The sequence below is a fragment of the Notolepis coatsorum genome, assembly GCF_963971535.1.
Source record: "Notolepis coatsorum genome assembly, chromosome: 18".
NCBI classification, from domain to species: domain Eukaryota; kingdom Metazoa; phylum Chordata; class Actinopteri; order Aulopiformes; family Paralepididae; genus Notolepis; species Notolepis coatsorum.
In genome coordinates, this window is record NC_140182.1 from 47,544,675 (window position 1) to 47,685,640 (window position 140,966).

At 43.5% G+C, this 140,966-nt stretch overlaps 4 protein-coding genes across 4 annotated transcripts; 2 read left to right on the forward strand and 2 right to left on the reverse strand.

Moving 5' to 3' along the window:
• Window positions 1-2,275: 2,275 nt before the first annotated feature.
• LOC311245351 (transient receptor potential cation channel subfamily M member 1-like) lies at window positions 2,276-80,234 on the forward strand (the record flags this gene model as incomplete). Its single annotated transcript, XM_084335194.1, has 30 exons — window positions 2,276-2,470; window positions 9,889-10,118; window positions 15,410-15,503; window positions 31,511-31,587; window positions 33,465-33,666; window positions 33,856-34,069; window positions 34,428-34,552; window positions 34,657-34,828; window positions 36,580-36,754; window positions 36,851-36,974; window positions 41,062-41,134; window positions 41,886-41,986; window positions 43,501-43,671; window positions 47,642-47,776; window positions 49,783-49,833; window positions 49,936-50,076; window positions 50,340-50,369; window positions 52,425-52,714; window positions 55,788-56,016; window positions 56,417-56,548; window positions 70,119-70,256; window positions 71,724-71,852; window positions 72,319-72,570; window positions 72,686-72,878; window positions 75,231-75,251; window positions 75,965-76,109; window positions 76,228-76,427; window positions 76,872-77,004; window positions 77,401-78,628; window positions 80,223-80,234. 30 exons carry the CDS (start codon window positions 2,276-2,278, stop codon window positions 80,232-80,234), a joined length of 5,412 nt encoding a protein of 1,803 aa, XP_084191320.1.
• Window positions 80,235-80,261: 27 nt separating this feature from the next.
• On the reverse strand, window positions 80,262-82,876 carry LOC311244885 (ras-related protein Rab-8B-like; the record flags this gene model as incomplete). Its single annotated transcript, XM_084334572.1, has 8 exons — window positions 80,262-80,459; window positions 80,664-80,714; window positions 80,822-80,887; window positions 80,996-81,085; window positions 82,056-82,133; window positions 82,235-82,295; window positions 82,509-82,569; window positions 82,753-82,876. The coding sequence occupies 8 exons, from the start codon at window positions 82,874-82,876 to the stop codon at window positions 80,367-80,369; spliced, it is 624 nt and encodes a 207-aa protein (XP_084190698.1). The 3' UTR covers window positions 80,262-80,366.
• A 499-nt stretch (window positions 82,877-83,375) lies between these two features.
• Window positions 83,376-106,919, forward strand: LOC311244975 (small ribosomal subunit protein eS27-like). The gene is made up of 4 exons (XM_084334696.1): window positions 83,376-83,502; window positions 104,296-104,404; window positions 106,270-106,380; window positions 106,606-106,919. The coding sequence occupies exons 1-4, from the start codon at window positions 83,497-83,499 to the stop codon at window positions 106,632-106,634; spliced, it is 255 nt and encodes an 84-aa protein (XP_084190822.1). The 5' UTR covers window positions 83,376-83,496; the 3' UTR covers window positions 106,635-106,919.
• Window positions 106,920-106,990: 71 nt separating this feature from the next.
• Window positions 106,991-113,773, reverse strand: dnaja (DnaJ heat shock protein family (Hsp40) member A). The gene is made up of 8 exons (XM_084334695.1): window positions 113,626-113,773; window positions 113,198-113,338; window positions 111,948-112,122; window positions 111,543-111,647; window positions 109,916-110,143; window positions 109,144-109,374; window positions 108,871-108,971; window positions 106,991-107,906 (listed from the first exon to the last, which is right to left on the reverse strand). The coding sequence occupies exons 2-8, from the start codon at window positions 113,327-113,329 to the stop codon at window positions 107,691-107,693; spliced, it is 1,188 nt and encodes a 395-aa protein (XP_084190821.1). The 5' UTR covers window positions 113,330-113,338; window positions 113,626-113,773; the 3' UTR covers window positions 106,991-107,690.
• Window positions 113,774-140,966: the final 27,193 nt, after the last annotated feature.

The following is a 140,966-nucleotide window of genomic DNA, read 5'->3' on the forward strand; positions in this document are numbered from 1 at the left end:
TATCTGTGTCGCGGAACACATTCCAGTCTGTGCAGTCAAACGCAGACTGGAGCGTCTCCCCCGACGTCAAATCCCATTTCTGCACCTCTCGTGAGACTACAGGAGTACTTTTGATTCTCTGTTTGTACTCTTCCCCCATTCCCTCAGTAAGAGAGGACTCATGTGTAAATGCTCCCACTCTGTGAATAAACACATCAAGCCAGTTAAAGGCCAAAGACTGGAAACCATGCCTCTTGACCACATTATTGTCGCCCTATAGCCGAATTCTGTTAACAGGTTATGGGCCCAGATAACGCCGGGGCGAAATAATAAGAAGTCAAGTCAAGTCAAGAGTTTTATTTGTCACGGCATACGGATATACAATGAAATGCGGGTGGTCTTGCCCGCAACGATGTGCAATTGGTACAACATATAATAGAATCCAATACAAAAAATGTGTGCAATAAAATTGTGCAATAACAGGTAGCAGGTAACAATAAATTTGTGCAATGACGGGTAACAGTTGACAGTTAACAGTAGTAGTAATAGTAGTGCAATACACTGTTACTGTTGCTAATACTAATTTAAAGTGGCCTTTCCTTTTGGCAATAAGTGAGGGTGCGTGCGGCCTGAGTGTGTGCCCGCTCATGCTAAAGTGTTACAGTGGTACTCAATGTTCATTGTTCAGGACTCTGATGGCCTGGGGGAAGAAGCTGAGCCTAAGCCGCTCTGTCCTAGTAGCTGGGGTTCGCAGGCGTCTGCCTGACCTCAGCAGCTGGAACAGGCTGTTATTGGGGTGGTGAGGGTCTTTCATTATCCTGCAGGCTCTGGATTTGCACCTCTTGTTGTATAGAACCTGCAGGGGAGGTAGTGCAATACCCGTGGTACGCTCGGCTGAGCGCACCACTCTCTGTAGGGCCTTCTTGTCTTGTGCCGTGCTGTTTCCATACCAGGCAGTGATGTTTCCGGTCAAGATGCTCTCTACAGCTCCTGAGTAGAAGGACTGGAGTATCTTCCCCGATACTCTGAACTTCCTTAACTGTCTCAGGTGGTAGAGGCGCTGTTTCGCCTTCTTTACTACTGTGTCTATGTGTGTTGACCATGTCAGATCCTCTGAGATGTGGACCCCCAGGTACTTAAAGCTGCTCACCCTGTCCACGGTAGCCCCGTTAATCATCAGTGGTGTGTGTGTCTCCTGCTGTCCTCTCCTATAATCCACGATCAGCTCCTTGGTTTTACCAATGTTCAGGAGCAGGCTGTTGTCCTGGCACCAGCGTTCCAGTACCTCAACCTCCTCCCGGTAGGCCTTCTCGTCGTTGTCCGAGATCAGCCCCACCACCACCGTGTCGTCTGCGAACTTCACTATGGAGTTGGAGCTGAACTTGGCCACACAGTCGTGTGTGTAGAGTCGTGTGTGTAGAGTGAGTACAGCAGGGGGCTTAGAACACAGCCCTGGGGGGACCCGATGCTCAGGGTGATGGTGTTGGAGGTCTGACCCCCCACCCTGACCGCCTGGGGTCTTTCACTCAGAAAGTCCAGTACCCAGGCGCTCAGGGCGGAGCTCAGACCCAGCTCGATCAGCTTGTCCACCAGTCTGGTGGGGACTATGGTGTTGAACGCTGAGCTGTAGTCAATGAACAACAGTCTCACATAGCCCCCCTTCTGACGGTCAAGGTGGGAGAGGGTGCTGTGCAGTACCTGGGAGACCGCGTCGTCAGTGGACCTGTTTGTCCTGTATGCAAATTGCATAGGGTCCATATCACTGGGGAGGGAGGCACAAATGTGGTCCTTGACCAGCCTCTCAAAACATTTCATGACCACAGAGGTGAGTGCCACCGGTCTGTAGTCATTTGGACATGTTGGGGAGGGTTTCTTCGGTACAGGGATGATGGTAGACATCTTGAAGCAGGCAGGGACCACCGACTCCGCCAGGGATTGATTAAATATGGCGGTGAACACAGGGGCTAGCTGGTTGGCACAGGACTTAAGTATGCGTCCTGTTATTCCATCTGGGCCAGCAGCCTTCCTGGTGTTCACCTGCATAAATGCTCTTCTCACACTGTGTACCGTCAATGAGAGAGCGTCCCCGCCCCCCCGCGGATGCCCCCCCCCCTCCACAGCAGCCGGCGCACCAGTGACGTCACTAGCCGTTGGGCTAGCAGTGCCACTGTTTGCACCAAACCGCGCGTAGAAGATGTTGAGCTGGTCCGCAAGGGAGGCGTCGTCGCTCCCCAAGAATAGGCTAAGTTAGCGCCGGGAGCACCGCGCGGCTAGACGCTAGGCCAACAAGAGCAACATGGAATCCAACACGATGATCCTGCGTGTCAAGAGGAAGCGGGGCATGATGGACATCGACCCCGCTGACGAGCTGCTGGAGCACAAGCGGACAAGCCCGGAGAGCAGCGAGCAGAGCCCCGAGGAGGCGGCACCGGGGGAGACAGAGCATGCTGAGCACGGCGGAGGCGAGGGGGAGAACCCCACCTTGGAACGCGTGGCAGCCAGAGGGAGGAACAAAGGGCCACCATTCAATGGAAAAGCAGAGAACTATGAACTCTGGGAAGAGCGCATGCTATGCTACATGCACGGTACGGGGTTGAAGGAGACGATCCTGACGGCCCCCATGGGAGAACTGACCGCGGAAGAGCAAGCCCTGGACGACCAACGGAATGCCAGCGCGTACTGTGAGTTAGAGTCGATGCTCGACGACACCAGCCTGGGGCTGATATTCTGCGACACTAAAGACAGAGGCAGAGAAAGCTTGGCGGTACTGAGAGGGCATTTCATCGGGCGAGGAAGACCCCGAGTCATGGCCCTCTACATAGCACTGACGACCCTGAGGAAGGGACCAACCGAGACTGTGACCGAATACGTCAACAGAGCGGAGCGAATCACGACGTCATTGAGGGGTGCCGGAGAAGCACCGAGCGATGGGTAAATGATGGCGATGATGATGAGAGGACTACCGGAGCTGTACAAACCGTTCACAATCATGGTAACACACGGTTCAACGGACATGACGTTGGGACAGTTCAAGGCTAAGCTAAGGAACTTCGAGGCCTCAGAAGATACCCAACCAGCCACCGCGGAGGCGAGAGAGAGGGCGCTAAAGGTCCGAGCGACACCAAGGAAGAGGACCAGGAAGAGGACGACGGAGCAGGCGTGTTGGCGATGTGGAGAGAAAGGCCATCAGAAAAGTAACTGCACAAGGGATATCCTCGTAATTACAATGACCCATAATCTCGTGCCATGTCTGAATATCGTGACTGACCGTCACGCTACACATATCATTATTATCATTACACTTGTCGTTGTCATTACACTTTGTTTGCAGATAATACATTCTCTGGTACATCTTTATGTCAAACCGTGTACCGTCAGGCTCTACAACTCTGCATCGCCAACACGCCAGCTCCGCCGTGGCCCTGGTCCTCTCCCTTGGCGTCGCTCAGCACCCTCTCTCCCGCCTCCGCGGCGGCTGGGTGGGTATCTTCTGAGGCCTCGAAGTTTCTTAACTTGGCCTTGAACTGTCCCAGCGTTATGTCCGCTGAACCGTGTGTTACCAGGAGTGTGAACGGTTTGTACAGCTCCGGTAATCCTCTCATCATCATCGCCATCATTAGCCCATCGCTTGGTGCTTCTCCTGCACTCTTCAATGCCGTCATGGACTGCTCAGCTCTGATGACGTATTCGGTCACAGTCTCGGTGTGCCCCTTCCTCAGTCCCGTTAGTGTTATGTAGAGGGCCACGACTCGGGGTCTTCCTCGCCCGATGTAATGCTCTCTCAACACCCCCAGGCTTTCTCGGCCTTTGTCTTTAGTGTCGCGGAATATCAGCCCCAAGCTTGTCGGCCTTTGTCTTTAGTGTCGCGGAATATCAGCCCCAAGCTTGTGTCGTCGAGCAGTGGCGCTAACTCACAGTACGCGTCTGCGTTACGCTGGTCGTCCAGGGCTTGCTCTTCCGCCGTCAGTGGTCCCGTGGGGGCTGTCAAGATCGTCGCCTTCAGTCCCGCACCGTGCATGCAGCATAACATGTGCTCTTCCCAGAGCTCGTAGTCCTCTGCTTTTCCATTGAATGAGGGCCATTTGCTCCTTCCCTTGGTCGCCATCCTCTTGGTTGATGGTAGGTGTAGCTTTAGCTCTTGTTGGCCTAGCGTCTAGCCACACGGTGCTCCCGGTGCTAACCTAGCCTATACTTTAGCTAAGCTTGCTGTAGGAGCTTGCTGTAGGAGCTGTAGGAGCTATTTGATTGTTTTTGGGTTAAGTTTGTAGTTTGTTAAGTTCATCACTGGGTGGCAGCACGGAGCGCATGGGTTTTGAATAAAGGCACAGGTGTAGGCTATGTCAATCAAGGTATCTAGGTATGGGTGACGGAGAGATCTCACGGTTTTTACAGCACGAACACACACACGTACCCTCGCTCGATTTCAGTATTATCGTTTGGCTCATCACATGTATTATGTTAAATACTTCAATTAAATGGGAACTTCACCCAACGGCAGGTGACACAGACTCGACATTGTGTTTTTTCTAATTGCGCGTCAAAGACGAGGAATCCCCGCACCCAACCGAGCGTCTACCAGGACATCAGGATAGTCGCTACACAAGTAAAAACCCCGATCTTACCTGGACAATGGAGGACTTTGGAACCTGCCTTGGATTGCTGCTTCTGGATAATGACGGACGGATCATCATCCTGAAAGATCACACCAAAGGAGGTGTATGGGTTGCTTGCTGGTGGAGCAGCATTGAAATGTAGACTGAATGCATTACCGTAAACCTGGAACTAATCTCGCACTCAAAAAACAGGAGCGGCTGGTTTGACCACGCAAAAGTGAAAGACGGCTCACTTGACCGCAGTCAGAAACTGGGCTACTGTGACTGTGAGGATAATTGACTGCTTTCAAGTTTGTTATTATTGTATTGACTTTTTTTCACGAAAGAGATTGTCGCGCCAGTCTTAAAGGAACAGTACGTATAATCGAAAATGGATTCACAACATGATATTGTGGAGCCCACAGAAGGGCAAAGTGTTTGTGAAAAAAAGAATAAGAAAGCCTTCTTTAAAGGGATTGTCAATTATGATTGAAAGGCTCCAAACGGACAGGAATGCATATTGTACACAAGCAAGGAAATTGAAAAGGAAAATCATCACTCTTTTAGTTTCCAACGACAATGTAAATCTTGTGCACCAAAGTCTAAAACAGTTCAAAGCCCTATGTCAAGTTGCCTCTGAGGCACATAATACATTGATGACTGAGTGTCCTACAACTGAGGATACGCAGAGAAAGCAGGACGAATGGTTTTATGCAACAAAGGAAACAAATGATACATTTGTAAATGAAGTGTCAACATGGTTGAGCGAAAATGGGATTTTTCAGGACAATGATGATAATGCTGAAATGGAAAAAATGAAATCTGATTTGCATGAGGAAATTAAAGCTGGAGACAGTGTGTCTAATGTGTCTAATAAAAGGTCAAGCAGAAGAAGCAATGCCAGTAGAGCATCAGGTCAGTGGCGGCTGGTCAATAGGGGCGCTAGAGCGCCGCCCTCCCTGGTTAAAAGAGAGAAGAAGAAGATTTATTTTTTTATTTTTTTTATGAGCCCTAGAAATCAAATAAACATGTTTAAAATGAATAATATTTACTCATTTTAAGTATGTTTGTGTTTCCAATGCACAATATAACGTTAATATATCAAATATAAATAATTGTTTTCATGAACAGGAAGTGACTGTCTGCTAGAGAATAATACCGCCTCTATACTTTCCATAGCCGCATTTCTCCTGGGCTAGACGCATAGCGCTTACAGTGGGCGTGCACTGGTTTCATCGCTGTACTGTCGCAGCCAATCAGTGCGTAATTCGCTGTGCGTTGAAATGATGTATTATGATGGAAACCGGGCGCGTTTCCAAGCGATCTATTATCATCTAAGCAAGCAGCGTCAATAATTTCCGTCCGCATTTCTCGGAGACGCTCCTCTGATTGGCCGACGCCAGTTCTACACTGGGAAAGCTTAGCCACTCTTTGTTCGAAGTAGGTTAAGGTAACGTTAGAGTTTGTCTTAGAGCGTGACGGCAAGTTCTTTCGACGGTTAAGCTTAGGCACTCTTTCAAAGTTGGTTAAGGTTAGAGTTTGTCTTAGAGCAGGGCGATAGGAACGCCAGGTAGTTTGCAGGCTGTTCGACGCGGAAATGGGCAAAGACACAGCTCGTCACTCACAGTACTTGTTGCCTAACTTGGCTAACAATAAGCTATATATGGATGCAGTGGACATGGATGGACATCAACACAGTCTGGACAGTGGAATACTTTATCAAGCCCTTCTGCCTGCTGGACAGTGGTGCGTTTCAACTTAACAAGTGAGAGTTGCGATATCTCTCTCTCTCTCTCTCTCTCTCTCTCTCTCTCTCTCTCTCTCTCTCTCTCTCTCTCTCTCTCTCTCTCTCTCGCTCTCTCTCTCTCTCTCACTCTCTCTCTCTCTCTCTCTCTCTCTCTCTCTCTCTCTCTCTCTCTCTCTCTCTCTCTCTCTCTCTCCCTGTTAGAGCGATGCTGTGTTGTGTTGAACTAATTAATTTCGCTGCGGGGGGGGGGGCCATAATGACCCGGACAATGAATGGTAACTTGTTAAAAAGGACAAGATATACATAAGTGATTATTTTTGCATGGATCAGAGAGAGAGAGAGAGAGAGAGGGGGGGGGGTAGGGAATAGAGAGAGAGAGAGAGAGAGAGAGAGAGAGAGAGAGAGAGAGAGCGAGAGAAGAGAGAGAGAGAGAGAGAGAGAGAGAGAGAGAGAGAGAGAGAGAGAGAGAGAGAGAGAGAGAGAGAGAGAGAGAGAGAGATATGCGTGTGTTTGTGTAGGGCATATTGGAAGCGTGGCTGCATTTGACTGACTGTGATCATATATTGATTGATGGCAATGGTGATAGTTGTACCTACTTAAATATTCGCCAATGCGTGGTACATGTTTGCAAAATGTTTGGTATAGCGCCCCTCATGGAGTAGAATGCACCGGCCACCACTGCATCAGGTCCTAGTACTGCATCTGCACGCTTAAACGCCATGGCAGAGAAAGCCGCATTAATGGAGCAAACCGCTGCTCTGCAAAGGAAACATGAAATAGAGGCACAAGAGGAGAAACTCAGACAGGAACAAGAGAAACTCAGAAAAGTTAAGGAGCAACTGGAGCTTGATACACAAATGGCGGTTGTTACTGCAAGACTTTCTGTGCTGGAAGGCAGTGTTGTTGGAGGAAAGGCCCTTCAGATGGAATGAATTCCTACCTGAGCAAATCAATTAAAGAGCTGAGACCTCAATTCAACCTACAGGCAACTGCATTTGTGCCGAAGGAGAACACCCTGACTTCGGATCAAGGCTCAAGAGCGCCACCTATCTTTTCCACATATGATGTGCGACCAAAGGTGAATATGCACATACACTTTCAGGAGAGAGTAAAACATCTACTACTCTCTAATACTACTCTCATGCCACAGTGGCAACCAAACACTGGGACGTCTCTCACCACTACTCTAAAGCATCAATCTCAAAACGCTTTCACAGCCTCCACTGCTGCACCTCGTATGGGTGGAGATGGAGGTCTACAGCTTGTGAGATACAAGAACGGCAAGGCTTCAGGGCCACCTTCCCAGAGATGGTGAACTTTTTAGAGAAACAAGTCAAAATCTTGTCTCATCCCATTTTTGGTGACATTTCAGATGCACGATCAAGCATCACAATAAAGCCTGTAAATAAGAGCGCGCCGCTACCCAGGAGTAGCATTAAAGGAAGCAGTTTCATAACAACCATTGCAACCAACCAAGCTGAAACTGCTAAACCAACAGTGCACATGATGCCAAAGCAGCCTACTGTAATTAAGGAGTTGTCCTCAGAGTCCTGCCTTTATTGTGAAGAGTCGCATCCATTTTTCAAGTGTTTTAAACTGAATAAAATGTCTCAAAGGGAGAAAATCTACTTTCTGAGAGGAAAAGGAATTTGTTTTGGATGCTTAAAGGCTGGTCACATGAGTAAGGAATGCAGAAATCGTCTGACCTGTGATGAATGCAATCTTAAACACCCGACTATTCTGCATATCCACAACAAAGACAAGGTGACCAAGTCACAGGAAACACCAGTCAGTAATGCACTTGTGTCTCTTCAGGCATGTGATTGTACTGGGGCCGGAGACCACGACTGTACCCTTTCCATCGTTCCAGTACAGTTAAGATCTAAGAAAGGAAACGGTGTGCTGTGGACCTACGCCTTCTTAGACGCAGGAAGTACAGCAACCTTCTCTACCAACCATCTTATGAAGAAGCTCAATCTACAGGGTACAAAGACCAACATTCGTATGCGCACTATGGGTCAAGAAAAGGTAGTCGAAAGCCAAATCCTTACAGGACTGGAGGTGTCCAAGTTGGAAAGTAACCACTTTATGGAGCTCCCAGAAACATTCACACAGGAAACAATCCCTGTTTCAAGGAGTAACATCCCTACTCAGCGAGATGTTGAAAGATGGGAATATCTGAAGGGTATCAGGATCCAGAATTGGACGCTGATGTTGAACTTTTGATTGGAACTAATGCACCACAACTCATGGAACCCTGGGAAATTATAAACAGCCAAGGTGATGGACCTTATGCCGTGAAGACCCTATTGGGGTGGGTTCGTCAACGGTCCTTTGAGGGGTAATAGTGGTTGTCAGAGAAGCTGCTCGACCATATATGCCAATAGGATATCCATTGTCAAACTGGAGGAGCTGTTGGTCTCTCAGTACAACCAAAAGTTCAACGAGAAGTCACTGGAGGAGAAGCAGGAGATGTCAAGAGAGGACCTGAGATTTATGGAGATCTTGGAGAAGTCTATTTGCATGCAGGAAGGACATTATTGCATGGACTTGCCTTTTAAAGTGGATGACATCACCATGCCAAACAACAGGTGCATTGTGGAACAGCGCCTTCAGGGTCTGAAAAGAAAGTTTGAACAAAATAAGAGCTACCAAAATGAGTACACAGAATTTCTTACTCAGATGATCGACAGCGGCTACGGAGAAATGGTGCCTCAAGACCAGTTGGAGTGCAAAAATGGCAGTGTGTGGTATCTCCCTCATCACAGGGTGTACCACCCAAAGAAGAAAACACTGAGAGTGGTTTTTGACTGTGGAGCAGCATTTAAAGGAACTTCCTTGAACTGTCAACTTTTGCAAGGTCCTGACCTCACCAACTCTCTCTTTGGTGTCTTAACCAGGTTCAGACAGGAGAACGTTGCACTGATGTTCCACCAAGTAAAGGTGTCTGAAAAGCATTTGTATTTTCTTCGCTTTCTGTGGTGGCCCATGGGAGACACATCACAGAGGCCAGTGGAACACAGAATGCGGCTGCACATCTTTGGAGCAGTTTCATCACCGAGCTGTGCCAACTACGCTTTGAGAAGGACTGCGGTTGACAATAAGGATGACTTCAAAGTGGAAGTGACTGACACCATCTGCAACAACTTTTATGTTGATGACTGTCTGAAATCTTTGCCCACAGAGGAAGAAGCAATGCAGTTGGTGGTGGACCTTGCTGACATATGCTCAAAGGGAGGATTTCAGTTGTTGAAGTGGACAAGCAACAGTTGGACTGTACTGTCATCTATTCCCGAGGTAAAGCGGTCCAAAACAACCAGGCAGCTGAACTTGGAGCAAGACAATCTTCCTGTGGAAATGGCACTTGGCTTGAATTGGTGTGCCGAAAGTGACACTTTTACATTCAAGCCTGCAGTGGAAAAACGACCACACACCAGACGTGGAATTCTTTCAATCGTCAGTTCCATCTATGACCCTTTGGGGTTCTTGTCACCATTCACCTTGCCACCAAAACGGTTGTTGCAAGAAATGTGTCGAAGGAACATGTCTTGGGATGACCCCATACCACAGACATTCTCACAACAATGGGCAGGGTGGCTTCTGGACCTGGAAAAGGTGGCGGAACTCAAGGTGGACCGCTGCATTAAACCAAAGGACTTCAGAGGACCCATACATGCACAGATGCATCATTTTGCAGACGCCAGCGACCATGGTTATGGCACAGTGTCCTACCTGAGGCTGGAGAACCAGGATAAGAAGGTGCATCTTGCATTCATGCTGGGTAAAGCCAGAGTCGCACCGTTAAAACAAACAACAATTCCTCGCCTCGAACTTACCGCTGCTGTGCTCACAGTCAAAGTCGATAAACTGCTGAGGAAGGAACTACCACTTCAGTTGGAGGAGTCATGCTTCTGGACTGACAGTCAGAGCGTCTTGAAGTATATCAACAACGAAACCAAATGATTTCACACCTTTGTGGCAAATAGAGTGGCTTCTATAAGGGAAGCAACAAATGTTGTTCAGTGGAGGTACATCAGCTCGAAGAACAATCCTGCCGATGAAGCCTCCAGGGGTCTGACTGCAGACAACTTCCTGGCATGTAGGCGATGGATTGAGGGCCCAGACTTTCTTCGAATGCCAGAGGTGGATTGGCCAAGACCCTTTGATTCGAAGCCCGTTTCCTCAGAAGATCCAGATTTCAAAAGAGACCTAATGGTGAACCTTGTTGTACATTCCAAAGATGCAACTACTATACTCATGCACTACTTTTCTGAGTGGACTAAGCTCAAGACCTCGGTCGCCTGGTTCCTTAGGCTCAAGACTATTCTTCTGGAGTTGAGGAGAAAGAGGAAGGACATTGTTGCTTCTTTAACCACTGCTGGCTCACCCACACAACCAGACAAGGTAGAAGAAGAAATGAAAAGGGCCAGAGATGCAGTGGGAAATCAATCGCTATCTGTAAGCGACCTCTTCAGAGCAGAACTTGCAATCGTTCGCTTCAATCAGCAGGCAACATTCAAGGAAGAAATCTCTCTGTTGGAGAGCAGAGCATTGAATGAGGGCCATTTGCTCCTTCCCTTGGTCGCCATCCTCTTGGTTTACATTTTTACATTTACATTTAGTCATTTAGCTGACGCTTTTATCCAAAGCGACTTACAAGTTCTGTACGACAAGCCATCAGGAAGGGCACAACTCTATCAGCTGAGCAACAATGTTCATCAAAGTGTTGAGTGCTACAGTGTAGGTTAGTTTATTAGGACAAGTGCATGACAGTACGGTTAGTTAGGGTTAGATTTTTTTATTGTTTTTTTTTTTTTTTTTTTTTTTCAGATAATGGTTGAAGAAGTGCGTCTTTAGTCGACGGCGAAAGATTGGACGTGATTCGGCTGTCCTAACTGGGGTGGGTAGTTCATTCCACCATTGTGGGGCAAGGACTGAGAATAGGCGACTTCTCTTTGATGACCCTCCCGGAGCTTGGATAGGAGTAGGTCTGAGGCGGCCAGAAGATGCAAAGCGTAGGCGTAGGCGTAGGCGTAGCTTTAGCTCTTGTTGGCCTAGCGTCTAGCCACGCGGTGCTCCCGGTGCTAACCTAGCCTATACTTTAGCTAAGCTTGCTACCTGTAGGAGCTATTTGATTGTTTTTGGGTTAAGTTTGTAGTTTGTTAAGTTCATCACTGGGTGGCAGCACGGAGCGCATGGGTTTTGAATAAAGGCACAGGTGTAGGCTATGTCAATCAAGGTGTATGGGTGACGGAGAGATCTCACGGTTTTTACCGCACGAACACACGCACGTACCCTTGCTCGATTTCAGTATTATTAACAGCATTATGCAGAAATTATCGTTTGGCTCATCACATGTATTATGTTAAATACTTCAATTAAATGGGAACTTCACCCAACGGCAGGTGACACAGACTCGACATTGTGTTTTTTCTAATTGCGCGTCAAAGACGAGGAATCCCTGCACCCAACCGAGCGTCTACCAGGACATCAGGATAGTCGCTACACTACCCTTATTATTTCGCCCCGGCGTGATCTGGGCCCATAACCTGTTAACAGAATCTGGCTATGGGGCGACAATAATGTGGTCAAGAGGCATGGTTTCTATCTTTAGCCTTTGGCGTGGTTTATTCATTCACATGGTATGAGCAGCAGCACATGAGTTCTCCTCTCACTGAGAGGCTGGTGGAGAAAGAGATAGAGGGGGAGGAGACATCTCTTTTTATACTCGCCACCTGGTGGTATCATGAGTGGCTCCTCCTAGAGCGCCCTCTATTGGAAACAGTTATATATGCAGTTAGACAGTTACTAGCAATCCTACATAGAACCTCTAACTTTAACAACCACGATCACAACACCAGAGAGAACTCCACAAATCATGTTAAACCCAGATTCGGCTCAAACAAGGGACTAAACACGTTTCGCAATTATGCCACATCAATGTGGAACGCCCTACCCAAAGCTGTAAAGGAATGTGAATCACTACCCACTTTCAAAAACACTCTCAAAGAACACCTACGGGAGACTGCAATTCGAAACTGGCCCCTACAAATGTCCTAACCCAGTTGTACAGTAAATTACCAAGTATGGCTTTGTCAGTATTCCAATGTACAGTGTACAGTGTCCCTCCCCCCCCCCCTACCCAACCCCCCCCCCCCCACCTCCAATGTACAGTCCCCCCCCCCAACCCCACCCCACCTACCCAACCTCCTCCAATGTACAGTTTCTACGTCAAATGTATACACTCTTTTCTGGACACTTTTTGTATCACAAACAGTACTGTATTTGCAAATCTGGTATGTCATAAATGTATTGATGTAGCAGTACTGTCTATCTGTATGTCGTGTGTGTCATATATGTTATGATGAATTGAAAATGGGGGACCCTGATGTAAACAAGGTGAGCACACAGTTTGTCAATAGCTACACGAGTTATTTTCGCTTGTGTGACTATTCCATGCAGTGGCCAGTAGAGGGAGTTGCTGGATATATAATTTGTCAAATCAAACTGGACTGAGACTTGGATCTGTTGCTGCACTCAATCCAGATTTATCAGAGAAATGTCCGTGAGCATAATCTCTTAACCCTGACGATAAAGCCTTTACAAGCCGTCGCAGCTATGGAGTAATTATATATAAAGTAATAGAAAAACTATTTATATTGATAGAGCACGTCCTCGGTTGTTTGGTTCCTTTAAATATCTAGGAGCATAATAGTACTGGGTCTGGGAGATGTGATACACTATGCAGTATAGCTTGCATTATTTGAACTTGGCGGGAAGCAAAAATATCCATCTGCAGAAAGATAATTATGTGTCATAATATTGGTATGAAAGAGTGACAGATTCCACAGTGTAGTCATGCAACTCATCACACAACGATGACTCTCAGGAATGTTTATTTCACATTCCGACCGCCTTTGTTAATGTATGAGGACATTTGCTGTTATTTGTCAGACCAGGCCAACTGTGATTTGAGAGTTCCATTCCCCACTCTTCATGTTCAGAGAGTTATACGTAACAGTTCAAGCTTGACATCTAGCTGCAGGGATAATTCTAAAACATGTCATTACAACTAAATACAGTATATATATATATATATATATATATATATATATATATATATATATATATATATATATATATATATATATATATATATATATATATATATATATATATATATATATATATATATATATATATATATATATATATATATATATATATATATATATATATTATATATATAAACTAAAAGGAGAATACCTTCAAGGGAAAGAAGGGACCGCACACTCCTCAGAGTCAGGACATATTATTATTATTTTTTTTTTAAATAATATTAGTATATACATGTGTGTAACTAAATCTGTTTATTGGCATTTTTCATATAAAAAAGAATTTCATAGACAATTAAACATAAACACCCATGACACTCCCAGTTTACCCACTCCCCACCCAAGATCCCCCACTCACCCCCTCCCAATCCCAGGACACCCACATCCCCAAGAGCCAAGACACAAAAAGAGAGAACAACATTGAGCACGAAATAATTCCAAATGAACAAATAACACTACAGTATTAACTAAGCAAAAACAAATAAGAAAATAAAAGGGAGGGGGGTGGCTGTAGCTCAGGCCCACATCACTCCTCTGCTAGTATCAGGGTCTATGTGTGGCTGATAAAGGGTCTCCAAGTTTAGAAATCCTTTCAGAGAACCTTATTTTTTCTAGTTTTAGAGCCTTTAGGACCTCCCTAATCCAACGGCTGTGTGTAGGTGGGGAGACATGCTTCCACTTCAGCAATATTAGTAGCTAAGAGCGAGGAGAAGGCCACTACAGTTTGATAAAATATTCTTTCACAATAGTAGAGATACAATAGGGATGATATCGATAACCAATATTACCATTTCTGTTATGGACAATAATTTATATTTCCGACGTTGATATGATCTGTATAAATAAAACCTATTTCTATGATAATCAAATTCATCACTCTTTTTGTACATACTGAAACAATGTTGGCCCACAATCCTGTGCTGCGTCACATGCAAGTAAAGTTACCCAACAAACTGTGTGGCCAAAAGAATAAACACACACACACACAGACAGAGAAATAATCATTGGACATTGGACATTCAATACAAAAATCACTATCACCAGCCGATATATGCCGATATATCTGCCCAGTTTTGCTCATTGGACCGATACCGATACATGAAAGAAATCAGTGATGCCGGCTGATACAGATATATGGTCATCAATATATCGTACATCCCTGGATGCAACTGTAATTCCACTATTCCTTCATCCCTTACTGTAATAAAATACATAATACTGTATACATTAAGCAAAAAAGATACACAGTGTTCCTTGTAATTATAATGGTAGGGCAAAGTAACACGTTTTTAGTATGAATATCTTCTCTTCTCACAGTATACTGCAGTTACTAGAATTACTGCTAGAATTGATCCGCCTTTTTCTTAAATTTTTCTTTCACAAAGCACACATGAGTACCAGGTACAAACACTTCTAGTCTGACCTTGTGTTTTTACAGTCTGATCTGCATCAGGCGTAGTCTCTCCTCGTCTCCCTGTGTGCCACAACGGGAGCTTCCTGTCCTCAGCCGGCAGGCCAGCGCGCTGAGCCCTGTTTGCTGTGGCTCTATCCTTGGGCACTCAGATGGCTAACTTTAGCCTCACAGCTTGCATGGCTACTCTAAGCCTTTTTTGGGGGCTGTGTGATTGTGCCAAAGTAGATTTACTTTCAATAACCATTTATTAAATCTCTATCCATTAGACTCTGAGGCTTCCAAGAGCCGGCTGCATTAAGCCCGATTACGGGACGCCCGGTGCAGGAAAGGGGTCTATGTGTCAAGTGTGTCATCGAGTGATTTATATCCCCGGCTGGGATCTCTATCTTGTCAGTTGAGAATAAGCCGCAGAGAGGAGAGAGAGGAGCACAGTGGTTCTCAACGATGGTGAAACGCTGTCATGCCGTGGTTCTGGAGCGGCTTCCCAGGGCTCCTACCTGACGCTACTGCTTACCTCTGGGCTCCGAGGAGGATCTCTCTCGCTCTCTCTCTGGCCTACAAGGCACATCATCTTAGAGCTGGACATGGAACACAGAGGCTCTACTGGCAACTTTAAACGGTCCTCCCTGAAGCGCACCACGTCTGGCTCCCAGAAGGTAACATAACTCTGACACGGCAGGGAACAGCCAGAGCAGTTAGAGCCCTGGTACTGTAACAGTTAGAGCTCTGGTAACAGTTAGAGCTCTGGTAACAGTTAGAGCTCTGGTAACAGTTAGAGCTCTGATAACAGTGGCTAGAGCTCTGGTAACAGTTAGAGCTCTGGTAACAGTTAGAGCTCTGATAACAGTGGTCAGAGCTCTGGTAACAGTTAGAGCTCTGGTAACAGTTAGAGCTCTGGTAACAGTTAGAGCTCTGGTACTGTAATAGTTAGAGCTCTGGTAACAGTTAGAGCTCTGGTAACAGTTAGAGCTCTGGTACTGTAACAGTTAGAGCTCTGGTAACAGTTAGAGCTCTGGTAACAGTTAGAGCTCTGGTACTGTAACAGTTAGAGCTCTGGTAACAGTTAGAGCTCTGGTAACAGTTACAGCTCTGGTAACAGTTAGAGCTCTGGTAACAGTTAGAGCTCTGGTACTGTAATAGTTAGAGCTCTGGTAACAGTTAGAGCTCTGGTAACAGTTAGAGCCCTGGTACTGTAACAGTTAGAGCTCTGGTAACAGTTACAGCTCTGGTAACAGTTAGAGCTCTGGTAACAGTTAGAGCTCTGGTAACAGTTAGAGCCCTGGTACTGTAACAGTTAGAGCTCTGGTAACAGTTAGAGCCCTGGTACTGTAACAGTTAGAGCTCTGGTAACAGTTAGAGCTCTGATAACAGTGGTCAGAGCTCTGGTAACAGTTAGAGCTCTGGTAACAGTTAGAGCTCTGGTAACAGTTAGAGCTCTGGTAACAGTTAGAGCTCTGGTAACAGTTATAGCTCTGGTAACAGTTAGAGCTCTGATAACAGTGGCTAGAGCTCTGGTAACAGTTACAGCTCTGGTAACAGTTACAGCTCTGGTAACAGTGGTCAGAGCTCTGGTAACAGTTAGAGCTCTGGTAACAGTTAGAGCTCTGATAACAGTGGCTAGAGCTCTGGTAACAGTTACAGCTCTGATAACAGTGGCTAGAGCTCTGGTAACAGTTAGAGCTCTGGTAACAGTTAGAGCTCTGGTAACAGTCAGAGCTCTGGTAACAGTTACAGCTCTGGTAACAGTTAGAGCTCTGGTAACAGTTAGAGCTCTGGTAACAGTTAGAGCCCTGGTACTGTAACAGTTAGAGCCCTGGTAACAGTTAGAGCTCTGGTAACAGTGGTCAGAGCTCTGGTAACAGTTAAAGCTCTGGTAACAGTTAGAGCTCTGATAACAGTGGTCAGAGCTCTGGTAACAGTTAAAGCTCTGGTAACAGTTAGAGCTCTGGTAACAGTTATAGCTCTGGTAACAGTTAGAGCTCTGATAACAGTGGTCAGAGCTCTGGTAACAGTTAAAGCTCTGGTAACAGTTAGAGCTCTGGTAACAGTTATAGCTCTGGTAACAGTTAGAGCTCTGATAACAATGGCTAGAGCTCTGGTAACAGTTACAGCTCTGGTAACAGTTACAGCTCTGGTAACATGTAGAGCTATGGTAACAGTGGTCAGAGCTCTGGTAACAGTTAAAGCTCTGGTAACATGTAGAGCTATGGTAACAGTGGTCAGAGCTTTGGTAAAATGTAGAGCTCTGGTAACAGTGGTTAGAGCTCTGGTAACAGTTAAGGCATTGGTAACAGTTAGAGCCCTGGTAACAGTGGTCAGAACTCTGGTAACAGTTAGAGTTCTGGTAACAGTGGTCAGAACTCTGGTAACAGTTAGAGCTCTGGTAACAATGGTCAGAACGTTGGTAACAGTTAGAGCTCTGGTAACAGTTAAAGCTCTGGTAACATGTATAGAGCTCTGGTAACAGTGGTTAGAGTTCTGGTAACAGTTAGAGTTCTGGTAACAGTTAAAGCTCTGGTAACAGTGGTTAGAGCTCTGGTAACAGTGGTTAGAGCTCTGGTAACAGTTAAAGCTCTGGTAACATGTAGAGTTATTGTAACAGTTAGAGCTCTGGTAACAGTGGTTAGAGCTCTGGTAACAGTTAGAGCTCTGGTAACAGTTACAGCTCTGGTAACAGTGGCTAGAGCTCTGGTAACAGTTAGAGCTCTGGTAACAGTTAGAGCTCTGGTAACAGTTACAGCTCTGATAACAATGGCTAGAGCTCTGGTAACAGTTAGAGCTCTGATAACAGTGGCTAGAGCTCTGGTAACAGTTAGAGCTCTGATAACAGTTAGAGCTCTGGTAACAGTTAGAGCTCTGGTAACAGTTAGAGCTCTGGTAACAGTTAGAGCTCTGATAACAGTGGCTAGAGCTCTGGTAACAGTTAGAGCACTGGTAACAGTTAGAGCTCTGGTAACAGTTACAGCTCTGGTAACAATGGTCAGAGCTCTGGTAACAGTTACAGCTCTGGTAACAGTGGTCAGAGCTTTGGTAAAATGTAGAGCTCTGGTAACAGTGGTTAGAGCTCTGGTAACAGTGGTTAGAGCTTTGGTAAAATGTAGAGCTCTGGTAACAGTGGTTAGAGCTCTGGTAACAGTGGTTAGAGCTCTGGTAACAGTTAAGGCATTGGTAACAGTTAGAGCTCTGGTAACAGTTAGAGCTCTGGTAACAGTTAAGGCATTGGTAACAGTTAGAGCTCTGGTAACAGTGGTCAGAACTCTGGTAATAGTTAGAGTTCTGGTAACAGTGGTCAGAACTCTGGTAACAGTTAGAGCTCTGGTAACAATGGTCAGAACGTTGGTAACAGTTAGAGCTCTGGTAACAGTTAAAGCTCTGGTAACATGTATAGAGCTCTGGTAACAGTGGTTAGAGTTCTGGTAACAGTTAGAGTTCTGGTAACAGTTAAAGCTCTGGTAACAGTTAAAGCTCTGTTAACAGTTAGAGCTCTGGTAACAGTGGTTAGAGCTCTGGTAACAGTTAAAGCTCTGGTAACATGTAGAGTTATTGTAACAGTTAGAGCTCTGGTAACAGTGGTTAGAGCTCTGGTATCAGTTAGAGTTCTGGTAACAGTTAAAGCTCTGGTAACATGTAGAGCTATGGTAACAGTTAAGGTTCTGGTAACAGTTAGAGCTCTGGTAACAGTTAAGGTTCTGGTAACAGTTAGAGCTCTGGTAACACATAGAGTTCCTGTAACAGTTAAAGCTCTGGTAACATGTAGAGTTCTTGTAACAGTTAGAGCTCTGGTAACAGTGGTTAGAGCTCTGGTAACAGTTAAAGCTCATTTAGCTGACGCTTTTATCCAAAGCGACTTACATGTTCTGTACGACAAGCCATCAGGAAGGGCACAACCCTATCAGCTGAGCAACAATGTTCATCAAAGTGCATGACAGTATATGGTTCGTTTTTTTTTTTTTTTTTTTTTTCAGATAATGGTTGAAGAAGTGCGTCTTTAGTCGACCGCAAAAGATTGGACGTGTTTCGGCTGTCCTAACTGGGGTGGGTAGTTCATTCCACCATTGTGGGGCAAGGACTGAGAATAGGCGACTTCTCTTTGATGACCCTCCCGGAGCTTGGATAGGAGTAGGTCTGAGGCGGCCAGAAGATGCAGAGCGTAGGGGTCTTGAGGGTGTGTAGTTAGAGACCATTGACCGGAGGTAGGTAACATGTAGAGTTCCTGTAACAGTTAAAGCTCTGGTAATATGTAGAGTTCTTGTAACAGTTAGAACTCTGGTAACAGTGGTTAGAGCTCTGGTAACAGTTAGAGCTCTGGTAACAGTTAAAGCTCTGGTAACATGTAGAGCTATGGTAACAGTGGTCAGAGCTCTGGTAACAGTTAGAGCTCTGGTAACAGTGGTTAGAGCTCTGGTAACAGTTAGAGCTCTGGTAACAGTTAAAGCTCTGGTAACATGTAGAGCTATGGTAACAGTGGTCAGAGCTCTGGTAACAGTGGTCACATTCAACAGGTGATCCAGTATGGCTTTGCATTGTTGGCTCTGTCGTTATGACATTGTGGTTAACTTGACTAAAAGCCTTTTACCCAGTGGTGACTGATTTTGACCTGCTTCTTGAATGATAATAATTATCAACATTACAATCTAAATCTTGATCTGAAACCTAAAGTTGTGAGTTGCTCTAGTTTTGAGTTGTTCTGGGAAATGCTGTGCGATTTTATATGACAGAAAATATGTCTACTGTAGTGCTGAGAGATGGGAGTCGGAGGCGGTGTCTCAAAGCGGAATGTAACGCCTTTAATATTCATTAGTAAAACAACATGCTACATACAGTACGTTACTCGATAGCAGGAATGCCGGTGGTAGGCAGTGCCACCGGGTATAACGTTCGGGGGGAACCAATGTTTCCAACAACAGTTCACTGTGTGAATTATGTACAATCACTACACAACCTACATTACATAAATTATTGATTATTATTATTATTATTATTATTGTAAGACTGATTTTTAATGCTGTGATGTGGCCACAAGCCATAGCTTGGATAATGATTGGTGGAGCAGGACCTGTGGTCTGGGAGCCACTGGGAGTCACATGATGAAAAGGTTGTGTGGTTAAGTCAGAGCTGGTCGTCATACTGCTGCTGTCGTGTGAGAGCCGGCCGTGTGCGAAAGCAGCACATTATCATATGGACATCAGGAGCCTGTGCTCTCCCAGCCATGTCAGCAGGCTGCAGGAGACTCCAGTACTACGCCCTAATCCTTCATTAATGGTCCAGTATGGCCACCAGCAGCTGTGCCAGATTAAGGACTTTTATTCTTTCTAATGTCTGCTTTCATGTGATTAACACTCTCCTTTTAAATGTGTCCTTGAAAGCAAATAAGATGGAATATGGAATGTATGGCGCATCTACTCTACTCGCGCACGGCTTCCAGGGTCAATATCTTTCACCTCCCATTTTGGTTCCTTTCGCTGGTGATACTGAGTGTAAAAGGAGCAGAGATCACGTTGTAGTCAGTTCATACAAAACGCAGGTTCATATTTTGCTGGATTTATTTTTTTAAGGTTAGAATTTCACAATCCCATACGGAAATTAACAATAGTAAGAACGTATAGTGTCTGTAGTATTTTCCGTACACACTATAGAAATTGGCCGCAGAAATATTGTAGTGATTCACCATAGTATTTATTTATCTTGTTAAGCCTGTAGGTCCCCCAATTGGGGGACCCTGCTTTTCTTTATCATAAATCGATCAATAGAGACCGTATTAGATCCCCAATTATCATATCATGGGGTATCATTGGAAAGCCACACTCATTGGCTATAACCCTGTCCAAATATTTTCGAGATCGCCAAATGATTGACGGAGCTAGAGCCCCCGGAGGTCAGGGGTGGTAATGTGTACTTTGGCGCACGCCTCACATATCGGCATGTAACTCGAGAACCGCTGAACGGATTTTGTCACCTGAAAGGGCAATTGACAGGCAACAAATAGGGCTATAATTCTATCTATATATTGTATTAAAAGAAATGCACACCCAAGCCGCTAGATGTCAGAAAAGTGGCGCGTCGCGAATCGTCCTCATGAGGGCCCACATGTGGACGTTATGTTGGATGGATGTTGGATGTTAAGAGGTTTTGTTTTTATTTAAACAAAATGTTTGGCCAAGAGTAAAGACCATAACCCTATCAAAACAGCAGTCAAAGTGTATATTTTCATTTTTACCGATGTTTTGTAAGATTTACCGAAAATAAGAATTTATCGAAAAAATGCAAATTATATCTCTTTTATCGTAAAACCGTGAGGAAATGACTAAATCCAGATTTAACCCTGCCATTGGAAAGAGGAGCCTTTTCCCTATCCATAGATGTATGATTAGGTCAAGTTCAAGGTCAAATATGAATTTATAATTAAAATCTATTATCATTTATTACTGTATCTACAAATCCTTATGTTTAATCATCTTCCCTTTATTCATTTGCTTAGATTTTATGTACACTTGATCTCAATAAGGTGGTGAATGAGCTCAGTGAGCAAGCTTGGTTTGCTCACAATTGTAACATAGTGTTATTCACCGGCACAGATGCAAAAAAATATCATCATTTATATTCTAATATTTTTCATTACAATTTACTCAAGCCTAGTAACAGATACAATATTTCTGACACTGGGAATACATACCCCCAGGTCCCTAGATGTTCCTAGATACCAAGAAGATGCAAATCGACCTTGTAGAAGTGGAGCAATCTTCCATTTACTTAGGCATGTACCTTTAGGCCGAAATTTCTGAAAATAGGGCTACAGCTTGACAGGTTAAATGATAGAAATGCATTATCGCTGTGGTTTTACTATAGTATTACTATAGTACTATAGTAATTGGGTGCATGCAGGGAAAAGCAACAACACAGGAATACTATAGTTTTATTATGGGATCATACGTCATTTATTTCCTTGTACAAAGAAGAAGAAAAAAGAGCAGAAAGAGAGCCATGGAGTTATAATAAGTGTTCTAAACTCTACTGATTTATACTTATCTAAAGAATTATAGATTATATATATTTATATCGCAGAACGAGTCTGAACGCCACTGCAGAGTTTTCGTGTTTATACGATGCACATTCATGACCCCCGTAGAATGGCCTCTATTGATTTTGGTGACCCCATGACCTTTCCTCTATTGCCACCCACAGGTCAAACTTTCCATTTTGTAATTGGCGTATCTCGAATTCCTTTAGTTTGAATCATTTCAAATTTACTGTGCACATTCATGCCCCGTAAGGGAAGAATCCTATTGATTTTGATTACCCTATTCCTGTAGCGTGACCATCACACCAAACGTTAAATGTCCAAATATTCAAAAATTCAAATTAGTCTCTTGATCCGATTTCCACCAAACTTGACAAATGTGTTTGCCTTACCATAGCAAGGAGCCCTGTCAAGTTATGAGTCATCTGGCCTCATGGTGGCGCTGTTCTCATTACACTAAAAACATGAACTATTCTTCAGTGGCTTGGATTAGGGGGCGTGGTCAGGGATATACCTGCTGTCGGCCACACAGTAAATGTAATTAAGCCTCACTGTAGCGTAACCCTCAGCAGTGATGTTTTCTTTACACTTTACGCTTTCCTGGAGCCACGTATGGGTCCAATATCAACAGTATAGTATCTGACACGAACATCTGCGAAAGACTACAATCAGATGGGATATTATACATAGGCAGGCATTATGTTGTGGGATTACGATACATATAACATAGAAGGTTTTATGTTGTAAATAGTCAGTGATGTCAGCATGGCTCTCCAGCAAATAGCACTACACTTTTAATGAGATCAAGGATATGTTGCTAAATATACATTAATTGAACCACATGGATGAGCGGATTGGGAGAGCATGACTTATGGTCATATTTTTTCCATGTTGTCATGTAAACTCTAATAGGGATTTGTCTTCTATTCACATCGTAGGCCTATACGATCTAGGATTTAACTGTTTCGTTCATAGTATTCCAGTCCACCCTGATCAGGTCAGCCGAATTTCCCCTGAGCATAACGTGCCGCCTGTATCTTGTTCACTAAGATTTTGGATGGCTGGTTTCCAGATTTACACAGGAAAAAAGAAGGGTTGGGTACAGTAGGTATTGCATATTGTTGGCACTCCTCGGCTCTGGCATCATTAAGAATTCATTTTCAGAGCAGGGTGTCTGCAAACAGGTGCTTGGTCTGGTGTAGGTAGAAGACATAGAGAGAGACTCTACTGACCGGGCCAACTTAATATCTCTTAGTATATAGGGTAAGGCCAAAATAAATGAAATAATCGCATAAAGATGGTGGCACTAAATGGTGTGAGCTTTTTTGGTCTGGTTTGGTCCAGTCTGTTCCTCGGATGGCATGATCACTAGCCACTCTGGCTTCTCCTCTCTCAGTTGGTTTGGTCTGGTTGTTTTATGTAAATTGTATCCCTGTGAAAGATGATAGGCACACCTCACTAGCTCTGGAGAGGTCCCTCTGCATGATTGCGTGTGGGCAACACAATTTCACAGATTTGTCAATTAATCAACTAATCGATTCGTTGACAAAGTCCTGTGACTATTAGTCAATAAAAAATGTATTCAGTCGAGATCAGCCAAACGACAGCTAACGTAATGATTTGGAGTGATTATCTGAACCCTCTCTCTTTTTTGAGGCCAGTGGAAAAATGCTGTTACAGAATCATAAACTACAAATGCTCAATTGGGATCATAATCAAAAAGCCTTGGCTTATTACGGCGGGAAAAAAACAATGTCAAAGACCTTTGGCGATGCGCCTGTGCCTCGTAGATCCGGGCATTGTCATTCTGGAAGATACCGTGCTGTCTGCACCACTCTCATCAAGAAAGAGATGCATCATGGGAGGAAGGTGATCACTCATCATCATTTTGGTAGAGGTGATTAGAATTTGCGTCTGCCCTTTTAGAGCTGATTGCTTTTGAATCTATGCCAGAGGGAACGCACCCCACGGTTCAGAGGCAAAACCTTTCACTGTGTGGCAGCGTGTTGGAACAGTGATTCCTTGCCCTGTAATACAGTATATTGGACGTTTCCTTTGATTTCTGTGGGGATAGTTTTCCCTCGTGCGGGGAGGGGGGGGGGGGGGGGGGGGGGGTCGGAACAGCCTTTTTAAAACAGGTCTCATGACTCCCTCAAATCTTAGGGATAATCAGTGACATGTTGTGCTCATGTGATCGCTAACTGGATTTTCAATCTCAGGAGGACAATGAGTGCTTTGACGACTGACTGGAAGCAGTTATTTTCAGGGTTAATGTCTTTCTAAACCCAACGTCTCTCCCGCCATCACTTTTGTCCAGATGCCTTTTATTTCGTAGTTTCACGTGGAATTGAATATACGTTTTGAAATATTTATTTCAGACATTGAAGTAGTCTTCACAGGCTTCCTTGCCGTCAGAATGCATCAAGCTCTGACTGTGGAAATTCCATTCAACCCCCCAAAGCCAAGCAATTAGCAGCTTTTTTTTAATCTTCACCCCCAGTGACATCACATTCCACACAGGTCCCCCAAATCCACTCTGATCTGTTTCCCTTACGCTGGTCAGGCTTTTGTTATCCGACTAACTCCTTTTACTGCGATACATTCAGCTCTGTGGTCCTCGTGGCCCATTTGATAGAGTGCATTATTATTTTCACTCGACCAATAAACGATTGTAGACTTCAACTGTATGTGTTGAAAGGAGCACACTGAACCAGGTCAATTTTATCGACAACATGTAGCAAATATAGGTTTGGGATGTCGGGTCATATTTTGAAAAGACTCGCGATCAGTGGTGGAAATGAGCAATGTATATTTGCTAAAAGTATACTTAACTTTAAGTACCGTACTTAAGTACAATATTGAGGTACTTGTACTTTACTTGAGTATTTTCATTTTAGGGAACGTTTTACTCCCTTTTAGATTTTGGATAGGAAGCATGGCATAAATTGATTATGCAAAGATAATGTACTTTCAAATTTGAAGCCTGACAACTTCAAGAGGATGTAATAAAAGGAGTATAACTAGACTATACATACCACTTTAACATAACCTGTAGAGGTCAGTGGTTTGAGGATTTCAATGCTCCCAAGGACTGGAATACACAAATATCATGTAGAATGCATACTTTTACCTTTACGTACATTCAATATCAAATACTTTACTCAAGTAGAATTCTGAATGGAGGACTTTTACCTGAGTACTATTTTCTACTTTTACTATTATCTACTTTGTGTACTGTACCTACTTTGTGTACTGTGTACTTCTTCCACCACTGCTCCACGAGGATCCAGTAGGCCTGAATTTTATGGCTGTTGGGGGCTGAAAAACCCCATGTAATTGTAGCTTGACTGGAACAAAGTGTGCTGTGATACAGTGGCTGACACTGAGCTACGGGTCAGCAGACGAGGGCCATGTGATTCCATTTTAAACAGGGGGTATCTGTGGACAAACGTCAGTCGTGTTTCCAACACAATATGATGAAAATATCGGTCAAACAATACGTCGGGGCATCAGCGAATCAACAGTAACGGTTGTTGTTCAATTTATCTGAGATGGGCCTGATAGTGTAGACTTTGTGGCCACTACCGTATTATGTATTTTGTTATGACACACACTGTAATCAACTTCATGCATACACACATTCATACATACATAGTCAAAGTGTATGGAAACGTGAATGTCATACATGCGCAATCTGTTCTTCTCTGGCCCATTTGAATCTTGGTAATCCTAATGCTAATTCAGCTATTCTGATTTTCATCTTGGACAATAATGTCTTTTGTTTGAGAGTGGTCGATTTCTCAGAAAAGTCTGCGTTGTGCAAATGAATGTTCCTTATTGTTATCAGGCTTGTCGCTAAGTCCTGTTAATTTGCCCGGCGTGGACACAATCTGATCCTGTAGTATCTAAGATTACTTCATCTACTTTCTCACGTGCTTGAAGGTCGCCCTGACATGGCTGTTGGTTGCTGACTGGATTTTGGGTTTTACTTGCAGGGGATAATGAGGTAAATAAGTAAGCTGAAATAAATGCGTCATACCGGCAGAACATTTCTGAAGTGTTCTTTGTTTTCTCTGGCTATAATTAACAGCGGTCCATGTGTGTTTTCTAAGCAGAAACCGGGCAGATGCTGGGGAGGGGTTCATAAAGCCCCTCTCTCTCTGCCCTGTCTCCCTCAACCACCGTCCACCCCCATCTTTCACAGGCCCGCGTTACAGTCAGGCTCAACCTGCTCACTTCACTATAAAAGGAGCACTTAAGCGCGTAAGCCATTTCAAAATGGACGCCCAGAACTTGTGCAAGTAATTCTTCCCCGTATGCCATCTCAGCTTCTCCCTTAATGAATCACTTAATTGATTGATTAATATGATCATCATTAATGATGAAGTGATTAGAGCAGGGTAATGAGGGCATTGTTTCAAGTGGTTATACTCTGATCTGGTGTTCTTGTTTCAAGCACTAGCGATAGAGGCTCCCTTTGATATACAGAGTTCCTGAAAACTCCCAGAGCTTGACTGGCTGGATGAGAGTGTGCATCACCTACAGCATCAGCACATGGTGGCACCCAGGCACCATGCCAGTGAAGTGTTCTCCTCACTGTGGTCCAGTACTCCAGCTTTCAAACCAGACCATGAAGTGTTCTCCTCACCATGAAGTGTTCTCTTCACCATGAAGTGTTCTCCTCACCATGGAGTGTTCTCTTCACCATGAAGTGTTCTCCTCACCATGGAGTGTTCTCCTCACCATAGTGTTCTCCTCACCATGGAGTGTTCTCACAGTGTTCTCCTCACCATGGAGTGTTCTCAGTGTTCTCCTCACCATGGAGTGTTCTCACAGTGTTCTCCTCACCATGGAGTGTTCTCCTCACAGTGTTCTCACAGGGTTCTCCTCACAGTGTTCTCCTCACAGTGTTCTCCTCACCATGGAGTGTTCTCACAGTGTTCTCCTCACCATGGAGTGTTCTCCTCACTATGAAGTGTTCTCCTCAGTGTTCTCCTCACCATGAAGTGTTCTCCTCACCATGAAGTGTTCTCCCCACAGTGTTCTCCTCACCATGAAGTGTTCTCCTCACCATGAAGTGTTCTCCCCACAGTGTTCTCCTCACCATGAAGTGTTCTCCTCACCATGAAGTGTTCTCCTCACCATGGAGTGTTCTCCTCACAGTGTTCTCCTCACCATGGAGTGTTCTCCTCACCATGAAGTGTTCTCCTCAGTGTTCTCCTCACCATGAAGTGTTCTCCTCACCATGGAGTGTTCTCCTCACAGTGTTCTCCTTCACCATGAAGTGTTCTCCTCACCATGAAGTGTTCTCCTCACAGTGTTCTCCTCACAGTGTTCTCCTCACCATGAAGTGTTCTCCTCACCATGGAGTGTTCTCACAGTGTTCTCCTCACCATGGAGTGTTCTCCTCACAGTGTTCTCCTCACCATGGAGTGTTCTCCTCACAGTGTTCTCCTCACAGTGTTCTCCTCACCATGAAGTGTTCTCCTCACAGTGTTCTCCTCACAGTGTTCTCCTCACCATGGAGTGTTCTCCTCACCATGAAGTGTTCTCCTCAGTGTTCTCCTCACCATGAAGTGTTCTCCTCAGTGTTCTCCTCACCATGAAGTGTTCTCCTCACAGTGTTCTCCTCACCATGAAGTGTTCTCCTCACCATGAAGTGTTCTCCTCTCAGTGTTCTCCTCACCATGGAGTGTTCTCCTCACGGTGGGCTCATAACTTCAGTTACATACCCCAAGTATACCACCTGATTAATGTTGCACCTTTAGCCACTGACTATTCTGTGTACTGTGTATACAGTACTATGCTGTATAGTTATGCTGTATGTTGTATAATTATGCTAGTTATGCTGTGTACTCTGTATATTACCAGTTTCTTTCTGTATATATTTTCTCAAGATGTAACTTCCTTGTTATCACGTTGGGTTGAGTATTCGTTTATGAGTGGAGAGTGTAAGCATTCCATTGTACTTGGACATTTACAAACTCAAATCTTGTTCCAGTAGGCTAACCATGCCTTAAAAAGACAGCCTGCATTTAACTTCATGAGAGCCCCGATCGGTGAGAAGCAAATCCATACTGTAGGAGAAGCTAAATGCAAATGCATCATGTAGTGCGTGTTCAGCAGTCCAAATGAACGCCATTCTGTTGAGTTTTGTTTTTTTCTTAGAAATAAAAAATACAGGGTCGGTGGAAATAGAGATTAACTGCAATTAGCATCGGTTGACCCGCACCCGCCCCCCCCCCCCCCCCCCCCCCCCCCCCCCCCGACTGGAGGCCATCATGTCTTCACAAGGCGCCTTCCAAAAGAATGCCTGGTCCAATTCTCTCAATTATGCAAATTGGGTTGAAATCAAAGTGGTTGGAGGCAGGGTGGGGGTGGTGGTGGGGGGGGTGGGGAAGGGAGGGGGTTGACATTTTGAAACGAAAAGTTAGGGAAGCTGCTTGGTCTCTCGCTGAACCAGACTACCGTGTGCTTCAGTCTGGTCGCCGCTCTCTCTGCCCCTGGCTTCCACCGCACGAGATCAGCCTCACTGGGAAGTGAGCTGAAAGAAAGGGAGTTTCAACAAATTGGAGATTAGGGGGCTGGTTATCAAAGTAGATTTATTGTGCCTTGTTCGAGGAGGGGGGGGGGCGTCAGGGAGGGGGGGGGTGAAAATACCCTGTGGGCGAGAGAGAGGGGTCATGGGACTTCCAAAAGGATTACCTTGAACTGGAGTCATGAGACTTGGGTGAACAAAGAGGCTGCTCACATGCTCATCATATTAACTGGCCCTCATAAAGTGAAGAAGTTTCATGTCCCGTGGGATTCAATCAGAGCAGTGGACTGGGAGAGCACCACTGGGGCAGAGAGACAGAGCTCTGAGGCCGAGAAGCAGCAGGGGACGTGGACAACATAGGCCTCCCTGGGCGCTCGCCGGGGTCTCTGCTGCTCCATTAGAGGTACTGTGGCACTCCTGAACGGCCCGGACGGAAGAGGCGATTGTATGTAAGTGGACCCACTTATTCCACACAGATGTAGTCAGTTCACTAAAAGGGCTGACAGGATCAGCACTGTATTTTGTCAAAGATGGACTCGAGTTGCATGACTTGACACAAGTCGCAAATTTGAGGACTCGCGACTTGCTCGACTAACGTTGATAAATTACTTGACCTGACTAGGCTATTAGTGACTCGAGACTTGAGGTAGATGACTTGAAAAGGACTAAATAGCCTATTTGCATTTTTCTAGATATTGAGTCGGCTATGAAAGGTTACTGTTTTGGAACATGTTTGGGTGACTTTTAGTGCAGTAGCTTATGTGCAACCCAGGCTTAAAAGACCGTGTCTAGCAGACACCATGCAGACAGGATGGAGCAGAAAGCACGATGAAAGGATTCTCCTAGACCTGCGTTGACCTGCATGAAGGTCTAATATCATACTTTGGGGAAAAACCATGTAGTACAACTTTGTTATTTAAAAAAAAAATTATTTGTCTAATTCTGCATACTGTGGTCCCTAAACGGTTGGAATTGCATACATTGGAACCCTAAGCAATGACCTATGAGACCTAATTGAGCATGGCAATAGCTATCATTAGGCATATAGATATAATGTGCCTCTATACACTCAATTTTTTTAATTGTATAATTTGAATAGGCAAGATTCAAAACATGTTTATTGCATATTAATAGACATAACATATTGACATGGTGTTGAGCTGCATCTCAAATGACTCCTTAGGGTCCCAGCTTTACATGCTGTAGGACACTTGTATGTGGCACAGTGCTGACTTTGACCTTGAACATGTAACCACTTTGACACAGTCTCATGGTTTAAGTGGTTACGAGCTTTTGTTTTGAATAATTTTGAGCAGGTTTTATTGCTCACAGTCCTAGTACCTTTCCCTCTCTCTGAAGATAGTTGATGATTTGACTTGTCTTGCTTGACATTTAGCAGTGACTCGACTTGACTTGCTTGAGTCTAAACACAGTGACTTGGGGCTTGCTTAAGACTCAAAGGTTAAGACTTGTGACATGTGTGACTCACCCCTACCTCTGGTATTTGTATAATCCGGTCATGCCGGAATGTGATGTGATTGTGTCCCAGAACAGAGTGCTTAGAAAACGTTTGACATTGACATCTGTTGAGAAAGTATTAGTTTGCAATAGAATAGAATAGAATACAACGTTAACAGCGACATTGACATTGAGCCTTGAAGACCGTTTGAAAGACAAAATTAAGTTATCCTGTTGCTCAGGTTTTGAATTGGCGAATGGTGCATAGATTTTAAACATTTATTTATGAGAAATAATATATCTTAATATTGAATCCACTCTCCATTGAGTAAAACTTTTTTGTATTATTATTATTATTATTATTATTATTATTATTATTATTATTATTATTATTATTATTATTATTATTATTATTATTATTATTATTATTATTATTATTATTATTATTATTATTATTATTATTATTATTATTATTATTATTATTATTATTATTATTATTATTATTATTATTATTATTATTATTATTATTATTATTATTGTTTAATACGTTTTTACTTTTATTTGTTATCTTATCTTTGCATCTTGAAAACTCTCTCTCTGCTTTTTTTTCTTTTCTTTTTTTTAATAAATGTATTTAATTAAATATATTTTACTTGAATTACTATTTTGTAACTTTTACCTGACCTCCATCAACCGAGTCATTATGGTCTGAAAGTGTTCCGGATTGTGTACTTGAGAACAGAGAACAGTATTGTCCTAGATCTTACATATCTGCTGCATTTTGTTGTGCATTTTGTTTACACACTCATTACATTATGAAAAATGAAAGTATGAGGATGATGATGATGATGATGATGATGATGATGATGATGATGATGATGATGATGATGATGATGATGATGCTGATGATGATGATGATGATAGTGAACTGATCCTGGTCAGAATGCGTCGGGTCAGTGAATTGTGTCAAGGTTTAATTTTTTTTTTCTTTTTTTACATTTTTACTTTAATTCACCACCACCTCCTGGAAAGATCTGCTTCCAAAACGTTGGTTTTAATTGGGTCTCCTCCGTCAACAAAGAGCCTCAGAGGGACCGACTTCGCTTTGAACTCAGGTTATTTTTGCTCAGCACTGGAGCGCGATCAGACAACCATCACAGCAGAATTTGACATAGTGAGCGGAAAATGCTACTTTTGTATGATGTGTTTCATTGGCTCCTTCTCAAAGTTGAATGGACAAAGAAGATGTCTCGCAGTGCAGATTCTGCTATTCAACTCCCAACAATGCGCTAACTAACAACCCACAGGCATAACAAGACATGCTCTGGATAAAATCAATGGCTCATTTTATTAGGGGAGGGGGGGGGGTATTTGTTATTATTATCGCCTCGTCTTTTATCTTTCATCATATTTTCTCTCCTCCATCCTGTGTGAGTTTCACGATGCACCTCGTCCTCACCTTTCAGCCGGGATTACCGCTAAGAGGATTTGAGGCATCTGGCTATAGTGAAACTTCAAAGCTGAATACAATAACGATATGTACTAGGCTACTTACTTTATATTTTAACTGTTTCAGGTGTCGTCAAAGCTAGTCTTCTTGTGACTGAGCAGTTGATGTGAATTTTTTTTTGTGATCTTCTCTTTGTCAGGCACAGAAAGCCTGGATAGAGAGGACCTTTCAGAGAAGAGAATGTATTTGCGTATTTCCCTCCAAGGACTCAACCAGGTACTATAATTTTTATTTAATCTTTCTTCTTCTTCTTCTTCTTCTTCTTCTTCTTCTTCTTCTTCTTCTTCTTCTTCTTCTTCTTCTTCTTCTTCTTCTTCTTCTTCTTCTTCTTCTTCTTCTTCTTCTTCTTCTTCTTCTTCTTCTTCTTCTTCTTCTTCTTCTTCTTCTTCTTCTTCTTCTTCTTCTTCTTCTTCTTCTTCAGGGTTAATTTATTATTTGTGCTAAAAGAATATCAGCTAATTCAGTTGCAGTCATTATATCTGTGGTAATAACTGACATCAAGTTGCTACAAACACCCTGTCGTCATCCTTTATTTCTTGTTCAAACAGGCCAGATAAACCATATGAGACAGGCCGCCCTCTGCAAAGGCCCTGCACTGTACTACAAAGAGTTAAAGGAACACACCAACATTTTAGGAAATGCGCTTACAGTCTTCTCCAGAGTCAGACTAGAAGATAGATACCAATTTCCTGTCTGCTGTGTTCAGTAGAAAACTAGCAAGCTAGCCTAGTTTAGCACAAATTAGTGGAAGCAGATACAGACCAGCTAGCCTAGCTGTTGGTCAAAAGCACTTCTCGCTGAGTTTTAAGCTAGGCTAGTGGTCCGTATCCGCTTCCATTCATTTGTGCTAAGCTAGGCTAGCTTGCAGCCGGATGGCTTTCTACTGAACGTACAGATAACGTTTCCCATAATGTTGGCGTGTTCCTAGCAGTTCTCTCTCATGACTGAAATGTACACAGTCTTAAAGATACATAGTTGTTCAATCAACAATTTTACTTATTTGAACCTAAAAGTCTTATTATTGTCATCATAATTACTCTGTGGAAAAAAGCAACAAAGTCACAGATCACGCTTAAAATAACCTGAGAATAAACTAATGAACTTGACATGTCCATTGGTGACTAAAACACTTCATCCATTCTCTAGTCTAATTGGCTGAAACAATGTAATTCACCTGATTTGAAAGATGCTACTGGATGCATTTCTATTTTTAAGAAAAGCTAATAATACATAAACATTAATGAAATTAGTATGAATTTTGAGCCTGTTCGCTCTTCTGGTAATATAGTTGGGCCTGTCACTGTGTTAAGAACTTGAAAACACTCAATCAGTACGACCTCCAACAGAATTACATAAAGCTTCCAAAATCAATAGAGATTGAGAACCTTATGGCACATTTTATGATCACTGCAACTACAGTAAGTTCTCAAATCAACTAGGAATAATTAAAATAGCCTACTTAGTTATTCATTAATTTAACTACGTTGAGTTAGTTTGAATGAGATACTTGTATCCACTGTGTCCAGTCATTGAAGATTATGTAACCTAAATTGGAAAACAATGAATTTTGATGAATAACACTTATACACCATAGTAAAATGGAGGAATAGAAATTTCACCGAAAATGTTATATCGACTTAGAAATACCCATTACAACTGTGATTACTTGTGATCACGAGTTAAAACATTCATTTAGGCTACGAGGCGCACTGTCGTGCTTGAATGTCGGCCAGGGTTCTGAGAATAGGCCGGGGGCTGCCAGGGAGTGCGGCCCTGTGTGCGTAGAGGCACGTATTTCCCAGAGACGGCCGCAGTGATGAAAGAGCCTGGGCCATCTGGGTAACGAGGACAGGAGACAGCCTCTACCAAGAGACAAACAACCACTCTTTTATCTGTGTCATTCATTTATAATCTACTTGAAGTCCACAGAGTAGAGTTGGTGCTCATTTTCCACGATAGAATCAATACACTTGTATGTGTGGAGCTTAGGAATCAGGGGAGTGCGTTCGTGTCCCGCAATCCGTCACACTGGACCAATCTGGTGGCTGAGTGACATGTGTATAAAACGATGCCTTGTTCTATGTTCCGTTTAGATGTTACTGTGGTCAGCTGACGACTCAGCACGTGGCCATCCCGCCCGGCGCACTCACCAACAAGCCGTCCGAGGAGAATCAGCTGGTGCACATCAACACCATGCAGGAGAGGTGGTCCGTGGCCAAACACACTCAGACCTACCCAACGGATTCCTACGGCACCGTCGAGTTCCAGGGCGGAGGGTTCGTCAACAAGGCCATGGTGAGCTTCCCTCGTGGCCTGCTTATGGGTGCCTTTGATCCCTCTCGGGTGCACAGTCTCACGTGTGAGATAAGACATTAGAACTGAACATTCTAAGGATGATGTCAGGATCGCTGGTCATTGAATGTTGTAGACTGGTAGAATTCTAAGAAAGAAGAATAATATCTTTCCCTTTCCACTCCTTCCCAGTACATCCGGGTGGCCTATGACACCAAGCCAGACAACCTGCTGCACCTGATGGTGAAGGACTGGCAGCTGGAGCTGCCCACCCTGCTCATCTCTGTCCACGGAGGTCTGCAAAACTTCGACCTCCAGCCTAAACTCAAGCAGGTGTTTGGGAAGGGCCTGATCAAAGCTGCCGTCACCACCGGAGCCTGGATCTTCACAGGGGGAGTCAGCACTGGTAAGAGCCGGACCATTTATAAACCCGCATTGGAACCAGTTCAGAGTAATGTCTCTAATGTTCGCTTAACAAATAACAATTTCTAATATTAGAAGATTACCCTTTCCCTAAATTCTGATTACATAATGTCAACCTCAGCAATTACCAAAAAGGAGATTTGACCAGCCCAGTGTCATGGGTTTAGGGACTATAATTAGAGCTTTTGTGCAAAGTTTCTGCGCAAATGCTATTCTGTGTGGATTTTGCACACAGTAATCACACTGTGTCCCATGATGCACGCCCGTCGGGCAGTGTCTGTGTAATCACTGTGTCCCATGATGCAGTCTCTGTGTAATCACGCTGCTATGTTACAATCTAGGGGTGATCCGTCATGTGGGAGATGCCTTGAAAGACCACTCCTCAAAGTCCCGAGGGAGGGTGTGTGCTATAGGGATCGCTCCGTGGGGGATTCTGGAGAACAAAGAGGACCTCATTGGAAGAGATGTAAGAATATGTCGTGCATTTCAACACCCTGTCTTTCACACCATATTTAGAGTTATTTCCCTCTGAGATGTTTTCATGTCTGACTTTTCTTCTTCCAACGCCAGGTGACCAGGCCCTACCAAACTATGTCCAACCCACTGAGCAAACTGGCCATCCTCAACAACAGCCACTCCCACTTCATTCTGACCGACAACGGCACCTGCGGGAAGTACGGCTCCGAGGTCAAACTTCGCAGACAGCTGGAGAAACACATCTCCCTTCAGAAGATCAATACCCGTGAGTCGCACGGCGTGTACACTCACAGGGTACAGCTTGGGCGTCGGAGTCCGCTCATCCCACTCCATGGTGGTGTGCGAGTGTGACCCAGAGTCTTGTTGCTGTGCTCTCTCCCTCTCTCTCCCCCTCTCTCTCTATCTCCCTTTCTCTCTCTCCCCCCCCTGTGGACTATATGGATGGTCTGTGACCTGTGGGTTTCCCTTTGTCATCCTATGCCTGGAGCTTGTGATAAAGGCAGGGACAGCAAAGGGATGCTCAGCTGTCACCACTGACTTCACTCGCTCACTCCTGTCAGTCCACCTTATCAACAACACGTGTGACTGGTGACGACCGCGGTAACCTCCATGTTGGGTTTGTTTTAACGCCCGCGCGCGCTCGCACTTCACGTGTCTGTCTGTGATTTCCAATACAATTTGCCATAATGATAGCGGCATTCCAACACATCGCGACAAATATCACACCGATCGACCTGACTGGTGCTATAATCAGATGTCAAAATGTCCTCCAACTTTGATAAGCCAATTCACACTAATTGTTTTTACACAGATGCGGCTAACTTTCCACCATTATGCTTAAAAGAAATTAAGATTCTCTCCCTGATTCTCACAAAACCTGCTACGGCTTTCACTATGTAATTCTGAAAGTGAATGGGCCAAACCATATGACCACCACATCTAATCAAATTTAGGAAAGTAAACAGGAAGTAAACTGTTGATTTATACCAAACTTCACCATGATGGGGAAGAGGTGTGCAATGTTTTGTGTCATTTGGCCACATTGTGGCGCTATTCACAGAAATAACATTATAGAGACAGGAGATTTGTCACAATGACAGCTATTTGTGTGCCAGTACCTCACACCACATTTCACACCAGTTGGCCAAATGATACAATCAAAGGTTAAAATGCACCAGTTAGTTGAAAAGTCATTGCCTGTACTCTGACGCACACACATTCAAGCTGTCCTTCGTATACACCACTGGTCTTTGCCACTGGACAACAGCATCAAGGTCATCAACAGTGCTCAGGTTAAAGCACATATTCACACAGCTACAAGCAGTAGAAATCCGGGGCTTCTGTGAACCAAAGTGATCACGGTTTATCACAAGTGTCACGCTTTCATGCTCCTTTTTATCGGTCAAAGATCGATAGCATGGATTGAGGTTTTAGCCGTTAGTTACTAAACTAATACTGGAGTGAAGACCAAGAAGAGAACGGACAAGATGTCCAACCAGGGGACGTGACCTGGGGACACTATCATGACTCTCTGTTTGGAATCCTCAACATGTAGCCTGGATGTAGCATCTGTCTAGCTGCCACTCTAGCTGTATAATACTATAAGATGAGAAATTAGTGGACGGATGGACGGATGAATGGATGGACGGATGGATGGGTGGATGGATGAATGGATGGACGGGTGGATGGATGAATGGATGGACAGACGGATGGATGGGTGGATGGGTGGATGGATGAATAGATGGATGAATGAATGGATGGACGGATGGATGGATGAATTGATGGATGGATGGATGGACAGATGGATGGATTAATGGATGGATGGATGGATAAATTGATGAATGAATGGATGGATGGACAGATGGATAGATGGATGAATGATTGGATGGATGGATAGATAGATGGATGGATGGACAGATGGATAGATAGATGGATGGACAGATGGATAGATGGATGGATGGATGGATAGATGGACAGATGCATGGTAAATTATGATTAATTCCTTGTGTATTTCAGGCCTGGGCCAGGGGGTCCCGCTGGTGTGTATGATAGTGGAGGGGGGTCCCAACGTCATCTCTATTGCCCTGGAGAGTCTAAGGGACGAGCCTCCCGTCCCCGTGGTCGTGTGCGACGGCAGCGGCCGCGCCTCCGACATCATCTCCTTCGCGCACAAATACTCCGAGGACGGAGGGTGAGATGCGAGAACTCATTCTACTCAGTAGTGTTTTGTGAACATGCCTCTGGTACGTCCAGTGGCTCCGTTGTAATCGCGAATCACCCCTTCCAGCCTCATCAACGACGACGTCAGAGACCAGCTCTTGGTGACCATACAGAAGACCTTCAATTACACCAAGAGCCAGTCACAGCAGATCCTGCTCATGGTCCTGGAGTGCATGAAGAAAAGAGAGCTGGTGAGTAGAGTAGAGAGTCAGATAAAATAATAACTTGTGTTTGAATATATCTACGCTGCTAATATTATTATTCATATTATTATTACTCATGAATAAAAGGTAATAACACGCGTGTGTATGCTTCATTCAATAAACACTGTTGATTGTAAATCTTTTCCTCTCGTTTGTCATTCATTTCTTCTGCTCATCTGTGTGTTTCCTGTGACTTTTTGAATAAAACACATTCCCCCACGGCCTGCGTGTCACTCTCTTCCCATGTGTTTCATCACGTAATCCTCCCAGATACACAACGTCTCCTTTTAGCACCAGCACACTCCCTGTCATCATCAACCCTAATGTGTTGTGCAAACGACCCAGTTATAGTGGCTCTAGTGGACTATATCTGGCTCTTTCCGTGTAGATCGGCTCACTTCCACATAATCAGTATGAGTAGATAAGAGACGCTGGAGTCAAACACTGACCTGTCTTCACAGTTAGCAGATTACCCCCTGGACTCATAAAGTGTCTCCCCAAAGTGTTCACTGCGAGAGCCAGATACATAAATAATGCCACCATTTGTGGCGTCTCCGGCAGATTTCTCATGGGGTAAGTGATGTGATTAGTATTTTGTAAATCCCAGTGTGTATATATATATATATATATATATATATATATATATATATATACTGTATATAATCTCCAGACTCCATAAATCTGCGAGTGGAGAGATCAGTGCACACGGCCACCTGTTTTGGCAAGAGTCTTTCACTTCATCCCTCCAGTAGCCACACAGATGGAGGGGAGAGTATCCATCACACCTAATCCTCAGCCAGGTCCCCATCTCTCCACATGCTAATTCTCCCCATGGCTTTTTCCAGGGCCTCAGTCTGTGTCCACTCTCCCCCGGCATATTAGCCCACCGCCTAATTCTGTGCCGCACACTGCACTCGGATCAGCAACTTCAGTTGCTTTTTATACTTTTATACACACCGCCCGTGTTCTTTTTTTAGTTTTTTTCCAGTGCCACTTTTCACTGATACCCGGCTCAGACAATGTTGTGGCCTGTCTGCCAACCTCCTGAGCTCATTGTGTTTCACTAAGAGGGCATGATTTCATTGCCCCCGTACTCCAGTCTAAAAGTACTACGAGTTTCCTACAGGGGGTCTCCGTGTGACTGTCTGGTTCCTGTATAATCCCCAGTTCATCCTAAGTGCATTCCACGTGAACAGCTGCAGTGGCAGCCGAATAAAAGCTGCGATTCAGAGGGATACAGTCCTCGCTGCCCTGCCACCCTGCTGCATTTAGATACAGTCCTCGCTGCCCTACCACCCTGCTGCATTTAGATACAGTCCTCGCTGCCCTGCCACCCTGCTGCATTTAGATACAGTCCCCACCGCCCTGCTGCATTTAGATACAGTCCCCACCGCCCTGCCACCCTGCTGCATTTAGATACAGTCCCCACCGCCCTGCTGCATTTAGATACAGTCCTCGCTGCCCTGCCACCCTGCTGCATTTAGATACAGTCCCCACCGCCCTGCCACCCTGCTGCATTTAGATACAGTCCCCGCCACCCTGCTGCATTTAGATACAGTCCCCACCGCCCTGCTGAATTTAGATACAGTCCCCGCCGCCCTGCTGCATTTAGATACAGTCCCCACCGCCCTGCTGCATTTAGATACAGTCCCCACCGCCCTGCTGCATTTAGATACAGTCCCCGCCGCCCTGCTGCATTTAGATACAGTCCCCACCGCCCTGCTGCATTTAGATACAGTCCCCACCGCCCTGCTGCATTTAGATACAGTCCCCGCCGCCCTGCTGCATTTAGATACAGTCCCCGCCGCCCTGCTGCATTTAGATACAGTCCCCACCGCCCTGCTGCATTTAGATACAGTCCCCACCGCCCTGCTGCATTTAGATACAGTCCTCACCGCCCTGCTGCATTTAGATACAGTCCCCGCCGCCCTGCTGCATTTAGATACAGTCCCCACCGCCCTGCTGAATTTAGATACAGTCCACTCCTCACTGCCCTGCTGCATTTAGCTGAATTACTATCTTACCCAACACAAGCCTCCCCATTTATAAAAATAAATAAATAAATAAAAGTTCACCCTGTTGCTGTCTGAAAGAACACCACAAGCTTTCAATCTAACGGGTCTGCACTGATGGCATGGGTCGCTCATTATTAACGCATCCCGAGACCAGCTCTGAAAACCCTGGCGCCATGCCACACATTCATACCAGCCTAATCCCATTTGCCGTGGCTGTACATGTGATGGGCCTGGTGGTGTAATTCCATTTGATATAGTCCAGTCTGCAACAACGCAAGTACTATTCCTCTGTGAGGTGCGTTGGCTGTGGTCGTAGGTTTGGGCCACAAGGCGGTGTATGCTGCTAAGAATGGAGGTGGAAAGGACTGAGCCGTGTTAGTGAAATAGAGCTAGTAGTTTGGTACAATATTTAATTTGTTTGTAGTAAAGGTACTTGTTGCTCAAGTGAATGCGAAAGAGCAGCTCGCTACAAAAGTACTCTAGTCTAGTACTCTATTCTTGAACAAGAATCGCCAAGATTCCAAATTTATCCCGCCAAAATTATCTGAGCTCTTCTTTTGGCATGGTCTTTGCAAGTATTTTGAGGTCATTGTGGGGATTGTCCCGTTTCATCATTTGCAAAGTTAGCATCGGTTTTGGGAGATAGTAAATTATGTGTTGTAATTGTTTTCACTACCCACCCTAGTAGAAGTAGGAATAATTAAGATTACTTAAAGGTAGATATGTAGGTGCATATCTAGGTAGGTGCCCACCAGGGGCGGATTTAGGATTGTAGGAGATCCGGGGCTTAGCCCAGATAGGATTTTTTTTTACTTCGACACCACAATTTTTTACTTATACCACCACCTTGAAAGTGTTAATATGCGTCTTTGTTTACGGTTTGATTATCACTGATACAAAGTAAAATAGTGCAGTGCAATAAAATAGTTAGTAAAATAGAATAAAATAATGCAATAGTGCATTGCAATAAAATAGTTATCATCGTATTTTTTCGGGAGGCCGGTAAGGAGTGCATTACAGTAGTCGAGTTGGCTTGAGATAAAGGCATGGATCTGGTTTTCAGCGTCCTTTTGATTTATAAATGGCCGTACTTTAGCTATGTTTCTAAGGTGGAAGAATTAAGTTTTTGTTAACTTGTTGATTGTGATTTAAAGCTTAGGTCTGAGTCTACCATAACACCAAGACTTAACTCACTCAAATACAGTTAGCAGCTGGATAGACCACAGATGGAAATGAGCTTCTGCTAAATCTGGTGCAAACATATTTTCATGTAACAATGATGAATTGTCAAAAAGAAAAAAGATTTAATTTTTTTATTTTTTGAAAATAGATTCGGGGCTTTTCAGAAAACATTCGGGGCTTGAGCCCAAGTAGCCACCCCCTAGCCCCGCCCCTGGTGCCCACCCCCTACCCAACCCCCCCCCCCCCCCACCTCCAATGTACAGTCCCCACAGAGCCTGAGGTGTGGCTCAACCCCTTCCCCCTATCCCCACTCAACTCTATCCCACACATCAGATCAAAACTAAGAATAGAAACAAAGTGTAGTACCAAGAGGGAGAGGGGCTCTTTTACCTAAAGGTCACTATATATATATAATATATTTCTTTCTTTCTTTTTAAGTACAGGCTTATGATAGTCCATGAAAAGGTTTTAGTTACTTTTTAAAGTAAATAATAATAATAATTTGCGTTATTAAGCAACTAACTAGAGTTACTTTCCAGCTCTGGTTGAGAGAGAGAGAGAGAGAGAGAGAGAGAGAGAGAGAGAGAGAGAGAGAGAGAGAGAGAGAGAGAGAGAGAGAGAGAGAGAGAGAGAACATGTACCGGGTACATCTACAATTAGTGACTGAACAATCCTCCAATCAGTTGTATCTAGTCATATATAGAGCACATATTTCTGAGAGCGGGAAATACATTCCTAGTGTCTTTCTACCCATCCATCCATCCATCCATCCATCCATCCATCCATCCATCCATCCATCCATCCATCCATGGTCTTCATTCCTCCTTCTCCTCCTCCTCACTAAGTCTCTTATACCTTCCTTCTCTTCTTGAACCTAGATCACAGTTTTCCGAATGGGTTCTGAGGGACAGCAGGATATTGAAATGGCCATTCTAACCGCTTTATTAAAAGGTATTCTCCTGTCAAAATAACTTACAGCGCTGATCCAGAATTGTTTTGAACATTTATGTGTGTGGTACGGTATACATTCACATACATACTTGAGTTCTTTAAGTCAGATGAAAAATATATATTTTTGAAACTTTCTTAAACCCATCGTGAATCAGAATAGGTTGGTTGTGTTCTAGTGTTTACAAACATGACCGACACAAGCAAACAGTTTACAGCCATACAATACAGAAAATAAGAGTTTGAGAACTCACATTTACCGGTTGTCAAATCTCAGGGCGGGATCCACAAAGAATGGATTGCACAGTGCTAATTGCACCCTTACTTACAATTCATTATGATTGGTGATTGATTGATTGAACATTTTATTAACAGATTGCAGAATGGGTACAATACAGTATGGCTCAATACACACAATTGTTAAGGGGTTGCAGACCAGAGAAAGACTTTCGTCTTGTTTACATCAGGGTCCCCCATTTTCAATTCATAATGAATTGTAAGTAAGGGTGCAATTAGCACCGTGCAAACCATTCTTTGTGGATCAGTCTTTGTATCAAGAGCTCTGTCAATCAAGGATGGAGACACACCTCCTTTTAACTTTTTGGTAGTGGAGCTATGCAAGTGTTTACATTTGGATCATGGATTGGGCCTTTAAGTCTCTAAAATCGTGCAATAAATGTTATTTATCATACTACACACAAGCACCGCACATTTGATAGTGTCTGTTTCACTCTCCCTCTCTGTGTGCTATCAGGCACCAATGCCTCAGCCCCAGACCAGCTGAGTTTGGCTCTTGCGTGGAATAGAGTGGACATCGCTCGCAATCAAATCTTTGTATATGGGCACCATTTACCGGTGAGTGTCCAAACAATGGTGAACCACAGAGAGTGGCCTAAAATGTGTTTCAGACATGACATATATATATATATATATATATATATATATATATATGTGTGTAACGGATGGTATCGTGAAGCGCAGTCAAGAAGGGCTGGGGTGAGTAGCGGTGCTATGGGTTAAACTCACTCTCACATCCTCAAAAGACGCATAGACATGGTACAAAGAAGTGAATTCACCTCTTGGTATAGCGGTCTGTGTTGCTGCTCGCGGTGTGGGAGACGTGTCTATACTTTCCGTAGCCGCATTTCTGCAGGACGCTCTCTGATTGGCCGACGACAGTTTCTACACTGGTTAGGCTTAGGCACTCTTTCGAAGTAGGTTAAGGTTAGAATTTGTCTTAGAGCGTGACGGCAAGTTCTTTCGACGGTTAAGCTTAGGCACTCTTTCGAAGTTGGTTATGGTTAGAGTTTGTCTTAGAGCATGGCGATAGAACGCCAGGTAGTTTGCAGGATGTTCAACGCGGAAATGGGCAAAGACACAGCTCGTCACGCGATTGGGCAAACATGTCAGTGGCCAATCAGAGAGCGTCAGTCAGTGGCCAATCAGAGAGCGTCCTGCAGAAATGCGGCTACGGAAAGTATAGACGCGTGGGAGACCGGGGTTCAACTCCCACTCGGGGCATCGAAGTTTGAAGGTGACCTTGTCACAACCGTTACATATATATATATATATATATATATATATATATATATATATATATATATATATATATATATATATATATATATATATATATATATATATATATATATATATATATATATATATATATATTGCAATATGTATGATCTTAGGTTAGGCATAAAGGTATTTCCTCACTGTGGCTCGAGGGCAATAAAATTCCACTGAGCCAAATGTGATTTGAGAGATGTTTGTAAGTTTACTGTACAAAAAGATAAGAAAGGGATTAAAAGGAGATGTATTTTTATTGTTGAGGTTAACTTAAGAAAATGGTTTATTATGCATTATGCTTCAGCCTGTACCTTTTCAGTCACTCCCAAAAAATATTGTTGACAGTCTGGAATCATTGTGTATATTGTACTGTGTGTGATCAACAATTCAGTGACTGAATAAAACTAATATTAATACTAGTACTACTACTACTACTACTACTACTACTACTACTACTACTACTACTACTACTACTACTACTACTACTACTACTACTACTACTACTACTACTACTACTACTACTACTACTACTACTACTACTACTACTACTACTACTACTACTACTACTACTACTACTACTACTACTACTACTACTACTACTACTACTACTACTACTACTACTACTACTACTACTACTACTACTACTACTACTACTGCTACTACTCCTACTACTACTACTATTACTACTACTACTACTATTGAGTAATGATGATCAAAGTAAGATACATAAGAGCACTTGCTCTTCGGACAGAAAGAGGATGCTATAACTTCTTCCCCTCTCACTCCTGCTCGGTCAGCCTGCTGGCGCTTTGCACCAAGCAGCAGCAGACTACACAGCTCCCACCCAGGAGAGGAAGAAGAGCGGCGCGCACAGCAAATCCCGCGGGAAGAAGGGGAAAGGGAAGGGGAAGACAAAACCGGAACCTCCAGAAGAGAAAGATCCCAGGAAGCTGGAGCTGATCCGCTGGGTGAGATACAGGACCTCACTTCACATAGATGTGAAGGCTACAAAGGGTTAACACTTTCACCAACACACTACAAAGGGTTAACGCTTTCACTACCACACTACACACACTACAGACGGTTAACCCTTTCACTACCACGCTACAGACGGTTAACCCTTTCACTACCACACTACAGACGGTTAACGCTTTCACTACCACACTACAGACGGTTAACCCTTTCACTACCACACTACAGAAGGTTAACCTTTTCACTATCACACTACAAAGGGTTAACGCTTTCACTACCACACTACAGACGGTTAACCTTTCACTACCACACTACAGAGGGTTAACGCTTTCACTACCACACTACAGGCTATTAACCGTTTCACTACCACAGTGAAACGGTTAGTGTTAGTGTGATAGTGAAAGGGTTAACCTTCAATAGTGTGGTAGTGGAATGGTTAAAAACAGATAAATATCCAATCCTGTATTCAGAATCTGGGAAAACAAAGGTTTGCTAACTATTAATGATCTCTACTCCGGAGGTGTGTTCTCCTCATTTGCAGAATTATCAAGAAGATTTGGTCTTCCAAACTCCCACCTTTTCCACTTCTTTCAGATCAGGCATTTTGTTCAGAACTAATTCCCACAATTTCCTGACCGTCCTCCAGACTCAAGGATCGACCCCCTCCTATCGCTCAGTACTGGGTGAAAAGGGCTTGTATCAATTATATATGATAAAATATTTTGGATAGACCCAACTTGTTTAGACTCCCTAAAAGCCAACTGGGATTGAGACCTGGGAATTACCATCACAGATGAGCAATGGGATCACATATTAGACCTTGTACACACCTCCTCTATATGTGCAAGACACAGCCTGCTGCAGTGTAGGATCTTGCATAGGGTCCATTACACCAACGCGAGGTTAGCAAAGATATACCCGGGTAGAACGGATGCATCGCAAAGGTCGAGGTTGTATCGATCAGATCTTTACTTTACGCAACATCATCGAACAGTGTATTGAGTGGAACGCCCCCCTTGTATATTAACTTTATCGATTTTAAGAAGGCATTTGACAGTATTCATCGCGAGAGCCTATGGAAGATCCTAAGGGCATATGGAATACCTTCCAAAATGGTCAACATCATTGGAAAATTCTATGAACACTTTGAATGCAGTGTCATCCTTGATAACACCTTGACAGAGTCATTTCCCATTAAATCTGGAGTAAGACAAGGCTGCATCCTCTCCCCTATTCTGTTCCTGATTACCATCGACTGGGTTATGTGTCAAACTACATCAAAGCGAACTGGTCTCTACATCAACCAGAAAAAGACCCAGGTGATGTGCATCAATGCCCCAACAGCACCTCCAATCACCATCGATGGAGTGGTGTTGGAATGTGTAGAAGACTTTACATACCTCGGAAGCCTCATACGCAGTGAAAGTGGAACGCAAAAAGACATCAAGACGCGTCTCAACAAAGCAAGAGGTGCTTTCAGCCAACTTCGCAACATCTGGAAGTCTAAACAATATAGCCTTAAAACCAAACTCAGGCTCTACAACAGCAATGTTAAGTCTGTCCTGCTACAGTATATGGCTCTGAGTGCTGGAGAGTAACAAAACAGGATATGAGAAAGGTTGACGTCTTCCACAATAGCTGCTTACGTAGGATCTGCAACATCTTTTGGCCAAATAGAATCTCGAATGAGGAACTTTATAAGAAGACAGGCAGCTTGCATATGTCCCTTGAGATAAGGAGACGGAGGTTAAGATGGCTCGGTCATGTATTGAGGATGCCCAATGAAAGGTTACCCAAAGTTGCCTTGAGATGGACCCCAGTTGGGAAGAGAAAGAGGGGTAGACCAAAGAACACCTGGCGAAGGACAGTGATGATGGAGCTGAAGGAGATGGGTCTTTCCTGGGACGAAGCGCAGGCCAAAGCATGAGACAGGATTCAGTGGCAGTGTATTATTGCGGCCTTATGCCCCAACCGGGACGAAGAGGATAAGTAAGTAAGTAAGTAAGAACGGATGCATGCAATAGATGTAAGCAATCACCAGCTGATTATATGCACATGTTCTGGACGTGCCCCAAACTCACAGAGTTCTGGACTGCAATATTTGATACACTGAGTAAGGTCCTAGGTACTACATTAGACCCCGACCCGTTCACTGCCCTTTTCGGAATTCCGAATACTCCTACAATCACATCTAAGGCTGCAAAACAAGTTATGGCGTTCACCACTCTCCTCGCTAGGAGGCTCATTCTCTTTAAATGGATACACCCATCCCCACCTACTCACAACAGATGGATACATGAGATACTACACTGCATTAGGCTTGAACGAATCATGTATATACCGTATGTATATTTCTCTCCCACCCTCCCACCCCCTCCTAATGTACAGTCTCCTCCCCATCATATGTATATACTCTCTGTCAGGATCTATGGGTAACAGTACTATATATTTGCATATCGTATATGTCACAAATGTAACAGTCCTATATACCTGTATGTCTATGCCATAAATGTCATGATGTCATGTATGTTGTGTATGTCATAATGTCACTATGAATTGAAAATGGGGGACCCTGATGTAAACAAGACAAACGTCTTTCTCTGGTCTGCAGCCCCTTAACAATTGTGTGTATGGAGCCGTTGTACCCATTCTGCAATCTGTTAAATAAAGTTTTCATTCATTCATTCATTCATTCATCCATTCATTCATTCATTCATTCATTCATTCGTTCATTCATTCATTCATTCATTCTCTCTAAAGGGCTCCCTAAAAGCATTCCATGTGACCTAGCAACAATTTCTGCAACACATCGATACCCTGATTATCAATGAAGAAACTGAGAAAGAATAGAGCTTTAGGGAAAATAAAAAATAAAAAAGATGAAAAATGTACAATGGTTATAACTGAAATGTTCAAATAATAATTTTCCTGTAATAAAGAAAGATTACAAAAAAACAAAACAGATAAATAATATTTATATTTATACATTACTGTCAATTATACACAAGGTGTAAAATATCCCTCCTCTAGATCCAGAGGAATCTTCTTCAGAGAGTTCAAAGGAGATACTCAGGGTGGAGTAGCGTGATTCTGTCCTGAGCTTTGATTCCTGGATCTAGAGGAGGGATATTTTACACCTTGTGTAGAATTGACAGTAATGTAATCCTCACCATTAACCATGTTAAATGGTCTTCTGATCGTTTTTTTTTTTTTTTTTTTTTTTTGTGCCCCGATCATTGATCGTTGGGAAAATACGCTTTTTGGAACTTCCTTAAGGACATTGTAATCTTGGTCTGTTCTGCTCTTGATGTTAGTCCTTGCATCAAGAGCTCAGCCAATCAACTATAGAATAAAACATACTGTACCTCCATTGCTGATAGGGCCTCTAAAGGATGTCATCCCTCTGGTTGGGCTGATATGGCCTCTAAAGGATGTCATCCCTCTGGTTGGGCTGATAGGGCCTCTAAAGGATGTCATCCCTCTGGTTGGGCTGATAGGGCCTCTAAAGGACATCATCCCTCTGGTTGGGCTGATAGGGCCTCTAAAGGACATCATCCCTCTGGTTGGGCTGATAGGGCCTCTAAAGGATGTCACCCCTCTGGTTGGGCTGATAGGGCCTCTAAACTTTCTAAAGGATGTCATCCCTCTGGTTGGGCTGATAGGGCCTCTAAACTTTCTAAAGGATGTCATCCCTCTGGTTGGGCTGATAGGGCATCTAAACTTTCTAAAGGATGTCATCCCTCTGGTTGGGCTGATAGGGCCTCTAAAGGATGTCATCCCTCTGGTTGGGCTGATAGGGCCTCTAAACTTTCTAAAGGATGTCATCCCTCTGGTTGGGCTGATAGGGCCTCTAAAGGATGTCATCCCTCTGGTTGGGCTGATAGGGCCTCTAAACTTTCTAAAGGATGTCATCCCTCTGGTTGGGCTGACTGATAGGGCCTCTAAAGGATGTCATCCCTCTCTCAGGTGCACTCCCTGGAGCAGGCTATGATGGACGCTCTGGTGCTGGACAGGGTGGACTTTGTCAAGCTGCTCCTTGAGAACGGCGTCAACATTCATCACTTCCTCACCATTCCCAGACTAGAGGAGTTATACAACACGGTGAGTTTGACAGACTTACAGCCAGTGAAAAAACATCCTAGTGTGCGTAGACATGAATGCAAAGTTGAAAAAGGTTTGTTTATTTATGACTCTTGGTGCTATAGATAACATTTTATGTAGAGTCATCTTAACCCTTTCACTGCCGCACTACCAAATGTTAGTACTGCGACAATACACATACGGTTAACCCTTTCACTGCCACACTACAGAAGTTTAACCCTTTACTATCACACTACCGACGGTAACCGCTCTCAAACCACTCAACCACTCAACCACTCTCAAAGAACACCTACGGGAGACTGCAATTCGAAACTGGCCCCTGTAAATGTCCTAACCCAACCCCCTCCAATGTACAGTAAATGTCCTAACCCAATAATACACGAGACCCTCTTCTTGGGAACAAGTAAGGTTTCGTGGATAATCCAATGTACAGTTACCCCACCCCGCCTACCCAGTACCCACTACCCCCTCCACCCCACCCAACAACCTCCAATGTACAGTTTCCCCCCCCCCACCCCACCTCCTCCAATGTACAGTTTCTTCGTCAAATGTATATACTCTCTTTTTTAGACTATTTTTGTATCACAAACAGTACTGTATTTGTAAATCTGGTATGTCATAAATGTATAGATGTAGCAGTACTGTCTATCTGTATGTCATGTATGTCATATATGTTATGATGAATTGAAAATGGGGGACCCTGATGTAAACAAGACGAAAGTCTTTCTCTGGTCTGCATCCCCTTAACAATTGTGTGTATTGAGCTGTACTGTATTGTACCCATTCTGCAATCTGTTAATACTATTTTCAATCAATCAATTCAATTCAAAGACAATAATAATAATAATAATAATAAATAAAAAAGCAAGTTCATGTTTCTTTATTAGTTGTCATACAGAAATACAGAATACTTTTGTATGAAATGCTTCTTTCAGTTTTGCTCCTGAGAGTGTGCTAGATAAAATAAAAATATAGTATAAAATAAGTATAATATAAGTATAAAATAGAAAGTCAAGTACATAAACAAGTGTAAACAAAACAAAAAATTTCAATATACATATACAGTATATACAATGCAGAGTAGAGAAGGTACAACAATATACAGTACAGTGTAGAAATGGTGAGGTATAGCTTAGCTTGTGGTGCCACCTTGTGGTGGTGAGGTGCAATGAGGTATGAGATGATGTGCAAATCTCTTACCAATAAATATAAAGTGTGTTAAGTGTCTAAAGTGGGTAAAGTGGGTGCTACAGTGAGTTGTTTATTTAAAGTGAGTGTGTACGCGTGGATGTGTGTGCTGTGGGTGTATTTGATGGTTTGTTACATAGCGCTGCTGTCGGGACAAAACCTCATAACTCCAAAAACCCAACTTTTCAGCAGATGAAAAAAACTAACACAGATTTGAGGGTGAATAGAGTTAGGAGGTTTAGACAGATGATCGGTTTAATGCTTTTCCATTGTTTAAACTTTGTAAAACCCACACACACATATGGAGGATGATCTACGAAGTTGATTTATATAATAAAAAAAAAATTCAAAAAATGGAGTTATGAGGTTTTGTCCCGACAGCAGCGATAGTGTTATTGTTCATTGAGCATCCTCATGGCCTGGGGATAGAAGCTCCTTCTGAGTCTCTCTGCTTGCCATGAGACTCCGGTATCGCTTGCCTGACCACAGCAGTTCAAAGAGGCAGTTGTTTAGGTGGCTGGGGTCTTTGATTATTCTCTTAGCCTTACCCATGCAGCGCTTGTTGTAAATGTCTTGGAGAGTGGGAAGCCCCCCTCCAATTGTGCAAACGGCTGTACAGAGTATTGCTTTACACCCACAGAAATTATTGATACAAATTTGGCGGGTCAAAAATGTATGTTGTTGTTTACATGTATTCCCTCCCACCTTCCCATTTCCCCACATGGAATGCACCTGATTGTGCCGGTGCTCTAGTGCGACATCTAGTGGCTGAATGTTATCTATAGCACTTTTAATATTTTCCTATTTTTACATTACAGAAACTTGGTCCTGCTAATACATTGCACGTTGTGGTGAGGGATGTCAAAAAGGTAATATGATCTTGTCCTAATATGGCTGTTTGCAACATGATACCACATCTCATGTTTTGAGACACTTGTATAATCATATAACCTGTGTTGCTGCTGCTGCAGGGAAACCTTCCTCCAGACTATCAGATCACTGTGATTGACATCGGTCTGGTGCTGGAGTACCTCATGGGTGGAGCATACAGAAGCAATTACACCAGGAAAGCTTTCCGCAACCTCTACAACCTCTTGTATGGCCTGAAGAGGGTATGTACCTATACATTAATTGCATGCCTTTTTGATGATCATATATATATATATATTTTTTTTTTAATCACATTTCTTTCTTTTCTTTCTTTCTTTTACATGAAATATAAAACAAAACATGACAACACACAATACAATAATAATAATAGACATGACTTCACAAGACAATAATAATACTAACAATAACAATAATGACAATAGCCTTTTTGATGATCATATATAACAAATGTCTGAATTAAGATATTCTATGCTCTTGTTTGCAGCCGAAGGCTCTCAAACTTCTGGGTATGGAGGTAAGACTTTCTCTATTGTTATCTAGAAAAAATTTACCGATCTCTGCCCTCTTTTCTCGATCCTCCAATCACAACTGTTGCTACCCTAGTACCCTTCCTGATCAATTCCATTCAGTTTAACATAAATACAACACCAAAAGACCCTCAGCTCGGAACTAGGCAAAATCTGCATATGGCTCGCTGATAACAAACTATCATTACACATGGGCAAAACAGAGTCCATTCTCTTCGGTTCAAATAACAAACTCAGCAAGACAGACGGCTTCTCAGTTACAGTGGGTGATAATATTGTCACAAGGAAAGATGAAATTACCTACCTGGGTTCCATCCTAGAGGCAAATCTTTCCTGTGACAAAATGGCATCCAATGTAATAAAAAAAGTCAACCAACGAACTAGATTCTTGTGCCGGATCTCCTCTCTGGTAAACAAGAACACCCTGAAGACTCTGGCAGGAGCACTCATTCAAGGGTACTACGACTATGCTTGCACCTCATGTTACCAAAGCACCTCAAAGGCGCTAAAAACAAGATTACAAACATCACAAAACAAACTGGTCAGACTACTACTTGACCTTACCCCTAGAACCCACCTCACCCCTGCCCACTTTGACAACCTAGGATGGCTTAGAGTAGACGACAGAGTACAGCAACTTGCAATGGGCCTGGTCTACAAGATACACTATACGACTAAGGTACCCATGTACATGTCAAAATACTTCCAAAAGGTCAGTGAATACCACGACCACAACACCAGAGGAAGCTCAACAAATCATGTTAAACCCAGATTCGGCTCAAACAAGGGACTAAACATGTTTCGCAATTATGCCACATCAATGTGGAACGCCCTACCCAAAGCTGTAAAGGAATGTGAATCCCTACCCATATTCAAAACCGCTCTTAAAGAGCACCTACGGGAGGCTGCAATTCGAAACTGGCCACCGTAAATGTCCAAACCCCCCACCCCCTCCTAATAGACAGTCTCCTCCCCACTGCATGTATATTCTCTCTCCGCCGTATGTATATTTCTCTCCCACCCACCCCCTCCAAATGTACAGTCTCCTCCCCACCGTATGTATATTTCTGCACCCACCCACCCACCCCCTCCTAATGTACAGTCCCCTCCCCATCATATGTATATACTCTGTCAGGATCTATGGGTAACAGTACTGTATATTTGAATACCGTTTATGTCACAAATGTATCAGTACTAAATACCTGTATGTCCCTATGCCATAAATGTCATGTATGTTGTGTATGTCATAAATGTCAATATGAATTGAAAATGGGGGACCCTGATGTAAACAAGACAAACGTCTTTCTCTAGTCTGCAGCCCCTTAACAATTGTGTGTATTGAGCCGTACTGTATTGTACCCATTCTGCAATCTGTTAAATAAAGTTTTCATTCATTCATTCATTCATTCATTCACACACACACACACACACACACACACACACACACACACACACACACACACACACACACACACACACACACACACACACACACACACACACACACACACACACACACACACACACACACACACAATTATTTCTATGGGGGCCTGGACGCGTCTATTCTTTTACCAACAGATTTCCAGTTCCGCGTTCCCGTTCTGCGATCTGATTGGCCACTGACGTTTCTGGTGCGATCTGATTGGCCACTGATGTTTATGGTCATGTGACATGTGCGCCCAATCGCGTGACGTGCCCATTTCCGCCTCGAACAGCAGCAAACTACAGTACCTAACGCCTAGTTTATCACTGGTTAAGCTTAGGCGACTCTTTCGAAGTTGGTTAAGGTTAGAGTTTGGAATCAGGGCTGGTGTTCTATCGCCCTGCTCTAAGACAAACTCTAACCTTAACCAACTTCGAAAGAGTGCCTAAGCTTAACCGGTGGCAGAACTTGCCGTCACACGATTGGCGCGACCAGAACGTCAGTGGCCAATCAGAGCGCAGAACGCGAATGCAACTGGAAATCCGTTGGTAAAAGTATTCAGGCGACCTGGACCTCTGGAGTTGATCTCACTTCTTCGATGGTAATATTTCGGCAGGATGACGAGCCGCGAAAGGGCAAGCGAAAGGGGAAGAAGAAGAAGGAGGAGGAATTGGACATCGACGTGGACGACCCCGAGGTTTGCCGCTTCAAGTTCCCTTTCCACGAGCTGATGTTGTGGGCGGTGCTGATGAAGCGCCAGAAGATGGCGCTGTTTCTGTGGCAGAGAGGAGAGGAGGCCATGGCCAAGGCGCTGGTGGCCTGTAAACTCTTCAAGGCGATGGCCCACGAGTCCTCCGAGAGTGAACTGGTGGACGACATCTCCCAAGACCTCGAGAACAACTCCAAGTCAGTATCTCGTTGGTTTCCCTCCGTCCAATGCCTCGGGTGATCGTATATTAGTTCCTCATAGGTTTGTGGGTTATTTGTGATGGTATAGGAGGCTTGGGAGGGTAGAATTCACAGTAGACGCTGTAGTACACACAGCGCTGTGTTAATGTATTATCGTATCACCATAGGAAATCTATTTGTGGTGGGTCTGTCTGATATTGTGGTGGGCCGCCACAAATAAATACATCCACGGGAAGCAAATGCTTTACCATCTCTCCTCAAAACCTACTCTAGCGAGGCCTTTAACCTTGAACTGGAGAGTCTGGACTGGTCAGATGAACTCAATGGTACACTGGTTGAAGAAACATGGCTTGGTTTTAAAACCAAATTTTCAACAATACTAAACGACATGGCACCCCTAAGAACCACCAGGGTAAAAAATCGCGCTGAGCCGTGGATGCACTCCGAAATACTGGCCGCTATGAAAACCAGAGACAAAAAATGCTCTGAGTTTTGTAAAAGTCAGTCAAAGCTTACCAAAAGCACGAGCAGTGAACTCCAAGCCTATGTGACTGAACTCAAACTAGAAAGAAACAGACTAAGAAACGACGTAAACTCCATGATCAAAACTGCAAAAAAGAATTTCATCAATGACGAAACTGAGGAAAACAAAAACAAACCATGTGAACTTTGGAAATTACTCAATAATCAACTAGGCTGCAGTAAAAAACTTGAAACCAGATTCTCAAACATAAACATAAAAACGGACAACACGCTCATCACAGACAAGCTGGATGTAGCCAATTACTTAAACATTTTCTTCACTAACATAGCCACAACACTGGTAAACAAACTACCCTCCCACTCAGGGCTTTATGGGGTAGAACACATAGTAGCTTACTACAAAAACCTAGGGGTCCGCAAGGACGACTTCAAGCTGGAAATGGTAACAACAGATGAGGTACTCAAAAAACTGAGCGCCCTCCAACCTAACAAGGCCACTGGCCATGACAACATCCCCTCCAAATTCCTCAGAGACTCAGCAGCCGCCATCACCCCAGTCATCACACACATAATAAACCTCTCCATAAAACAGGGACACGTCCCCAAGGACTTCAAAATTGCGAGGGTGACCCCTCTGCACAAAAAGGGCAGCAAATTAGACCCAGGCAACTACCACCCTGTTTCTATTCTCACCTCCATCTCGAAAGTCATGGAAAAAATAGTCTATGAACAGGTCGAAAAGTACCTAGCGGAAAAAAATCTAATCTACGAATTCCAATCTGGCTTCAGAACATCCCACTCCACTGACACATGCCTTCTCTATTTGAACGACCACATCAAACAAGAGGTGGACGCGGGCAAATATTGCGGCATGGTCATGCTGGACCTACAAAAGGCCTTCGACACTGTCAATCACTCCATTCTGATTGACAAGCTAAAAGCAATTGGTTTTGATAGTCTATCAGTGAGCTGGATGCAATCCTACCTTGAGGGGAGGGAACAGATGGTGGAGGTAAACGGTATCCACAAGGAAGCATACTAGGACCGCTACTGTTCCTAATTTATGCAAATGACATGTCGTCAGCTTGTGACTGCAACTTGTTCCTGTTTGCGGACGACTCAGCCCTGCTGGTCTCTGACAAGAACAAGTTACAGGTTGAAAAAACCCTCCGCTCGGAACTAGGCAACATCTGCATATGGCTTGCTGATAACAAACTATCATTACACATGGGCAAAACAGAGTCCATTCTCTTCGGTTCAAATAATAAACTCAGCAAGACCGACGGCTTCTCAGTTACAGTGGGTGACAATATTGTCACAAGGAAAGATGAAATTACCTACCTGGGTTCCATCCTAGAAGCTAATCTCTCCTGTGACAAAATGGCATCCAATGTAATAAAAAAAGTCAACCAACAAACTCGATTCTTGTACCGGATCTCCTCTCTGGTAAACAAGAATACCCTGAAGACTCTGGTAGGAGCACTCATTCAAGGGTACTACGACTATGCTTGCACCTCATGGTACCAAAGCACCTCAAAGGCGCTAAAAACAAAATTACAAACATCTCAAAACAAACTGGTCAGACTACTGCTTGACCTTACTCCTAGAACCCACCTCACCCCTGCCCACTTTGACAACCTAGGATGGCTTAGAGTAGACGACAGAGTACAGTAACTTGCAATGGGCCTGGTCTACAAGATACACTACACAACCAAGGTACCCATGTACATGTCAAAATACTTCCCAAAGGTCAGTGAATACCACGATCACAACACCAGAGGGAGCTCCACAAATCATGTTAAACCCAGATTCGGCTCAAACAAGGGACTAAACACGTTTCGCAATTATGCCACATCAATGTGGAACGCCCTACCCAAAGCTGTAAAGGAATGTGAATCACTACCCACTTTCAAAACCACTCTCAAGGGACACCTACGGGAGACTGCAATTCAAAACTGGCCCCTGTAAATGTCCTAACCCAACCCCCTCCAATGTACAGTAATTGACCTAGTATGGTTTTGTCAATATTCCAATGTACAATTTTGCTTGTTTGTACAGTGTCGTCGTCCCCCCCCCCCCCCCCCCAATGTACAGTTTTGCTTGTTTGTACAGTGTGTGTCGTCCCCCCCAACCCCCTCCAATGTAAATTACCCAGTATGGTTGTCAATATCCCAATGTACCCAACCCCCCCCACACAACCCCACCCAACCTCCTCCAATGTACAGTTTTTACGTCAAATGTATATACTCCCTTTTCTTGACTCTTTTTGTATCACAAACAGTACTGTATTTGCAAATCTGGTATGTCATAAATGTATAGATGTAGCAGTACTGTCTATCTGTATGTCATGTATGTCATATATGTCCTGATGAATTGAAAATGGGGGACCCTGATGTAAACAAGACGAAAGTCTTTCTCTGGTCTGCATCCCCTTAACAATTGTGTGTATTGAGCTGTACTGTATTGTACCCATTCTGCAATCAATCAATCAATCAATCAATCAATCAATCCTTGACATTCAGGCAGCTTACTTACTACTACTTAGCAAGGCATACTGTACAACAACATGCTTCCCTGTCTCTTGTAGAGAATTTGGCCAGCTGGCCTATGAACTCCTGGACCAGTCGTATAAACGTGATGAGCAAGTGGCCATGAAGCTCCTGACGTATGAGCTGATTAACTGGAGCAACTCCACCTGTCTGAAGCTTGCCGTGGCTGCTAAGCAACGGGACTTCATAGCCCACACCTGCAGCCAGATGCTGCTGACCGATATGTGGATGGGCTGCCTGAGGATTGGCAAAAACCCCGGCCTCAAGGTAACACCGGGAAAAACGCAATTCACAATTCATAGCGTTCAATGATGACACAGACGTCGCCATAGTTGGCAGACAACATTGTGATGGTGATCAAATAACAGGTTGTTAAATGACAACCGTGGCCAATGAGCTGTTTTGATGGCGTTACTCCATATCGGTAGAGAGAATGCATAAAATGTCATGAGAATATTATGAAAAATACATTTTCTATACAGTACAAATGCATACAAAGTATTGGAGATCCAAATGTGGCCCTCTATAGCTTACTAGGCACAGCATGGTACTATGCTAGGATTGAGATGTACAGCAGATGTACTCCCATGACACTTGAGATTAGAGTGGGCAAACGGTATATTTCAGCTGCTTAAGAAATGCTAACTTTATTCTTGTCCACCTATAGGTTATTCTGGGCATCATCTTTCCTCCTTTCATTCTACTGTTGGATTTCCGTATTGGAGACGACATGTCCCAGCAGGTCCTTGGGACCGGCGAGGAAGGCAAAGACAAGGACGATGACAACAAATCCAGCAAGGTCCTGTACCTCCTACTTGTGCTTGTGTCAGATCCCTTAATTTTCATGATTCTGCTCCTCTGTGTACTTGATGACGAGCACAGCGAGGGGAAGCCAGGTGGTGGCCTTGTTGGTCGCGTTCAAATCAATTCCAATCACTCTTCGTTTTCCTCTTATGGATTAAAATAAATCTGTGAAAGCTTGAACTTTCATGAATCAAAAAGCAAGGATAACAAATTAATTAGAACATGTACAACTTGATTGACAAAAGTTGGAGATCAAGGTTTTAAACTCTGCAATAGAGGGGAGAATCTCGAGCTTTGAGGACTGTTGTAGTTCATTCCATGAGCTATGGGCATCATAGCAAAATGCAGATATAGCCTGTTCCGAGCGAACTTGGAGGATCTTAACTCATTGAGCGCCATACTCTTTCCCCATATGTACTGCCTGGCACCAGCTTTTTCTTTTTTTACCATTTTCACGATATTTCACAATCTTTGCGGAGCTATTGTATATTCTCTATTATAGCTATGGAGACAATAGTATGGCTCATTTGACAGACACTATTTATAGTCCAACATGTAAGAAAGAGTTAGTTTCTATATACCCTCGTTCGTTCACAATCCCAAGATAAACATTGCCCGTTTCAAAATAATCCAGACTGGTTTTCTAGATTGTGAGATAAAGTGTGTTTTGTGCAGCGTATGCGCAAATCTCGCGGCTGCTTGCTTGAAACCTATATTATTGCCAGGTCAAAGGTAAATGTAACTGAGGGGTACAATTCCCTGACTGTATTGAATAAGTATGGTATCATTAAACCACTACTGAGTTATGTACATTACTACTGGCCATACAGTACACATGTATATGAGATGAACACCCACACAATAACACGGCTTAACAAGAAAGTACTGTTTATAATAATATTTATTAGAAGAGCACCAAGATTATCTTACATTTATTAAGATTGAGAGTTGCGCTTGTAAGGCGAAGAATGTGCATGAATAGGTCACGAGCGTAAGTCCATGAGCATATTACGAAGGGGATAATTAATACCACCTGTAGCATAAGAATTATATATGGTACACTAGTAGGTCAGCTGAAGATACTAAGGGGGTTCCCTCCGGTTGTAAGCCAGCAGGGGAGAGGATTTGTTGGTAGCAAAAGTCTGGATCAACGAGGAATAAGGAGACTCCAGGTACAGGAGACAGTGCAATAATCCCTTGATCCGTAGACAAAGCAACAGCTATTCTCCGGTGTGCAGTGCCACATGGAGGAAAGCTAGCCAGCCTCAGAGTCCTAGAGGCGGGCTCGACGGTGCTCCTCACAGGGTAAATCCCACACGGTAGTGGGTGTAGACGATTCTCTGCTCCAACAGCCACAGGACCAAAGCATTATAATCCAGCCGAAAAGGGCTCTGTAGTCGTCGGTGTAGGTTATCCAGTGTACATATCCACACGGTTCTCGTCTAGGGCTCCTCGGATGACGGCACAAGGTTAGGCCGCCCAGCCTGGATAAGCACGCTAGCTCGGTACGATGAAACGTTGGTAATGCTGGTCACTGTAGAACGGTAGCCGCACGATACACTATACATAATAGACTATTACTTAATAATAGAATAGGTCGAACTCGACGATACAGCGTTAAACTCTGACACTTCAGCTATCAATTCGCACGCGGTCTCAAGGCTCTATTTCGGGGCAAAACGGGCCCACTTCACAGCACGTTGTATCGTGGTGTGAGGCTTCAACTTGTTACGGTAACATACTGCTGTATCCACCTGCGACGTATTTATACGTAAGGTGAACAATCTAGTACCAGCCTTATTTCTGTCTCATATTACTGCGCAGAACCGGGCATGTTCAGGCATGTCTTAGCGGTGACTTTGAACTAGACATTGGGGGTATGGCCGTGGCGCCTAGGGGATCGCTGTCCAATAGGAGAACGAATATTATGGTCTGGCCTGTACTAGGTAAAGGGATATTCCGTGTATATGTACAAAGAATATACAAGGGATATCAGACGATATACAAATACTATACAATATATCTCAAGTAATAAATATATATATTCGGTTTAATCTGACCCTTTGTAACAGCCGCCTCCTAATTAGTCCGCACCTAATTAGATAAGCATAGACAGATTAACCGCACTGTCCACTACTCAATGTCCGTTGTGAGGAGTAGGGCAATTCACAAAGTCAGGGGGTCATGGTCGTCATCAAGAGAGTCGGGGAGCCTTGGCAACTCTATCAGCCTCGCCACGGGTCGGGTGTATGTCCGCCCCTGGATGAGCACTTCTGCCGCTCTGACCATTCCGTCGGCACCAGTGATCACTTTGCTTACGCGGCCGGCCGGCCACATAGCTCGGGGTAGTGACTGGTCGATAATCATGACGACTGTGCCTTCCGTCAAATTGTCTCTTTCTTTTACCCATTTCTGGCGGGTCTGTAGAGACGGTAGATAGTGGAGGAGGAAACTGTTCCAAAACTTGTCAGCCAATACTTGACTGTACCTCCACATTCTTCGGCCGTTCGCTTCTTCAGGTCTGTACACTGTCTGTGGGAGCGCGGGGTCCAGCCGCCCAATCAAGAGAGTGTTGGGGGTGACTGGGTCGACATCTGCTACATCACTTGAGACGTAACCGAGGGGCTTTGAGTTCAATACTCCCTCGATCTCCGTGAGGACTGTCGTGAGGACTTCTTCCGCCACGGTCTGGGCCCCAAGCACGGCGTACAGGGCTGTCTTTATTGAACGTACTTCTCGTTCCCAAGTTCCACCGAAGTGAGGTGCATTCGGGGGGTTAAACTGGAAATCAATCTGAGAGGGAGCGAGGTGGGTCTTAAGTTCTGGGCCCATAGCTTGGAAGCTCTCTCTCAGCTCTCTTTCTCCGCCTTTGAAGTTTGTCCCGTGATCAGACAATAATATAGACGGTTTTCCTTTCCGCGATGTGAATCTCCGGAAGGCCATAAGGAATGAGTCCGTACTCATGGTTGGAAGGAGTTCTATGTGTATCGCTCGGGTGGTCATGCATTTGAATACAATACCCCACCGCTTCTCCGTCCCTCTTCCTTTCTTCACATACAGCGGGCCGAAACAGTCCATACCGGTGGAGTGAAAGGGCTTGTCGCCGAGTCGGAGGCGACAGGGGGGTAGGTCAGCCATCCGGGGTATACTGGGCTGTGCTCGCCACTTGCGACAGTCTAGACAGGTCCGCTGGAAGCGTCGTACTGCTTCTCTTCCTTGCAGTATCCAATAGCGACGTCTGATCTCCGCGAAGACTCTCTCTGCCCCGGCGTGGTGCACGTCCTCGTCGTATTTCTTTATGATGAGCTCTGTGACCTTGTGTCGGCTGTTTAAGACTATCGGGAACTTGACGTCATCCGTTACGTCTGGGGCCCTCCTCAGACGACCACCCACTCTGATGAGATTATGGGCGTCGCTCTCAGGGGCCAAGTGGAGCAGTCTGCTGTCTGACGGGACTGGCTTTGATCCCTGCAGACAGTCTAGCTCGTCGGGGAACGAGTCTCTTTGGGCTTGCTGTAGCAGAAGGAGTTCTGCTTCTTCGTAGTTAGCTGCATTAATGTCAGTAGTGGACGGAACCTCAGGGTGGTGCCACAGGAATGTCTTTAACTGCGCACTCTCAAGGGTGGGGCAGTCGTCTATGTTGGGATCTGTGGGGACTAGTGTGTGTGTCAACCCACAGAACATAGATTTCTTGGGTGTGGGTGTAGGCCACTCTTCTTCCGGGAGCTTGAGGAACTCGAGACCGTCACTATAGAGATTGTGACGTGTGAGGTCATCCAGGGACATTCCCCGTGTGATGACGTCGGCTGGGTTCTGCTTTGTGTCCACATACCTCCAGCATGCTGCTTCTGTTAAATCTTGGATCTCTGTGATTCTGACTCCCACGAAGACCTTGTATCTACACGAATCGGACTGGATCCATGTGAGTACGGTCATGGAGTCTGACCACAGGATTGTTCTTTGCACCAGGATGGTGAGTTCACGTTGGATTAACGTGGCGAGTTGCGCTCCTACTAGGGCTGCGCAGAGCTCTAGACGCGGGATAGATTGTTGCTTGCGGGGGGCTATTCTTGAGCGAGCCAGGATGAAGGCAGTATGTATTTCTCCTCCCTCCTCTCGGGCCCGCAAGTAGGCCACCGAACCGTAGGCTACTTCGGAGGCGTCGCTGAAGACGTGCAGGTCCATCTGGCACGTCTCCGGCCTCACTGTGGGTGGGAAGTAGCTGCGGCGTATGTTGACACCTGGGAGCGAGCTGAGTTCTGTCTCCCACTCTCTCCATGTGGAAGCAAGGTGGTCGGGTATGGGGTCGTCCCAGCCCTGGTCCTTGTCCCATAGCGCTCGTACAATCATCTTTGCCCTGGTGGTGTAAGGTAGAATACATCCCAACGGGTCATATTGTCTGGCGAGTGTTCTGTATACACTCCGTCTTGTGGTCGGTAGTGAAATCGACCTTCCCTGCTCCTTGGTCAGGGGTGTGTGTCTATAATGGATCGAGTCTGTTTTGAAGCGCCAGACTAGTCCTAATGTCATTTCTTGGGCTTCTCCTGGGATGGTCGCCATCCAGGTCTCGCTGCTTGCTGCCTTGTCCTCTGGGGAGAGGCTGCGCAATACTTGAGGGTCGCTGCTGGCCCACTGCCGGAGATCAAAGCCGCCTTTGATCAGAGAGGCGCGGAGCTTGAGTAGGAGGGCCTCGGCTTCTTCTGGCGTCGAGACGCTTTGCAGACAGTTGTCCACGTAGAAACTATTTCCTACACTTTGTCGGACCTCTTCATCAGCTGCTGGGTCCTCTGCGACGTGTTTTTGCAGTGCGAACGTAGCACAGCATGGGCTGCATGTGGTTCCGAAAGGGAGGACTTCCCATTGATAGATGGATGGTTGCTCATCCCCGATCCTCTCTCTCCATAAGAACCGCAGCAGGGGCTTGTCCTCTTCCACTAGTCGCACCTGCAGGAACATCCCTTTGATGTCGCCGCTGATGGCCACCTTGTTCTGGCGGAAACGTAGCAACACGCCTAGTAGAGAGGGGCCGAGTGTTGGGCCGGGCAAGAGCTCTTCATTCAGATTTTGTGATCCGATCTGGTAGCTGCAGTTAAACACAATACGATCCTTGCCGTTGTGGTGGACTTTGTGGTGCAGCACGTACCATGATTCGGTCGTCTGATCGGCCTCTTTAATGTCAATTCTCTTTATGTGTCCCGCTGTGATTAGCTTGTCAATCTCAGCGCGGTACACAGTAGCTTGAGCGGGGTCTCTGGCTAGGCGCCGCTCTGTGTTCGATAGATACCGCTCCGTCGCTTCTTTTGGGGCGTGGAAGGTAGGCATACCCTCTCGCCTCAGGAGTGGAGTTGCGTATCTCATCACTCCGTTGACTTTGACTCTCTTTGTCCCCTGCTCGAGGAGGGCTATGGCATAAATGTCTTTCTTGGAACGAATGTGTTTCTTTTCGTTCTTAAAGGGCATTGTCTCTAGTGTCCATAGCCTCTCGACGTGCTGTAAGAGGGCGGTGTCTTCTTCTGTCACTCTGGAGTGGAGGCAGCGAGTGGCTGCTGTTCGGTTGGGAGACCTGGAGAGGGGGCCTTGTAGTGTCCATCCTAGGCGGGTCTCGACTGCTGCTGGACAGCCTCTGGGCCCAGTGTGGACCCGGTCCATCGGGACGATGAGGTGTGCGTGGTCGGATCCTATCAGCAGGGTCGGGGTGGCGCCGTCTATGAGCGGTATAGGTAGTTGACGCAGGTGCACGTATTTGTCCATCAGCTTGGCGATGGGGTAGGTGTACTGCGACAGGCCTATGTCTTGGCTGGTGAAAGCGTTAGTGATCCTATACCGTCTCTCTGGCTGCCCGCTTGCTGCAATAGTGAAGGAGACGTTCTCACCCTTGATCGTCTTCAGGTCTCTTCTTATAGTCCGAATCGTCATCGTTTCTTCACTCCCCCGCAGCCCCAGCTGGGCCGCAGCGGACGCGAGGAGAAGGGTCTTTTCTGACCCGTCGTCAAGGACGGCGTAGGTGTCCATGACCTTGTCCTCGTAACTCAATGTTACGCGGACCACCTTCAAGAGCACCCGGGCGCCCCTGCTGCTGGCGGGGTCAATGTACATAACACTTGCCTTTGTGCTGCTTGAGGGTGCGGGCTTTCTTCTGTTACTGTCATGTAAAACGTCCAAGTGGGCTCCGTCACACCGACTACACCTCTTCTTTAAGCGGCACTCGGCTGCCATGTGACTGCGCGCACAGCGGTAACAGCGGCGGTTGGACTTTATCCATTGACTCACCTCGTCGGCGGTCATCTTCTTGAACGTGTCACAGTGTGACAGCCAGTGTTCCTTTTCGCAGTACTGGCATACAATCTTCCACTTCTCTTTCGTCGAGGGGGTGCTGTGGTTCTTGTTACGCGGTACTGATTCGGCTTGGTGCATGACGGTCACCAGCCTGCGGTTATCGTTTGATCTCCTAGGTCCCTCTCTGGAGCTTGGTACGCTCCGCACGAACGTATACAGTCGTAGGCTGCTGACTTCTCTCGCCAGGAAGTCGGCCAGGTCTAGGAGGGATGGCTTGGGGCCGTTGGGATCACGGTGGTCCTTTTGCCGCCTGAAGCGCTCTTGTCGGGCGGGCGGAAGCTTCTCTAATATTCTTTCAACATTAGAGTTCGCGTACAGTTTGTGCCTACCCTTTTCCTTTTGTGCCCCCAGCATCCCTACCAGGGATTGTACCTTGATAGAGAGGTCATCTAATGAGCGATTGTCTGTGGCTGGGGGTAGACGGTCAATATTCCTTATCTCTTGTATTACGTAGTCCCATATGCGTCCATAACGTTGGTCGAGGGCTACTAGAGCTGCGGTGTATGGGGTACTTGAGTTGGAATATGCCAGCGCTATATTATGCGCTCTGGGCACCTTCAGGTGCTTGAGTAGGATAGCATACTTGTACGTCTCATCGGGGACTTCGGACATCATTGTCTCTAAGCACATTCGTAGCTCTGTGTACTGTGCTCTGTTCTCGTGTGTGAAGTCCGGGAACGTCGGTGTGCCAAGGTACGATGCCATGGATGGCTGGCACATCGGTGAGCGTTGGGGGAGAGGCCTCCTAGGCGAGTCTCCTCTTACGTGTCGTGGTGGGTACCCAGGTGCTGTTCCTCGGGGCTGGTCGTGCGTCAAGCTCACCCGTGAATTGAGTTGGGGGTCTGTAACGCAGGGCCTCGGGGGTACAGTCTGGGCTGTACTGGACCTCCTGGTCCTGTGGAGTACGATGCTGCTGTTGGGCTTGACTTTCCTCCTCTTCCTCTTCTTCTTCCTCTGCCAGGTCTTCTAGATCCTGTAATCGTCTATTTAGTCTCTCAGCGGCGTAGGCCGGTTCTTCCCTGTTGCTGGGTCTCGCATGGACCGGTCGGGGAGGGGGTTCGGAGACGTGTATAGGCTCTTTCTGTTGGCCGGGCTCCGGGTCGCTTGATCGGGTAGGTGAGGGTCTTGACGAGGCCCTGGAGCTCCGTGCGGATTTGATTTGATTTGATTTGATTTGATTTTATTAGGGATCCCCATTAGCTGGTGCGATAGCAACCAGCTAGTCTTCCTGGGGTCCACACACAAAAAAACACAAAAACAATCACCATTGCAAAAAAACAAAATTATTAAAAGTCAGTACACACAATGCATAATGAACCTACTGTAACAATTAATATAGCTAAAATTACATTAGTGTAAAACAAAAACAAAAAACCACTTTACAGTGTTAAAAACAATTTAAAAACAATTTAAGATTCTTTTTAAAAGTGAATCTACTGTAAATGCAGCAGAGGTTCCGAGGCAGGCCATTCCACAGAGTTAATGCTCTAAAAATAAAAGATCTCCCCAGAGCGCTGGTTCTAGGACCTGGCAATTCAAGCTGCCCACTACTGGAACCTCTAGTGTAATGCTCGTGCACAGTATTACTAAAAACAATCTGATTATGTATAAAAACAGGAGTCTTACTGCTCATGACCAACTTGAACAGCACAAGTATATTAAAAGACAATCTATTTTCAACGTTAAGCCAAGAGAGGCGGGCATGCATACGGCTCACATTAGACCTTAGTGAGCAGCCCAGTACCAACCGTGCTGCCCTGTTCTGGACCACCTGGAGCTTCCTGAGGTCACCACTGGCAGCAGATGACCACATCGCAGAGCAATAGTCAAGATGACATAAAACTAAACTTTGCACTATCTGACATAAAAGGGGACGGGCAACAAAAGAAGCACATTTCCTGGAAATACCAATTGCTCTTCCCATTTTTAAAACAATATAATTAATATGCTGAGACCAAGACAGAGTGCAATCCAGCATCACTCCAAGGAGTTTAGTACTTTCAACTTGTTGAACTGCTGAATTACACAAGTTTAAATGAAGCTTTGGATTTGTAGATAACCTGTGCCTTGTTCCCAGCACAATACATTTAGTCTTGGAGATATTAAGGACAAGTCTATTACATACTACCCAGTCATGCACAACTTTAAGTTCTCTACTCAAAACTTCATTAAGTACATTGCATGATGGTGCCGCGTAATACAATGTTGAATCATCTGCATAAAGAACTGTTGTAGCACATTTGGTAGCCCAAGATAGGTCATTCGTAAATACAGAGAAGAGCAAAGGTCCTAGGCAACTTCCTTGCGGCACGCCACACTCTAGACCTCTGCTACTGGACAGGCTGCCATTTAGATACACCTTCTGTGATCTAGAGGACAAATAACTTAGTATCCACTTTAAAGCAGAAGAGTTAAAACCATAACATTTAAGTTTATCAACCAGTAGAGAATGGTCCAGCACATCAAATGCAGCACTAAAATCTAACAGCACAGCTCCCACCAACATAGAGTTATCTATAGCTTTAAGCCAGTCATCAGTCATCTGTATCAAGGCAGTAGAAGTAGAGTGACCAGCTCTAGGGAGGGGGGGTTGCCCTGGCTATCAGTTGCTCCATTATCTGCGCTTGTAATCGGTCGCGCTCGGCTTCGCGCTTGATGTGAGCGAGGTCGCGCTCTGCTTCGCGCTGGGCTTGGGCTGCGTCGCGCTGTGCATTGGCGGCTTCGCGCTGTGCATCGGCGGCGGCGCGCTGGGTTTCGGCGCGGTCTCTTTCCATATTCTCTTCCGTCTGGAGGCGTCTGGTCTCCAGGCGTATGCGGTCGTCTTCACTCCTTTGCTGCGCCTGGAAGCGCTCTCGCTGGGTCGCAGAGTGTTCGCGTTCACTAAGGGCTTGCGCTTGGAGTTGCGCGTGGAAGCGTTCTCTTTGGTCTGCAGATTGTTCGCGCTCACTTAGTTGTTGAGCCTGCAGGCGGTCTCTTTCCATGGTAGAGTGTTCGCGCTCACTTTGGTGTTGCGCGCGGAGGCGCTCTTGTTCCATGGAAGAATGTTCGCGCTCGCTAAGCGTCTGTGCTTGGAGTCGATCGCGTTCAGTGGAGGCTGCCAGGGTGGCGATAAATGCCTGCGCCAGCATCTTGTCCGCCTCGCTGGGGGAAGACACTGATGGAGGTGATCGGCTTCTGGCAGTGCTCGTTGGAGATCCGTTCTCCTGTCGCGCTCCGAGGAGGTCTATCTCCTGGGTGCCCGTCTCTTCTGGTGGTGGGTCGGGTTCCGTCCCTGGAGGGCTTTCTTTATCCTGGAGCTCTCCGGGGACTATCCCGTTGACGTTGGCGGGGGGTAAAGTCATGTCATGTCCCTCCTGGTCCCCCCCGTGAGCTTGGTCAGTTACGTTAGAACCCACTAGGGTCTCTACTGGCAGGGTCGCCTGGTCGGTAGGGTTTGACATACTTTTACTATCCGCTTTTTCCGCGTTTAACGTCTGTATAAAGCTAGGTAGTAGACTGGCAGCGTAGTCCTCTAGGTAAGGAGGTGGCTGCCGTCTGCGCTGCGGGCGATCTAGCTTAGGAGAACCGTTTGTGGAGTGTTCATCGCTGGCCATGTCAATATTAATATTATATTAATATTACGCTAATTACCATCCGGCTCGAAGGACCAATTGTAACTGAGGGGTACAATTCCCTGACTGTATTGAATAAGTATGGTATCATTAAACCACTACTGAGTTATGTACATTACTACTGGCCATACAGTACACATGTATATGAGATGAACACTCACACAATAACACGGCTTAACAAGAAAGTACTGTTTATAATAATATTTATTAGAAGAGCACCAAGATTATCTTACATTTATTAAGATTGAGAGTTGCGCTTGTAAGGCGAAGAATGTGCATGAATAGGTCACGATCGTAAGTCCATGAGCATATTACGAAGGGGATAATTAATACCACCTGTAGCATAAGAATTATATATGGTACACTAGTAGGTCAGCTGGAGATACTAAGGGGGTTCCCTCCGGTTGTAAGCCAGCAGGGGAGAGGATTTGTCGGTAGCAAAAGTCTGGATCAACGAGGAATAAGGAGACTCCAGGTACAGGAGACAGTGCAATAATCCCTTGATCCGTAGACAAAGCAACAGCTATTCTCCGGTGTGCAGTGCCGCATGGAGGAAAGCTAGCCAGCCTCAGAGTCCTAGAGGCGGGCTCGACGGTGCTCCTCACAGGGTAAATCCCACACGGTAGTGGGTGTAGACGATTCTCTGCTCCAACAGCCACAGGACCAAAGCATTATAATCCAGCCGAAAAGGGCTCTGTAGTCGTCGGTGTAGGTTATCCAGTGTACATATCCACACGGTTCTCGTCTAGGGCTCCTCGGATGACGGCACAAGGTTAGGCCGCCCAGCCTGAATAAGCACGCTAGCTCGGTACGATGAAACGTTGGTAATGCTGGTCACTGTAGAACGGTAGCCGCACGATACACTATACATAATAGACTATTACTTAATAATAGAATAGGTCGAACTCGACGATACAGCGTTAAACTCTGACACTTCAGCTATCAATTCGCACGCGGTCTCAAGGCTCTATTTCGGGGCAAAACGGGCCCACTTCACAGCACGTTGTATCGTGGTGTGAGGCTTCAACTTGTTACGGTAACATACTGCTGTATCCACCTGCGACGTATTTATACGTAAGGTGAACAATCTAGTACCAGCCTTATTTCTGTCTCATATTACTGCGCAGAACCGGGCATGTTCAGGCATGTCTTAGCGGTGACTTTGAACTAGACATTGGGGGTATGGCCGTGGCGCCTAGGGGATCGCTGTCCAATAGGAGAACGAATATTATGGTCTGGCCTGTACTAGGTAAAGGGATATTCCGTGTATATGTACAAAGAATATACAAGGGATATCAGACGATATACAAATACTATACAATATATCTCAAGTAATAAATATATATATTCGGTTTAATCTGACCCTTTGTAACAGTAAACATATGACCTTGTTTTTTCACAAAGCCGGGGGGGGTCATTTATCCGACGCTGCGACTGTGACGGATCATATTGGTCTGCGTTGTGTTGTTGTTAAATGTTAATGTCCCGAGGGGGAGTCGAACAGGGGAGCTCCCGCGCCGCGGGCGACGACACAGGCCGCTGCACTAAGAAGTGAATTCACTGCTATGTACCGTACCTATGCGTCTGTTAACCCTGTTATGAGGAAGTGAGTTTAACTTACCAGCCCGTAATGCCACAGTCACTTGTCAACACCCCTGTTTCTGTGACTGTGGATAGACTCACGGGCTTCCCCGTTACACTCACCTCCCTAAACTCACGCCCCTCAGGACATCCGGGTCACGGCACCACTGTGACGGATCATATTGGTCTGCGTTGTGTTGTTGTTAAATGTTAATGTCCCGAGGGGGAGTCGAACAGGGGAGCTCCCGCGCCGCGGGCGACGACACAGGCCGCTGCACTAAGAAGTGAATTCACTGCTATGTACCGTACCTATGCGTCTGTTAACCCTGTTATGAGGAAGTGAGTTTAACTTACCAGCCCGTAATGCCACAGTCACTTGTCAACACCCCTGTTTCTGTGACTGTGGATAGACTCACAGGCTTCCCTGTTACACTCACCTCCCTAAACTCACGCCCCTCAGGACATCCGGGTCACGGCACCACTGTGACGGATCATATTGGTCTGCGTTGTGTTGTTGTTAAATGTTAATGTCCCGAGGGGGAGTCGAACAGGGGAGCTCCCGCGCCGCGAGCGACGACACAGGCCGCTGCACTAAGAAGTGAATTCACTGCTATGTACCGTACCTATGCGTCTGTTAACCCTGTTATGAGGAAGTGAGTTTAACTTACCAGCCCGTAATGCCACAGTCACTTGTCAACACCCCTGTTTCTGTGACTGTGGATAGACTCACGGGCTTCCCCGTTACACGATCATACAAATTCATGTTTTATGATGGAGTTTCGGTAAAGTACACGTAAAATAGCCGTTACCTTTGTTTTAGAGTTTCCTCATCGGTCGGTTTGATTATAGTTTTTTTTTTACGTTTTACCAGTAGTGCTGAGTCCAACATAGTCCATAGTCTGGTGGAAATGCACCTTATCGTCCATAATCATCATCCATATAATCCGTTTAGTCTTTTACATAATATCCAATAGTTCGTTCTAGGCGATCGCGATTGTCGAACGTGTCCTGCTCACTGCTGCTCGCAACGAGTCCCTAGTTGTTTGGGGCTGTGGGGCTGGCACTAAGCTGGCCCATGCATGTTCATAAGGTAGGTGATACTGCCACCAGGCGAGATTCGATCGTCATTGCAATTCCAATGTAGGCAGATGCATAGATATATATAGAACACTAGATAGCTTAAGGCGGAGTCACCAGCGTCACTGAACCGCCGCCATCTTGCCCAGGTCAGCCTTGAGTGAGAGTGAGTGAGTTGCACAGACAAAAATACTCATAACTCGCTGAAATATTGACGGATTTACAAACGGGTTGGTTTGCTATAAACATCAAAGATGTAGTTATGATACTGCATACTTATAAAAAAAAAAGATTTTAAAGATGTTTTTTTTACAAACCGCTTGAATCATAGCCACGTTAATAATGCTTGTAATAAACCAAACCGTTTGTAAATCCGTCAATATTTCAGCGAGTTATGAGTATTTTTGTCTGTGCAGCTCACTCACTCTCACTCAGGGCTGACCTGGGCAAGATGGCGGCGGTTCAGTGACGTCGCTCTCCATTGGCCGGCAGCGCGGGTAAGCTATCTAGTGTTCTATATATATCTATGGGCAGATGTGCCAGGGAGCTCCGGCTGAGTGTTTAGAACGGGGATCAAAGAAAAAGATCAAAGGATCTAAAAACTAGATATTACGTTTTTGGCGCTCAATGAGTTAAGGACCAGCCAGTCACTAGAACGCGTTCTATAGGTTCTAAAATTCCATTACAATAATGATCTATTATAAGTAGGTAGCTTACCCATAAAGGTCTTAAAAATTTACAAATACCAGTGTCTGTTGTGCCTCTGATGAATCTAAGGGCAGAGTGACAGACAGAGTCCAAAGATTTAAGAGTTGAGGCCGCAGCATGCTGATAAATTACATCACCATAGTCCAAGACTGATAAAGAAAACTGCTTCGACAACTGAAAGCTGGGTCTGTTTCTGTATAGGAAGCCAATTTTCTGTATCTAACGTTGTATCTGGTGTTGTATTAATTGTAGGATCCCAATAATGATGCAACTTCTCGGAAGGGGGACGGGGACGAGGAAGAGGGCACCATCAAAGTCCACAAGGTCCCCATCGGCAAGAGGTTCTATGAGTTTTACGATGCGCCTTTCACCAAGTTCTGGTTCAACACTGTAAGTTATCTGCACATCTGACTTGAAGGTGCTATAGATAACATTGTTATGTAGAGTAATCTTTTTTTATTATTATTTTTTTTACAATACATCCACAGAGCTTTTAGAAAGGTGCGGAATAAAAGTATTGCCCCCCCCATTTTGCGGGTCCAAAATGTATCTTGTTGTTTACATGCATGTATCCCATGATCCCTACTTCCCATTCCCCCACATGGAATGCCCCTGATTAGATTAATGACATGCGGGTGCTCTAGTGCGATATCTAGTGGCTGAATGTTATTTATAGCACCATTAAGTACCATGACTCATTTTGTTTAGTTAATAATGGAGTGGATTTTGAATAGACCACTACACATCCGCGTTACATTGAAATCGGGGAGGAGATTGCGGGGGGGGCAAATGAATGAATGTGGATGAGAGCCTTGACATTAAGTGATTGCATGATACGGCTGTGGGGGTGCTAGAGACATGATCGAATAGACTTGTATGCGCCTGAATCTCCTGAACACGGCGCGAGACATTCCTAATCGATCAGAACTAAATTGGCAGCGAAAAAGACCGTTTTTAAGCATCGATTCCCCATGCACATGCGCAGATTGGCCACGGAGTGTGACGCAACGCACATCCACCCTGGAATGTTCCATTAGAGGGGGTGTTGTGTTGTGAGAATGATAAGATAGAATTAAATATACAGTAAAAGGAATACAGTACAAATATACAGAAGTCTACAGTAAGTGTAATATTGCACAGTGTTGTGCATTTATAATCAGTAGCTTAGGCTACATAGTAGGCTAATGACAGCCTATTCTAGTCTAGCAGGTGCTGGTATAGACGTATAATATATGACATATATGACATATATGAAATTTTTTGCCTAGATATACGGTATATCTAGGCAAAAAATGTCATAGATGACTGAAAATCAACATTAGTCTATACCAGCACCTGCTAGACTAGAATAGGCTGTAATTAGCCTACTATGTAGCCTAAGCTACTGATTATAAATGCACAACACTGTGCAATATTACACTTACTGTAGACTTCTGTATATTTGTACTGTATTCCTTTTACTGTATATTTAATTCTATCTTATCATTCTCACAACACAACACCCCCTCTAATGGAACATTCCAGGGTGGATGTGCGTTGCGTCACACTCCGTGGCCAATCTGCGCATGTGCATGGGGAATCGATGCTTAAAACCGGTCTTTTTCGCTGCCAATTTAGTTCTGATCGATTAGGAATGTCTCGCGCCGTGTTCAGGAGATTCAGGCGCATACAAGTCTATTCGATCATGTCTCTAGCACCCCCACAGCCGTATCTGCAATCACTTAATGTCAAGGCTCTCATCCACATTCATTCATTTGCCCCCTCCTCCCCCCCCGCGATCTCCTCTCCGATTTCAGAATCCCGGAAGTGTTGCGGTGGTCTATAGGGTGACTGTATGGGTGTTCTGTCTTCTGCTAGATCTCCTACCTGGGCTATCTGATGTTATACAACTACATCATCCTGGTGAAGATGGAGCGATTGCCATCTCTGCAGGAGTGGATTGTCATCTCCTACATCCTCACACTAGGCTCTGAGAAAGTTAGGCAGGTAATGGTCAAAATTATGTGTACAATCATTTAACCCTTTCAGGTGTATGTGACATCATCATTACAACATTCAAGTTCTCAAAATCCTAATTTGACACATAAGATGATACATCTGAAAGAGTTAACACTGACTGAAGACTGTCGTTATCGTGGCTCGCCCCCGGCCAGGCTGATCATAGTCATATCATACAACTGAAAGAGTTAACACTGACTGAAGACTGTCGTTATCGTGGCTCGCCCCCGGCCAGGCTGAACATAGTCATATCATACAACTGAAAGAGTTAACACTGACTGAAGACTGTCGTTATCGTGGCTCGCCCCCGGCCAGGCTGAACATAGCTAATGGGGACAAGGTTTTTGGTAGTCATCATAATATCACCATATTATGATACACACAATATACTATATAAAATATAATAAATCAATGGAGAATTCTCTCAGCATGGCTTGTTTGCCCTGCTCTCCAGATTCTGATGTCAGAGCCAGGGAAGCTGAAACAGAAGATCAACGTATGGCTGGAGGAATACTGGAACATCACAGACCTCGCGGCCATCGCCACCTTCCTCCTGGGCCTCATGCTACGCCTGCAGCATGAGCCTTACATGGGCTACGGCAGAGTCATCTATTGTGTAGACATCATCTTCTGGTACATCCGCGTGCTGGACATCTTTGGCGTCAACAAATACCTGGGACCTTATGTTATGATGATTGGGAAGATGGTAAATTAACTCCACTAATTTCTCCACTATGAGACAAATAAATTATGACAAATACATAATGACACTGATCCTCATCCTACCACTGGTCTGAGCATCCAATATGTCCTTTTTCCAGATGGTGGACATGATGTACTTCGTGGTGATCATGCTGGTGGTCCTCATGAGCTTCGGGGTGGCCCGGCAGGCCATCCTGCACCCTGACGAGGAGCCCACCTGGCGGCTGGCCAGGAACATCTTCTACATGCCATACTGGATGATCTATGGGGAGGTTTTTGCGGACTCGATAGACCGTAAGACTAGAGTTCATAGTAAGATTCTTGTTTCCTGATTCCGGGCAGATGATCAGTCCTGTGTTGAAGGGGTTTGCCACCCATCAGTATTCCTGTTCCCAAAGACAGTTCAGTCAATATTCAGAACACGCACCACTCCCTCCTCAAAGCTAGAAATCAGAGGAAGAACCAACACATTTGTCGTATCCCCTTTCACCTGGATGTATTGTAACTTGTAAGTATTGATGAATGGGTCTGAACCAGAATTTAAATCCTATCCTGCAAAGTCCTTTCCCCAGTCTCTAGGGAGGATCCCCAGAATTAAAATCCACAGTTCTCTCTGATTTCTAGCTGTATGTTCACAAATATTGACTTAACCTGTCCCCGGGGGCATGGTAATAGTCAATTCCTAAAAATGGGTTGCATTCTCCTTTAATCCCCTAAACACATTCTGTCTAGGAAAAACAACTCTGGATAGACTTTATGTTCTATAGGGAGGTGTAGTGGTTACGTCATTTTTGTTTTTTCCTGTTCCACCCTCTGTTCCACTTAATGTATTTCCCCATTGACCATTTCTAAATCGGCTCGTTTTAGATAAATAAAGCATTAACGTTGGCATGGTGTACCTTTCTGTGCGTATTTATCCACAATCTATAGCTCAACATGAAAATATTAGCAATTAATCGTAAAGGTAGCAAAATAACAACGTTTATGTTTTCGTTCGCTGGGAAACTACACTGCTATTTGGCGCTGCTGACTGACGTCACCACAGCGTATCCTCCTGCCTGTAGTCACAGACCTATAGGATCAGATTTCCCTTACATTCCATAAGCTTAAGAATTCGTACAATGGAGAAATAACTGACCCTGAATCTGTGGCTAGTATCTGTTTCACTCAACACTAGTGCTCCGGTTATCATAACCATTTATCTCTAAAGCTAACCACTATTTGTAAAAGCCACAACCACGTTACCATATTTGTATTTATAATTTAAATCATATAATGTTATTTCGCTGCATATTAAATCACTGTAAATACTAATGTAAATCATTGTTTCGTTGTACATATTGTGTATAGTTTATAACGTTATTGTTTTTTACATGACGTTAGTAGCTAGCTAGCTTGCTAGCCGGCATTCCCGAAACTACTCCAACATGCCCCGATTTAAAATGGTTCTCTCCTCTTTGTATACTTTTGTCCTCACAAACAAAGTATTCTGCCAGGGAACTTATGGACACGACAGTAGTAGTAGTTATAAGGTTTTTGAGCTTGTAACGTTGATGAAGAATGATGATGATGAAGTACGTGACGTGTAGCTAGCTAGCTTGCTAGCCGGCATGATGCGCGTGCAGTGCTTGCCCCACAGGTGTGAGAAGAGGACCTGCACATTTGACTCGTTCCCGAAACTCCTCTACATGCCCCGATTTAAAATGGTTCACGACAGTAGACATAATGCTAACGTCTAGTACGTTTAGCGGGGTAATGTTAACGTTAGCTAGCTAGCTATGTATCAGCTTGCCGTGAAGTGAGGTAGGCGACAGCTGCCTACTTAACAACAGGCTGCCTACTGGTAAATGTAGTTCTTTTTTTTACGACAAATTAAAAACCTTATAACTACCTTTATTTCAACCAAAAATGCTTAAACAATAATGTTAGAAGAATGTTAGAAGAAGTGGTAGAAGGGAACTCATTTTGTGCAAAAATGGAAAGCTTGCCAATGTTCATGCGGCAGAATTGTTACAATAGCCGATAATCCATTTTCCCAATGATAAATCCCTATACGGGTGGAACAACCAGTGACGTCAGACTACACCTCCCTATTATACTATAATTTACCAAGACTTTAGCTCCCTCTGCTGGCTCATTTGCAACAAGCGCTTGCTTCAAGTACATGGATGAAAAGATCCATTGAAGAGCAGCAGAATAGGGATCCTTGTCTCTTATCCTCAACAATGACCATCTGCCCTCTAGATTCATTCACATGAACTGTGTTTCTTTTGTCAAGGCAAGATAGTACCATATTAAACGGCCTATTTACACCAAGGTTGAACCAGACATTGCAATTACATTTCTCCTCATCAAATGGTACACTATGTGGTACAGCTTCAAAATGATAGAAAACCTAAAACACAAAAGAATTAATATTAATATTAATAGTATTAACAGTTTTACAACCCACGTGAAAATGGGGCTGGTGTTGGAAATTCTTGTTTTTCTTCGCAAACAATGAAGTCACTCTCAAATCTTTATAATCAGATGTCTAAGTCATCCTATTTCAAATGCACACCATCTTGACCTTGACCGAAGTATGATAACAAAAGGCCCACGTGCATCGGTTTTTAACACTTTCCCTGTTTCCTTACCGTTACACTCTTCTGGAACTTCTTGAAGTCTACGCAATGGAGATCAACCGTGAGTACTCTCCAAATAGAGTGAGACGTTAACTCATATAAAGGAATAGCCCCTTACGTGACTGCGATGTGCAAGCCAGGGGCTTTAGTGACCGCAGTCACTCTCAGCTATGCCGCGACCAGGCTAAAAAAAAGTACCAAGCGCTGAATTCTGAGCTGGGGGTGGGTCAAAAATATATCAGATATGGATTTCAAAAATACCCAGCATACAATATGGGTTTAACACAGCATTACAGTGGGGTCTGGAAGCTCGGAGTTGCTACTAAACAGTTTAAAACATTGTTACAAAACGAGTGGTACTTACAGACGAACGTCCATTTCCGCCGTTGGTGCCACAGCGCATGCGCACCAGGCAGCCAAATAGCGGCAGAAGAAGAAGACGCCATCTTGCCAACGTTCACTCTGTGAGTACCACTCGTTTTGTAACAATGTTTTAAACTGTTTATTAGCAACTCCGAGCTTCCAGACCCCACTGTAAAGCTGTGTTAAACCCATATTGTACACTGGGTATCTTTGAAATTCATATCTGATATATTTTTGACCCACCCCCAGCTCAGAATTCAGCGCTTGGTACTTTTTTTTAGCCTGGTCGCGGCATAGCTGAGAGTGACTGCGGTCACTAAAGTCCCTGGCTTGCACATCGCAGTCACGTAAGGGGCTAATAAAGGAAGAACATAATTCACTTCAGCTATTGCACCCCCCCCTCCCGCACAGCTCCTTGCGGGGACAACCTGTATGATGAAGACGGGAAGAAGCTGCCTCCGTGCATCCCGGGTGCCTGGCTCACGCCCGCCCTCATGGCCTGTTATCTACTTGTGGCCAACATCCTCCTGGTCAACCTGCTCATCGCCGTCTTCAAGTAAGTCCACAGATCCAGACGTCTTGTCGCTTGACTCTTTCTATAGACGCCGTCCTGGCCGTCCACCGTTTCCCGCTTTCCGCCCCGTTGACGGCTTGTTTTCTCTTCCCCCACACAGCAACACCTTTTTAGAAGTGAAGTCCATCTCCAACCAGGTGTGGAAGTTCCAGAGGTACCAGCTGATCATGATCTTCCATGACCGTCCCATCCTGCCGCCGCCGCTCATCATCTTCAGCCACCTCTACATCCTCTTCAACAGGCTGTTCCGCCGCTGCGTCAAGAGACAGGAGGGGGACGACGAGAGGGACAGAGGCCTCAGTTAGTCTTCTTCTTTTTTGCTGTCATACAATTCAATAAAAATTAAGACATTGTGCACAATTGTACAGCTTCACTGATGATCATGACATATTCAAACTTGTTAACTGTCAAATCAATTAATGTATGCTAAATGTTTTACAGTTTTGGGATATGTGTGAGATTATGTGCATAAATAGCAGTCTTTTGTGGTGGTATTCCACTATTTAGCAGGGGACCCTAAATGGGTATATTTAGTCCCAAACTATATTGTTTAACCCTTTCACTACCACACTACAGACGGTTAACCCTTTCACTACCACAATACAGACGGTTAACCCTTTCACTACCACACTACAGATGGTTAACCCTTTCACTACCACACTACAGATGGTTAACCCTTTCACTACCACACTACAGAAGGTTAAGAAACACTGCTCTAATGTGATTTTCTTTCACCCCCGACAGAGCTCAGGCTGAACCCAGAAGAACTGAAGAATCTCTATGAGTTTGAGGAACAGTGTGTGGAGGAATATTTCCGGGAGAAGGAGGATGAGCTGCAGTCCTCCAGTAATGAGCGCATCAAGGTGACCTCAGAGAGGTGAGGCTCCCTCCACCTCTGCGTCCAACCAAAGATTTTTAATCTATTAGTCCATTAGCCGTCTTCTGTCAGTTGGGCCAGGGAGCATCCGAACAATGGGGACAAAATAGCTTGTTTCAATATGTAAACGCTTTAAAGAGGTGAGGGCTTCAAATGCAGACAACTGCTTCAAAAAGGAGATCGGTAAACACACTCCCAACAGCATCTTTGAAGTTTCAGGCAAAGAGCGGTCTTCCTATGTCAGAATTTACATTTGGGTTGAAAGTCTTAATGCAATGTCAGTTGGCCAGGACTCGGGTCTGCCCAATGCTCGCTGGGATCTCGCATCGCATTTCATATTTACTCTGGCAAACATGTATGATGCATGATCTGGCAAACATGTCTTTTTTTGTGCAGAGTCGAGAACATGTCGATACGCCTGGAGGAGGTGAACGAGAGGGAGAACACCATGAAGGCTTCCCTGCAGACCATGGACCTGCGCCTGGCTCAGCTGGAGGAGATCCACGGACGCATGGCGGTCGCCCTGGAGAAGCTGGCCGGGGTGGACCGCTCTGAACTGACGCGTACGTACTCCGGCTCCTCCTCCATCTGCGACTCCTCCCTGCTCCGCCGCGGCAGCATGTCCAGCGGCGACGGGTACAGCCTGTACCGCTTCCACATGGACATGGAGGACATGGCCGCCAAGCAAAAGGAGGCAGACGAGGTGGCTAAGCCGGCCGAGGAGAGACGGCGAAGCAAGGAGTACGGCCATACCCTGGGCGTCGGCAACGCCGAGAGACCACGCCCCAGCTCCTGTGTGGACATCCTGATATCGCCGTGTGACACAATACGAGACAGTAGAGATCCACTGATGCCACAGACGGAGGGGGACAAACTACGGCCGGCCTCTCCGAAAAGGACTAGATCCTTGAGGCATGAAGTCCCAAACATCTTTCCCATGAAGAAGAAGAGGTCTATGAGCACCATTGTTATCACCCCCCCTGACCCAGAGGATATGGCACTAGAAAATACGGTCCTTCTCCCAGAGAAAACAACCCAACCACCAGAGTGGACCAAACAAGTGCCAGTGAGCTCTTCATCTCCAAAGAGAACTAAGTCTTTGAGATACCCTATTATAAGCCAAGGCACCTCTCCTACCACAAAGAAGAGGGCTATGAGCAGCATCATCTTCAGTCCAGACGACGCTGGTGATGAAGCGCTAGTAGCTATAGAGTACAGATCTCTGATCGAGCAGGTAGCCAAGACACCCAAACAGTGGCCAGACTATTTGGAATATAAGGTCCACCCCAGCCTCTTTGGTCACATGCCAAAAGTGTCTGTGGTAAGAACTCTGGCCCAGCAGCTCGGCGTCCTGACCGTCCCGGCGGAGTCTAAAGGACAGCAGGGCCTTCAGACTGAAGCGATTCCTTTAGACTCCGAGGCGACTCCTCCAGCCACGAGACCCGAAGGAGACTTAACAGAGACACACGTGGAGAGGGAGCCAGAGGACGGTAAAGATCATCTACTCAACGGACAGTTCTTTCCACCTCACAGGTCACAGAGCTGGGACGGTGGCGAGAGGAAAGCAAAGAGCCTGAGTGCGGCGGCCGTGGGGCCCAAAGCCGCCAGCAGCGAGAGAGACATTGTCGGAGCTTGCGGGCCGTCGGCCGTCAACCCCGAAGATGAGGAGAAGACGACGACGACAGGACCGGAGGAGAGAGGAGACACAGGGGAGAGAGAAGGAGATGCGAGGGAGAGAGATGCAGGGGAAGCAGGAAGCAGAGAAAGGAGATCGGTGAAAGGGGGAAGAGAGAAGAACGAAGGGCCAGAGGGGAGTGATGCGGAGAGAGAGGATGACAAGGAGATGGAGAAAATAGAACCAGAAGAGAGGAAAGAAGCAGAGGGTGCCAATGAAGCAGAGAAGGATGAAATAGAGAGGACATTGCCATCTGAGACAGACTTCTAACTCAGTTTGTGAAACTATTTTGACAATGTGACAAAAAGAATGAGCCCCCCCAAAGAAAATAAATTAATAAAATAACTCACAAAACTTTCCATGAACATCGTCAACCATGGTCAAGGTAAAACAGTATATTAAATAAATAGTCACACAACATTCAGTTTGGAAGATTTGTGGTTGTTTTGTTTTTACTGCTTATAACAATGGTGTAACATACAAAGGTAACCATTCACATTCTCTGTCAGTTCAATAAACATCTTATGGCAAGTCCTTGTTTTCATGTTGGAGATGTAACATTAAAAGGGGAAACGTTGGATTCATACATTGTGCAGTGAAAATAAGTTATTATATATAACCATTCATTGTGCAAACATGTATGTAAATAGTGAACATTTAATTCTCAGTGCGAGTGATATACTGCAATAAAACCATTCATTGTGCAAACATGTATGTAAATAGTGAACATTTAATTCTCAGTGCGAGTGATATACTGCTTTTAAATAGCATGAAAGCATATCCAATTCTCAAAATGAAGCACACACACAACTAATGGCACTATACAGTCTATGCTGAGGCAAATACTGACAATTAAATACGGAAACGTCTTAAAGGAAAGGTTAGACTATTTTGGACCTAGAGTATGTATATATATATATGGCGATTTTTTTTAATCAAGAACACCATCCTTGGAACAGTTATAAGCATCACTGTTAGCCTCTCTTGTTGCTATGCTAATGATTGTAGTTTGATTGAAATGAGAGAAACATTATATAGTTCCAAAATTGCAGAATATCCACCTTGGTTCAGCTTTTCTGAAACCAAACAATTCCTTCACACACACTTCTATTTTCTTCTTCTCTCAAATACTGTCTCCTACATGATAGGCTACACATAACAACAATTACACACAGACATGCAGCCAGTTCAACTGGAGAGACCAAATCAAGACACATAAACCTAAACTGGCGTACACTTTTTTCCACTGCTGCACGGTCCCGACAGCATATGTGACAAAGACTAGCGTGTGAATGAACCTCAGTGTTTTCCTTGTTTTACATTTGCAAGACGACTATGTACAGTGGCTGGGAGATCTCAGTCAGATCACTCTGCCAACACTAACAGGGACTATCCGTGTCAACAGAACGATCACAGAGGCCTCCTCTGGCTTTAAAACAAGCTTGTAATTCACTATCACAGCACAACGTCTCTAGAGCGAGCGGCGACGTTCTGCCTCGTTCCTCCAACGCTCTGCACAACATGGTGGGATCGCCTCCGTCAGTGGAACCTGTGAGCTTCAGCTGGCAAAGACACGCCGGCTGGATCCGAGCCATGCTGCCAGTGCCACCACAAAGACGCCTGGGAAACAGGAAGCATCCACAGCAAACTCTAGCGGCTCTGGACTTGGGAACTCTCATAGAGCAGCCTAGAGTAGTGAGCACTTGAAGAGTTTAATTCTCTTTGTCTTTTTCCCTGTGATTTTGACAGGTCCGCCAACTCCCAGTGGGTTGCAGTCAGTCTGGCAGAGTAAAGGCGAAGTAGAGGGGAAGAGAGATAAGTTTAGTAAATGGTAAATAAACACAAGATAAGATAAGATGTGCCTTTATTGATCCCCTTGGGGAGATTCGGGTGTCAATAAAGGAATATCTTATCTTATCTAAACATAATATACAAAGTGTAGTTTTATTTTTTAAATATAATGCTGTCCGTCAACTGCACTTACTGTTTTTGTACTTAGGTTATGCATTATGTCTCTGCCAATGGTATAAAAAGCCTAGAGTATAAGAAACAGAAAAACACTTGAGTGTTACCAATGAGTTTTCAATGACAGCACACGGTTAATTATTATTATGGTTACAAACAAATGACTTTCAAAATTACCTCTTCTACATTGTAACCGGACTTTGCACTGGTTTCCAAGAACTTAACTCTGTATTCAATGGCCAACTGAGGGGAATAAAGACATTCAGTATCTTCACTGCATAGTCAAACAAATCACAAGGATTTCAACACGTTTGAGCTGGATGCTGGTTAGTGAGGAGCGGGCACACTCACCTTTTCACCCCTGTCTCGAGACACCTGCCTCCTGTCAGTCATGTCACATTTGTTGCCTATGATCATCTTCTCAACATCAGAGGAAGCGTGCTGAGGAACATAGAAAGAGGCATCGTAATGCAGACAAGAACTATAATACAACATACTGTATATCAGAGGAGTAGTGTCGATAGTGATGTCAAAAACAACATCCAAAAGTGTATGGTAGCACTCACCAACTTTGAGGAAAAGTCAGCAAATCAGTTGCTCTGATGAAGGCTGACTATGCCCAAACGTTAGCATGTTTTGTTTGATGGCCAAAATAAATTGGTGAAACTGAGGTGCTGTCCTTGTTCTTATGCTAGCGTACATCTTTGGAGGTATGTGTTTTTTTTTCTCCGGTTTAGCACCACAGTAAGAGTTTCTTTCTGGGAAGAATTCCTCCACTGCAACATTCATTCAACCTTTATTTAAACTCAAGGGATAACTGAGGTTTCCCTGATTTAAAGTGATGTCAGGTATACAACTAAAGAGATAGAATAGCACAAAGATAAAAACAAGTAATCAGCACGATAAAATAAAATGAAAATAAGATAAAAACAGGAAACAGCAGACTAAAAGCAATTGCAAAAGGACATACAATGGTTATTAATAAAAGCTTAGTAGATCAACTTGCTTGTGCCTACTACTATATACCATGCATACTATTATCGATAGAACATACATTGTCTACAGTGGATTGACGTTCTATTATTATTATTATCATTATTATGTTCTATTCTATTATTATTATTATTATTATTATTATTATTATTATTATTATTATTATTATTTCTATTACTATTTTTATTTCCCCCCCTGCATGTACCCCCCCTCCCCCACCTATTTCCTCAAGGGGATTAACAAAGGAACACTAAAAATAAAAAATAAAATTATTTTAAAAATATTTGGATAAGACAGACATTTTTGCAAATACAAATTCCAATAGTGTAAAACGGTTTAATTGATTTGATATGCCAACCGCCACCAGATTTAGCCAAATACCAATGGTTAAGTTTAACATTTTAAGCTCAAAGCTCACCTCTTCAATGTTTCTGATCCAGTTTTTTATGTTCTCAAAAGACTTCTCGTTGCACATGTCATAAACCAAAAGAATACCCTGAGAGATTGGAGGAAAGATGAAAGGATCAATGTCAGGAGAGAAGACAATTATAGCTATAGCAGCAGGTCTACTGGGGAGACCAGAGGAATGTGTCTCACCATGGCTCCTCTGTAGTATGCCGTTGTAATGGTTCGGAACCTCTCCTGTCCCGCTGTGTCCCTGGGAACATCAAATTGACAGTGTTAGCCTGTAGCCTGTTGACTGTTAGCCTGTAGTTCCTACATCTCGGTCTTGGGGAACTCATAGTCCTGACCTAAGTCTGTGTCAGATAAATATACCTATATATATATATATATATATATATATATATATATATATATATATATATATATATATATATATATATATATATAAAAGCCACCATACACTTACCAGATTTGAAGTTTGACCCTCTTTCCATTCAGCTCTATTGTCCTGATTTTGAAGTCGATGCCTAGTGCAACAGAAGACGCTGCTCATAAATACATTCTCAATCAGACATGACCTAAAGCGTATTGACCCACAGAATTGATATATTTACATGTAATAAAGCGTTCACGACGGACCTTTACAGTTATACAGGGCATTTTAACACATCAATGGAATTGCCACACACGGTTTTGTGGACCTCACTCACCTATTGTTGATATGAAGGTGCTATTGAACGCGTCCTCGCTGAATCTGAACAGTAGGCATGTCTTGCCGACTCCGCTGTCTCCGATGAGCAACAGTTTGAACAGATAATCGTACGTTTTCGCCATTCAAATACATTAATAGCTAACCGCGTAATGAACTGGAATCCCCCTCCTCTGTGTGGATCTCCTGACCAGCTGTCTTCAGCAGGACGAGCGGCCGGGTGCAGGATGGTTGACGTCAGGATCCACTTTGCATAATGGTCTATATGTAGTTTGCAGAGACAGACACCTGTCCATGAGTTCTAAATAATCTAGGCCCGGGCCTGGTTCTCAATACAGTCTTTAAAGCTGTATTTTTGGGCTCAATTTTGGGTGTGCCGAATTTGAAAGCATTTATTGTTTCGAAATTCTAAAGCGCTTAAATTGCACATAATATCCTATTATTTTGGTCATTGTGTTGCCAGTTTTCCTCGAAAATAGCCTTGCTCTATTTGCTAAACCCAAAAGGAAATATCCAACACACAGGAACGTCGGAATAGGCTATATTAATCCAAACGGATCCTAAATTAATAACATCTCATTTTTACTATAGTAGTATTTAACCTAAATGTTCTGGTCTCGAGCATCAATCTAGGAGGGATACCTGCCGATCTGGCAACCCACGTTTTCTGCTGCCAGGCTCACTGTTCAGACCAATCAGCTCAACGTATGCGGATGCAAAGCGAAAACACTCCGTGGAAAAGAAAATGCCTGTAAGTAGCCTATAATATATAACGTTTCTATCTTGCCGTGGTTGTTGTTCGTTGTTGTCACTGTCATCTACTTGTCGTAATGTTCGTCAACAGTGAAACTCAACAATCACGTTTTTAATTTGAGTCCGACCGACGTCTGATAACATGTTAGTTGGCAGCACATGGCGCGGCGGGGCTAACGGGCTGTAGCTCGGCGTGTCTGGCGGAGGAGGCTACTCACTGGAGGCCAAGTCTGTCAACAACACTGACGCCTTAAAGTCTGTTCCTTCCAAGGAACAGTCACTCTCTTTCAGTGGACTCTGCAATAATGTGCTCCACTGCACCGTGTCTTATCGAGTTTATAAACACCCCACGTCATACCGTAGATGTAATCCTTTGAGAACAACAGTTCCGATTTTAATAACAGCTGAGCGTCTGAGGCCTAATACCCACATAGCTTATTTAATGAATACCCGAATGTTTTCCTAGTTTCCCGTGTAAAGACTCTTGTCACGTTAATAAAGAGGGGACTGGCTTTTATGCCCCAACTTTGTTCGTTTATTAATTTTTTTTTGTATTCTGGGTGTATATTTTGCAGCACACTCTCACGCAGATTTACCTGTACTTAACAGCCTGCAAGACGCAAAAATGTCCCCAAACCTACTCGAACTAACTTCGTTTTTTGCTAATAGGCTGTGTGGTGCAATATAAACTGGACATGTCAGATAGGTAGCTCTCAGTTTAGCCTGTCAGAGGTTTGATTGATTGATTTATATTAACAGATTGCAGAATGGGTACACTAGTACAGCTCAATAAGACCAGGGTCCCCCATTTTCAATTCATATGGACATTTATGTATGACATCATGTACTCTAATCTAATCATGACATTTATGATATACAGTACTGTTACATTTGTGACATACAAGATATGCAAATATACAGTACTGTTAAACAGATCCTAACAGTAAATATATACATACCACGACTCCGAGGGGGAGGGATAGCTCTCAGTTTAGCCTGTCTTAGGTGAGTTTGTGTAGCTCTCAGTTTAGCCTGTCTGATGTGAGTTTGTGTAGCTCTCAGTTTAGCCTGTCTGAGGTGAGTTTGTGTATTTAGCTTTGGCCCTTGTTTTCCCAAGGAGGGACTAATTTTTAAACAATAGGATTCATGTTCACGCTGCGCATTGAGCTGCCCAGTACAACCCGGGTCTCTGCTGTTACTTAATTAGCACCTGAGCAGTTTTACTGGAGCAAGTTCAAGTTTGTTTTTATTTGTCACATATAAATGTACATGTACTTCACAGTGAAATGCTTTGTTCGGTAAGAGCCCCTGAGAATGTGCTTCATACAGTAAAAAAGAGTAAAGGAGGAATAACACTATACAATACAATATACAAACTCTAAAGTACAACCTAAGTACAATCTCTAAGTACAGTGAAAGACAATGAGGTACAAATGCAGACTTAATGAGGTACAAAACTTTTAATTAAGGCAAGATGCAAGTGAGGAATGAATGTAGTGCAAATCTTTTAATAATAGATACCCCCCACCCCCCTTGGTTTTCCCTTAAGGTGCTCCCATAGTCGAGCGGACGGTACACGGACTGGACTCCGCGGAGGTCCACTGGACTCATTGAGCTTTCATAGTCGATCGTACCTCAGCGGACCAATTTCCTACATGTCTCGCGCCAAGTTTACTACATTTCCCACAATTCTTTCGCGCTGTTTACACTTCTGTTATGGCGTCATTATCAGATGATGAAGAAGAGCAGCTCTGTTAAATTTATCATATAAATGTCTGTATTTCTGTACTTCATTTGCCAGTCTCTCCTCAAAATGTGCGTCTATCTGTGCCATCGTTTTTACCACAAGATGGCGATGGCGTCAAGGGCTAATCTCAAACTCTCCTCGCGCGGTGTCACATTTAATGCAGGTCATGGTCAACAAAGACCCCGAGCAGCGTTTTGTGTGACACCAAGTGGGCGCCGCGGACGTCCGTGCGTCAGAAAATAGGAGCTTCGCACTTGGACTTTGCTTTGGGTCTGCTTTGAGTACCCTTTGGGTCCGCTTTGAGCCCGCGGGAGTCTGCTCCGTGTACGGTCCGCTCGACTATGGGAGGACCTTTACTCTCCTCCAGACTGTCTCCCCTACTCACTCCCATACTTGTTATCCGTTACTCGTGGTTTTATGTTCCTGTGTATTCTTATTGTCCTCCGTTTCCCTGTGGTTCTATGTTTCTTTGTTTTCTTTGTTTCTTTTTTGCCTATTGTCAGCGACTTTGGGTATTTGAAAAGCGCTATACAAAATAAATGAATTATTATTATTATTATTATACATATAATGTAGTGTTAAAGTGAGTGTTAAGGTAAGCCCGGAGCCCTATTTTCTGAAAATCTGCCTAAAATACATACCTAAGTAAATGGAAGATTGCTCCACTTCTACAAGGTCCATTTGCATGTTCTTGGTATCTAGGGACATCTATGGACCTCAGTGAATTTATTCCCAGTGTCAGAAATAGTGTCTATTATAGTGTTGTCAAATATCGAAGTATCGATACATATCGATACTGAATATTTAAAACGGCTTCAATACTCATTTCCCGAAGTACCGATACTTTCTGCAGTATCGGTACCAGCTGGCTTGCTCCCGCAAGTTGTTGACAGACAGACGCGCTGCCAGAGCCTTGCCCTTCCGCCTCCTCCTCCTCCTCGCTCAGAGCAACAGACACAAGCTGCTGCAGCCTCCTCCCCCTCACAGCCGGGCAGCGCAGCCCTGTCTTCAGTTTGTAAACAACGCTATTATTAGCTAACGTTAGCTGTCGTTCCTCCGTTAGCTTAATGCTAGCTAGCTGGCCACCTATTACTTCATGGAAACGGAGTAACGTCAAGCCGAGCCCACTACACCAGTACACGCATGAACTCGACACAACTACCCCGTTTCCAACGTTCGGTCGAGCGGAGCCGGAGCCCATCCTACACTAGTACACGCATGAACTCGACACAACTACCCCGTGTCCAACGTTCGGTCGAGCGGAGCCGGAGCCCATCCTACACCAGTACACGCATGAACTCGACACAACATTACCCCGCCTCCATGAAGTGTCCAATTAGCAGCAATGTTGTTGAAAATGTAACGTTAATAAATGCTCCGAGCATAGCTCCGGAGAAATCTCTCTCTCTCTCTCTCTCTCTCTCTCTCTCTCTCTCTCTCTCTCTCTCTCTCTCTCTAGTACCCTTGTTTTCGGGTCATAACTAGAAAGGTGCGCTCAGTAGACCTAAAATCTCCAGCAGCCACTCTCTCTTTCTCTCTCTGATCTAAAGATAAACAAAGGGTTTTAAAAGTGTATTTATCTTCTCGTATAGTACCAGAGAGAAGCTGAGGAGAATCAACCAGCAACAAAAGCAAAATTTGTAAAAAAAAAATATAATAAAAGAAAAAAGTATCGATACTTTTCAAGGTATCGTATCGAAGTCGAAATTCCAGTATCGTGACAACACTAGTCTATTACTAGGCTTTAGGGATGCACCGATATGAAAATGTGCCACCGATACCGATTGTTCAACTAACACAATCGGCCGATACCGATACCGATATTTGTGGCAAAAAAGAAATATTTGTAATTTATTTTTATTTATATGTATATTTGTATGTTTGTATTTGTAGGCCTCTTTACTTACCACAACAAGCTTACCGTAGCTAATACGTTAGCTGCCCGCCGGCCAGCGCTCCACAGGATGACCAAACGACGAGGCATAATGATTTTACTATAAAACAAAGCCTTTCTATTAGGGCTGTCTTAAATACTTCGAAGCTTCGTTCGATGGCACAAGCTTCGAACATTAAAAAAAAAATCGAAGTTTAAAAAAAAAAAAAATGAAAATGTTTTATTTTATTTTTATTTTTACTTCGGTGTGTGTGTGTGTGCATGGGGCCATTGGGTGGGGCCGGGGGACAAATACACTGGAGGAAAGTAACCCAGCTCAGCACTGCCCAAATTATATCATCACTATTGCCTGTTTGAAGGATATCATCCTCAAACACATATACACCACCTACACGCCTATTCTCAGTCCTTGCCCCACAATGGTGGAATGAACTACCCACCCCAGTTAGGACAGCCGAATCCCATCCAATCTTTCGCCGTCGACTAAAGACGCACTTCTTCAACCATTATCTGAAATAAAATTTAAAAAATAAAATAAAAAAAATCTAACCCTAACTAACCTTACTGTCATGCACTTGTCCTAATAAACTAACCTACATTGTAACACGCAACATTTTGATGAATATTGTTACTCAGCTGATAGAGTTGTATCCTTCCTGATGACCTGTCGTACAGAACTTGTAAGTCGCTTTGGATAAAAGCGTCAGCTAAATGACTAAATGTGAATGTAAATGCCTTGTAGAATTCCACACATAAGAAAGAAAGATACTGGGATGAATAAACAAAATAGGAAATAAAATGTAGAAATGCATGCAATACATAAATAAATATGAATCTCCATATATGAAATAGAACATTTAGATAAGGTGCTACTGAGATGTTTTGGTGAGTTCTGTTTTTTTGTGGAAGTAGCCCTTCTTAAAAATGCATGAACATTCACTGATAATTGGTCTGTAGTGGAGTCTACAAGGTCTACATTGCCGGACCATGTAGAATCCGGACCTTGTAGACTGACATAATTCTGTGCATAGTTTAGTCTACACAGGCCATATTTCAAATAATCAAAATCTTACTTCATTCATCTTAAACATTCTTGATTTGGGGGATTGGTAGTTCCCATGAAATCTGAAGTTGTTCAAACGACAACAGCGATCCACTAGGGGTGGACGGTATAAACGGTATACGGTATAAACGGTATTAATTTGCTCTACGGTATGGATTTTGACTATACCGTTTAACCGGTAGAGCAGCTCTAAAATAGCAATGACGTCATGTAACCACAGCGCGACTATTTCAATCGCATTTGCCCCTAAAAATAGATAGAATTAGTCATAGATAATAGATATGTGCAAACTGGAAAAAGTTATTTAGGAGGCTTCGCGCAGTGGGCGTGTCAACACGCAATTGTCATTTCATAATAAACACATATCACCGCGGCGCACAGCAAGTTTCAATTTCAGTTCCTGGCATTTTTAACCAGTGGAGAAAGGTAAGATATTTCCCTATCGTTTTTCTTATATGAATTATTCTACGTTAATAAAACATACCTGGTGATCAACTACAGTTTGCTGTAAACATTACGATATGTGTGTAGTGTTATGATAACGACGGCAGCAGCGGGAGCCGGGAGGAAGGCGTGCAGCAGTGGATTTGCGAATAGCATGCAGCTGCAGAGCCGCAGAGCCAGTGGCTCTTTCAGGTCTGGTCACAGGCCCGTCAAACAGCGCCCCCCCACCCTTGCGCCGTTCTGACCCCCATCGTCTCTAAGCATTTTGTGTGTCAATTTGTTGACACATGTGTCAATTTGTTGACACAATTGTCAATTCTTAAAGCTGAGGATGAGTGGCACCTTTGTCTCGATTCTTATTCAATTCAATTCGCTCTGCGGCTCTGCAGCTACATATGCTTCTAGCTAAATCCAGCCCCGCTGTTTGCAATGGGAGCAGGAGTCTCGACTCGGGACTTATTTTATTTGGAATATAATGACTTTATACGCAAAAGTAGCCTAGTTTTAAGTTAAAATATTATAAATCTACATGCCTTGAGGATGTCATTCTTTATATAGCCTGCCTATCAGGCAAAAAAAATTATTCGAACAGAAACACTGATACCGTGATATATACCGTTACCGTCTATGCTTCGAATTATACCGTGATATAAATTTTAGACCATACCGTCCACCCCTACGATCCACCTTGAATTAAATCACACTGTTGGCTGCGTCAGTCACGAAAGGGGCTACTTAATTCATTAATCCAATCCACTTTATTTATAGAGTACATTTAAAAACAACAAAGTTTACCAAGTGCTGTACGAGTCCCACAACATAAAATAAAAAAAAAATATATATATAAAAAAAAAAAAAAAATCTTTTTTTAATTCGAAGCTTCGAATTAAAATCGAAGCTCGGCCCCGAAGCTTCGATTGCCAAAAAAAAATTCGAAGGTCAGCCCTACTTTCTATACATTTGTCTGATTGAAAACTTTATTAACAGATTGCAGAATGGATTGGGTACAACTCTCAGGGCTCTTTGAGCAACGGAAGGAACTGAGCTAGTAGTTCGGGTAAATACTATGCTTATGTTATTGAACGTGTAACACTAACTATATAACGTTAATGCCACAAAACGAATGTTTGTGTCATTTTAACAGCAGATACTTTCTTAAATGCCATCTTCCCGAGAGAGGGGTGTTGACGGGGAGCTGTGATGGGTTCGCTTGGTTGTGTTATTAGCATTGAACAGCTAACCGAAAGCTAGCGTTAACTAACGTTAAAGGTTTAGCCATAACGTTACCTTGGCTAAAGTTGGGGCTATTCATAATCCAGCAATAATGGCTGCAGACCTGCAAGCAAAGTACAGCAAGTTGGCAAAGGAGTATTCCAATGTAAATCACATTTTCACCAGTAACTTTAGTCTTTCCATCTCCCGGTAGCTCATGCTAGCTAACCTAGCTCAAGTTAGCGTCGTCACTGAGCGACCACCTCGCGTACACAATTAATGACATGTTGCGGACAGCCATATCGGTGACTGTTTAGCTTTTAGTGCCAAATGATAAGAGTCTGAAGCGGAGTCTCAAAAGAGAATGTTGAATATTTAGTAGTAACTTTGATGCAGTAGCTTGTGGGGGACTGGGGTAGGAGTGGGACGATACATCGATCCAGATCGATACATCGATGTAATTATCAACGATCGAATCGGATCGATGCGATGTAATAAGATCGATTCATATCGATACTCTTATTTTGAAAATCCTGTGGCGAGTCTCATAACTGATTGTGTTAAATGGGCATATGATATCATCTCATATCGATCGCAGGCACCTGAATCTAATCGTATCGTATTGTATCGTGAGAGACTTTGTGATATCGGCAAATATCGTATCGTTGTCCAAAGAATCGATATCGTATCGTATCATGATGAAACTGGTGATTCCCACCCCTAGACTGGGGGCGGCGTTGTGCAGGACGCGACTGAACTTATCGGCTACTGCCATCGGCACATTTGAGCTTATAGGCCGATTTCAGTCAACAAGGCACGTATCGGCCGATACCGATACCCGACCGATACATCGGTGCACCCAGGGACCGAAACTAGAGAGCGCCGCCCGCCATTTGCGGGCAGTTTTTACGTTTGGCGCCTCCCACTTAGAGGACTGACCGCCGTGTGGCGGCCAATCAAATGGTCATGTGAAAACCGAAAATCATGATCCAATTCTGAGCGGAGTTCTCACTCGCTGTCTGAGCGCATTGCTGCTCCTAAACCTCCCCTACCTGTTTCTGTATGCTGCATGTAAACACACAGTCACCGTGACTGATGTTAGTCTACTCTAGTCAGAGAGACCTCCGTGAGCTGATGTTAGCTACTGTTACAAAATGACCCAGTCAACTATTCACTTTTAGTTTAATACATGAGGCATTGTGTAACGTTATCCAGCTGGCTAGCTTCTGATAGCTCCCGACATAAACAACTGCAAGTGTCCAGTTACATCGCATGAGGGCTGCAGCGCTGCTGACTAAGGTCCAGGTGCAGGGTAGGAGAATCCTTTCATGCTGAATGTAAGAGTTTAGGGTCCAGCTGTAGCGCCGGAGAATCCTTGCTGGAGCTGGAGGCCACTAGAGTATACACACAGACAGTGGAGCTGTTTGCAGACAGCGAGGTGGCGATGTCTCGCAGATAATACAACTACAAGTATGATTATATAATATATATATTTTATTAAAAAAAAATTTATATAAAATAATAATAATTTTTTTTTTTATCAAAAAAAAGTTGGCAGGTAAGAAATCTGCTTTGCGGGTAGATTCTTCCCATCTACCCGCCACTGGCCGGTGAGTCAAAGTTAATTTCGCTCCCTGGGTGCACCCCTACTAGGCTTGCTTAAATTGTGATGAAACAAAGGAGAATATGAATTATGATTTTTCTTTGCATCGTTGACAGTGAATATGAATAACACCATGCTAAAAATGACCATGCATAAAAAAACTGCCACTGATCTCGTTCAGTACCTTCTTGAGATCACTTGTAGGGTGGGACGATACATCGATCCAGATCGATATATCGATCTATTATTAGGGATGCACCGAATGGGAAATTCTTGGCCGAAACCAATACCGAAAATAGAAAACAGTTGGCCGAAAGCCGAAAGGCCGAAAATGATTCATAGAATAGAATTTTGTTTTACCAATGTTGTGGAACATTATGATTATGGAAAAATATATGATTATGGCAACTTAACTTAAATAATAAATAATCACTATTATGGGTCCATAAAACATTTATTCAGCACTTCTGAATGCATACAGTACATTAATTCCATATTTTCTCTGGCTGCGCAGCGGACATCTGTGCTCTACTGAGCGCACCTTTCTAGTCCCCAGCTGAATGTGCTCGCTTGACTCGACACAGTAGATGCGCGACAGACAGCGTCAATGTGAGAAACACAATCCCCCCCCTCTCGCTCTGAATAATATGCATATTAGATCACTCAGTGATTAACCGCGGCATATAGTAAATAAGGATATAAAGCATGTTAAAGACGCATTTATTGGACGCGTTGCGCGCAGAGTTTACATGGAAACAGCGCGACTCCCGACAGCGCGACATCATCACAACAACACGTTGTGTTTCGGTGATATATTTTCGGTGAAAACTCTTTCGGCCGAAAGGCAATTTTTTGCCATTTTCGGCCGAAAACTTTCGTGCCGAAATTTCGGTGCATCCCTATCTATTATCAATAATCAAATAGGATCGATGCAACGTAAAAAGATCGATTCATATTGCGATACTCTTATTTTGAAAATCCCCCCGTGAGCATTTCCGCCCGGCCGGAACAACAGTAGCTCAGCGTGTGTAGACGTTAGAAAGCATTGCTTCAGAGTCCGCCTATTTTGCCCGAAATAAGTGCCTGTTGTTTTTTCCCCCCACAAGGGGTCAAATGCATCTAACATGCTTTCCATCCTCGCCACAAAATCGAAAAGCGAGAGACTAAACCTGTTGTTGTTAGCTTACATGCTAACGTGAATGGGATCGACCATAGCATTGCGGCTAGGCTAGCTACCATAGCAGTATAGCTCTAGTTGAATGGATAAACGTTATTTAACATTGCAGAATGGGTACAATATAATACGGCTCAATACAAACAGTTGTTAAGGGGGGGTGCAGAGTCATCAACACAATGTACCACCAAGAGTGGAGAGTTTATGTCTCAAAAAGCGAGAGACCCAATGCTCTTGTTGTTGTTAGCTTATATGCTAACGTGAATGGGATCGACCATAGCATTGCGGCTAGGCTAGCTACCATAGCAGTACAGCAGTTGAATGGATAAACGTTATTTAACATTGCAGAATGGGTACAACACAATACGGCTCAATACAAACAGTTGTTAAGGGGGGGGGTGCAGAGTCATCAACACAATGTACCACCAAGAGCAGAGAGTTTATGTCTCTCAAAAAGCGAGAGACTAAACCTACAGTAAAGCTCTTGTTGTTAGCTTACATGCTAACGTGAATGTGATCGGCCATAGCATTGCGGCTAGGCTAGCTACCATAGCAGTACAGCAGCTAGTTGAATGGATACACGTTATTTCGATGGCACAAGCTTCGAACAGAAAAAAAAAATTGAAGTTAAAAAAATTAAACTTTTATTTATTTTTTTATTTTTTTTAAACTTCGATTTTTTTTTAAATGTTCGAAGCTTGTGCCATCGAACGAAGCTTCGAAGTATTTAAGACAGCCCTAATTTAAACATGGATCATCATGCAACATAAAACAATTGTAGGAAGTTTGCGAGAGGAAGGGGTTTTAGCTTGCGTGTTGTGAGTTCCAAAACATTTTACTTAAAGTTTAAAGCTCAATATATATAAAGTGAACAGGAGGTCTATTTGTATTAAAAACAATAGATTGTTTTTCATTTAAATGTCTGGAAGAGCTCAAAAATAAAAACATCAATTGATATTTCCGTAGCCTTTTTTTAGTTGATCTAAATGTGACTGATTGTGTTAAATGGGCACATAATATCGCCTCATATCGATCGCAGGCACCTGAATCGTATCGTATCGTGGCAGACTTTGTGATATCGGCAAATATCGTATCGTTGTCCAAAGAATCTATCGTATCGTGATGAAACTGGTGATTCCCACCCCTAAGGAAAGCATCTAAGGAAATGAATGAAGGGAAGATGATTAAACAGAAGGTTTTGTATACAGTACTGAATTCTGCCATCCGGACCCATGCAATTTGAAATATTATTATAGAATATAGAATATCAGGCCTAAAATGGTTATGCGATTAATTAATTACAAATCCTGTAATTAATTAGATTCATGTTTTTAATCGCCTGACACAGGGAGCGAAATTAACTTTTTGACTCACCGGCCAGTGGCGGGTAGATGGGAAGAGTCTACCCGCCAAGCATATTTCTTACCTGCCAAATTTTTTTTGATTAAAAATATATATATATATATTTTATATAAAAAAAAATTGTTTAAATAAAATATATATTATATAATCATACTTGTAGTTGTATTATCTGCGAGACATCGCCACCACGCAATAAGTCAAAATGCTTGCTATCTGCAAACAGCTCCACTGTCTGTGTGTATACTTGAGTAGCCTCCAGCTCTAGCAAGGATTCTCCGGCCCTGCAGCTAGACCCTATATTCAGCTAGACCCTACATTCAGCATGCAAGGATTCTCCGGCGATGCAGCTGGACCTATTTATAACGTTACCGTTCTTTTGTCAAATCACATTCAACATGCCCTCAGCTAGAATACGCATTCAATCAATGTTATAAGACATTGATATCAGGAGCTATCTGTAGCTACTGCTAGCCCGGTAGATAACGTTAAGACAATTTAGTTTACTGGGACATATGGATCAACGTGAGCTAGCTAAGCTAGCTAACGAGGGACCGGAGGTATTATGCACTCGAGTAGACTATTGCTGGAGCATTTGTTGATATCAGCAGCTATCAGTAGCTAGCCAGCTAGATACCGTTAGACAATGCCTCGTCATGTATTAAACTAAAAGTGAATAGTTGACTGGGTCATTGTTTAAACAGTAACGTTAGCTCTTGGAGGTCCGATATAGACTAGAGCAGATGAAGTAAACAAGCCAGATAGCTTCCGATTGGTCATTTGCTTTTTTTCTCATGAAACCAGTCACGTCACTCTACTGTGATTGGACCTAGTGCGATGTGGGACTTGTAGTTTTTTAACGATCTCGCGGCGGAGAAAAAAAAGACGAGCGGCTATAATCTGTACTCACACAAGAGTATCGTTATGAAGTTATGAACTACACGTCTACACGCCACACGGCGGGCAGCCCTCTAAGTGTCATGCGCCAAAGGTAAAAACAGCCCGCCCCTGGCGGGCGGCGGGCTTTAGTTTCGGTCCCTGGCCTGACAGCACTATTTTTAATACAAATAGACCTCCTGTTCACTATAAAGTGCCACGTTTTGATATATTGAGCTTTAAACTTTAAGTACGTTTTTTTGGAACTCACAACACGCAACCTAAAATCCCTTTCTCTCCCAAACCGTTCCTGCAATTGTTTTATGTTGCATGATGATCATGAATACATTTATTTATTATTATTATTTTTTTTAAATCCTCTTTCTCCGCCTGATTTTCTATTTTTCTCCCCATCCCAATTTTAGTCGTTATGCCAATTCCCCCCCTCCCCTACCTGGTTGTTGTGCGCATGTTCCTCCTACTGGTAGGTACAAGGGAACCCTGAAGTCCACCACATGCTTTCTCCGACACATGTGGAGACAGCCAGTGGCAGCGTTTCCGTTAGCCGGTAATTACCGGTATTTGACCGGCAAAATCTGTTTAAGTCCGACATATTTAATATCTCCGGTCTTAATGTCCGGTGAAAATAATTCCCTGAGTCTAAGCACAATTTGATTATTTGAATTGTATTAAAATAGGCTAAAATTAAATAGCCTATGCGATGAACGAAACGATCATTACATTTGTTTCCTCGTTGCTTCTAATAATGACAACGACGTCGTCAGCGAGAGCTTAGTGCTGGGTGTGCGAGTGCATGTGAAGCTGCAGAGCCAGAGAGGCAACAGCACAATGCAGTATTCCAGCAGTACTCCAATTCAGCCATTTTCAGCCAATGTTGGGTGGGGGGCGCTGCTGTGCGGTTCCCAGAAAAGAGCCAATAACAGCTAAATCAGCTTCTCTGCAGCGCCATACTCTTTGCAAATAAGTCGTTGCGAGGTGGAGAGAGTCGTCACGCAAACCACGATAATGTTGCCGTCTCTCTGCTTTCTCAGTTCTTCGCTTGATATAATTAATACAAATGTCCAATATAACGGAATTCGTTAGCTCATAAAAATGTGATTATAACAGACTGCTGTTTAGTGTCGGACCGACTGCCCACAGATACGCGGTCTATTTTATTTCAAGTCAGCAGCAGCACGGAGTATCGAGGGACTTATTTTATTTGGAATATATTAATTAATGACTGTATACGCAAAAGTAGCCTAGTTTTAAGTAATAATATTATAAATCTACATGCCTTGAGGATGACATTCTTTATATAGCCTGCCTATCAATTGTTTTAAAACTCAATAAACTATGACCGGAATTAATCTCATTTGTCCGGTAGATTGAAATCTTGCAGGTCACGGAGACCGGCAACAATTTTTTCTAACGGAAACCCTGGCCAGTGGCTCTCTTCTCATCTGGCAGCGAGGACTCTCATTGGTGAAGCGTAACGCGTGGGAGGTCACGCTGCCTTCACCATTTCCTGCCTTTCGCTGAGCAGGCGCCCAGACCTGACCTGTAGGCGTCGCTGTCCACAACGCCAGATTACCACCCACGACTTCCCTCCCCCTAACTCAGCCAAACGAGTTAGTATGACGACCGGCCCAAGCCGCAGGGCAATGCTGACTCCGGGAGTCGAGACCGCAGCCTCTTGCATTGGTGACGAGCGCAATCTCCGCTACGCCACCCGACCGCCCTTCTCATGAATACATTTATTATGTATTGTATTTTCTATGTTTAAATATCAACATTATCTGTCCACCCTCATTACATTTACTATCAATATAATATACTCGTCTGACTTCATCTGATCTTTTCAAACGCATACACACACACGGAAGGGAGAATGCCTACCCCCCCTTCCCTTCCCTTCCCTTCCCTTCCCTTCCCTCACTCTGCCCGTCTGCTGTTCTCTCTGTCTATGGCTCTGAACAGGGTTAGCTTGTTGTTAGCTTACGCTAACGTAACGTTAATTTCGGTCTTTAACACAACGTGGTGATAAAGGAATGGTGAGGATTGCAAAGCATGTTAGATGCGGAATAAAACAGCAGGGATTTGTTTTGGGTCGCGAAATAGGCACACTAGCCTTGCTATGTTGCAATGTCCGTGTTCCAGACGCTACTGCTGTGTGCTGTGGAGCCGAGCGGATACGACTCCACAGGATTTTCAAAATAAGAGTATCGATATGAACCGAACGTTGTTAGCTGCCGGAGCCATAGATTATATTATGGCTGGAGCTGCGCTTGGGCGGAAATGAGACTTGCCACAGGATTTTCAAAATAAGAGTATCGATATGAACCGAATGCCTATCGCACCAGTGCTACAGAAGTAAATCCATTCATTGCACAGACCGATGTTGCTGTAGCACGTGCAACATATATCTCGCACTGTACAGCCCTGCTGTCAGGAAGTCCAAGACCCACTGGCAGAGGTTGTAGTTCAACAGGTCTCTGAGCTTGACTACGAGCTTGGAGGGGACTATGGTATTGAATGCTGAGCTGTAGTCAATAAATGCATTCTCACATAGTTCCCCTGCCTCTTGTCCAGGTGTGATGCTGCCGTGTGCAGCACATGGGCTATGGCGTCCTCCCTGTTGGGGCGATATGCAAATTGAAGGGGGTCCAAGGTGTTGGGGAGGGAGGAACAGATGTAGCCCTTCACTAGCTTCTCAAAGCACTTCGTGGCTATGTAGGTGAGAGCTACAGGGCGATAGTCATTGAGGCAAGCAGCCGTGGATTTGGGGGGGTCAAGTGCCTTGCTCAAAGGCACCTCCGGAATAGTAGTGTTGCTTGTTCTCTTTCCCTTAGTACCCAAATTTTCCAAGCATATCTGGGGATTTGAACTGGTGACAAGCCTGTTTCGCTTAACCCCAGGTCCAGATCAGACGAGACTACCGGTACTTTTTATTTTTTTGCCTCAATTTGTTTTTTCTTTCAACTTGGGCCGTTCAGGGTTCTCGTCCAAAAATGCCAGGCATTGGAGAAGAAACACTAGGGGGTCAACAAGAATAGAAAGTAGCGAGCAAAATGCTTCACTCTCAACAAATACAGAAAGCCGCCCCAGCTATAAAGTAGAGCCATATGAAATCCGTTAATTTTTTTTCAAAATTCCATTAAATTTTTTTCCAAATTCCGTTTTTTCCGTTTTAATATTTCTGGATTCTGTATTTTGCTTTGTACGCTCATTTTACCATCATAAATAGTGTCTAATAAGTGGGAATGAATAAATGTCCACAATTTAATAAGATATAACAGTCCATTTAATAGGGCTGTCTTAAATACTTCGAAGCTTCGTTCGATGGGCATGGGCAGGGGAGTAGCTGGGGGGGGGGGGGGGTTAGGATGATTCCAAGGGCCCAGCAAATGCCCCAAATTTTTTTATAGATTGGGGGCCCCACATTTTTTAATAGATTGGGGGGCCCACAAATTGATTCTTTCATGGGGCCCAGAATCTCCAGCTACGCCCCTGGGCATGGGATTTGAATATGAAAATAAAATTCGATTATTAAATTTTTTTATATATATATATATTTTTGTAAAATCAACTCTGCCTCTTTGTTAATTACAACAAGCAATGCTGTTTGTTATTTAAGATGAGGTCGGACTCGGCACTGACAGATTTGTGTTCATTGTGCTGCTTTTATAAAGCCTCAAATGACGGCTTACAATATTTCATGAAAGCAAAGTGTTTTGTTTGTCTAAGATTTAAAAAGGTTTAAACTTTACAGCACTGACAAAGTTGAACAAAGTGCTGTACAAGTCCCACAACAAAAGAAAGGAAAAGTAAAAAAATAAAATAAAAAAAGTTTAATTTTTTTTTTATCGTTTATTCCATTTTTATTGCTCAATTCCGTGATCGCGGATTCCATATGGCTCTACTATAAAGTGCCTAGCCCAACTCTATCTATAGTAGTATTTAAAATATGTAGGGGGCCTAAATAAAGTACTAACGTGTGCTATTTCCCCAGATCCCCTCCCTGCTGAACAGTAAGAGTCGCAGTTTACAACGACCAGGACACATACCCCACCGGCTTCCCACCCGTTAACACTGCCAATTGTGTTAGTAGGGATGACACAAGTGCATGACACAAGTGCATAGTCCACTGCGCTACCCAGCCGCTCCCTAACTTTATATCTTAACACTTTCAGTGCCGGCCGTGTTTTCCTTTTTACCCCGCTGAATGCCACCATCCACGGCCAATGTTAACGTTAATATCGCCTAATCTATGTTTTAAATTATGGCTATGTGTCTAATCTGCCCGTCGCTTATCAAAGACTCATTTTCCAGTCAACATTGGCAAGGCCGATTGTATTTGTATCGCTTCATTTCCGTTTGATAGCATTTTGAAAATCACCCGTTTTCCGGGGAAAAACAACCCATGCCTATGATAATCGCCTTTTACTGGAATATTCCAGGACGTTGTCATTTGTCGGCCTATTTATGAATAGTTTTCAAATAAACGCTAGATGATCGATAGTATATGTGTGCGCACGCACGCTCGTGCCGTGCGCTGATAATCGCTGCTCTTATTTCCTCATGGCTTTTACAGTCAAAACAGCCATATCACATAAACGCTTATATATCCGTGAAAACGAGTCCGATTATCCTAACACTGATAACATAGATTTCTTACCTGAGGTCAGATGGTATCCAAATGGTTTATTCCAATTTCCGATCGCCATTCGAAAAAAATCGATAAATGTATTAATCCATCGTGTGTACAGTATAACCCATATTCGCCGTGGCTCAGAGGCTCCAGAATGAACTCTGGTAGACCCCGGCTACATCAGTGAGAAGTAAAATGTGGAGTCAGAAATCCGTTCTCCCATTCACTTTCATTGAGTCCATTCCAAAAGGGTGATTTACCATCTGGGAGACGATAGGGGCGCTTTTTTCACATCTGAGCACCGGCGGTCCCTGGATCTCCAACGGTAGGCTCGCGTGATGCAATATGATTTCAGATCGCTAATAAAAAAAAGTAAAAAAAAATACCCGAGAATACTCGTGACCGTGGCATTCAGCGGTCAGGGTGTAAACCTGAGAAAAGCCGTGAGTGGCACTCAAAGTGTTAACCATAACCGTCAAGTACTATCGTTTTGTAGGCTATACTATCATCACTATTACTACTGTCTGATTGAATTCTGTCATTCACTACTGTTATTATCACTACCCCCAACCCCCCCTTCCCCCAATACCATATTAACTCTGAACTCTGACTCCAATGCCTACACCCTAGGCTTTGTTACCCATACTGTACAACTCTGAACTCTGTTGCCTATACTTAATTTATACCTACCTACTGCTTTCACCGCCTACATCTGCCCTACACTGTAATCATTAGGGCTGCAACTAATGACTATTTTGGTAGTCGACTAATCTGCCGATTATTTTTTCGATTAGTCGACTAATCAAAAACCAATGTAAACAACAACAAACAAACAAAAACTACCTATCTTTGTGAAAGTGGCTTCTCAGCTCTGGTCCAGCTGAAGACAGAGCAGAGGAACAGATTGGACATTGAGCATGACCTCAGAGTTGCTTGTCTACCATCACCCCAGACTTTGAGACTCTTGTCAGGACCAAACAACAACATCATAACATGATGATCCCATAGCAAATTAAAATAATGACTCATGAAACATTTGAATTTGGATCTTGCAACTTTAAATGAAATGTATTTGAAATGTTGAAGTCAAGAATACAGTCAGTCAGTGCATTGAGTCAAGTGCAATCACTCATAACAACTTAAGATAAATAAATTAAATAATACAAAATTGGAAGTGTAGTGCACTGTACTTTAAGTTTAAATAACTAAAATAATAATAAGAAAAAAGAAATAACTAGCAGCAGCATCTGCCCCCAGCACCACGGCTGATGGGGCTGTAACTTGGTCCACGACCAGGAGGGGAGGGTGACGTACACTACTGAGTACTGACGTCGTGGAACAGCTGTAGGGGGAGACGGGGATGAGTCAGATCAGACAGACTTCTAGGTCTTTTGTTTGCTGGGTGTGAGAGGAGTCCGTGTGTGTGTGTAATTGTGTATGTGTGTGTGTCTTACTCTGATCGCTGTGTGAGAGTGAGAGGAGTGTGTGTACTGTACTGTGTAATTTGTGTATGTGTGTGTCTTACTCTGATCGCTGTGTGTGAGTGAGAGGAGTATGTGTGTGTGTCTTACTCTGATCGCTGTGTGTGAGTGAGAGGAGTATGTGTGTGTCTTGTGAGCACCACTTCATCCACATGACTTCCTGTTGGGCGATCTGCCGATCGGCCACCAGATGGCGCTCTTGAACCGTTGGAGAGTTGAGTGGAGCTCAGCAGTATATCTCAGGTCCCCGGGGGAGAAATATGATTTCGATCACAGATTTTTGAAATATTGATATCAAAGACGTGTTACGGCGTCTTCGGCAGAATGAGCATGGCGGGGAATGACTAGTTTTGGCGTTTCCGGTGTTTAAAGTGTTAACAATTGTGTGTATTGAGCTGTACTGTATTGTACCCATTCTGCAATCTGTTTAATAAAGTTTTCAATCAATACGACGACGCGCGAGCAGCTAAAGCTGCTGTGAATCCAAAGTCAGCTACAAAGGAACCTGCAGCGCTTGTACCTATTGACGAGCCGTTTGCTAAATTAACACTTTGGTCGCCATTATATTCATAATAAACCATCCCACGCCAGCTCTATTTGTCTATGGAGAAGTTCCCCTTCTTTGCAGTGCTATAACTTTTTAAATTGTATTGCTAAATTGACATTACTATGGCCCATTCAACGTCAAGTATCTATTGTTCAGGGTGTAGCAACGTTATACTTTTTCATTCACATATTCATACTAAAATACGGTCTAAAGTATAAGTATGTTTTTATCATTTTCTGCAGCATTCTCCAGAACGTGATTTATAGCCCTAAATGCATTATATTGATGATCAAATACAGTTTGATAGTGATCTGCGCGAGATACAAAATTTCAAATGGACGTGCTTCTAGAAGTTACTACTTATCATCTGATGTTGACCGGATGGGGGGGGGGGGGGGGGGTCGTTTATAATTCCGTGGCCAACGTTAGATGATTCATCTAGTGTGGGTGATATGATCATCAAAGCAGTTTATATCGAACACAAAAAAACGCTGAATCTCACCGTAGCTTCCTCGTAGCGTTGGGCAATGAGCGTGGAGCAGAAATATTCCTATTATGGGATGTAGAAATATGCGATCCATCTCCAGGTTGTATAATAGTATATACGTCCAAATCATGTTGTTTATCGAGTTATTGGTAACGGATTGCTATCAGGGGAGGAAACAAACTTTTTGGCTTACCAGCCAACTGGCGAGTATCTGATTTTTTTTACCAGCCAAACAGATTTTTTACCAGACAAAAAAAAATCGCTAATTGTGATAATTACTTCTTTGTATGTCAAGCTGCGTCAATGTTGTGTATGCATCTGGGTAGGCACACTGTGCCTTTAAGACAGCACGGTGGTCTTACGACAGTGCTGTGAAGTACCGTCAAGTGTTGTGGTAACGTCAGTTGGGTTGGTCTGCTGTTGTGCACAGTGCACTGGTTGAGCTAGCCCCTTTCGTGACTGCGATGTGCAAGCCAGGGGCTTTTGAGCATGAAATAAAATGTCTAACCTTACGTCGTAGTCCGGTGCTTTTTTGGAAACATTATAGTCATAACAGATACACCTAGCTGGCTGCTTTGAGCACACGGGGCTAACGTTAGCTAGCAAGCAGCTATAGCTAAAACGCTAACTAGAAGCTAACCACTGTATACAGTTCCAGTAGACTAACATTACACCTCTGTGATTTAAATGTGTCCTTAGTAACTTATACTCAAGGGTTGTACTAGGGTTGGATGCAGTTCCCCGTTGGTCAGTCTGTCTGTTTTCCATCTTCTGCTGTGTTTAACGTTATCTGTTTGCGAGTGCTCCTGATGGCTAGCCTAGTACCGCGGGACTTTTATTATTATATGTCCGCGGGTTGGCCAGTACTGCGCAAACGTTTATTAAACATTATATGTCCGCGGGTGGTCTTGTGCAGTGCTCTCGTGGCACTGTCAACTAAAGCGAACACTCAGAAGACGCGCACCGTTTGCCAGTGCAGTGATTGCAGAATGTTTTATTTTTTTGTATACTCGCCAGCAGGGGAGGAAACAAACTTTTTGGCTTACCAGCCAACTGGCGGGTATCTGATTTTTTTTACCAGCCAAACGTAAAAAATACTAGCATTTGGCCAGTAAAGTGGCCTAATTTCCTCCCCTGATTGCTATCCATTGTGTCTAGCTCGAGTCCTGGGACTATTAGCGAGTGATCGGACCGTATTGGAATGAGCACCAGCTTCCGTTTCCGGTTTGGGCGATCCGCCGATCGGCCACCAGATGGCGCTCTTGAACCGTTGGAGAGTTGAGAGGGGATCAACAGTAGATCTCAAGTCTCCGGGGGAGAAATATGATTGCGATCACAGATTTTTGAAATATTGATCTCAAAGACGTGGTACGGCGTCTTTAGCAGAATGAGCATGGCGGGGAATGACGTGGTAAGGCGTTTTTGGCGACCAAAGTGTTAAAGAAGTTTGACAGAAATGACCCAAGGGCTCAAGCCGCTAGCTTTTAAGCAGTGCTTGGTGGTGCAAATTAACCTGGCTACTACGGAGCAATAAGTGACTGCGTATTCAACCGAGGGTTGCATCACAGTCATGAAAGGGGCTAGATTTGCAGCAGCTTTAGCTGCTCGCGCGTCGTCGTAGGCTTTTAACACACCATCGTAGCGGTGGTGATGTTGCAGGTGACTTGTTAGGTTGGATGTATTATAAGTTGTTGCCCTTTTCCCTCGTGGAACTTCTGCATTGCATTTGTTACAAATAGCAAGCAAACTTTTTTCCTCTGAAACTATTCCCACTACTGACGCCATCTTTGTTTACATCCGCGCTGCTTCAGAAACTTACGTGGCTACGTCACAGCCAAGAAAGGGAGTGCTGGATTTGTGTAAAACGCCCTCTTCCTAAACCACACGCTATCAGTCGTACCACAGTACTGGCAAAACGGGAGGAGACTACAGTAAAAACAAACGCCCTTCATCCCAATTCACCCACACGCATTTTTTTTTACCAACAAATATAATATATTATCGGAGCTATCAATAACGCTATCGGGTTTATCGGGATGACGTCATAATTGCTGAAATCGGCCCGATAATTATCGTGCATCCCTATTTTAATCTAATCTAAAGGAACACTTGACTTGACACTGGGCCTGCTGTAAACATATTTGTGCCCTCACAATACTCTTACCTGGCAACACTCTATAGTCAACTATTTCCTAAGTTTTGTGTATGCTAATATACATAGGCTAATGTGTGTTATTATTCTTGTTATCTCAGTTGGCCGAAGACCTTCTCCATCCTTCTCTTGAACAAGAGCGAAGACAGCACAAGAAGAAAAGACTTGTTCAGTGCCCAAACTCCTACTTCATGGACGTGAAATGCCCAGGTAATATCAACATATAGCCCAGAGGTGGTCTTTCTTGGCAGTACAGGTTCAACTTGTGTAGTAGACTAGGGTTAAAGGAACATGACAACATTATGGGAAATGCACTTACAGTCTTCTCCAGAGTCAGACAAGAAGATAGATACTAGCTTCCCCTCTGTGCGTTCAGTAGAAAGCTATCCTGCAAGCTAGCCTAGTTTAGCACAAATGAATGGAAGCGGATACGGACCAGCTAGCCTAGCTGTTGGCCAAAAACAACTCTCCCGGAGTTTTAACCTCTTAAATTAAGGTAGTCTAGTAAGGCTGAGCCCGAACGTTCGTTCGTTAAGCTGACATTCGGACTTTAATTAATGGGTTCGAACGTTCGGTGAAAAAAAATAAAGCAGGCGCAACGACGGTGAGGCGATGTGAAGCGGCGCGTCCCCCGAGTCGCTCGGCTCAACCAGTATCCAGTATGGTCTCTGCCGGGCTGTTGCTGGATACTCAACCAGAGCTCTAGTCTCAACCAATGCAATAGAACAATTTTGATTGAATGACAGGCGATTCTGCCAATTACGTCACACCGCTTGCACCCGCCTCTGCTGTTACCACCAATCGGCAAGCGTTTATTATTTTTTTTACTTCCGGCAATGCCGCCATTGATCTGCTTGAGAGAAGCATTAACGTAGCGTTAGCTCCCCGCCGAGGAAGTAAAAGTCGTAACAACTTTCCATAGGTGAACCAGCCTTTTTCGGCCACGGAGCGCGAGCTTCATGGCGGGAGGTGGTTGCGTTGGAAACGACTCTGGCCGAGGCGGCAGGCGTGTTGGGAGCCCGGCGGGACCCCCGCGCCGGTGTCTCTCTGTCTCTCTGCCGTCCCCCGTTCAGAGGTAGACGGTGGAAGGAGCCTAGGCGCGCGCCTCTCTCATTCCCGTCGACCAAGAGTGAATACCTGTTATTGAACGTGTAACACTAACTATATAACGTTAAAATGCCACAAAACGAATGCATTTGTTTATCTAGCCCCTTACGTGACTGCGGTGTGCAAGGGCTATTGTTTATCATAGGTAGGAACTTTATGCAGTACTCGGTAGCTTGTTTATTTTCTTCTGAGTGCTTTGTTTAATTACATGTTTACATGAACAGCCACCACTGTAAACAACATGTTTTTTCACCAATATATTATGCAATGCCGCCCTCCGTAGGATCTATAATAAAAAAATAAAAATTATATATAAAAAAAAAAGTTATAAACATTTTTTACAAAAAACGAACGTTCGAACGTTCGTTCGATAAACCCTGGCGAACGTTCGAACCCTAAAAACAGGGTTCGGGCTCAGCCTTATAGTCTAGTGGTACTGTCTGTACGTATACGCTTCCATTTATTTGTACTAAGCTTGCAGCCGGATAGCTTTCTACTGAACACAGATAGTAAATTGGTATCTATCTTCTTGTCTGACATTTCCCATAATGTTGGCATTCCTTATAAAGCAACATCGTAGATGTAGTTGGTCTTTTGAAGCCTCTGTGCAGTTGGTGGTTATTTTATGTCAGTTCTAAAACCGCCTGCTGCATCACACACCACTGCACATCTAATGTTTAGGGCCTACCTGAAGTGACACATTTATCAAGATAAAGATTGAGGGCCACAGTTCCCAGTATTGATAGGGCTGGGCGATATTTTGCAATATTTACATTGGACTGCAGGGTAATGAGAAGGGTGATACAATATCAATATAAAAAAAAATCACATCTTTGAGAAATATGACCTTGTAATTTAGACATTTTCAACATTTATATTACGATTCACTACCCCACTATACAATAACAGACGATAAATATTGGTATATTGCCTAGTGCTATTTAGCCGACACATTTCTTGTTTTCCAGGCTGCTACAAGATCACTACTGTGTTTAGCCATGCCCAGACTGTGGTGCTGTGTGTGGGATGCTCCACCGTGCTGTGCCAGCCAACAGGCGGAAAGGCCAGACTGACCGAGGGTAAGACCGTTGAAAACTAACTCTCATCCACCTAGCCACTGTGGATAACTAAATTTTTTGCTTTCATTATTCTATAGTAAAATTGAATTTTTATTTTGAGTGGTTGTTTACCTGCCGACGTGTCAAGTTGATTACCAGTCACAGACTAAATATAACAGCATTTGTCTTGTATGAATTAGTCCATCCTGAATATAACTAACTTCATTGTTTAATTTTGTCTCCCAGGTTGCTCTTTCAGGAGGAAGCAGCATTGAAAAGGATGACTGATGGAATGCTGACGCCATGCCACTGATCAGTGCCTTTGATTTTCATTGATTACAATGAATGAAGAACTTGACGTAATGATGAATTAATTAATACATGACGGGTTCTTTCCGTCGACAAACCAGAATAAAATCAGACGCATAGTCTTATCAGGTGTCCATAGATAAAATTCACTTTGTAATTCTTATGAAAGTATTTACAACAGATTTCAGCCGGATTACTGTTATATTGATGGAAACATCCTTGAAGACAATAAAGTATGACGCTGTTGAAAACATAGCATTCATGAGCTTTTATTTAGAAAGAATAAATATGTGTTGGACTGAATTAAACATGTCTGTCATGAGGACAAATTACCTTCATAGAAAGCATACTGTACAAGTACCTCTTTCAATTTCTGAATGAAATTAGATGTTATCTGCCTGTGTACTTCTCCCACAAACGGATACATATAAAAGTCATGTACCTGAAAATACAGAACATACAGTACCAGACAAAAACACACAAATATAGCCTTTGTGGTGAGGTTACTTTGGGAAAACGACAAATCAATTTGCTACAATACATTTTACAACTTATTCTTTACCAGGAAAGGCATACAGGGTTCCTGCGAGGTCTGAAAAAGATCTTAACTATGATTTTGATGGGGTCTTAAAAAAGGTATTGGATTAGGAAGTTAGTTCTATGTTGCGATAAATTCTCTGTCGCATTTACATGTGTTTGGGGGGAAATGACCGGGCTTTAAAGTAAGCAGTGCCAGTATGGTAATTTTACCTCATACAGATGGTATAGTTGTGAAGTAGGTATTCAATTCTATTCAAAGTGGTCTTAAAGTCTTACATTTAACTTGTTGAAACCCGCAGGGAGCCGTGCATACAGATAATGGCACTGGGGCAAATGTTGGAAAATTGACCTTTTCAAGAAAGTAGCTTAAATCTGCAGTGTATTACTTTTGGGGGATTAAGAGGGACAAAACACAATCGAGGCCACAAACCCTGTCCTGCACTACAATAACATGGAAGTCGGGCTTTACAACGAGGCTACATTCACTGCGTCTGACATTGGACGCCACCACGGGGACCCTCTTCTTCTTCATCGTAAGCTTCCCCGCCGTAGTTCCTCTGCTGGGCCTCGCTGTCCATCTCGCAGAGCTCTACATCCTCCATGTCGTCATTCACGGTCACATCCTCCCTGGGAGGAAGCAACCTCTCCAGCTGAGGCATCAGGTGCTCTGGGAGCCAGTGTTTCTCTGGGAATTCCACCTGTGGGGATAATATTTATAAAAAGGGTTGAAACGCTTGACGTGGAGTAACGAGCAGACACGTTACCTAAGTCGCGCCTAAATGAGGACTCGATACCTGTCTGTTATTCCATGATTGCCTATTCATTTGAACGTTTGTTATTATAAAGGCTTGATTGTGAAAATGGCATTTTCTTGTGTTACAGAATGAGGGGTTGTCCCAACAGTGAGCAAACGTTAAAATATTTACATAATGCTGTTTCAGCAGTTCAGCTGTGACAAGAACACTCCCTCTTGAAACAGTTGAGCTGTGAGAAGAACCCTCCCTCTTGAAACAGTTCAGCTGTGAGAAGAACCCTCTCTCTTGAAACACTTCAGCTGTGAGAAGAACCCTCCCTCTTGAAACAGTTGAGCTGTGAGAAGAACCCTCCCTCTTGAAACAGTTCAGCTGTGAGAAGAACCCGCTCTCGAAACAAGAATGAATCGCAGCAACAGTCGCTATAGTTAATAACGTGTGTGTGACGATATCTTGGAAAAATGCGCCTGTACAAAACTTGTTTACGGAAAGTTTCATATGCTATTGCTGGATCTTGAGTAATTTTGTATCTGCAACGTCTAGTCTGACAGTTTGATCTGAATTTCGTTTGCGGCACAGGTTCGTGCACCATTGCCAGATACGATAATTATTGTATTTGTACAATAAAAGCGGCTCACTCGTTAGAGGCACAGAAACAAACAGCCTGTTGAGAACGGGATTGAAACACGGGTATAGAGGGCTGCTACAATGCAAAAACTTAAAAAAACTAAAATAAAAAGACATGTTTGTTTACCTCAAAGACCTTTGAGATTGACTCATATGTCCCCTTTAAGCTTTTTTTGGGGTTTGTTTTCCTGTGTTTGATGCACACTGGTCTTTCAGTGCCACTATACTATGTGATAAATAAACCTTGACCTATCACTAAGATAAATATATACATAAATCTCACCTGGAACTGAATGATGAGCTGCCCTTTGTCAAAAGGATCCCTGTAAATGGGCATGCCTTCACCCTGAACACTTCTGACGGCGTTGTGCTTGACGACTTCACCTGTTGATGAAGACAACAATGTCACTGACATTGGAATGATGTTCTGCACCACATACAGTACTTTTTTTTAACCCTTTCACTACCACAAAGGTTAACCTTCTGTAGTGTGGTTGTGAAAGGGTTAACCCTTTGTCGTGTGGTAGTGAAATGGTTAAATAATTATGTCAATTACCTGGTAGTGACGTAATTATGAGCATTCGGTTATCTAATGTACGAATGGTCTTCTTAAAACCGCAGAGAGCTTCAGCGAGCTTGATATCCATTTTCATGACCAGGTTGTCCTCCTGTCTCTGGAAAACAGGGTGCTCCTTCTGATCCAAAACAATGACGACATCACCAGGTTCCAATCCCGGCTCCTGGTCACCCTCTCCATGGAATGTAATTTTCTGACCATCTTTCAAACCTGCACGGAAAACATACACATTGGTTTCAGTGCCTTTCGCAATATTAGTCTCCAAAGCATAATAAATATGTCAAGAACATTAAAGGTGCTATAGATCAAATTTGTATGGAGTATGTTTTTTTATTATAAATAATACATCCACAGAGCTTTTAGAAAGCTGCAGAGTAGGGGCGACCCAGTGGCGAACCACATAACACGTTGAGTCGCGGCACGGCTGACCCGGGTTCGATTCCCGGACCCGCCGTTATTTGCCGAATGTCTTCCCCCCACTGTCTCCCGTTCCTCCTCTCTCTCTCTCTCTCTACTGGACTGCCCAGTAGTAAAAAGCGATAACGCTAAAAAATGTATCTTAAAAAAGAAAGAAAGATGCAGAGTAAAAGTATTGTTTTCCCCCCTAAAAAAATATTGATGAATCATTTACAACATTTTTGCTGGTCCAAAAAGATTTCATGGCTGAATATTATCTACGGCACCTTTAATCCTAATTTGACAATTATTCAATCACTAATTAAAAATACACAATTTTATCATGGAGTAAAACCTTTATCAATGTGAACTTCAAGAATCTTCTTCTTGCGTTCCACTTTGTGCCCGTTGCAGACCTTGCAGCGGTCCTTGGTGCTGAACTTCTCGCCCTCTCCCTGGCAGTCGGCACACATACTTTGGATCTGCTGAATCATCCCTGGTCCGATCTGCTGCACCTTGATCTGGAAGCCTCTTCCTTTACAACTGTTGCACTTCTCCAACGCTCCTTTCTTACCACCATAACCTGGAAGAAATATAGTATGACAATTTTTGATGACCGTTTAAATATAGACCTGGGAGTCATGTGATGGTTTTAAGACCCCCTACAGGTAGTTTCATATACAGTATTATAACCGACAGGGCTACAGACCCTCGTCTGTTTGTAAACTTTGTTTACACCGTTCATTTTTCGCATATTTTTATATTCAGATTTAATTTGATTGCCTATATTTATGTCTTTCTTCTATTACCCTGCTCATTCCTGTATCCCCCCCCCGCCCCATGCTACAGTACTATGACGCCCGAATTTCCCCAAGGGGATCAATAAAGGAATATCTTATCTTATCATATTTCTCAAGCTAGTTGGGTTTATATGGTTCCACTTATTCAATTGGTCTGAAATTTGACGGGAGAGGGGTTGAGCACAATCAAATTAGATTTGCGTTTTGAAATTTGAGGAAAAAAATAAACAAAAAAGTAAGTACAAGACTCTGTACCTAAACGCACAAGGAACTATATTTCAAGACCCTTGAACGAATGCTGTGTAGCTGAGAGAACAATGTTAAGAAACCAAAATTATCAAGACAGACAGGATAAGACTATTGGAATTACACACTCATGAATGTCATGATTACCTGACTCAAGATTGTTTTTCAACACCATAGTTTTCAGGTTTTGGACGTAAATGTTCATAGCGGTAAATAAAAATGTCCTGGACATTATGCAGTCATAATAATAATGATGATTGTATATTAAAGAATAATATACAAAGATGGGATGATGGGATACCAAAGTCAGAGTAGTCATGCTCTTCTTGGTTGAAGATCACACATTATGAACCTACACAATGTGGTTTGGCCATAATACTTAATAGTTTGATCTTCACTGGGTGGCTACTAATTGGGGAAGATCATAGTGGAACCTTATTCCCCAGGTATATAAGGTTAAGTAAATATATATATAATAAGAAGAATAAAACATTATTTGTATAGCACCTTTCATACAAGAATTACTGCCCAAAGTGCTTCACAGCAGTAAAATAGACAGAATAGAAGCAATGCAGAGAATAAAAAAGGCTAAAAGCAATGCAGATAATAACAATACAAAATATTGTCTCATAGTTTAAAACATGAGTCTTTCTTCCCGTTAGATGGTCACACTGTTTAGAACCTGACAGTTTTTCTTCCTGCTTGATACCCACAAAGTTTAAACCCTGACAGTTTTTCTTCCTGCTTGATACCCACAAAGTTTAAAACCTGACAGTCTTTCTTCCTGTTTGATACCCACAGTTTAAAACCTGATATATATAGTAAAACAATTAGTCATCTTAGAAATGTCGACTACATTTTAAGTATTTGTCATCTTTGCAATTCATGTTGCTGCTAATACAATGTTATTGTAAAATGGGATTAAAAATGACTTACCATCACATTTTTCGCAAATGACATTTTTCTGGAGTCCAAGTTTTCTGGTGGCTCCATTGTAGATCTCCTCCAGTGGGACGCTAAGCTGATGAACTACATCCTTACCTACATGAAAGGAAGGATAATCTTGATTTACTGAGCATCAACCTTAATCATAAAATACACATGATGCAAAAAAAACACAAAATACCAGACAATCAATCAATCAATTTTTCTCATTCAGTGAGTGGACAACACGTGCATTATTAGAATCTTTGTTCGGTCGCCTCATTGTAGCATATAGGTCACACACCAAAGGTCAGACATCATGGCAGTGTCTTTGCCGTAAGCCATGCCACTGTGCTTCCTGGAAGGCTGCTGTACATTTCAGTCTGTGTTCTTACGAGTGATGGGGACGACCCTCACCTCTCCGCTCTCTTTGTCCCCTTCCTCCGCCCCCGAAGAACATGTTGAAAATATCCATGGGGGAGCCCCCTCCCCCCATGCCACCCTCCTTGATGGCTTGTTCCCCACCCTGGTCATACAGGTCTCTCTTCTTTGCATCCGACAGCACCTCATATACTTGGGATATGTGCTTGAACTGTTGAGTGAAAGGAAGAAATTAACTATGAAATTACCTGTGAACCATGTAACAATGTTAATTCAGTAAATGTCACATACAATACATTTATGTACTTATTGTATATAATATATATATATATGTATGTATCCACATCTGTCTGTATATACCTGCGTATAAACCTATATTTACATATCTGTAGATATTATGCTGGCCATTATTAGCACTATTACTCAGTAGTACCCAGTTTAATCACCTGTACATTGTATATTGCTGTTGCACTTTACTGCTACATTTGCACTCTGGTTCCTTTGGTTAACCTATTTTCGTTGTACTCAGATTCAGATTCCTTTATTGTCACATTTCAATAGCTTACAGCAAAGAAAATAGTGAAATTCTATTTGTTGTGGTTCCTCAGCCATAGCAGCTTCCAATAATATAAATACAATAAAATGTGCACATACTATAGGATAAGAATAAAATAAGATACAATTACTCAAATAAAGATGACTACCGTTCTAAAAAGTGTGCAGTGCAGATAACAGGGTGTAGAGATATACTATAATGTAAATAACAAAATGGCTATGTACAGTTGTGGATGTGTTATTATGAGCAATGTGCAAATTTTTAGCAGTGTGTAAATGCAATACAGGTTTTCCAGCAGCAACAATGGTTATAATGACAATATAGTTGAATCTAATATAATCTATTAATATTACCATTATCCACCCGACACCACCCACATCTTCTACCTGAGTCAGCTCATGATATACAGTTGGCCTAACAGTAACAGTACAATGTAGCCTGCGTTTGAAATGATTAACGAGATTGGTCAAAGTGGAAAGAAAAATGTGTTTCATGATCCCAACATGCACACAACAGGCCCTACTAGTAATACTGCGTAACTAATCTCTCACTGTAATTCCATGTGTGGCTGCGACTCAAATGTCATTCCAGAAAGTTCAGACTGCATTCTGTTCCTGTCAATTCAACGAGAGCGTGTGGTTTAAAATAGAAGCAGCCTTTAACCTTCCATACAGGGCTGCTGCAGGGACAGCCAGCCTGCCATAGGGGCCACTGTGCTGCATGTACTCACCTTCTCTCCTTCACTGGGGTTCTTGTCTGGGTGATATTTCAATGCGAGTTTTCTATAGGCTTTTTTTATTTCATCTGCCGAGGCTTTGGGACTAACACCCAGGAGGTCGTAATAGCCGGTCTCATTAACCATGATGGAAACCTGAAGGAAATAAGGAGACATTGTTATAGACTTTGCTCATATACCGCAGGGTAGCATTGTTGACAATGCTATATAAACAAGCATAAATAGGTCTATAACCTAAAACGTTAGGCCACCCTAAGCGTAATTGTCGAGCTTTCAGGCGCACGTGTTAATATAAAACGAGTCTGGTAGCAACAATAGGTAATGTTGTACTTAAAACGGCATAACGGTATTGTTGTTTGCGATGGAATCGAGACTGTAGAGAGTTGTGTCCGTAGCTAGTCACAGAAATACACGATACTCACTTTTCTGACGTGTCGCTCGGAAGGATCTGCTCCCGTAAGGAAAGATGGCTGGTTCTTATATACCGCGGACGCCGCCGCGCGGCACGGAACTTTCTGGAGCGCAAGGAGGCGCCGGATGTTTCGTTGCTGCTCGCGGCCGATTACTCTAGAAAAGAGCTGCGTGGAAACAGAGGGGAGGGGGCTGCACGGGGGCGGGGCTGCGGCCCATATCTATGGTTCTGATATAGCTATAATGGTTCTGCCAGCCAGCTCGCGTGATTGCGAAACCTAGCCGCATTTCTCAGAGACGCTCTCTGATTGGCATTTGGCACTGACGCGTTTGCCCAATCGTGTGACGAGCAGTGTCTTTGCCCATTTCCACGTCAAACAGCCTGCAAACTACCTGGCGTTCTATCGCCATGCTCTAAGACAAACTCTAACCTTAACCAACTTCGAAAGAGTGCCTAAGCTTAACCGTCGAAAGAACTTGCCGTCACGCTCTAAGACAAACTCTAACCATAACCAACTTCGAAAGAGTGCCTTAAGCTTAACCAGTGTAGGAACAGGCGTCGGCCAATCAGAGAGCGTCTCCGAGAAATGCGGCTAGGTTTCGAAATCACGCAGCCAGCTCTGCTCATAGACCACCGCGGTCCGCTTGTATCCTTTCGGCAAGCAACAAGCCCTTCCGCGTTGCTCTGATTGGCCGAGCGCGCGCATGAGCTGCGACAGGCTCCTCAGCCAGGCAGGAATACTAAAATCCGCTTAACGCAATTTATACAAATGGAAGTATTGATTTTGCCGTAACGAATCATTAAAAAAATATACCGTTAACTGGAATATGTTGTTTCTTTACACATATGTTGGATGTACACAATGATGCATGTAGTTACTGTGTGTTGTTGTGTAGCCACCGTTAATTCGCGATTTTTTATTGGTTTGTTGTCATGACAAACCAATAAAAAATCGCGAATTAACCAGTGGCTACAACAACACACAGTAACTACATGCATCATTGTTTACAATGAACGGTGGTCGGTGGGGCTAATCGAAAGGACTGGACACGGACAAGTTTCACCAACAATCTACAGACACAAACAAACACAGAACCGGACTGTTATATTAAATTAATTGATTGCTGTTTAACGCGTCCGTGTCCAGTCCTTTCGATTAGCCCCACCGTTCATTGTAAACAATGATGCATGTAGTTACTGTGTGTTGTTGTAGCCACCGGTTAATTCGCGATTTTTTATTGGTTTGTCATGACAAACCAATTACATAATCCAACATATGTGTAAAGAAACAACATATTCCAGTTAACAGTATATTTTTTTTAATGATTCGTTACGGCGAAATCAATACTTCCATTTGTATAAATTGCGTTAAGCGGAGTTTCGTATTCCTGCCTGGCTAGTGAGTGGCTTGTCGCGGCTCATGCGCATGCGCGCGCTCGGCCAATCAGAGCAACGCGGAAGGGCTTGTTGCTTGCCGAAAGGATACAAGCCCGCGGTCCGTGTACGTTTTGATAGTTCGTTTTTCGTTTCAAACGGAAATACGAAAAAACGAAATAAACGGCAATACGAGGTGTTTTCCTATTTCCGTTTGAAACCTAAATCGAAAAAACGGGGGGAAACTGAAATACAGAGCTGTTTTTTCGTATTTTGGTGTCAGAATCAAATGAAAAAAATTTGTAAATAATGGGCCGATTTTGGTCCGTGTACGTTTTGATAGTTCGTTTTTCATTTTTGATGTGAAGAATGGAGAACGGAACCACGTGACAGGTACATTTTTCAATGTAAAAGCCATGCACGACCTAACGAATATGTATAACGTTATGAATAAATACATAAATATATGCATACAGATCTATACCAGGGTAACGTACATAATTTTTTTAGTTTTGTGCATTTCATTTAGACATGATATTTTATGTGAAGTAATACTAATAGCCTAATATGGTCTGTCCAAATAGTGTTGTCTAAACGCACATTACCCAACATATATCCTAGTTCAGTGGTCGGCAATAGGCGGCTCGCAGGCTGAAATAGGTCCGCCAGCAATCATATCTGCCCGTCAGATTATTTTGAAGAATATGATTTGTGATGAAGATTCGCTTTATTGTATCGCAATCAGAAGACTTAGGTAAAGTTAGAAAGATATTCACAGATTCGAATTTCCGCGGTCAATAATTCTTAAGCGAAATGTTTTTAAAACACAAAGGACATCTCTTTCCTATCGTAGTAAGGTAGACAATGAGCTACAACCTTATTTTCACCTAAACGAGGCGTCCTCGGAGCTGTACATTTAATAATATTGATCTCTATGTGCAGTCGGCTGTGAGGCAAGTGCGCAGCCAGGGACCGTCTAAAAAGTGCAACACCGAAAAGAGACACTACAAAAAGATTCAATAACTTCACTGTCATACAATTATGACATCATACTGTCAGGGCCGTAGCCAGGGTTTAGAAATTAGGGAGGTCCATTTATTTTGTTGGCCCACACTGGCCCACTATAATCGGTCGGACACCACCCACCAGTACACCATCCTTGCGGTCCCCTTAAATATGCGTACCTACTGTACTATTCCCCCAACCCAACCCCTCTCAGTCATGTACCAGGCCCCTCTCAGTCATGTACCAGCCCCCTCTCAGTCATCTACCAGCCCCCTCTCAGTCATGTACCACAGCCCCCTCTCAGTCATGTACCACAGCCCCATCTGAGTCATGTACCAGCCCCCTCTCAGTCATGTACCAGCCCCCTCTCAGTCATGTACCAGCCTCCTCTCAGGCATGTATACCAGCCCCCTCTCAGTCCTGTATACCAGCCCCCTCTCAGTCATGTACCAGCCCCCTCTCAGTCATGTACCACAGCCCCCTCTCAGTCATGTACCACAGCCCCATCTCAGTCATGTACCACAGCCCAATCTCAGTCATGTACCACAGCCCCATCTCAGTCATGTACCAGCCCCCCTCTCAGTCATGTATATACCAGCCCCCCTCTCAGTCATGTACCAGCCCTTTCTCAGTCATGTACCAGCCCCCTCTCAGTCATGTACCAGCCAGCCCCCTCTCAGTCATGTACCAGCCCCCTCTCAGTCATGTACCAGCCTCCTCTCAGTCCTGTATACCAGCCCCCTCTGTCATGTACCACAGCCCCCTCTCAGTCATATACCACAGCCCCCTCTCAGTCATGTACCACAGCCCCCTCTCAGTCATGTACCACAGCCCATCTCAGTCATTTACCAGCCCCCATCTCAGTCATGTACCAGCCCCCCTCTCAGTCATGTACCCTGCACGACTGGCGGGGGGGGGGGGGGGGGGGGGTGCTTAGTAAGAGATGTGATTGGGCCAGCCCAGTGTCAGTCAGTACCAATGGGCCGCTGTCCCAGCCTAGTAGTGGGCCGGTCGTTTTTTTTTTTTTTTACTAGTTACAAATAGTTCGGTGACCTCATAGCTGGCTACGGCCATGCATACTGTGACATCACAAATGTTCTAGAATGTTTGATTATGACATCATACTGTGACATCACAAATGTTCTAGAATGTTCTATTATGACATCATACTGTGACATCACAAATGTTCTAGTATGTTTGATTATGACATCATACTGTGACATCACAAATGTTCTAGAATGATCTATTATACTGTGACATCACAAATGTTCTAGAATGTTCTATTATGACATCATACTGTGACATCACAACGGAACATTTGAATACCGTAAATCCTCTAATAGTGGAGGGTACTCGATTAAAGGACGGGCCTCTTATAATGGCAGAGGGTTTGATGCATGCAGACAAATAAAGGCCGGTCTCCAATATAAGGTCATATTAAAATGGCATATGGCATATAAAAACGATATGGCATATTAAAAATAATAATAATAATAAATACGTATGATACTGTATTGTGCGCTATATCATATCACATTATATAATCATATTATAATTCATTTGTATATTATATTGAACTATATTTGCAGTATGTACTATTATATTATGGTACTATATTGTATTGTATATATCATGTACTATATATCTCACATCACATTATGTGCTGTATACACTATTATGTACTATATACTATTATATACTGCAGGTATACTATATTGTAATGTGTACTATGTGTGCACTGAAATGTGTACTATATGTAACTACTATGTATGTATGTAAATGAAAAAATAAAAATAAATGAAACGTAAGTCTTCAGGGGTAGGGCCCGACAAGCCTAGTGCTTCTCCCTAGCCCTTTTCGGACAATTGGACAATGCTGCAATAGCAGCTGGTAAAAGTTTGGTGATTTATGGAATGACCGTTGTTGTGTCCAAAGCCCGAAATAAAAAATAACTGAACTGAACTAAACTGAAGGTCGCATTTCTCTTTTTTTTTTTCGTGCCGTGATATAGAATGAGATAAACTCTTGCCAATGCAAATCAAGTGCTGCCTCTCGCTACACTGACTATACCGTACATTAACGTTTCCCTCTGGTTGGCGTTAGCTTTAGCGCTAGCTAACGTTGTCATATCTAGATCTGTGGTGTCAGCTGGATGACGTTGACTTCGTTTGCAAACGTTAACGTTCGCTATCTATATGGCGTTGGCAGGAGAGGCTGGCGTTGCCCAGTTGACACATTACAGATCATGATGCTGATAGCGTTAGCTAAAGCTACTGCATGTTATTGATTCGACTGAGGAAGTCGAGAAGGTACTGTAGGTACCACACGCTAAATCGTCCCCGGACCCTGCAACCTAGTAGACAGTTCCAACTTCAGTGTGTGAATTACGTTAATCCCACAATTACTCAACTGCACTCAATATTTAAATACCAATGCTAGTCTAAATAAATGTAGACAGACAATGTACGTATTAAAAAAATATATATATATATAATAATAATGTAATAAAAGTCTGACAATGAAGGGATTATGTCCATGAGTGTCATTTTTAGAAATTAAGGCCTGCCTCTTATATAAGCCTCTCTCTAATAAAGGCCTGGTGCTCTTTGCAGCTGAGGTAAATAGAAGACCTGTCCTATATTTGAGGATTTACGGTAATATAAATAATATGTTTGGTAAGGCTGTCCCCGAAGCCTGTTTTTGGGATTCAAACTTCGTCAGGGTTCTTCGAACGGATGTTCGAACCTTCGTTTTTAATTAAAAAAATTAAATAAAAGAAAAAAGTCTATTTTCTTTTTAAATATATATATATATTTTTTTCCTATCCTCAAACTAAATCCTCAATTTGAATAAAGTGATTAATCTGATTAAATTCGTCTTTTTTCTTTTATTAAATCAACTTTCCAGCCCCCTGTCAACTGTCAAATGATGTCAACTGTCAACCTGAATTAACATTCAGTATTCAATATGGTCTGATATTAACATTCAGTATTCAATATTGTCTGATTCAATATTAACATTCAGTATTCAAGTAGAACAGCTAGCTAGCCGTTGTGGACACTCACCTTTCAACAGCAAAACGGTAGGCAAGGCACCTTGGTTGAGAAATGCAGGCTTCAATCTATGTTGTTTAGTCTATCTGTTCAGTCCTGTTCAGTACTGTTTCAAGATGCATAATGAGATCTTCTTCTTCTTCTTTTGAATTTCCGGCAGATTAGACGCATCGTGGCGTATTACTGCCCTCCGCACTTCTTTTGATGATCTCTTCTTCTTCTTCTTCTTCTTCTTCTTCTTTCTTGGCGTATTTCTTCCCTCCTCATTTCTTATACTACACTAGTGGTGTTCCATCTTTAGGCCTCTTCAACTCACACTTTCTCCTTCTTCTCTGCTCCTCTTGCCTGTCCAATACTAATACATACACTAACGCTATATCCTCTGGTACAACTCTGAAGCATGCAGAAATGTCAGCACTGCCTCTGTGATCAACTGGTGGTTCTCATTATCCATGCCAAAGAATGATTTAAGAGAGAAGGAAGATACTCCCAGCTCTACCAGACTTTTATAAAAGATTTCCCTCTCTTTCCTATACCTTTCACATTTTAGGAAGACATGCCCGACAGTTTCAGTCTCTCCACATTCACACACCCCATCTGGATGTTTGCCCACAATGAACAAGCTACTGTTCAACCCACAGTGCCCCAGCCTCAGTCTACACATCTTCACCCTATCACTCCTTGACCCATATCCCTCCACCTTGATCTTGACCCGAGGCTGCAGAGAGAAATAATGCCTTCCCTTGGTCCCCCTTTCCCACTCATCCTGCCACTCAGCCTCAACTCCTTTCTTTATCTTATCTCTGAGTTCTACTCTTCCCATTGAAATACCTATCTCTTCCTCCCTTCCCAGGCTCTGTTTGGCAAGGGAGTCAGCCATCTCATTCCCCGCAATCCCAGCGTGTCCCGGGACCCAACAAAACTCCACTGACCAGCCTGCCTTCGCAATCCTATATAAAACCAACATTATTTCCTGAATGAGATCTTGAGATAATTGTTGAATATATATAGAACACAAAAGCTACATCATACTGTGACATCACAAATGTTCTAGAATGTTCTATTATGACATCTTACTGTGACATCACAAATGTTCTAGAATGATCTATTATGACATCATACTGTGACATCACAAATGTTCTAGAATGGTCTATTATGACATCATACTGTGACATCACAACGGAACATGTTTGAGTTCTATTTGAATAATATAAATAATATTTGGTAAGGCTGTCCCTGAAGCCTGTTTTTGGGATTCAAACTTCATCAGGGTTCTTCGAACGGATGTTCGAACCTTCGTTTTTAATAAAAAAAAAAAAAATAAAAAAAATTATAATTTTATAAATTCTTTTTTTTCTTTTTTTTTTATCCTCAAACTAAATCCTCAATTTGAATAAAGTGATTAATCTGATTAAATTAGTCTTTTTTCTTTTATTAAATCAACTTTCCAGCCCCCTGTCAACTGTCAAATGATGTCAACTGTCAACCTGAATTAACATTCAGTATTCAATATGGTCTGATATTAACATTCAGTATTCAATATTGTCTGATTCAATATTAACATTCAGTATTCAAGTAGAACAGCTAGCTAGCCGTTGTGGACACTCACCTTTCCACAGCAAAACGGTAGGCAAGGCACCTTGGTTGAGAAATGCAGGCTTCAATCTATGTTGTTTAGTCTATCTGTTGAGTCCTGTTCAGTACTGTTTCAAGATGCATAATGAGATCTTGAGATAATTGTTGAATATATATAGAACACAAAAGCTACATCATACTGTGACATCACAAATGTTCTAGAATGTTCTATTATGACATCATACTGTGACATCACAAATGTTCTAGAATGTTTGACATCACAAATCTCCTAGAATGTTCTATTATGACATCACAAATGTTCTAGAATGTTTGATTATGACACTGTGACATCACAAATGTTCTAGAATGTTCTATTATGAGATCATACTGTGACATCACAAATGCTCTACAATGTTTGATTATGACATCTTACTGTGACATCACAAATGTTCTAGAATGATCTATTATGACATCATACTGTGACATCACAAATGTTCTAGAATGATCTATTATGACATCATACTGTGACATCACAAATGTTCTAGAATGGTCTATTATGACATCATACTGTGACATCACAACGGAACATGTTTGAGTTCTATTTGAATAATGTAAATAATATTTGGTAAGGCTGTCCCCGAAGCCTGTTTTTGGGATTCAAACTTCGTCAGGGTTCGAACCTTCTTTTTTAATAAAAAATAATTATTTTTATTTTTATTATTATTATTATAATAAATTCAAACTTCGTCAGGGTTTTTCGAACCTTCGTTTTTAATAAAAAAAATTAAATAAAAAAATAATAATTTTATAAATTCTTTTTTTTTCTTCTTTTTTTTTATCCTCAAACTAAATACTCAATTTGAATAAAGTGATTAAAACTTCATCAGGGTTTTTCAAAAGGACTTTCGAACCTTCGTTTTTAATTAAAAATGTTAAATAAAAAAAATTATTCTCATTTTCTTTAATTATTTTTTATATTTTTTGTATATATATCCTCAAACTAAATCCTCAATTTGAATAAAGTGATTAATCTGATAATAATTTTCTTTTATTATTTTGTTAGTGATGTAATAAAAAATAACACTTGGAACAAAAAAAAACTATAATATACGATTGGTAAACACTAGGGATGCTCGATATTGGCTTTTTTACCGATACCGATATTCCGATATTGTCCAACTCTTAATTTCGATACCAATACCGATACCGATATCAACCGATACCGATATATGCAGGGTTTCCCCCCAAAAAAACTGAATAATTTCAGGTAATTAATAATTTCACTGGATGCATTCAAAAGGCTTTCTAAATGTAAGCATTATCTGTGCAAAATATGATAATTAAAAAAGTAAAAATTAACATTACATATCTCTTGTTGTTGAATTAAACCAACATGCATACTTTTGACAATAAATAAAATAAGAATTGGTTCTTACTTGCTTGCCTGGGTAAATAAAGGTTAAATAAATGTAAAAAAAAAAAAAAAAAAGATTCGCTACCGATATTTTCCGATATCACATTTTACTGCCGATATCAGCCGATAATATCGGTCGGCCGATAATATCGGACATCCCTAGTAAACACTGATTAACCAAAACACTTAAAAGAAAACTGGATGAATTATTATAATAATATGTGGTTGGCACTTCTTTATCGTTGCTATTGTACATAACTGTGGCAATTCTAGAGTTAATACATGTAAAAGATTTATTTATTGATAACCCAAAAAAACAATATTATCTACTTGAGGAGAGAATGTGTATATCTGTGTTTTAACTTTGTGTACACACTTACCGCCCATAATGGGAGTAGGTATGTGTTACTCATAAATAGTTTCTGCTTGGGGAGAAGTATTGGTTTTGGGGAGAGTAAAGGGGTCCCCACACGGCGACCGATTTTAGCCAGGCGACCGATTTTTTTAGCGAGCCGACAGACAGAATTGTATCGCCTTCATTGTTATGAATGAGAGAACCCACACGGCAGGAGATTCTGAAGCGACGGTCGCGCAGCTATTTCTGTCGCCTCGCTCAAAATCGCCTCTATCCTATTTTTGGAGGCGACGGAAGGCAGGACAATGAGTAAATAACATGACTTCTACAGTAGTAGTAGTACAGAACAGTTCTACTGGTGTATCATTTGTACACCATTAATGTATCATTCAATACATTCATTGATCAATAACCTCCGTATTATTACCATGCTACTTACGTTCATTATTATTAACGGGAACAATTTAAATAAATAACGTTAGTTTGAGAAGCTGTAGTGGCCGCTTGTCATTAACTAATAAATGAACAATGCGCCACGATGCACCTACTAGATGTTTTTATACTCGGGTAACAAAAGAAGTTGTGGATGTTGACAGAGTTTAATGTCCAGGCTGCAGCTGATGTAGTTTGTAAGGTTTATTGTCCAAAGAAAATTATGGTTGAGAACAAAACAGTTTGCGTCTTCCGTGAAAAATACACTCTCTCAGCAGCTGCATAACAATACTTGTCCAATCGTTGGTAATGAACGTATCGTAGCGATCAGGCATGCAGTAATGTCAGGAAGAATGAGGAGAGGTTGTATTCGTATATGGTGGTTTAATTCCAGCTCAATATGGGTTTTACAGGTTAATACTCTCTCGTACTGCACAACACAGCTACCAGCTAACCCGCTTCACAACAACCTAACGTCCGGTCCTCCTATATCTCCCGGGGGGAAACACCCCCAGCTAAACAGAGCGACACATGAGAACGGTCGCCTCTGGTGTGGGGGGCTAAGCGATTGTCATTGAGCGACAGGCGATCACATCGCCAGGCGACGTCGGTCGGCCGCCGTGTGCAGACCACTTAATACTTAGGGTTTCCAACCTGCTCTACTTCTAGAAACAAAACAGTGAACAAAATGTGTATTTTAGCAGCTTTAGGGGCTACAGGCATGTAGTTCACCAGTTTGATAAGAATCTATCATTTGGGAAACAGAAAATACTCTGTTACACTATAACCACTTGAAGGGCTGGGCGATATGGCCAAAAATGATATCGATAACAATATCATATCACGCGATATCCATAATTATCGATATTGTTATAAGTATTTATAAAAAAAAAAAAAATATATATATATATATATATATATATACAACAGATGTATGTTTATTTTGCAGCAATTCTTTGTCGTTGCCGCCATCTTTAGTGTTACAGCCCCTCACACTCCAGTTCGCAGGCTGCATGCAGCTGGTTTGAAAGCGAAAGTAAACAGGCTTCTCTGCTGGCTGTGGCACCAGGGGAGTTGAACAGTTCTGGCTCTGCTAGTTTCTTTTCTATCTTTTGACACACACACAGACAGAGAGAGAGACACACAGACAGAGAGAGAGACCTGGAAAGCAAACAGGCTCTTGGAATGGGTGTCTGGGAGGAAGTGGGGGGTCTTTCGATGTTGATTAAACGGCAAGCAACTAATGTCATGAGCGCAAAATTAAAGGTGTGAGGAGGGGATTTGGCGGAGCCCAATAGCAAACACAGGAGGAGAGAGAATGGAGCGGTTTAGGGTCGTTTAATGTAGTTCCCCAAGCAGACAGTTTTGACAGATGGAATGTGCGACAGACAGGTATGGAAAATGTTCTTGGGGGGTATAGTACAGGTGCACTCCTTGTGCATTCCGGGAGAAGGTAGACACAGGCTGTGTTGGGGTGAGAGCAGGAGCACTCCTTTGTGCAGTATCAGCCAGCACAGGAAGGTACAGGAACAGGAGGTCCTGGGCACACTGAGAACAAGGGTTAGATCAGGAAATATCAATGAGTACAGCAAGGCTTAGGTTCAGTCTTCTTACTTGGAAGGTCTCCCACGACGAGAAGACAGGATCCGCCAGCTGAAGTACTTTCTGGCTGATGAGTGGATGAGTGACAGCTGTGTTGATGGGGGGATGGGTGACAGCTGTGTTGAATGGAGCGTTGGCAGCGTGCGAGGGTGTGGAAGAGGATGAGGAGGAGTGAGGAAGGTGTGTGGAGGGATGATGAGGAGGAATGAGGAAGGCCCTCGCTGTGATTACAACAAAAGGACAATAAATCTAATCTAACTGAAATTGTGTAGCACAGACCTTTCTATGGATCAAAACCTCAATATTATTATGGTGTAGTTAATACTTCATGTATCCTTAATCCCTAGGCTAATGAGGCACTAAGATGTTAGTAAAAAAAAAGAACGTATGCCAATGACAGGAAGTAACGGTATGTGTGTGAGTGTGTGTGTGTGTGTGCACATCTAGGGGCGGGGTGTAGATTTGGTCGCCCTGATGTTGACTCCTTAGCCACAGCCTTGGGTTGTTTAATACTGGACTATGCTCAAAATGCATAGTTCCTTCTTCAAAAGCAAGTATTCATGTCAATGAAAGTGTCAGTGTCATCAAAATGAAAAGTCCTGACACCATTGTTTATGAACAAGATAGTCAAATGGCGTTGTCATGTTTTCATTATGACAGATCACTCTGTAATAGGGGTGGGACGATACATCGATCCAGATCGATATATCGATCTATTATCAATTATCATATAGGATCGATGCAACGTAAAAAGATCGATTCATATTGCGATTTTTTTATTCTTTATTCTTATTTTGAAAATCCCCTGGTGAGCATATCCGCCCGGCCGCAACAACAACAGTAGCTCAGCGTGTGTAGACGTTAGACAGCATTGCTTCAGAGTCCGCCTATTTTGCGACCCGAAATAAGTGCCTGTTGTTTTTTCCCCCACAATGGGTCAAATGCATCTCACATGCTTTGCTTCCTCGCCATTCCTTTATGCCCACGTCACGTTAAATACAGAAATTAATGTTGCGTTAGCGTAAGCTAACTAAGCTACAGTAAGCTGATCAGAGCCATATAGAGAGAACAGCAGAGGTCCATTAGGGACTGGGGAAGGGGGGAGGGGCATTCTCCCTGTGTGTCTGCGTTTGGAAAGAGGGGTTTTAGGTTGCGTGTTGTGAGTTCCAAAAAATGTAACTTAAAGTTTAAAGCTCAATTTATCAAAACGTGGCACTTTACAGTGAACAGGAGGTCTATTTGTATTAAAAACAATAAATAGTTTTTCATTTAAATGTCTGGAAGAGCTCAACATTTTTTATGTCAAATGATATTTCCGTTGCCTTTTTTGAGTTGATCTAAATGTTACTGAATGGGCATATAATATCATCTCATATCATATCGATCGCAGGCACCTGAATCGAATAGAATCGTATAGTATCGTGGCAGACTTTGTGATATCGGCAAATATCGTATCGTTGTCCAAATAATCGATATCGTATCGTATCGTGATGAAACTGGTGATTCCCACCCCTACTCTGTAAGTGTTTTTCAATTTAAAAAAAAGTCAGATCTTGGTGACACTACCTGGAAATGCTCAAGACAGCACTATACACTATTTGCACAGCCATTTGAAATCTAGTTACACATTACTGTACACACTGTACACATTGTAATATTCCCTCCTTGTTGGTCTGGGACATCAATGGTTGCTCTCTGTCCAATGTGATTTCTTCCACGCCTTCTACCTTTTGCCAGATTGAAACCTGCCTCATCAATGTATAATGTGTGCAGCAGTTCCCTGGTACACGCTTTATCCCAGAAGAGAGAGAGAGAAAAACTATAAACTTTTCCTGTGTAACATAATGCATTTTGGACAACATATTGTACAGTATGAACTGTAATGTAAGTGTACTGCATGGCACTACACAAAGTAACCAGTTTACAGCACTGAACATTCGAGTATGCATAGAACACATAAATGTTTTACTTGTGAATATATAGGCTGTATGGTGAAAGCTGAGAAGTGGCTAGAAAACTATTCTCGTTCCCACCTCAGCGAATTACACAATTTTCACTTTGGGTGAAAGTTCGATTGGTGTAGATTTAGGAAAAAAAAGTTCTCCATTGACAAAATTGCACATTTTGCGCAATAATTTTCGTAAAGTCGGGACTAGATCTTTCCTCGCGAACGGATATTTGGTCACCGCAGAGTTTTATCTGACGCAATTGGTGTGAGTTCGGTCACGTATCTTGCGCTAGACCAATAGCAACTCTCCTTGTTGCCAAGTTACAGACAACAAGAGATTTGTGTAAACAGTAGTAATGGAAGCAACTGAAAGGCAGTATTGATTGATTGATTGATTGATTGATTGAAAAGTTTATTAACAGATTGCAGAATGGGTACAGTACAGTACAGCTCAATACATACAATTGTTAAGGGGATGCAGACCAGAGAAATACTTTTGTCTTGTTTACATCAGGGTCCCCCATTTTCAATTCATCATAACATATATGACATACATGACATACAGATAGACAGTACTGCTACATCTATACATTTATGACATATCAGATTTGCAAATACAGCACTGTTTGTGATACAAAAAGTGTCCAGAAAAAGAGTATATACATTTGACGTACATTGGAGGAGGTTGGGTGGGTGGGTTGGGTGGGTGGGGGCTGTACATTGGAGGTGGGGGGGGGGGGGGGGGGGTTGGGTAGGGGGGGGGGGGGCACTGTACACTGTACATTGGAATACTGACAAAGCCATACTTGGTCATTTACTGTACATTGGAGGGGGTTGGGTTAGGACATTTACAGGGGCCAGTTTTGAATTGCAGTCTCCCGTAGGTGTCCCTTGAGAGTGGTTTTGAAAGTGGGTAGTGATTCACATTCCTTTACAGCTTTGGGTAGGGCGTTCCACATTGATGTGGCATAATTGCGAAACGTGCTTAGTCCCTTGTTTGAGCCGAATCTGGGTTTAACATGATTTGTGGAGCTCCCTCTGGTGTTGTGATCATGGTATTCACTGATCTTTGGGAAGTATTTTGACATGTACATGGGTACCTTGGTCGCGTAGTGTATCTTGTAGACCAGGCCCATTGCAAGTTGCTGTACTCTGTCGTCTACTCTAAGCCATCCTAGGTTGTCAAAGTGGGCAGGGGTGAGGTGGGTTCTAGGAGTCAGGTCAAGCAGTAGTCTGACTAGCTTGTTTTGAGATGTTTGTAATTTGTTTTTTAGTGCCTTTGAGGTGCTTTGGTACCATGAGGTGCAAGCATAGTCGTAGTACCCTTGAATGAGTGCTCCTGCCAGAGTCTTCAGGGTATTCTTGTTTACCAGAGAGGAGATCCGGTACAAGAATCGAGTTTGTTGGTTGACTTTTTTTTATTACATTGGATGCCATTTTGTCACAGGAAAGATTAGCCTCTAGGATGGAACCCAGGTAGGTAATTTCATCTTTCCTTGTGACAATATTGTCACCCACTGTAACCGAGAAGCCGTCGGTCTTGCTGAGTTTGTTATATGAACCGAAGAGAATGGACTCTGTTTTGCCCATGTGTAATGATAGGTTGTTGTCGCCGAGCCATATGCAGATTTTGCCTAGTTCCGAGCTGAGTTCATCGACGAGTACAGAAGACGACGAAAATGGAGAAAAAACACCTTCTAAAGTTCGCAAAAAGGTTTCGAAACAATGTTATATGCATCTCACGTCCGTTCAGAAAGAAAGCGTACAAGATTTTACACAGACACGGTGGGATAGATAGAAACTCCGTCGAGCGGTGGCTTAAGTTGCCAGGAGAGAATCGTATCATTGCAGATGCATACAAACATTGTTTAGAGATCGAGTTTGCCAATGTTCCCGGAGATGCTGGTTTTCACGCTACTTGCTATAGGCGTTTTATCGACAAAAAACGCTTGGATGCAGCTGCGAAACAAATGTGTTCTGCAGCTCAAGATGTGGAAGCAGAGCCAGAACTTATGGCTCTACAAGTGAAAGTCCTCTGAAGAAACTTCGATCCAGGACAGGCTTACCAGCTTTTGTCGGACCTGTAGTCTTGCGCATCATTTGCAAGAAAAGGGACAAATATGTGACTGTGAAGGGCAAACGCAAGAGGGACCATCTATCTATGGCTGAAACATTGTCAACAGGTATGAAAAAAAAGCCTAGCTACACTAATGTGAAAAATACACTATTTGATGCTGTGCTGAGATACAGTTTAGCTGTGTTTTTATAGTTGACATAACTAGCATTCTAGTTTTCTTCAGATACTGTAATACTACTAAATCTCATAGTGATGTTTAAAGTATGTTAGCTTCTGTTAACCCCCCCCCCCCACACCCATATATACTGGGGGAGGGGTGCATGCCTGTGTCCTTGTGTGTGTGGGGGGGTGAAGCCACAGTCTCCACAAAGTCTGCAGAGATTTAACACAGATTGACATAGATAACATTTTCCTCACATTATCAAAATACAATCAAAGAAATTCTCAGTCCCAACACACACTCATGGCTGTAGCCAGCTATGAGGTCACCGAGGTCCGGACCTCGGTAACTATTTGTAACTATTAAAAAAAAAAAAAAAAGTATATATTTTTTTCTTTTTTTATAAAAAAAATTATAATTTTTTTTTTTTTTTTTTTTTTGGTCAACGACCGGCCCACTACTAGGCTGAGACATCGGCCCATTGGTACTGACTGACACTGGGCTGGCCCAATCACATCTCTTACTAAGCACCCCCCCCGCCAGTCGTGCAGGTATATGACTGAGAGGGGGGCTGGTACATGACTGAGATGGGGCTGTGGTACATGACTGAGAGGGGGCTGGTACATGACTGAGAGGGGCTGGTACATGACTGAGAGGGGGCTGTGGTACATGACTGAGAGGGGGCTGTGGTATATGACTGAGAGGGGGCTGTGGTACATGACTGAGAGGGGGCTGGCTGGTACATGACTGAGAGGGGGCTGGTACATGACTGAGAGAGGGCTGGTATACATGACTGAGAGGGGGGCTGGTATACATGACTGAGAGGGGGCTGTGGTACATGACTGAGATGGGGCTATGGTACATGACTGAGATGGGGCTGTGGTACATGACTGAGAGGAGGCTGGTACATGACTGAGAGGGGGCTGGTACATGACTGAGAGGGGGCTGGTACATGACTGAGAGGGGGCTGGTACATGACTGAGAGGGGGCTGGTACATGACTGAGAGGGGGCTGGTACATGACTCAGATGGGGCTGTGGTACATGACTGAGAGGGGGCTGGTAGATGACAGAGGGGGCTGGTATACATGACTGAGAGAGGGCTGGTACATGACTGAGAGGGGCTGGCTGGTACATGACTGAGAGGGGCTGGTACATGACTGAGAGGGGGCTGGTACCATGTATTGGGCATCATTGTAGGTCAAACCATTAAAAAGTTAATTTCCACTGCAGCCATTTTGGATTTTGGTCTCTCACAAATTTCCCCCGCCTTTTAAAAAAATCCATTGAGAAACGAAGTGCCACAGATGACCCAACTACTAGGTCCATATCGTATCATCATAATATTATTTTTTAAATCATTAGGATAAGGGTTCCCTTGATAAAGATGCATGAAAAGGCTGTATAATATACAACACCAGTAGCTCAACTGCAAAAACTGCTTTTTTATTTGATTCGATTTATTTGGAAATTAAAAACACATCATAAAAACAAATGATCTTGACCAATTTGTATTCCTGAGGATATCACCTAAAAGCATTCATTAACAAGCATTAACACTTATTTCCAAGGTGGTCCTCGATGGAAGACATAAAAACACAGCACATTATAGCCTACTCAACTGCAAATTTTTCCTCAACTGCAAAAATGTATGCCTACTTATGTATTAGCCTACAGGGAAAAACACATTCACAACAGGCAGAAAAGTTTGTTTTCAGCCAAGTATGGTAATAAGGTAACTATTAGGATATATATGGTATGGATTACTTACTCTTAATAACTTATTACTATCTGTGGTAGCTCTAGTCTCCACCTACACAAATTGTTTTTGTGCTGTCCATTGATCATGCACCTTCACGTGGTAGGCACATAGGTCAAACTCCCCAAACAAACACACCATTGATTTAATTGCCATATAAGATGAATATAAAACAAGAAGGTGATCTATTAACTGTGTAAACCTTATGCAATATTCATCATTGATATTTGAATACTTGAAATCTGTATGAACTGAGTAGTTAGTATCAAATGAAATAAGATGGAACTGCTCCATGCATTCATTGAATAAACAACTATTTTCTCATTACCAGTATGGTATTGTTTAAATTGTACAGCTTTTTGCACATCTTTGTCAGGGGATTCCAACAATTCTGGACCTGAATGTACCAGTTAATTGTAATCATCTCTCTCCTTATGTCTAGTCAAGCCAGGTTGTGGAGGAGAGAGACAGGGATGAACAGGCTATAGACTACGTTGCCCATCCTGAGCCTGCTATGATGCAGGTGTTTTTACATCACCACCCAAAACAAGATTCAGCCAAGAGCGAGTGAGTACACTGGTCCACTTGTCCATGGCACTTACTACCCAGCTTTGTAATGGGTTGGGGGGGGGAATAGTACAGTAGGTACGCATATTTAAGGGGACCGTAAGGATGGTGTACTGGTGGGTGGTGTCCGACCGATTATAGTGGGCCGGTCTGGGCCAAAAAAATAAATGGACCTCCCTAATTTCTAAACCCTGGCTACGGCCCTGCACACACTCATGTCATTTTCCAATTTTATTTAAAGGCCTGTTGCTGAGAGCTGCCCAGGTGAAGCAAGACACCAGCCTGCTTTTGCATATCCAAGACAAAGACTGTGTGGCAATTGAGGTGCGATATCACACAACCTGTTACAGGGAGTACACCAGATCAGAGTATAGATCCTTGAGACCTCAATCAACTGCAACAGCTACTGGGACTTTGGAAGAAACGGAAGCAGAGTGAGTTATTATACCATGAGCTATTCTTAATTCCTGCATATTGCACATTTTAAAAGTAAAGCTTGACCACCTATTCTGTTTGTCTGTAGCAATCATGACTGCCCAACCCTTGGCACATGCATTCATTAACACATTGCCGACCGACCACGAGTTTATACGTGCTTCGAATCCATGCGTTGTGGACAGAATCACGTATATAGCCGTGGCAAGTTGTTATTGCTTTTATTCCATTTTAATAACCGGTTCAAGGTCGCTGACCGGCACTGCAGATCTACCCTATTCTGTGAGTTCGAGAGTGTGCAATACCGGCCAGATCCTCTTAGGGGCGCCATCGCTCCATTGCAGTATGCCCTGTGGCAGAAGGAAGCAGACTCGTTTTCTTTCCTTCAATGTATATTCCAGTAGCATGATTGTGGATCTACAGCCTGGTATCTTGGATTGCGTTTCGGATCGCAGATTTCACCATGTAATAGGGAGTTTTATCATCAGCCAATGGACATATCGATCTACCAGATGACGATCGATAACGGGGAAATGCTCGGGGGGGGGGGGGGATCAGGCCCGACCACGGTAAGATCCCCTTCACGTAAACTACAGCCCCATCGGACACCGTTCTGATAGCCAACCAGGCGAAAGTGGCTAGTTAGACAAACACTGCTATTTGTAATCAATAATAATAAATGACGTCCCCCGCGCCCCCCCCCCCTTTCATGCATACATGCTTTGGGACAATCTCGATCATATGCATCTTTAGCATCTGTAAAACGGAAATGCCGTTGGATATAACGTTAGCAGCTATTAGCCATTTATCTAGCCTCCCAGAAAATATAAGAGACAAAATCCGCTATAATCCTTATATTCACGGCGCTATAAAATGACAACCTATTGATGCATTTTTTTCCCCTTTAGGCCATTTTGAAGGGACGATTTATGAACTCAATTGACAATGAGAATGGACAGATAGCAATACTATAAAGTATAGATTTAGCTCTACAAAAAGACACAGGTCTGTTTACAAAAGCTGGTCCTCAAACACTATATTAGACGGGTCCCAGTGGTCGCCAATGTGTTAAGTGTGTGTGTGTGTGATTGATTGATTGATTGAAACGTTTATTAACAGATTGCAGAATGGGTACAGTACAGTACAGCTCAATACATACAATTGTTAAGGGGATGCAGACCAGAGAAAGACTTTCGTCTTGTTTACATCAGGGTCCCCCATTTTCAATTCATCATAACATATATGACATACATGACATACAGATAGACAGTACTGCTACATCTATACATTTATGACATATCAGATTTGCAAATACAGTACTGTTTGTGATACAAAAGTGTCCAGAGGTTGGGTGGGTTGGGTGAGGGCTGTACATTGGAGGTGGGGGGGGGGGGGGGGGGGGGGGTTGGGTAGGGGACACACACACATTTTACACTGTACATTGGAATACTGACAAAGCCTTACTTGGTCATTTACTGTACAACTAGGTTAGGACATTTGTAGGGGCCAGTTTCGAATTGCAGTCTCACGTAGGTGTTTTTTGAGAGTGTTTTTGAAAGTGGGTAGTGATTCACATTCCTTTACAGCTTTAGGTAGGGCGTTCCACATTGATGTGGCATAATTGCGAAACGTGTTTAGTCCCTTGTTTGAGCCGAATCTGGGTTTTACATGATTTGTGGAGCTCCCTCTGGTGTTGTGATCGTGGTATTCACTGACCTTTGGGAAGTATTTTGACATGTACATGGGTACCTTGGTCGCGTAGTGTATCTTGTAGACCAGGCCCATTGCAAGTTGCTGTACTCTGTCGTCTACTCTAAGCCATCCTAGGTTGTCAAAGTGGGCAGGGGTGAGGTGGGTTCTAGGAGTTAGGTCAAGCAGTAGTCTGACTAGCTTGTTTTGAGATGTTTGTAATTTGTTTTTTAGTGCCTTTGAGGTGCTTTGGTACCATGAGGTGCAAGCATAGTCGTAGTACCCTTGAATGAGTGCTCCTGCTAGAGTCTTCAGGGTATTCTTGTTTACCAGAGAGGAGATCCGGTACAAGAATCGCGTTCGTTGGTTGACTTTTTTTATTACATTGGATGCCATTTTGTCACAGGAAAGATTAGCCTCTAGGATGGAACCCAGGTAGGTAATTTCCTTGTGATAATATTGTCACCCACTGCAACCGAGAAGCCGTCGGTCTTGCTGAGTTTGTTATTTGAGCCGAAGAGAATGGACTCTGTTTTGCCCATGTGTAATGATAGTTTGTTGTCGGCGAGCCATATGCAGATTTTGCCTAGTTCCGAGCTGAGGGCTTTTTCAACCTGTAACTTGTTCTTGTCAGAGACCAGCAGGGCTGAGTCGTCCGCAAACAGGAACAAGTTGCAGTCACAAGCTGACGACATGTCATTTGCATAAATTAGGAATAGTAGTGTGTATCAGAGTGTTTGTGTGTATCAGAAACTAGCCAAATTTTGATGTCAGCTACAAAATCTTCTGTGAGAAGATCATCCGACAAAGGATAATTGTCAACCAAGAAGTGCTGAAAATGAACCAATGGGTGGCACGTCGAGGATGGGGAGTTAACAGTGACCTGGATGACTACAAATCCGGCCCCTGATAGTGTGTTGCAAGTAGTCTATTGCGGTTGCAAACAAGGAAAATGTGAGACAGGAAGATGTTCATGTGTCTGCAAAACTACCATGTACATGTAGTCACCTGAATATGTCTGACTATTATTCAAGGTGTCTAACGCTAATCTTTTGCATTCCCTGTGTTCACGAGGACGTTGTAACCGGTTGACCGCTCTTGATCATCCCTACCCTGACATGGACACTTAACGTGCTGCTCTCTTTGATTCTCCCTACCCTGACATTGACTCTTAACTTGCGGCTCTCTTTGATTCTCCCTATCCTAACATTGACGCTTCATAGTGGGACAGGATACAGGTGCCGCCAGGGGCGCTGGTGGTCACGTTGGGCAGGGAGTCACAGGTGAAGAAGAATGGGTTCAGAGCACGGTATCGAGGGAGGGGCTTCCTCTTCAGCGTTTTCCACGGAGGAAGAAGGACGTCTGGAACGAGAGCTCCGGAGATTCAGCACGCGAGGAATAAACTCAGTTACAAAATGGGTTATCCTAGAAGTATGCGGTAGTTTAGCGTTTGGTTAACGCGCCAGATAAACTCAGTTACACAACGGGTTATCCTAGAAGTATGCGGTAGCTTAGCATTTGGTTAATGTGCCAGAGACACTGTGAATGAACCAACAGGCGAGCATCGCCGAAGACCAGGTGGTAGATATTGTCCACCTTGCGTTAGCTGTGTATAGGCGTCATAGCAGGGGGGTTCACCACGACCCACAGCTTAGCTTTGTTTAGGTTAGCACCACAGTTTAGCCCGCGTGTCGGCTCACCCCTTCAGCCCAGCAGAGGACGCCACTACACTGCACGCTCCTCCAGCCCCTCCAAGCCGTTGCCCCAGCAGCTCACCTGCCCCAGCGTCTACCCCGCCCCGCTGTCTGTTATCGCGGGATCTCCCGACGGCCATCTTAACACCCGGACTAGTGGTGGTGAGAGTAGGCCCGCCATCTTGGATAAGTACAGCGGCGCTCCGAGTGCTGAAACGTTATCGGTAGACAATTCACTGTGTGACGCAGGCTCTCTAAGGGCGAAGATAAACGGTGCTTTGAACGAACGCTGGCAGCAGTGTATAGGGGCGCCTCAACCATTTATTGTTTTGGGGGAAAAGCCGGCTTTAGATAGGACTTTTATTTGCTAATGTGGGCCCACTGTTAATTTCTTTTGAGTGTAATAATAACGTGTGGTTCTTTATAAAATTCCCATTGAACACCTTTACTATTTACCTGGTGCTCACCTACCGCGAAGCGGAGCAGTAGATAACCCTTAAAGGGAAGAGGTTCTTACTGTGTCTGTAATATAGAGTGAGAGCACTAGGTGCCCAGTGTGGGAATAACTTTCCTCCATGTGTATTGTAGAGCGAGAGCACTAGGTGCCCAGTGTGGGAATAGCTTTTCTAATTGAGTAATACAATTGTACATTGAACCAGACTTTATATAAAGGAGACGTAAATGGGAACACTGTGTGAGTCTTTAATGTGCATTTTGTCTAACCCTTTTCCTCTCCGGGTAATGCTCATTATTGTGTAACCCTTTCCCCACCCCCTGCCTATAGTTTATTGTGAAAGGTCTTCACTCATCATTGAATGAATGAATGAATGAAAACTTTATTTAACAGATTGCAGAATGGGTACAATACAGTACGGCTCAATACATACAATTGTTAAGGGGATGCAGACCTGAGAAAGACGTTTGTCTTGTTTCCATCAGGGTCCCCCATTTTCAATTCATATAGACATATATGACATACATGACATACAGGTAGTCAGTACTGCTACATCTATACATTTATGACATACCAGATTTGCAAATACAGTACTGTTTGTGATACAGAAGGAGTCAAGAAAAGGGAGTATATACATTTGACTTAGAAACTGTACATTGGAGGTTGGGTGGGGGGGGTTGGGTACATTGGGATATTGACAACCATACTGGGTAATTTACATTGGAGGTGGTTGGGGGGGGGGGGGGGCGGGGGGCATACTGTATAAACAAGTAACACTGTACATTGAGGGGGGGGGGGGAGGAGACACTGTACAAACAAACACAATTGTACATTGAACTATTGACAAAACCATACTAGGTAAATGACTGTACATTGGAGGGGGTTGGAATGATTGGGTTAGGATATTTACAGGGGCCAGTGTTGAATTGCAGTCTCCCGTAGGTGTCCCTTGAGAGAGGTTTTGAAAGTGGGTAGTGATCCACATTCCTTTACAGCTTTGGGTAGGGCGTTCCACATTGATGTGGCATAATTGCGAAACGTGTTTAGTCCCTTATTTGAGCCGAATCTGGGTTTGACATGATTTGTGGAGCTCCCTCTGGTGTTGTGATCGTGGTATTCACTGACCTTTGGGAAGTATTTTGACATGTACATGGGTACCTTGGTCGTGTAGTGTATCTTGTAGACCAGGCCCATTGCAAGTTGTTGTACTCTGTCGTCTACTCTAAGCCATCCTAGGTTGTCGAAGTGGGCAGGGGTGAGGTGGGTTCTAGGAGTAAGGTCAAGCAGTAGTCTGACCAGTTTGTTTTGAGATGTTTGTAATTTTGTTTTTAGCGCCTTTGAGGTGCTTTGGTACCATGAGGTGCAAGCATAGTCGTAGTACCCCTGAATGAGTGCTCCTGCCAGAGTCTTCAGGGTGTTCTTGTTTACCAGAGAGGAGATCCGGTACAAGAATCGAGTTCGTTGGTTGACTTTTTTTATTACATTGGATGCCATTTTGTCACAGGAGAGATTAGCCTCTAGGATGGACCCCAGGTAGGTAATTTCATCTTTCCTTGTGACAATATTGTCACCCACTGTAACTGAGAAGCCGTCGGTCTTGCTGAGTTTGTTATTTGAACCGAAGAGAATGGACTCTGTTTTGCCCATGTGTAATGATAGTTTGTTATCAGCGAGCCATATGCAGATTCTGCCTAGTTCCGAGCTGAGGGTTTTTTCAACCTGTAACTTGTTCTTGTCAGAGACCAGCAGGGCTGAGTCGTCCGCAAACAGGAACAAGTTGCAGTCACAAGCTGACGACATGTCATTTGCATAAATTAGGAACAGTAGCGGTCCTAGTATGCTTCCTTGTGGAACACCACAGCTCACTGTGAGGGGGGGGGATAGGGTACCGTTTACCTCCACCATCTGTTCCCTCCCCTCAAGGTAGGATTGCATCCAGCTCACTGATAGACTATCAAAACCAATTGCTTTTAGCTTGTCAATCAGAATGGAGTGATTGACCGTGTCAAAGGCCTTTTGTAGGTCCAGCATGACCATGCCGCAGTATTTGCCTGCGTCCACCTCTTGTTTGATGTGGTCATTCAAATAGAGAAGGCATGTGTCAGTGGAGTGGGATGTTCTGAAGCCAGATTGGAATTCGTAGATTAGATTTTTTTCCGCTAGGTACTTTTCGACCTGTTCGTAGACTATTTTTTCCATGACTTTCGAGATGGAGGTGAGAATAGAAACAGGGCGGTAGTTGCCTGGGTCTAATTTGCTGCCCTTTTTGTGCAGAGGGGTCACCCTCGCAATTTTGAAGTCCTTGGGGACGTGTCCCTGTTTTATGGAGAGGTTTATTATGTGTGTGATGATTGGTGTGATGGCGGCTGCTGAGTCTCTGAGGAATTTGGAGGGGATGTTGTCATGGCCAGTGGCCTTGTTAGGTTGGAGGGCGCTCAGTTTATTGAGTACCTCATCTGTTGTTACCGTTTCCAGCTTGAAGTCGTCCTTGCGGACCCCTAGGTTTTTGTAGAAAGCTACTATGTGTTCTACCCCATAAAGCCCTGAGTGGGAGGGTAGTTTGTTTACCAGTGTTGTGGCTATGTTTGTGAAGAAAATGTTTAAGTAATTGGCTACATCCAGCTTGTCTGTGATGAGCGTGTTGTCAGTTTTTATGTTTATGTTTGAGAATCTGGTTTTAAGTTTTTTACTGCATCCTAGTTGATTATTGAGTAATTTCCAAAGTTCACGTGGTTTGTTTTTGTTTTCCTCAGTTTTGTCATTGATGAAATTCTTTTTTGCAGTTTTGATCATGGAGTTTACGTCGTTTCTTAGTCTGTTTCTTTCTAGTTTCTAGTTTCTAGTTTCTAGTTTCTTTCTAGTTTCTAGTCTATTAAGGAAGAGTACTGCTTTGGGGAGAGAATATTCATCCATCTTGCTGCCATCAGGTGTGGGAGGGCTCAGGAAGTATTGGGGGAAGTGTGAGTGTGTGGGGAGCTACTGCTGATCGCCCTGGAGGGCCAGAAGGACCAGAGTACCATCCCTAGGTCAGTGAATCCTAGGCCCCATCCACTCCTGCTGCTCGACCCCCACTTCAACATTCCTGGCCTACAGTCTGGGATCCAGCTGGACTCAGCTCTGCTGCATTCTCGCTACCAGGTGGCCGTGTACAACCACTCCCATAAAGCATGGATAATCCACCCTGCTACATACAGATCTTTGTCAATGCCAAAACTGTGCAAATGTTTCTAAGGAAACGGAGGATAGGGTTACATTAGAGGATGACTCAGATGATAGTGGATGTATAGGGTGAGGGGATTAGGGTTATACAGTAGTAGTGTGATTTGTTTATTTGTTGAGATCAGTTTGACACTGATCCTTCCACACACCTCACTCTTTACTCCGTAGTGTATATTGTGTATATTGAATATTCCTCTTTACTTTACTTTTTTTACTGTATGAAGCACACTCTCAGGGGCTCATACAGAACCAAGCATTTCATCGTAAACTACCTATTTTACTATTTATTTTATTGTGATAAAAAAATGAAACTTGTGTATGTATGTGACCTCTTGAATCTATTTTTGTACCTGCATTCTATTTTGTCTTTAAATGGAAAATAAAAAAGGTTAATGAGTAACTTATTGATTTGTAAATTGTTTGACATTATTCCATTATTCCAAATTAATTATTAATACATTTGTCATTACTATCCACTGAACTGTTTTGTGTACGACCTCAATCTTTAGAAAATTGTACCAGCATCTTTAATATTGCAGGTTGGGAATCACAAAGTAAAGTGTTTTTGATACAAATGTGCTGCATGCATCACGGATTGTGTGTTTATGGAGGTTTATTGAATAATTGCCCCGACAGGACGTCATGCATTGGTGTGAAATGCTGTGTTGTTGGTAGAAGGCGATATGATTTAAATGTACAGTATGGTTAATAACACGAACGTTATCGCCCGTTTCACAGCTGTATTCAATCGATTGCCTATATCAAGTAGCGTATATGCATATAACATTGTTTTGAAACCTATTTTGCGAGCGTTAGAATGTGTTTGTTGTCCATTTGCGTCAAGATGTACTCTGTGAATGACACGATAACATCACGCAGCTGTTCACACAATCTCTTGTTGTCTGTAACTTGGCAACAAGGAGAGCTGCTATTGGTCTAGCGCAAGATACGTGACCGAACTCGCACCAATTGTGTCAGATAAAACTCTGCGGTGACCAAATATCCGTTCGCGAGGAAAGATCTAGTCCCGACTTTACGAAAATGATTGCGCAAAATGTGCTATTTTGTCAATGGAGAACTTTTTGTTCCTAAATCTACACCAATCGAACTTTCACCCAGAGTGAAAATTTTGTAATTCGCCGAGGTGGGAACGGGATAAAACGATACAGCCTTCACCATACGGCCTAATACTGGTGCCGGATCTCCTTCACTCTGTCGCTGTTCCAGTCAAATGGCACATTGTACTACAATTGTTTCATGCAAATCTTTTCCCCTGAGCACTCTGTCAATTGTAGCGATTGAAATGGATTCAATATTCCCAAAGATATTGGCATCCTCTATAACAGCGCTTTGTATCTCTCTCAACCTTATGGCATTGTTTGCGATCACCATTGCACAAATGGCTTCCTCTTGTTGCGGAGTAAAAAGGGACCCTCTTCCACCTCTGCGAGGTTGACTTGCAATTCTATGTGGTGCAGAGTAAAATTACAGTAATGTACAGCAAACATGAGATATACTGCTTTACAGTAACCCATATTACTGTAGTGTACAATAACAGTACTTCCCACTTGTAAAATGCTGCAGTACAGTACCATACTGTAAATATGGCAAATCTTACTTTACACTACAATACAGTAAATCTGTCCTGCAGTAAAGCTGTAAGTCTAAATGTAAAATGTAAAACGTGACATGTTCTTGTCCCACTGCAAGCTTCATGTATGACACACACAATGGCAGTAGTGCAGTGCAGATTGTTTAGTGCTGAATTACTGTCCAGTATACACACCTGCTCTCCCGACGAAATGTTTGAATAATTTAATTTACAGTGGTTCTCTCAACATTTGGCTGCAGCCTCAGCCATTGTGAGGCCGTGATTGACAACATGGTCCACAATTGACAGATTTTGACATTCAACATTTTTGTATGTAATGACTCAAACAATGAAATTAGGACTATTGGTTTTATAGGGAATGACTATTCAGCAGTCATAATTATAGTTAATTTTTACTGACATGACATAAGCAAATGATAATGTTATAAAACAGCAGATAATTGTATGAAAGCAATTGATGCATGTCCAAAAGCATTTGCAATTTATTCGGAGGAATGAGAAACTGCTACTATGATGTGCACAAATGACAAAATGTTGTGGAGGTTGAACTAACAGTTATGAGAACTTTAATTCAGAGAAATGCACCAAAGCAATTGAGAAAAACTGTAAATAGCATTGTGCTAGTGCTCAGTTATTGGTATCTGTGACATGAATCAGTACTAAAATACGTATGAGTAATTTAGGCCTGGTATCACACAGATGGTGGTACAGAGCCGTACTGTATTGTACCCATTCTGCAATCTGTTAATAAAGTTTTCAATCAATCAATCAATCAATCAATCAATCAGTTCATTCCATGTCTATGAATAGTCTACATTGATTTGGATCAAAACGAGCAGTCAAGTTGACCATGTGTTTTTATTCACTTCTGTGTGATTAAATGAGAAACCTTATCTACTATTTTACATATGAAAAGACCAAGCTAATTT

Excerpts from the sequence above, each read along its gene's own strand:
- dnaja (XM_084334695.1), bottom strand. The coding sequence starts at position 113,329 with ATGGTTAATGAGACCGGCTATTACGACCTCCTGGGTGTTAGTCCCAAA. Across the intron at positions 111,648-111,947 it reads GGGACAAAGAGAGCGGAGAG|GTAAGGATGTAGTTCATCAG; the intron begins GTGAGGGTCGTC and ends CCTTTCATGTAG. Across the intron at positions 108,972-109,143 it reads CATAATTACGTCACTACCAG|GTGAAGTCGTCAAGCACAAC; the intron begins GTAATTGACATA and ends CTTCATCAACAG.
- LOC311244975 (XM_084334696.1), top strand. Across the intron at positions 104,405-106,269 it reads CATGGACGTGAAATGCCCAG|GCTGCTACAAGATCACTACT; the intron begins GTAATATCAACA and ends CTTGTTTTCCAG. Across the intron at positions 106,381-106,605 it reads AAAGGCCAGACTGACCGAGG|GTTGCTCTTTCAGGAGGAAG; the intron begins GTAAGACCGTTG and ends TTTGTCTCCCAG.